We start from the raw sequence: 107,936 nt of genomic DNA on the forward strand, positions 1-107,936 counted from the left end.
GGAATGGTTAAGTGAGAGAGGGCATGCTCTGATTGGGATGAGCAATCCCGTCTTCGGGGTAGAGGAAGGAATCTAGGCCAAGGCAAGCGAGCCTGCTGAAAGCGGCCTTATCTAGGCCAAGGCAAGCGAGCCTGCTGAAGCCTGCTGAAAGCGGCCGTATAGCGGCCTTGAGCACTACAAAAGAAGGTATTCACAAAACTGGTAAACAAGTCTGGACGGAACTAGGTTCCATAAATGTCGACGGAGCGTGGACAGCAACCTTGCACCAATCATATATCCGCTTTATGCGCGTGGACAGAAACTGTAACCAATCATGTAACTATTGCTAGCGCATGCGTATTGCTTGTCGATATATATACTTTGTGTAAGCTCTAATAAAGGGAGAACGACCATACTCATATTGAGACTCATCGTTACTCCGGGCCCGTTCCCCCCACTCCGACATCTGGTAGCAGAGGATGGTTGATTTCCGAGCCTGCCGATGAGGGGATGGTTGATTTCTGATAAGAGCTCCGAGCCTGCAGTAAGCAGCGAGAGGACGGGAGTGGGGATTGAACGGCTGAGAGGAGTGCTGGTTGTACGTCCCTAGCCGGCCAGACACTGAGGCCTCGGGGTCGCACCCCGCCTCTCAGGGAGCAGCATGGAAGCTGATGCTGCCGCCACCTTGCTCGCCGAGATACTCTCTAAGAGAGGGATTGACGCCCCGGTAAAGCAGTTGCATCGGTTGATCAGGCTAGGGCAACAGTGGGGACATTTCCCTGATACTCATATGCTATTTTCCGTATCAGAATGGCGAGGTTTCGGAGAGACAATGTGGCATAAGACCATCGAGGGTGGAGACAAGGACAAGAAGGAGGTTAGGCGGTGCGAGCTCTGTGGAGCACGGTCTTAGAGACCCTAGCAGCCGTGAAGGCTGAGGGAGAGGTCGCGGCTGCTGCTGCAACAATGCTGCGCCCTACGCCACCTAGTGCCTCTTCCTGTCGTGGCGGCGGGTCCCAGTTCGCCATCAGGGGAACCGTTTCCACGGGCAAACCGTACCGCACCCTGGCGGAGATGCTGCAAAAACTACGGGGGGGTCCAGCCGGCTCTGCGGGAAAAGGGGAAGTTACCACCAAGCCAGTCGGCTCGAGTCCTGACGAGAACGCGGAAGTACAACAGGATACCTGCCAGGAGCCGGGGGAGGGCGGGACAGTTCCTAGTGCCCCGCCTCTGCCGCCCGCAGAGGGGCCGCCTCGACCGTCGGTCCCTCCGCCACCACCCCCCCCGCAGCCCTTGCCTCCGTCCGCTCCTGAGGGAGCCGGCAGTGCGCCATGTCCAGGGCCCTCGTCGCCGCCCGTACCGGGGGAGGGCAGCACAGCCCCGCCGAGGCTATGGCGGGAGCCCCTGACATCGTTATCTCCGGAGTCGTCAGGCACAGCCTCGCCTACCACCCCCATGGGCACAAAGCCGTCCACGGCTCAACTATTAAAAATGTTTGAACAGCTCTCAGAAAAACTGGAAAAACTGGAACTGAGGGACAGGAGGAGGGATCTTCCCCCATGTATGCGGACCTCCGGTGGGTTCGTCCCGCGGGAGCCCCGGTGGAGTGGAATCATCAAGGACGCCATTGTAGAGGGACAGTGGCAGCCAGCCCCCGGAGGAGGCGAGCCATCGGCCTTGGCCTTCCCGATCGTCTACAGAGGGGGAGATAAAAACTGGGCACCACATGATTGGAAGATCCTTCAGCAAGCCCGGAATACGGTGTCTACTTACGGCATTAAGTCCGAGGCGACTCGGCAGATTGTCAACTGGATCTTCACAGCAGATCTGATGTGCCCCTATGACTGTAAAAACCTGATGCGGCTTCTACTTATGCCAACCCAGTACCTACTGTGGGTGGCCTCATGGCAACAGCGTAGCACAGAGGAGGCCATGCGCCACCTGGGCCAGGATGACCCGTTGCACGGGGTCACAGCTGAAATGCTATGTGGGGAGGGAGCCTGGTCCAACTACCTGGAACAGGCCAACTACCCCCCGTCCATGCTCCAGCTGTCGGCCCGTCTTGCCTTTGATGCCTTCCTCTCCTTACCGGCGGGGGGGGGGGGGGGGCACTCCATCATTCGGGAACCTGGTGCAAGGTGCGACTGAGAAGTACAGCAACTTCGTCGACCGCCTCTGGGAGGCAATCATGCAACACCCTGACCTTACGGAGGACGGTAAAGGCCAAATGTTCAAAGTGCTCGCTTTTGACAACGCCAACAAGGTCACAAAGCAGATTCTGGCCAGCCTGCCGAAAGAGGCTGGGGTGGAGGAGATGTTATTGCGGGTGGAGCGGGCGGAGGCACAAAAGCAGGGTGCCTCCGTCGCTGCGGCTGTCCAGGGCGCCGTTGCTGCTATGGTACAGAAGGACCGACGACCCAACCCGAAGCGCCGTGTGTTAGGCACCCCCTTTAAGGGGCGATGCTATCGATGTGGGGAGGTGGGCCACACTCGCACCAATTGTCATAGTGCAGTGTGGTGTGACAACTGCCAGAGTGACACGCATGCCACCAAAGTGTGCTCGGGAAACGGCCGGGCGAGCGCGGGAAAGGGCCGCGCGCGGACACAAATGAACCCATCTGCGAGACCCGGGGTTTTCTGCAGCAACACCAGCCTGCAACCCGAGGGAGCCTGGGAATCGACGTGGAGACCACAGTAGACGTCACACTCGTTGACTCCGCTGTCCAAAAGGTCCCCAGCAATGCAGCAGGGCCTCTCTTCCATCAGAACAGCTCCGTCGGAGGGTTGCTGCTAGGGCGGTCCTCAGCTGGTATTCAAGGACTTATTGTATTGCCGGGCGTAATCGATGCTGATTACACAGGTCGCATTTATATCATGGTCTATACTGTTTGCCCGCCTGTTTTCATTCCTAAAGGCAGCAAGATCGCGCAAATCGTCGCTCTTGGCACCTTATTGGACCATCCGCCGCAACTCCAACCCTATCGAGGTGACCGTGGCTTCGGGTCTACCGGACCTGCTGTTTGTTTTACCACCAAAATGGATCGGCGTCCCACCATGAGTGTCATCATCTCACAACATGGCACATCCAAGCAAATCGAAGCCATGCCGGGTACCGGAGCTGACGTTACCATCATCAATCGAACTGTATGGCCTATGCAATGGCCAGTAGAAAGGCCGACGACATCCATTGCAGGCGTTGGGGGACACTCTACCCCTCGTGTTAGCAAACAGCCAATCCACTTGCAAGCCAGTCTTAAGGTGTATGTGTCACCTCTACCTGGGACTTTGGAGGCCTTAATTGGCCGGGATGTTTTGAATCAGATTGGAGCAGTGCTAACCACGAAACCTTTTTAATCCTGGGCGCTGGGGAGCAGTCGCCCAACCCACCATTAACCTGGAACACCGATGAACCCGTGTGGGTTGACCAGTGGCCCATGAATGAGGAGCGACTGCAAATCACCAAGCAACTGGTCGCCGAACAGCTTGCCTCCGGACACATCAAGCCTTCTGTTAGTCCATGGAACACACCTATTTTTGTCATCCCAAAGAAGAACGGAAAGTGGCGACTCTTGCATGACCTCCGCAAAGTCAATGAACAGATGCAATCTATGGGAGCGTTGCAACCCGGGATGCCATCACCTAATATGCTACCAGACGGATGGCACATACTGATAGTCGACTTGAAGGACTGCTTTTTTACCATTCCGTTACATCCTCAAGATACACAACGCTTTGCCTTTACTGTGCCAGCGATAAACAAGGCCGAGCCCGCAGAGCGTTATGAATGGGTTGTTTTGCCACAGGGAATGAAAAACTCACCGACATTGTGCCAACTTTATGTCGCATGGGCATTGCAGCCACTTCGAAACCAATGGCCAGACACCATAATCTATCACTATATGGATGACATTCTCTGCTGCCAGGAAAAGCCTTTTACAGAACAGTCATTAAAGCAATTAAGCGACATCTTATCGACAAAGGGACTTGTCATCGCACCAGAAAAGATCCAGCGCACGGCTCCATGGAAATATCTTGGATGGTCCATTGCAGAGTCAAAAATCCGACCCCAGAAAACGGAGCTCGCAACTCAATTGTGCACCCTGCATGACGTTCAAACCTTACTTGGTGATATCCAGTGGGTGCGGCATTGTGTTGGTATCTCCAACACTGACATTGCACCCTTGACGGCTTTGCTGCAAGGCACAAATCCTGCTAACAAGATTACCCTGACACCTGAACTACAGGCGGTATTGCAGCGCATTACGGACAAACTACATCTATCGTGGTCCTCGCGACGCCTTCTAAGCCTGCCCATATCCTTACTCGTATGTAATGGAAAAGACTCACCATACGCAGTCATTTGTCAGTGGCAACATAGCAGCGAGGAGCCTCCTTCCCCAGTTCTGCCAGATGCCACTGACAAAAGCAAAAGTCACAGAGATGTATTTAACATCTTGGAGTGGGTATTTTTGAGTGTACAACCAAAAACGAGTATCCAGACCCGAACCGAGGCAGTCGGTGAATTGATACGCAAAGGGCGATCAAGAATCTTAGAGATCAGTGGTCAAGAGCCGAACGATATCAGTATACCTGTTAACATGGCTGACCTAGAGTGGTGGCTTCAAAATGCTGTGGCCATACAAAATGCTCTGTTAGGTTTCTGTGGTAAGGTACATTCGTGTCAGCCTCAGGGAAAGTTATGGCAGGTGCTACAGCGAAATCAATGCATAGAAAAGTCCAAAGTAAGTAGGGAACCCCTTTCAGATGGCATTACTGTCTACACGGATGCGGGTAAGCGTTTGCGACGTGCCGCATGCGTGTGGAAAGAAGGTGAACAATGGAAACAGCACGTTATGGAGGGACAGCCTCGGGATTCCCTTCAGACTTTGGAATTAACTGCGGTAGTTTGGGCTCTAACCAATTGGCTGAGTACCCCTCTAAACGTAGTGACTGACTCGCTGTATGTAGCAGGGATAGTACCACGACTGGAGAACGCCTTAATAAGGGAAACATCTAACCCGAGGTTGGGAAGTCTGTTCATTACCTTGCGCTCTGTGCTGGGTCAACGAACAGCAGCTTGTTGTGTTATCCACATTTGTAGTCACCAGCTGGATGTGGGGCTAGGCCAAGGCAATCAGCTCGCTGACAGCCTGGTTAGCTCAGTGTGTCATCTACCCCCTATGGACAAGTTTCAACAGGCTAGGCAAAGTCACGACATGTTTCATCACAATGCCAAGGGCTTAAAAAGGCAATTTGGCCTGACAGAGAGTGAGGCCCGAGGTATTGTGCAGGCTTGCCTAAGGTGTGGGAACCACGGCCCGGGTATTGGGCTTGGAGTAAATCCAAGAGGGTTAAAAGCTCTAGAATTATGGCAGATGGATGTCACACATATTCCCGAGTTCGGCCAATTAAAGTATGTGCATGTAACCATTGATACCTTTTCAAAAATGATATGGGCAACTGCATTACCCGGAGAAAAGGCACATCATGTGTGCAAGCACCTGTTGGCCTGCTTTGCCATATTGGGCGTGCCTGAGCGCATAAAAACGGATAATGGACCTGCCTATGTCAGTCAAAAGCTTAGGATGTTTCTATCTCGATGGGGGGTTGATCATGTTACCGGGATTCCACACTCACCGACTGGGCAAGGGCTCATAGAACGTACCCATCTAGTATTAAAAGACTATCTCAGAAAGCAAAAAGGTGAGGAGACAGACGCACAGCAGAGGCTGCACCGTGCGCTCTTCACCCTGAATTATCTTTGTCTCATGGGCGACCGTGAGGAACCCCCGGTAATCATTCACCACCAAAATCTTAAGTTTAATAATACAACAACGTTACCACAGTTTAAAGTAATGTATCGGGACCCAGTCTCCGGAATATGGATTGGGCCCGCCCCTGTTGTTTTTAATGGTCGAGGTTATATGTGTGTCTCCACAGATCGTGGTCCAGTGTGGGTACCCAGCAAGAACGTGAAGCCTGTCTTGACTCACCATGACTCATCGAGCGAACAAGCAGACAGAGATCCTGCTTCTGGGAATGCTGTTCCCAGTGGTAATGACTCTCCACAAGATTGAACACAGACAATATCTGTGCGTTACCTGGGCGAACAGGGCAACACGCCTTTCGTCTGTCACTTGCTTCTGCTACACAACCCTTTAGAACCTGCCTAGTAGGAATTCCCAGCAGTATGAGAAAAGCGAATTTTCTGAGTATAGCAGGGGGAGGTGCAACAGCAGTATGCGTGCTAGTAATTGTAGCGCCGCGCTTGTTAATGCTTAGACGGATGGCTAACTAACCTGTTTGGAAATCTGCCACAGTGGATAATAGGGTTGCTTACTGAAGGCATACGCATCTTACTAGTCCTTGTAGAGGTACGCTTGTGCTTATGTGTAGTACTACGCTGCCTGAAGAACGCTTTGCTAAAAGTAGTGCACCACGCTTGGATTGCTCATAAACAAGAAGGGGGAATTGTGGAGGAATGGTTATGGGAATGGTTAAGTGAGAGAGGGCATGCTCTGATTGGGATGAGCAATCCCGTCTTCGGGGTAGAGGAAGGAATCTAGGCCAAGGCAAGCGAGCCTGCTGAAAGCGGCCTTATCTAGGCCAAGGCAAGCGAGCCTGCTGAAGCCTGCTGAAAGCGGCCGTATAGCGGCCTTGAGCACTACAAAAGAAGGTATTCACAAAACTGGTAAACAAGTCTGGACGGAACTAGGTTCCATAAATGTCGACGGAGCGTGGACAGCAACCTTGCACCAATCATATATCCGCTTTATGCGCGTGGACAGAAACTGTAACCAATCATGTAACTATTGCTAGCGCATGCGTATTGCTTGTCGATATATATACTTTGTGTAAGCTCTAATAAAGGGAGAACGACCATACTCATATTGAGACTCATCGTTACTCCGGGCCCGTTCCCCCCACTCCGACATCTGGTAGCAGAGGATGGTTGATTTCCGAGCCTGCCGATGAGGGGATGGTTGATTTCTGATAAGAGCTCCGAGCCTGCAGTAAGCAGCGAGAGGACGGGAGTGGGGATTGAACGGCTGAGAGGAGTGCTGGTTGTACGTCCCTAGCCGGCCAGACACTGAGGCCTCGGGGTCGCACCCCGCCTCTCAGGGAGCAGCATGGAAGCTGATGCTGCCGCCACCTTGCTCGCCGAGATACTCTCTAAGAGAGGGATTGACGCCCCGGTAAAGCAGTTGCATCGGTTGATCAGGCTAGGGCAACAGTGGGGACATTTCCCTGATACTCATATGCTATTTTCCGTATCAGAATGGCGAGGTTTCGGAGAGACAATGTGGCATAAGACCATCGAGGGTGGAGACAAGGACAAGAAGGAGGTTAGGCGGTGCGAGCTCTGTGGAGCACGGTCTTAGAGACCCTAGCAGCCGTGAAGGCTGAGGGAGAGGTCGCGGCTGCTGCTGCAACAATGCTGCGCCCTACGCCACCTAGTGCCTCTTCCTGTCGTGGCGGCGGGTCCCAGTTCGCCATCAGGGGAACCGTTTCCACGGGCAAACCGTACCGCACCCTGGCGGAGATGCTGCAAAAACTACGGGGGGGTCCAGCCGGCTCTGCGGGAAAAGGGGAAGTTACCACCAAGCCAGTCGGCTCGAGTCCTGACGAGAACGCGGAAGTACAACAGGATACCTGCCAGGAGCCGGGGGAGGGCGGGACAGTTCCTAGTGCCCCGCCTCTGCCGCCCGCAGAGGGGCCGCCTCGACCGTCGGTCCCTCCGCCACCACCCCCCCCGCAGCCCTTGCCTCCGTCCGCTCCTGAGGGAGCCGGCAGTGCGCCATGTCCAGGGCCCTCGTCGCCGCCCGTACCGGGGGAGGGCAGCACAGCCCCGCCGAGGCTATGGCGGGAGCCCCTGACATCGTTATCTCCGGAGTCGTCAGGCACAGCCTCGCCTACCACCCCCATGGGCACAAAGCCGTCCACGGCTCAACTATTAAAAATGTTTGAACAGCTCTCAGAAAAACTGGAAAAACTGGAACTGAGGGACAGGAGGAGGGATCTTCCCCCATGTATGCGGACCTCCGGTGGGTTCGTCCCGCGGGAGCCCCGGTGGAGTGGAATCATCAAGGACGCCATTGTAGAGGGACAGTGGCAGCCAGCCCCCGGAGGAGGCGAGCCATCGGCCTTGGCCTTCCCGATCGTCTACAGAGGGGGAGATAAAAACTGGGCACCACATGATTGGAAGATCCTTCAGCAAGCCCGGAATACGGTGTCTACTTACGGCATTAAGTCCGAGGCGACTCGGCAGATTGTCAACTGGATCTTCACAGCAGATCTGATGTGCCCCTATGACTGTAAAAACCTGATGCGGCTTCTACTTATGCCAACCCAGTACCTACTGTGGGTGGCCTCATGGCAACAGCGTAGCACAGAGGAGGCCATGCGCCACCTGGGCCAGGATGACCCGTTGCACGGGGTCACAGCTGAAATGCTATGTGGGGAGGGAGCCTGGTCCAACTACCTGGAACAGGCCAACTACCCCCCGTCCATGCTCCAGCTGTCGGCCCGTCTTGCCTTTGATGCCTTCCTCTCCTTACCGGCGGGGGGGGGGGGGGGGGCACTCCATCATTCGGGAACCTGGTGCAAGGTGCGACTGAGAAGTACAGCAACTTCGTCGACCGCCTCTGGGAGGCAATCATGCAACACCCTGACCTTACGGAGGACGGTAAAGGCCAAATGTTCAAAGTGCTCGCTTTTGACAACGCCAACAAGGTCACAAAGCAGATTCTGGCCAGCCTGCCGAAAGAGGCTGGGGTGGAGGAGATGTTATTGCGGGTGGAGCGGGCGGAGGCACAAAAGCAGGGTGCCTCCGTCGCTGCGGCTGTCCAGGGCGCCGTTGCTGCTATGGTACAGAAGGACCGACGACCCAACCCGAAGCGCCGTGTGTTAGGCACCCCCTTTAAGGGGCGATGCTATCGATGTGGGGAGGTGGGCCACACTCGCACCAATTGTCATAGTGCAGTGTGGTGTGACAACTGCCAGAGTGACACGCATGCCACCAAAGTGTGCTCGGGAAACGGCCGGGCGAGCGCGGGAAAGGGCCGCGCGCGGACACAAATGAACCCATCTGCGAGACCCGGGGTTTTCTGCAGCAACACCAGCCTGCAACCCGAGGGAGCCTGGGAATCGACGTGGAGACCACAGTAGACGTCACACTCGTTGACTCCGCTGTCCAAAAGGTCCCCAGCAATGCAGCAGGGCCTCTCTTCCATCAGAACAGCTCCGTCGGAGGGTTGCTGCTAGGGCGGTCCTCAGCTGGTATTCAAGGACTTATTGTATTGCCGGGCGTAATCGATGCTGATTACACAGGTCGCATTTATATCATGGTCTATACTGTTTGCCCGCCTGTTTTCATTCCTAAAGGCAGCAAGATCGCGCAAATCGTCGCTCTTGGCACCTTATTGGACCATCCGCCGCAACTCCAACCCTATCGAGGTGACCGTGGCTTCGGGTCTACCGGACCTGCTGTTTGTTTTACCACCAAAATGGATCGGCGTCCCACCATGAGTGTCATCATCTCACAACATGGCACATCCAAGCAAATCGAAGCCATGCCGGGTACCGGAGCTGACGTTACCATCATCAATCGAACTGTATGGCCTATGCAATGGCCAGTAGAAAGGCCGACGACATCCATTGCAGGCGTTGGGGGACACTCTACCCCTCGTGTTAGCAAACAGCCAATCCACTTGCAAGCCAGTCTTAAGGTGTATGTGTCACCTCTACCTGGGACTTTGGAGGCCTTAATTGGCCGGGATGTTTTGAATCAGATTGGAGCAGTGCTAACCACGAAACCTTTTTAATCCTGGGCGCTGGGGAGCAGTCGCCCAACCCACCATTAACCTGGAACACCGATGAACCCGTGTGGGTTGACCAGTGGCCCATGAATGAGGAGCGACTGCAAATCACCAAGCAACTGGTCGCCGAACAGCTTGCCTCCGGACACATCAAGCCTTCTGTTAGTCCATGGAACACACCTATTTTTGTCATCCCAAAGAAGAACGGAAAGTGGCGACTCTTGCATGACCTCCGCAAAGTCAATGAACAGATGCAATCTATGGGAGCGTTGCAACCCGGGATGCCATCACCTAATATGCTACCAGACGGATGGCACATACTGATAGTCGACTTGAAGGACTGCTTTTTTACCATTCCGTTACATCCTCAAGATACACAACGCTTTGCCTTTACTGTGCCAGCGATAAACAAGGCCGAGCCCGCAGAGCGTTATGAATGGGTTGTTTTGCCACAGGGAATGAAAAACTCACCGACATTGTGCCAACTTTATGTCGCATGGGCATTGCAGCCACTTCGAAACCAATGGCCAGACACCATAATCTATCACTATATGGATGACATTCTCTGCTGCCAGGAAAAGCCTTTTACAGAACAGTCATTAAAGCAATTAAGCGACATCTTATCGACAAAGGGACTTGTCATCGCACCAGAAAAGATCCAGCGCACGGCTCCATGGAAATATCTTGGATGGTCCATTGCAGAGTCAAAAATCCGACCCCAGAAAACGGAGCTCGCAACTCAATTGTGCACCCTGCATGACGTTCAAACCTTACTTGGTGATATCCAGTGGGTGCGGCATTGTGTTGGTATCTCCAACACTGACATTGCACCCTTGACGGCTTTGCTGCAAGGCACAAATCCTGCTAACAAGATTACCCTGACACCTGAACTACAGGCGGTATTGCAGCGCATTACGGACAAACTACATCTATCGTGGTCCTCGCGACGCCTTCTAAGCCTGCCCATATCCTTACTCGTATGTAATGGAAAAGACTCACCATACGCAGTCATTTGTCAGTGGCAACATAGCAGCGAGGAGCCTCCTTCCCCAGTTCTGCCAGATGCCACTGACAAAAGCAAAAGTCACAGAGATGTATTTAACATCTTGGAGTGGGTATTTTTGAGTGTACAACCAAAAACGAGTATCCAGACCCGAACCGAGGCAGTCGGTGAATTGATACGCAAAGGGCGATCAAGAATCTTAGAGATCAGTGGTCAAGAGCCGAACGATATCAGTATACCTGTTAACATGGCTGACCTAGAGTGGTGGCTTCAAAATGCTGTGGCCATACAAAATGCTCTGTTAGGTTTCTGTGGTAAGGTACATTCGTGTCAGCCTCAGGGAAAGTTATGGCAGGTGCTACAGCGAAATCAATGCATAGAAAAGTCCAAAGTAAGTAGGGAACCCCTTTCAGATGGCATTACTGTCTACACGGATGCGGGTAAGCGTTTGCGACGTGCCGCATGCGTGTGGAAAGAAGGTGAACAATGGAAACAGCACGTTATGGAGGGACAGCCTCGGGATTCCCTTCAGACTTTGGAATTAACTGCGGTAGTTTGGGCTCTAACCAATTGGCTGAGTACCCCTCTAAACGTAGTGACTGACTCGCTGTATGTAGCAGGGATAGTACCACGACTGGAGAACGCCTTAATAAGGGAAACATCTAACCCGAGGTTGGGAAGTCTGTTCATTACCTTGCGCTCTGTGCTGGGTCAACGAACAGCAGCTTGTTGTGTTATCCACATTTGTAGTCACCAGCTGGATGTGGGGCTAGGCCAAGGCAATCAGCTCGCTGACAGCCTGGTTAGCTCAGTGTGTCATCTACCCCCTATGGACAAGTTTCAACAGGCTAGGCAAAGTCACGACATGTTTCATCACAATGCCAAGGGCTTAAAAAGGCAATTTGGCCTGACAGAGAGTGAGGCCCGAGGTATTGTGCAGGCTTGCCTAAGGTGTGGGAACCACGGCCCGGGTATTGGGCTTGGAGTAAATCCAAGAGGGTTAAAAGCTCTAGAATTATGGCAGATGGATGTCACACATATTCCCGAGTTCGGCCAATTAAAGTATGTGCATGTAACCATTGATACCTTTTCAAAAATGATATGGGCAACTGCATTACCCGGAGAAAAGGCACATCATGTGTGCAAGCACCTGTTGGCCTGCTTTGCCATATTGGGCGTGCCTGAGCGCATAAAAACGGATAATGGACCTGCCTATGTCAGTCAAAAGCTTAGGATGTTTCTATCTCGATGGGGGGTTGATCATGTTACCGGGATTCCACACTCACCGACTGGGCAAGGGCTCATAGAACGTACCCATCTAGTATTAAAAGACTATCTCAGAAAGCAAAAAGGTGAGGAGACAGACGCACAGCAGAGGCTGCACCGTGCGCTCTTCACCCTGAATTATCTTTGTCTCATGGGCGACCGTGAGGAACCCCCGGTAATCATTCACCACCAAAATCTTAAGTTTAATAATACAACAACGTTACCACAGTTTAAAGTAATGTATCGGGACCCAGTCTCCGGAATATGGATTGGGCCCGCCCCTGTTGTTTTTAATGGTCGAGGTTATATGTGTGTCTCCACAGATCGTGGTCCAGTGTGGGTACCCAGCAAGAACGTGAAGCCTGTCTTGACTCACCATGACTCATCTAGCGAACAAGCAGACAGAGATCCTGCTTCTGGGAATGCTGTTCCCAGTGGTAATGACTCTCCACAAGATTGAACACAGACAATATCTGTGCGTTACCTGGGCAAACAGGGCAACACGCCTTTCGTCTGTCACTTGCTTCTGCTACACAACCCTTTAGAACCTGCCTAGTAGGAATTCCCGGCAGTATGAGAAAAGCGAATTTTCTGAGTATAGCAGGGGGAGGTGCAACAGCAGTATGCGTGCTAGTAATTGTAGCGCCGCGCTTGTTAATGCTTAGACGGATGGCTAACTAACCTGTTTGGAAATCTGCCACAGTGGATAATAGGGTTGCTTACTGAAGGCATACGCATCTTACTAGTCCTTGTAGAGGTACGCTTGTGCTTATGTGTAGTACTACGCTGCCTGAAGAACGCTTTGCTAAAAGTAGTGCACCACGCTTGGATTGCTCATAAACAAGAAGGGGGAATTGTGGAGGAATGGTTATGGGAATGGTTAAGTGAGAGAGGGCATGCTCTGATTGGGATGAGCAATCCCGTCTTCGGGGTAGAGGAAGGAATCTAGGCCAAGGCAAGCGAGCCTGCTGAAAGCGGCCTTATCTAGGCCAAGGCAAGCGAGCCTGCTGAAGCCTGCTGAAAGCGGCCGTATAGCGGCCTTGAGCACTACAAAAGAAGGTATTCACAAAACTGGTAAACAAGTCTGGACGGAACTAGGTTCCATAAATGTCGACGGAGCGTGGACAGCAACCTTGCACCAATCATATATCCGCTTTATGCGCGTGGACAGAAACTGTAACCAATCATGTAACTATTGCTAGCGCATGCGTATTGCTTGTCGATATATATACTTTGTGTAAGCTCTAATAAAGGGAGAACGACCATACTCATATTGAGACTCATCGTTACTCCGGGCCCGTTCCCCCTACTCTGACAGCCCAGGAAGGATAAAAAGCGAGTGAGCCACCTACCTCTGGTGGGGACTCGGACTCATCGTCAGCTGGCCTGCAAACCCAACCACCCACCTATCAGCGGGGATGCCCCCGAAACCAACTGTCAGGGAGAACCTGAAACATCTTGGCAGGGCTCATGCCTTGTGAGAATAATCCACGTCAACTACTCTGTACACCGCAGCAGTGACACATAAGGACAAGGAACGGGCAAGAACGGTCATTGTACTCTGCATCCATGGCTTAACCACAGAACTCTCGTGTGTATTCTGTTTTTAGTTCTGTTTTATTTCTAGCTTTACAACTCTTTCTAGCTTTGCTATACTTGTAGATTTTCTGGCGTTAATTGTTTATCCGAGTCCAGCGTCTGTCATATGTGGACAACTGCTGAGCTCTAATAAATTCTTATACTTGACAAATGAGGCTCTCTCGAGTTCAGTGTAGTTAACCCTGGAATCCAAAAGAATCCCGGACACCCCTCTAGTGGTCCATCACCCTTCCCATCACATTTTCCTAACGCAAGCACAACAATCAACCCAAAACATTGCAGCAATGTTACTTTAAGCTCTGATATTCTGGACCAGGACTACAGAATACTGTTGAATAGTTTTTCAAGTCTTTATTTGATATCTTTGGAGGCTGCAAAGAATGTGTTTAAACAGTCCTGTGAGTAATAATTCTTCTCCGCTGAGGAAGGCCTTTCCAGCATACTGCATTGATAGCATGTTATGTACCTACCACAAACACATAATGATGCATAGTAAGCACCAGATGTTCAGCACCATCCAAAATGCCACTTGGTAAGGCTTGATAGGAGGCAAATAATTCCCACAGCCAACATACAGCTTTAGCTAAAGATGCACGACTATATTTGAAGGACTAACGGACTCAGCCTCACCACCAGTGGCTTGCCTGGCTTTGTCCATTGGTTTAGGAAAGCAACAGAAATGAGGTCCTGTCTCTGGGTTATGCCAACAAAGCATATTGTATCACTACACCACACTTGATTCTTCATGAAATATGCACTCAGTGTCGAGGGAAGGTAAATAGGTCTCTTGCATTCTACTGTTAGTGTTATTTACACTGAACGCCCAACAGATGTATAAGCTGTAGAGCTTTCCAGCTCCCAAGAAGTCTATACCTCTCCTGACTGCACTGAGATGCATCTCTAGGTGGCATGTTTTGTTTCACATCAGTTTAACTCTAGCACAGTTCTAGTGGACTCAACCAAACTGCTTAATATCATCTTGCAATCCGCTTTCATCAGCATGAGAGACTCCAGCGCAAAGGCTAACATCCAAGCCCACTAGACCCAGGAACCAACACAGTCAGCTCACTGCCACTGTCATTTTAAAAACTAGAGGAGGCAGGTGCTAGGTTCTGGAGTCAGTGCTCACTTTCTTATTCCCCAGCAGCTCCTCTTCTCTCCCCCCACTCCCAGCTTTTAAGGTTCCTAGTGCTCCAGCTAGTGCCTTGAGGTCAAGGTGTTCAGACCACTACTCAGCCCGAGCAACGCTTAATTCCACAGATGGTCCCGGATTTCGGTGGGCAATACTACCAAAAAGGAGGCAGAATCTGGCCTTTTCATTTCCCCTCCTTTCACTTCCAGATTTCATTCCTCTGCCTTTGGTCTTCCATAGCATTAGGGTCCTCAGTGATACTCAGCGACTAATTTAAGAAGAAGCTACATGGCTACTTACACAACACAACATGTGGGGGTCCAGCTAGGGATAACAGAGCTGGGCGAGGCCATTGGCCCCTGCAGGGGTGCCCAGCAAGTGTTTCCCATCACACACTGCACAGCACCAGCAGCAGCCAAAGAGCAGTACCGTGTCTCAACTGAGAGAGGGCAACAAGCAATGCAACGAATTTGTTTCTTTTTAGTATTACTACTAATATTACTTTTTCCCTAAAATGAGTTTTTCTTTCCACAGGTTGATGTAGCTTGTCAAATGTAAAGCTTTTTGTGAGCATGTACTGATTTTAGGAAACCTTGGAAAGGCGCTTTTTTTTTTTTTTTTAAGGCCACAAGCTCTTTCAGTCTGAGCCACAGAGAGCAAAGTACATTTGCAAAAGAGCCTCACACTCACAACACGGATTTGGAACATGGGGAGCACTTGAACAACAAATCCTGGCATTGCCATTTTCCCCATCCCAGACTACTCCTCTGGGCACCAGGGTTTCTGGGGAAAGAGGCACCTTTCACTCTCCCATTGAAGCTCGTTAGGCAGGGGCTTCATCAAGCCTGCCATGTCACTGATGAGAACGTGAAATCCAGAGTTACTCCGGTAAACTGCGTCCATTTGCTCATGGAAAGCCTCAGAAGGTCTTGAGCTCATTCCAAAGTAAAACCAGAAAGCTTCTGACATCTTGAAAGCATTTCACAGGAGAGGATGAGGAAAGATTTAAGCAAGCAGCAGAAGAGGCATGAAGTATATTTGCCATGAACTCTATCAAGGGAGAAGGACAAGAGCAGGGGAAATGAAAGGGCTGGCGGGGCCCATGTGTCACAGTGTTGACACATCTGGTAGAGCCACATTCTTAGATGCACAAGGCAGGAAAGCTTGGAGCAGGCATGCTACCTCTCCACTGAAAGACCTTAAAAAGGGACCACAGAATTAGAAAGAGGTGGAAAGAAGTGGTAGAAGGAGAACAAAGGAATTATGGCACACCTTGGAAACTGGAGTGGTGCTGCAAGGCATGAAATGGAAGAAAGATCCATGAGGGTCCATTTGTTTTCAGCGTACAAGCCAGTGGCAAGCTGTAGACTGATGCAGCATTCCAGACCCTGACTGGATTCTCTGGTCCAGTCAGCAGGGTCCTCAGACTGCTTTAAACCTCACCTTCTCAGACCAAATGACCAGAGAACAAAGCCTGGAGGCTAACTCTAGAACTAGAAGACCTGCGGAGCAGAGCACAAAGACACCTGCACCAGCTACACCCAAGCCAGGGCACCACAGCGCTGAAACTCCACACCTGCCGTGGGGACCTGCGCGCTGCATGGCAAGGCTCTCTGTCCGTCCAGGTCCTCAGTTGCGACCTACCATCACTGTGCCACAGAACCTGAGTCTCCAGTGCTTCGCTCCCCTCTGCACTGCGCCACCCTAAAGAGGGCACAGGCAGCCACCTTCAAGCAGCAGCGTTAAATAACCCTAAGCGGTGCCCTGTAAGCCCCATGTCAAATGCGTCCCACTCACAAGTCCTATGCCAAGGATGTCCAGAGCTGGAGGAACCTCTCCTTCTCCTCCCACTCTCCACAGAGATGAACCTCCACAGTTCAGCATCCAGTTTGGATGGTGTGAACAAAGCCCTGGATTGTGAATCGAGAGCTGGACAAGAGAGGCCCTTCCAGGTCTGTTTGCACTTCCCCTCCCTGCCGCTTTCTTCTCCTTTCCTTTCCACAACTCCTCTTCTCAGGGCTGCATTTCTCTTTCCTGCTCAGTGCGCACATCTGGTGCTCGAGCCAGCAACAGCAACCGAACAAGGGTAGTGCTGTGCTCTGACAAAGAGAAACAACCAGCAGTCACCTAGTGTCCACTGCCCCCCTCCCTCCCAGACCAGGGATGCTCCCCAGGTCAAATGGTCGCCTAAGGAAAGAGGGATCTCATCGAGGATGCAGGGTCTTTCCTCACACCTTCACCTGGTGGTAGAAAAGCAAACTGTGCCGGGCAGCAAGGATGCATCTTCCTGTTTGCTTTCCCTCCACCTCACCACTCGTCTTCTCCCCTCCTCATGCCTCAAGGACCTGCTGCTCCTCAGTGTTTAGAGGAAACTGTGGGTCATGCACCCAACAGACTGTCAGTTACTTCTGCAAATCCTTATCTGTCCAGAGCGCGAGAGGAGGCCGTTTGAGCTGTGGACTTCATCTGCAGAGCAAACAGCACACCCCCAAGCAATGTTAGCTTCAGAGAGTTCCTGTATTGCAAATAACGGCTTCAATCAATCTTGCCTGCTGCAGCAAGGTGCATTTTACTCCTCCTTCTCACAGCCAGGAGGAGTTCACAGCAGGCACTCTTTCCACCCAAAGTGACCCTCCAGGGACACCTCAGTCTGCCACTAGTCCCCTGCCTCTTCTTTTCTTGCATACCTTTTGGGCTTCTCAGAAAGAAAGGAGGGGAGAGGATATTTGCACTTCCCAAAGTGTTATCATTTCTACTGTAACTTCAGTGACCACTGGCACTTTTAGGGTCTGCAGCAATCTGTTGCTCTGGAATTCCTATCCCTCCTTAGCACAGCATTCCAGGAGGCATGTTGAGGCAGACCTAGGCAATCACCTGACAAGGAAGAAGAATGGCTCTGCTATGGAGGCAACATGCTGACTTATTCTTTGCCTATTAAAAGAGAAGCCAGGGCGGGGGGGTGGGGGGATGCCAATAACATGGTGAAAGAGAAAAAACAAACAGAACCTTGTACTATTCCTAATCCTACCAAACCACTCAGACAGACTGCATCAATAGAGGACATTTCATAGTCCTGTTGAGTGCTCAGAGTAGAAAGAAAAACCGATTAAATCACCAATCAAGACGTCAAGTACACAGCAATCCTGCAGGAAAGCTACTCCCAAGCAGGCCTTGGTACTCACCTCACTGACCTTCTGCAGAAACAGTTTTACATTCACAAACCCAAAACAAAAGCTCACTTGAGCAGTGTGACACATCACATGTTCTTCTATGTTTTTCTGTTTTCTGCGATTCCTTTAGCACTGGCTTAGGAAGTTCAAAGAAAGTTCAAACCATCTTAACTGTTGTCTTGGTCAGGAAGTCTCTGTAACATGTATTTCTAGCAATTCCGGGTAATCCGGGTATTTTCAAACATTTAAAAACATACCTGTCTTTTTGATCAGACAGATCGTGGCCAGATGAGTCCAGAGCAGATCATAAAGCAGCAATACCAAAGGAATTCCTCAGGAATAAATTGACCATGATTCTTCATTCCCATCACTCTCTGGGTTTTCTTTGGTCACCTCTCTTTTTTTTCTTTTTTTTTTGTCTTCCCACATTTGACTGTTGATTTCAAAGACTTCTGTGAGCAAATTCCATCTTTCAGATATGAAGCTGGTACTTTTACTGTGGTTCCCAGAAGCAAATTCTGCCAAGTCAGCTCCTGTGGTCTGTGAACAGGGAAGACCAGAGGCAACAAGGACAGCTGTTTTATCAGAGGACAACTTCCTTAGCACAATGACAACTAATCAGGACGCAGTTTATCTGCAAAGGGTTTCATTTTCCATGGGCCCTGATGGGATGCACCCACGAGTGCTGAGGGAGCTGGCGGATGTTATTGCTAAGCCACTCTCCATCATCTTTGAAAGGTCATGGAGAACAGGAGAGGTGCCCGAGGACTGGAAGAAAGCCAGTGTCACCCCAGTCTTCAAAAAGGGCAAGAAGGAGGACCCAGGCAACTACAGGCCAGTCAGCCTCACCTCCATCCCTGGAAAGGTGATGGAGCAGCTCATCCTGGAAGCCATCTCCACGCATGTGGAGGACAAGAAGGTGATCAGGAGTAGTCAGCATGGCTTCACCAAGGGGAAATCATGCCTAACCAATCTGATAGCCTTCTCTGATGGAATGACTGGCTGGGTAGATGAGGGGAGAGCAGTGGATGTTGTCTACCTAGACTTCAGCAAGGCTTTTGACACTGTCTCCCATAGCATCCTCATAGACAAGCTCAGGAAGTGTGGGTTAGATGAGTGGACAGTGAGGTGGATTGAGACCTGGCTGAATGGCAGAGCTCAGAGAGTTGTGATCAGCGGCACAGAGTCTAGTTGGAGGCCTGTAGCTAGCGGTGTCCCCCAGGGGTCAGTACTGGGTCCAGTCTTGTTCAACTTCTTCATCAATGACCTGGATGAAGGCACAGAGTGCACACTCAGCAAGTTTGCTGATGATACAAAACTGGGAGGAGTGGCTGATACACCAGAGGGTTGTGCTGCCATTCAAAGAGACTTGGACAGGCTGGAGAGGTGGGCAGAGAGGAACCTCATGAAATTCAACAAAGGCAAGTGCAGGGTCCTGCACCTGGGGAGGAATAACCCCATGCACCAGTACAGGTTGGGGGTTGACCTGCTGGAAAGCAGCTCTGCTGAGAAGGACCTGGGAGTGCTGGTGGACACCAAGTTAAGTATGAGGCAGCAATGTGCCCTTGTGGCCAAGAAGGCCAATGGTATCCTGGGGTGCATCAGGAAGAGTGTTGCCAGCAGGTCGAGGGAGGTGATTCTCCCCCTCTACTCAGCCCTGGTGAGGCCACATCTGGAGTACTGCGTCCAGTTCTGGGCTCCCCAGTACAAGAGGGATGTGGCACTACTGGAGCAAGTCCAGCGAAGGGCCACAAAGATGATTAGGGGACTGGAGCATCTCTCTTATGAGGAAAGGCTGAGAGAGCTTGGCCTGTTTAGCCTGGAGAAGAGAAGGCTGAGAGGAGATCTTATCAATGTGTACAAGTATCTGAAGGGAGGGTGTCGAGAGGATGGGGCCAGACTCTTTTCAGTGGTGCCGAGCGACAGGACGCGAGGCAATGGGCACAAACTGAAACACAGACACTCCCATCTTAACATGAGGAAAAACTTTTTCACTGTGAGGGTGACAGAGCACTGGAACAGGTTGCCCCGAGAGGTGGTGGAGTCTCCTTCTCTGGAGATATTCAAAATGCGCCTGGATGCAATCCTGTGCAATGTGCTCTAGGTGACCCTGCTTGAGCAGGGGGGTTGGACTAGATGATCTCCAGAGGTCCCTTCCAACCTCAGTGATTCTGTGATTCTGTGATTTTCTAACATCTGCTGCAGGAAGGAGTCTCAATAGCCCAACAAAAGCACCATAGAACATGTCCTACATGAGGGCATAGGAGATCATTCAGAAGAACCTCTCTGTTCTCTGCTAAAGACATCATTAGTTCCAGTTCCAAGCGTTGTAGTCACAGCAGACTCTTCGGGGATTTCTCACATGCTCTCCTAGAGCGAGGCAGGCTAGAATGCATTTTCGCAGAGATATTCACTCATTTTGCACCCTTTAGTGTTGACAGAAGGCGCTATTTAGACAGCCCTAGAAAGTCAAACTCTCTCCTTACCCTTAGGAGAAGCATGACACCGCCAGCACCAGGAACTACCTGAACCGAGGCGAGATGCTCCCAACACTTCAGGGACAAAGCAGCTCTTCTAAAATGCAAGTTCCACTCTCCCCACATCACACAGCACTCCTAGTACAGCTATGCAGCAAAACCCACAAGCAATGGACAGCACAGGACATTTGCAATGAGAAAACTGCCTCAGCACCAATGTTAAGTTGTGTCACTCAGACATGTAAGAAAATGGAAACTGCAGAAGCAACCTGCATCATAACCTACTGAAAAACACCAAAGTAGATTTTTTTTTTTTTTTTTTAACCAGAGCTGGCATGAACTTTCTGCTTTTCTTGGTTTTGCTTTGTTTTTCAGCCATGCTGTTTAGCATGTGGAAGATAATTCAGTCGTGCTCTCAGCTTCACCCCATTTGAAAAGCAGCACATGATGCCAGCAGCTCACAGACATATTTTGCAAGCGCTTGAGTCTTACATTCTGCACTGGCAGACAAAGGCAGCAATTTCTGCCTTGACAACCCACATCTGTGTGGAGGGTCATGACAGGGTTGAACTGGTGGAAAGTTGCAAGTAGCAAGCAACAGGAGCCTCAGACAAACATACTCAAGGACACCGGTGCAGGTGGGAATGATACATCCTGGGAAAGTACAGATGAACTAGCAGAAGCCAGTGGGAACCAAGGTTAAGGGCAAGACAGCCTTTCCAAACAAGTAGCAGAGTACAAGGCATGACCGCTGCGTGCGTGATCGGTGCAATGATTGGCTACCTGTGACATAATCTGTATGATGATTGGCTTAGCAAAGTGTGTCTGTGAAACCACTGAAGCAGCTAACTTTTTAAATATGCTCAGAAATAAATAATAAAGGTCTCAGGACGCAAACCCCCCTGCGTCCGTGCCATTCATCCGCCACAATCTGTGCTCTGAAATGGGTCTGGCTGGTTGCTAAACTACTATTTTTTGCATTTGCCCCTCAGTTCATGTTTCTGCTATACAGCATCAATGCTACAACGGCTGAGTATTATGAAAATTGGGGATTAGGAGTGGATTAACACCTATATATGGTTTGCAGCAGTTTTGTGCATCTTCTATCAAGGTTTCAGGTCCTGCCTTTTTCTAGATGCAACTTTCTTTTTTCAGTAAATTTACCTTGGAAACATCATAACAGATCATCCTACAAGACATAACATTAACCCCAAACTGATTTCAATTACTGCTACCTACATTATCTGCTGCTTCATTGACAAATAGTCACACTGCACAAAAATCTGGGCTGAGAAATGGCACCTGGGACATTAAGCAGATCAGAGCGATTAGACAGGAGTAAGAGAGGGATGCTATCAGCTCTGTACAGACTTCTCCTCAAGTAAACAATCTTTCCCAATATCCTTCCACATCAGCCTCTGGTCCCCCACTGTGGAAGTCACTTGGAGAGCTTTGCCATTAACTTCAGGAAGCAGGGAGAAGCTCAGGCTCTGCACGCATTTCTGTGCAGGCTCTGATGTACACTGGGAAAGGCAGAGACCACTTCCCATATGCTTCAAGGAGGAGAAAAGTGGCTGCACGTGTTTCACAGCTGTGCATGATACCTTTGTTTTACTGCAAGTTCATTGTAAATCTGTTCTTCAAGTGTACCTCTTACAATGATTTTTAACTTAAAGGACATGGGGAACATCCTTGCACCTGACCCTCATATATAACCATATATAAGGTGGTCTGGGTTGGGTTTAAGATCCCCTTGGGAAATGCCACAGATGTATGAAAACATTGTATTACCACAGCACTTTAGGAGCCGGACAAACTGAAAAAAAATATATCTTCCATGAATTATAAAAGTTGTAAAGGAGATATCTGAAAACGAGGGCCTAAAATCTCCATAGGGCCCTAATAAAAAAACAAAACAAAAACTAGGTTAAGTTTATTTTATAGATCCATCTATTGTGAGAGTTTTGAAGAGGCAGAAATATAATTCCACAAGACCAGGAAGCCTCCAACATGAACTGTTTTGTGCTGGAACAGCCCTACAGCTCATGAACTTGTTTCAGTGCGAGGTTCACAACCCCATTTTAACAGACTCAAGAAGTGCATGGCAGCATTTAAGTAACTTACCACAGGTAAGCAGTAAAGCAGCACCAGCATTGGAGATCGTGACCTTCTCTTGCTCTGAAGACAAGTCCCATCATCCATCTAGAAAAAAGTGAAAAAGGGAAGTGGAATTCAACTACGTGACAAATCAGCAATCAGATACTGTAGCAAATACCATCATATTTTCCTTACAGGAAAAACAGACATGCCTTTTAAATAATTCAAAAATATTCATGATTGGTACCAGAACGTTACAGCAACGAGCTTCATGCATGCTCACATGCTTACACATTTACCAGAAGAAGTGGTTTCAGGCTCTTCCATTTCCTCCAAACACATGGACATGCGAATGCCATTTTTCTCCCTAAGCCCTTGGCCATTTTCTTTTAAGAACAAAAGCTACCACCAGAAGTGACCAACAAGTCGCCAAAGATCTTGAAAATAGTAAGCCAGCCATTTCCTGCGTATACAGAGCTAGTGCTCTGGAATTGGGCAGCACTTCCTTCTTTCCTACCACAGGGAATGTTGCACACTTTGGTTAATACACAAGCGTCCTTAATACAGGAATCTTCTCATTAACTGTCAGAAGTGCTTGCATGCCTATTAGAAGATGAAAACTGGCCAAAGGCCCCCGACGCTCACATGTACATTTGAACTTCACAGTTGGTAGCAAGAGGAATAAACCACCCTCTCCTGAACTATTAAGTCATGGGAACAGAGCTGGGGTGGCAAAATCAAACCAAGAAACAGTCAGAAGGCTCTCCAGAATTACCAGGAGCAACACTAGCCAAAAAGCAGCCTCCTGACTAATGAATTTCAAAGGCTCACAAACCCAAATTCTGATCTAAATGCTTATATTCACCATGACAAGCACTTGGGTTGGCAAAATTGAACTGGGATTCCCCTGAAAACACTTGCACTCATTACAAGTGCTTTGGCTTCCTGATTATGTCAGGAATATTACAAACCTCCTTCTTGTCTTCCTAGTATTTTGTCTCTCTTTTTTCCCTCAAATCAGGAAATAAAACAAACAAGTCACCTCCTTCTGTTGTTTTTTAAGTAGCATGCAACAGGGCATCTTATTTGATCTCAGAAGAGGATCAGACAAGAACATTTGGATCTAGACTTAGAGCCACACAATCTGAAAAGCCTGGAACAAACTTTTGCACACTTCTTCCTCTATCGCTCTTCCACAGGTTGAGGGGCACTGAGACACTGGGCCAAAATAAGGGCGGGCAAGAAGGTGAGGTGACCCTTTACAAGAACACACAGTATGAGACCTGTATTTGGAAAGCACAGGCTGTGACTAGGGGCACAAGGGTCACACCACATGGCTAAGTCTGATGCTAAATAACTTCCACTTGTAGATACAGAGTTGCATTTCACACATCTCTGCGGTGACGTTTCTGCTTTTACCCTGCCTTTCCCTGTCCCCATAAGGCCAGTGCGTCTCTCCCATCTCACTGATATCTGGCTTCCTGCGCAGGAGTCTGGCCCGATGAGCAGCTTCTGCCTCACCAAGGGCTAGTGCAAACGCTACAAATTTGGCACAGCCTTAACTTTTCATTCCCTATTAACTCTCAGCACGTGCACACACCAGAACCACGGTCTAATCCCTGGCTTTAGAATATCCTTGTACATTTAAAACTCTGAGCCTTTAATACTGCCAGGGTCTGCTACCAGATAGAGCTGGCAACAGCCAAAAGACCCCTCACACTGGACAGTTGCCCTGTAACCGGGTTGCTAATTCACACACTACAAACCTTTTGCTGCAACAGCTTAGGTCTTTCAGCCTGCTCTGCAGGCACTGCCACCTTCACCCAGCTCCAGAACCCTCCTGCTATTCCTTCCTCTCACCTGAGCTCCCTTTTGCCTTCTTTTTGTTATCACCCATCACCTCTTTAACCAGCTGCCTGTCCAAATGACCAACTCTCTCACCTTACTTTAGCCCTCAAAACACCCTTCAGCTCCATTCCACAGGCCTTCCATAGCGGTTGGCATTTCCACTGCAGATTCTTGGACAGCGCATGGCATAGCTGAACGAAGGCATTGAGCTTGTGAAATGGAATTAGAGACACCCTCGGCAGGAAGACCTTCAGCACTGCAAAATGCTCATAGGAAAACTGGGAGAGGCTGACCAGCGCTGGGGCAGTTCATGTCTTTTCACTAACGGTCTCACAACAAAAAGCACACAAACATTTACACCAGCTGGGCACTGTTCTGCTTGGGCCACGCAAGTAATTCTGGAAATTAATGATTTTTTTTTTTTTTTTTACATTCATCAGACCAGCTACCTAAAGGGGCATAACCTGAGCCAGAACCCATAAAAACTGAAGGGCTCTGTAACTTGGTGGCTACTGACACTAACACAAACTGAAGCCAGCTGCCTTTGGGAGCCTGGCTGCTTTGGATGGAGTCAGCTTTTCACTTCATGCCAGTGTAACTCTTCACTTGCCTGGAGGCATTCCTCACCCCCCTGCTCTCACAGAGGTGACCTCCCCTCTGACAGAGCAGCCTGCTCCTTACAGACATGAGCACCCCACCACCACCTTCCCCCCAAGATACAGGGCTGCAGAGAAACGCTCTGCCGCCTCCCTGTCCTGGCAGTACGGCAACTGCCAGCTCCAGAGCCTCCATTGGTGTCCCAGCAGCTCAGACACCACCCATAACAGGGCAGGAGAGGCTGCCTCAGCAGCTTGGCTGCAGAGAGGGCTTTCCCCCACCTCAGGGAGCACATACACCTCTTCTCACCACTGGAACTTCTAGAGGCAAAGGGCCTCAAAAGAAGCAGCCCATTCTGGACCAGCTGGTTGGGCTCCACTGCTCTTCTAGCTGGACACTCCTCCCCTCCCAGCAGCCTCGCTGACAACACCCTATTCCCAGCCTGTCCCAAGAACCGCACGCGGGGCTTGGAAGAACCACAGCTCCTTCTGAGGGCAAACGTTAACAACTCTTGCACAAAGAAGGCTACGGTCATCTGACCTAACCGCACCCTGATCAAGACAAACTGGGACAAGATGTTTCCGTGGGTAGTCGAAGAAACTCGGCATAAGAAGGGATAAGATATACTGCTCAAAGGGAGAATTTATTCCTGAAAGCCTTCAAGAGTTACACCACATCATGGGTCCCAGCCACACGTTCTGCAAGGACACAAAGACAGAAAGATCGTTTCCAAAAAGCTGCAGCATACGGACCACCTCTTGTTTCCCCTCCGGCCGCCTTCTCTCCAGATTCACACGCTTCACTCTCCCACAAAAACTATCGGGACAGATTTAAATGGGCAAACAGAAATGGTCATATGACCTAGGAAGGAAGTCACGGTGCTGGCAAAAGACAGCAGGAGCTAAAGCATTTGCTATACAGACCCAACCACGCACCAGGGAAGGCCTTTCAAACACAACAGGCCTAGGCCAGATAGGTGTCAATACCACTAAGGCAAAAGGCGCTCTCAAACCTTGTACAAATCTCTCCATTCCTAAACACATGGACTTTCTAAAATCATGTCTCAGAACACACTGGAGTGAACCATTTGCCACAGTCAGCTGAAGGGCCAGCAGGTAACACAGCATGACACAACAAGGTGGGGAGAGAGTTTCTGGGGCAGCACACTCCTAAACATGTTTTGTTCTTGAGATCTTCTGCATTACAGATCTGCCATCTCTCCACACAAAGCACATCTCACTGGGAGGTTTTCAAGTAGCCAGAAGCACCCTAAGCTGAAAACCAATCAGGGAGAGAACTCCATTTGTCACCAGCTTGGGAAAGAGAATTATTCCTCACCAGTGCTTCTCCAATGGCACCACAGCCCACTGGCAGCCGCCTCATGGTTACCCGCATCGCTGTGCGCAGCATGCTCCTCTGCCAAGCGGCAGCCATAGGGAGCCTGCTGCCTAAAATGTCACAGCCTTTGCAGAGCCCAGATAAAACACTGTCAGCTCCAGCTTCTGCAGGCCGAAGCCCACCTGTTCTCCTAGCTGCTCCCCACCACGCTCCAGAGGAACAAAGAGCTGCCCTGCCATGCACAGTTATTATTTGGGTGAGGTGGGGAGCAGCCCCCCCAGCCTCCCCACACCCCGGCGGCAGAAGCCGGACCCCCCACCCTAAAGCCCACGCTCACCCGCGGGCAGTCTTCAGGCCCCGCTGGTGCCGCTCCCTCAGGCGGCTGCGACAGCCGAGGCTCGGGCACCGCAAGGCCTCGGGGCACCTCCGAGGCCTGAAGGCGCCGGGCACAGCTCTCAGCGCTGCTGAGCACACGGCCACGGGCACCCAGCCAGGGCGGACTACTGGGCGCCTTGCTGCACACCAAACACCCTCCCTCCCCGCTCCGCCGCCGCTGCCCTCCGCACCCCCTCGCACACGCCATCAGCCGCGGCAGCTAGGGCAGAGCGCGGCCCTGCCAGCCGGGCACAGCACACTGCCCAGACACCCCCGAGCGCCGCCCTCCAGCCTCCGCGGCCGCACGGGCTCCTCACCAAGCGCCGCCACCGCACGCCCAGCCCTCACACACGCCGCCCCGCCCCGGCGCCGCTGTACAACGGCAGCCGCGCGCCCGCCGCCCCGCCCACCCCAACGGCCGCGCGCGACACCGCCCCCCAGCCCCGCCCAACGGCCGCGCGCGACACCGCCCCCTGCTGGGCGCAACGGCCGCGCACGAGGCTGCTCTCCCGCATTCTCGCCGCGCCCAACGGCCGCCTGTGAGGGGCCGGGGCCGGGGCCGGGGCCGGGGCCGGGGCCGGGCTCCCCCCTCAAGCGCCGCTCCGGCCGCCTCCTGCCCGGCGCCCCTGCCTCCTGACAGCGCCGGCTGCATCGCGGCTGGCGCCACCGCCGCGAGGGGGCACGTGCAGGTCACGGCGGTGGCTTCCACAGTTCCTCAAAGAGCCTCGAAGCTGCTTGTTCCACAGAGGGCCGAGGAGGGACCGTGCCAGCCCTCCTGGGCGGAGGAGACGCGGCTGCCCAGGCAGGCCAAGGAGGCCAGCTCCTCCAATGGTGAACTGATGGGGAAACACCGTCCTTCCCGTGCACGTCCAGGCAGGTCTGCCACATGCCCTCAAAGAGCAGCTGAATATTAGCGCTAACACTGCCAAACACACAGATTTCCTCCTATGAATGTCCCCCATCCCCACTATCTCCTGATTTATTTTTCATTTTCGTCACTAGAGGCACTATTTGCCTAACTACATTAATTTTCCCACCCACAGCTTGACAGAAATTGGTTATTGGGAATTGGTTATTCTGAGAAGGATAAATAGTCATTCTCCTTTGCATGGTTCTTGAGGAGGTTTTTTTGAGATTTTTTTTTTTAAACCTAACTCAAAAGCAGCAGACTAAGAATAAAGCATTTCAAAAAAATCCGTATAGCACTCTGCACTGAAAATGCAATCCAAATCATGATGAAGCTAACTGAAATGCAACTCTTCCTTTTCCCCCCCCCCCCCCTTATTCTTCACTGGTCTGATCTCCAGACAACCCAACTGCACAAGCAGTTTAAAAGTACTGTGCCAGGAATGCAGCTTTTATGCAACTTTATGACCTGAAACCTGACACAGAGCATCCTTTTGGTATCAGTTTGCCTGGCTTTCTTCCCTACTGACGGGTCTCTCAGCGAGAATCTTGATGGAAATATTCTCCTTGTTTGCCCTGAGTAAGCGGCTCTAATGGTCCAAGGCCAGCAAAGAAGCCGATTTTGTCCATGCCAAGTCTTTCTCCCCAGGTTGGCAAGACATACAGAGTGTGACTTGCAGAACCTAGAGAACCCTTGTAAACTGGTTTGTGTATGTTGTCACGTCTGCTGGATCAGCCGTAGGAGAGGAACAGTGCAGTAAAACTGGAGAGTGAAATAGTACACATTGGTGACTACATTGTCGGGTTCAGGGTTAACTTACTTATCGGGTTAAGATACCTAGGTTTAGATAGATGTGGATGGCTCAGCTCCTGACGTAGTCAGTGGAGCCTTACAGTCCAGTTCAGTTACCAAAGCATAGGCCTCTAGTATTCTACTAAGATGTCCTAGAAGTATCATCGCACAGGGCCTTCATCCGGCGCTCTGTAAAGAGCTATGCCTCTTGTAGGTTTTGTGCCATACCTGCTTAGCTACCTCAGATAGCCCCGGGCATCTGAACTGCCAGTCTGTCTCTGATGGACATGCTGGGCTCATGGGCTCAATGCATCTATAACCCCTGCTAGGACTTGTTTCAGCTCTCACTAAGACAAGTTCTGATCTAAAAATCCTTTAGCTACTGAAGCACACTGCATTTCACGTGCTGGATGGGAAGCCTTCCGGGAAGCTTGTAATGTGTGCTCAGGGTTTGGATACCCACGCCTGCCGCGAGCCTGGTAAGGTGCTGGCCATGCCTCATCCCAGCTGGGCTAGGGATGGACTGCCTTAGGGAGTGGCTCTTTCCCCAGTTCTGGTGAGAGAAGGAACTTGATCCTTTGCTCGCTGAGGTCAGTGCCAAGCCTCACTTTGCCTTTAATGAGGCGGCCCTGGGCCCTCAGCCTGGACTCCCTTCATGAACAGCAAGGGAGGCCTGCTGCCTTTTTTTCTTTTTTTTTTTTTTTTGAATTTGTTCCACATTGAAATAACCTGTGTTTGATAAGCCTCTGAATATGCTGCAGTAAAAGAGTAATTTGATGCAGTTTCTGGCAGAAGACTGACAATATGTTCCCATAAGATAATCCTAAGGAGCAAGCTAAGGAGATTCTTTAACTGATTTGATACCCTGTGTGGACTAATTGATTTGTTCCATGTTTACAGTTATTTTTTACTGCTGAATGGCCATCACTTTGACTGCAAATCAATTTCAATATTTTGTACGACATTCAGTCCAGTAAAGGCAGTAGAAGATTTTCCATTGAACTGAATGACAACCGGACTGAGCCCTTTGAGGAAGACACTAGCATGTTTTGCTGGTTTCGTTTCCCTGCCTGCTTGTAAACTCTTTTGGAAACTTGCAGCCAGTAAAGCCTGTGCAAAATGATGATGGCCATAGAGAGTGAAAAGAGAGAGCAGATTGTGGAGCAAAAGCTTGTGTTCCAGACTGTACACTTGTAGCTAATAACTACCATTTAGCAATATCAAAGGGTAGATTTTTCTTTCCATGGTTCAGATGAGCACTGAGCATTATATATATTTGTGTGTGTGTGTGTGTGTGTGTGTGTGTGTTTCATATGTGATCATAATCAAAAGCAGCTTGTTCCTTTTTTTGTAAAATGGTTTTGAATGTTTTCCATTTTATTTATAAATATTTATGTATATTTAAAGGCAGAAGTAGCAGTAGGACACGTTTCATGCAATCAGCAATTAGATGTGTGCATCTGTAGAGTGTCTGTTGTTTATAAAGCAATTGTATTCCTTAACTTGAATTATATACAAATAAACTTACAGCGCAATGGGCTTTTCACAATGGTATTCCATACAGCAGTGCAGATTCTGAGTCCTGAATTGCACTTGTGCACATGATGCAGAAGAGACCAAGACAGAAGAGGCTAACATGGGGACAGAGGCATGATGTTCTTTCTTGCAGCGCAGTGTATTGCCTGGATGGCCCCTCAGTCAAGCTGTGCTTTTCCCCATGAATGTTTTCTGACATCTTTCCCTATTATGTAGGCTGCATGTACATAGGAGTCATTTTATTTCTGGACTGTATGCAGAGGACTGAAGATTTCCAAAAATAAATGCAGAAGCTGATACAATACAGCCTAACCATTCCTTGAACTAACCCAAACTCTGTTTAATGGCTGGATACACTTTAGTGGTGAACTCAGAACCAACAGTGTTACACTGTAACAAAGCAAGAAGGAAATGATGGGTTCAGACCTAGGTGATTTCAGAGTGCTGGAGATTGTGGGAAATTTGAAAGGAACAATTAAGATGATGGTCAGAGTGTGCTTCTTGTTGCCAGCTGTGCTCTTGTTTTCTATTTGAGGTTAGTAGACGATTGAGTTTGACCGACTTTTTGGGGTGTCCTGTGAATGTTTTAGTTACTGCTGTATGAGTTCTCTCTTCAGTGTTCTTATTGCCCGTTTTGCCTTTCTGTCTTGTTGGCTTTGCTTTTATTCTGTGGCTCCCTGAGAAACCCAACACTAGCTCTGCCTTTTTTGCTCTACTTCCGCCACTAGAGAACGTGCCTCAGGAGGCAGGAGGGCTGGCGATTCTTCCTGAGGACAGAGCCAAGGAGTGGTCAGCCTGCGCTCGGTGCACAGAAGCGCCTTTCCCGAACTCTTGCAGCAGACCGGAGATGTAGGTAAGCAGTTAGGAGAGAGGCGCAGGCAGGAGCAGCAGCAGTGCATTGGAAGCTAGTGGAGCTGTTGGCATGCGGGTGCAACTTGCTTTCAGGCAGGGAAAGCAGCACCGAGAGGGTGGGCAGCTGTATTCTGCAGCAGATGAAGTGTGACTGGATTTCAGGTGGCAACCCCTTCTCCGTGATCTTTGCCTGGATGGTGGGGGAGCTTCAGGAAACATCATCTTCCTTGTGCCACATTGGCCGCCAGCTTTCAAGACCAAGGTCAGGCCTCCACCCTGGAAAAAAAAAAAAAGGATGGGCCTACGCGTCCATAAGTCCTGCCAGCAACATCCGGAAGTAGCTGACTATTTGACAGGTCTGAGTTGCCACAAAAAGCAGCTGAGATTCTTCTCTCCTCCCACTACTCAACAAGTTATCTATGAACAGACACGGCTTCCCCTGCCGTGGTCCCCCAGGACCTTGCGGTGGAGTGGGGAGGAGTATTGTTATCCTTCTTTGACAAAGTGGGAGCTGAGGTCCTGAGGGATTTGAGCAACTTGGTGACTTTCAAAGTCCCTCTGAAGAGCTGTTTGTAGCTTTGGGTTTAGTCACCTGTGGCAGACTGACAATTTGATTTACTTGAGACTATGCAGAAAGTGTGGAGAAGAAGAAAAAATGAAAGCCAGTCATCTCAATGCGTTGCAGCATGCTCCCATAAATCCATCCTTCCTTCTCATTCTTTGCAAGGCAGTGCAGCAACGGCAAACTTTGTATCTGAGTTCTTGATGGCCGAATGCTGTAGCAGAGTTATTTTGCTCCCTGGCATGCGTTCTAGCATTTTTGTTTGAATTCTGTACTTCTTGACCTAAGGCTGAACAAGCAGGAGCAAATCAAGAGATGCATATACACACACCTAAATATGCCTGTTCACACGTTCCATTTCTCACTGCTGAAGTGGCTCCCTGTCCATGCTCAGGTAAAGGATTTCAGTGCATATGGTGCTCTTCAAGCGTGTAAGATCTCTGGGGATGAAAGGCCAATGAAAATGTATTTACAGCACATTATGATTAACATATTTTGTGAGTGGTGCAATTTTAGGGAGAAAGGGGAGGCAGTGCTAAAGAAGTCGAATGCTGCGCGAGTAAAATGAGATAATTATTCTCATGGGCGGAAAGCAAGGAGGAAGTTATATAGAGGGTACACACGAAGAGGTGGAATTAATGACAAAAATCTAACCTTGTAGAAAGCTTAAAAAAAAAGGTGATTCTAAATTGGATCCAGCAGGCTCTGCTCACTATCATGTTCCCAGTTCCCTTGGAAATCACTATAACCTGCTGCTTGCTGAAAAACCTCATTTATGAGAATGGGATTCTCTGATCTGTATTACAGCAAAAGACCCTCCAAGTGAAATATGAAGCTGAAAGGAGGGAAGCATCTTTTCCTAAGACCGTATGAAAATTCCACGTGGCAAGAAGAAAAGTGGTTTTGATGCAGGTTTCATACATGCAAGTCCTATTCCTCTGCAACCTTTGAAACATACGTGTGTCCCCCCCATATGAGGTAAGATCTAAATTTAAGTTTTACGGGCAATGGTTGTCCCTCTTGAAAACAAGCAGATAAAAACTGAGCTTTGCTCTAGAGGAGAGAGTTAATATTTTTCTGTAGAAAGTTTGATATCCGAAAGATTACTAGTGAGCAGCTCCATGTTCGGGCACTCGTACATGTAAACATGCTTTCCTGTCGTTTTGTGTAGCGGTGGCTAGATCACAGCTAAGGGAACATTCTGGAGTTCGATTTGACCAGGAGCTTGAAGGCTCTTTGCTAATAAATAACTAACATGCCTCTAAGAGGCAGGGATCAAAACCCAAGGTAAGCCTGGGGTGCTCTTTGAGCGGCTCCCCGAGCTGCACAAGAGGAAAGTGCATGTGTAAAGCTCAGGCTCAAGCACTAATCCTCAAGGCATTGAGTACCTCTTTATTTGAAGAGCAGAAGATCGGTCAAGAAAGGGGCGAAGGACTGGTGGGATCACCGTGCCCGAGGCAGACGCTCGTTCAGGCTGATGTCGTGAGCACTAGCACCCAGAATCGTGGACAGTCGCAGCTGGTCTTCCTTGAACCTTACGTGTGCAAGCTGCTTGGTGGATAGGACCAGCCGGGAATGCTCGAGCAGTCAAAAGCATCTGCTCCCCTCGGGAGTCAGTCCCCTCCCCTGTCTTCCTCTTGTAACCAGGGGCTAGAGGTGATGCCTGGTTCTGTACATGGCACGCAAAATCATGTGACTCAGAATGAATTACGGTTTCTGAGTAAGTTGCCTTGCACAGCAGCTGCAAGAATGGTGGGTAATTATTTTCTTCAGAACCCATGATTCGTTGCTTGCCATACTAATATTAGACTGCTGTCACTGCTGCTATTTTGGGGGTAGCCGCAAGACATCGGCAAGATTGACCTGAGTCCTGAAGTGCATCCTTTTGCAGAACTCACAAGTGTTTGATTACGGCAACTTCTGATATACTGAGCTGCAGGCTAGCAACGTCAAGAGACAGAATGAATATTCCAATTAAATTATTGGGCTAATAGCGGGAGGCACAGCTGCTTAATAATCTCGTTACTCACTAGGGAAGGAAAGTCCATCCCCAGGTAGATTGTCTTACGCACTGTCTGGCTAAACAGAAAACATTCAAGAGAAAGCAAGCCGCGTTCCACCACTTGTGCCAGGCACTGTGCGCAGACTGAGCGGAGCTAGGCACAGTCCCGACCTTCTGCCCAAGGGCCCAGCGGCTCCAACTCCCTGCCAGGACACAGGACGCAGGACGCCGGGGCCTGCGCCCCCTCGCCTTGCGGGAAGCTGGGTCCCTCGGCCGGTTTCCTGGGGATGGGCTGCCCTTCTCCTAGGGAGCAGCGTCGTTGCAGTGTGGTGACTCTGCAGCCTCCTGTGGGGAGTTTGAAAGTTGCCAGGTACTTTCTGTTCCGCGCTGCCTTTGGGAGGATGTAGGCTTTTGCTGCTCTGTAAAGGGAATATGTCGTAACCCTAACACAAGGCGATGTGGGGAGCAATCCAGCCCTGAATGAAGTATTGCTGAGCAGCTCCCACCCTTCTGCTGAGGACAAGGGGGTGTCTACCTCGAGAGCATTTAGCCTTGTACTGGACATCGAAAATACTGCAAGGGAAGTGATCTTGGCGAGAAAGTGTTACTCAGCGCCAGCCACTTCACCCTGAAGAAAGAAATGGGAAGCGTGGTCATGTAGCCAAGGTTGCCTTGTAAAGCTGTTTGAATTCTCTTTTGTGACAAGTTCTCTGCAAAGGGAAGATTCGATTTGGTTAGCTCTGTTGTTTGAGTTTGCTTTTTTTTTCTTTTACTAGCAGCCATTGTCACGCTTAATTGTATAAGGAATGTATTTATCTTTACAGCTATTACAGCAGAGAACTCTCAGAAACCAGCACCTGCTTTTGCTCGCAGGGCCTGCTGCCCCCGGTCGTCCAAGCCTGCCTCCGGCTTAGCCTGTGGCAACCTCCGAGTGTCCTAGCGATAGCGGGCCAAGGAGCGGGCCGACGGCGAGAAGGTGACAAGGTGAGCCCTGCAACCCAGGCAGCCTGGTGTACGTCAGCTTGGGACTGTCTGTAAAGTCACGACATGAGCTCACACAGCTCAGCCCCACAGAGACAGGCTGTTTTCATTACCAAGACACCCGGCAGCACAGCAGTCTCCTGAGTCCTGGGCAGTGAACAGCTCTTTGTTGTCTGCAACTGTCTTTCATTTCAGTCAGAAGAAAAGCATAGGGTTTTTTCTTCCCATTTGTCAGTCTGTTTGACTTGCACGTACATTGTCTAGCTTTTCTGCTGACCATTTGCCTTAGCAGAAGGTTTGCAGCGTTGGGCCCAGCCTTCCTAAACCGTAGCTTAGCCCCTTTCAAGCTCCTTGTGCCAAAAACCTAGGGGATGCAGCTGCTTGAATTTTATTCCTGGAGGTATAGCAAAACGCCCAAAGCCACCCCCTCATCGTCTTCTACCGCAATGTTTTTAAAGTCATGGTTACAAGTGAGCCTTAATGTTACTGCTGGTTTTTCAGTCTGATGGCAGTCAGCGACCAGCTGTTTTCCCTGTGCAGGACTTGCTTTCCCTTGCTTGCGTGGGCATTTCATACCGCAGCAAAGGAAAGAAAAGTGTCTTATAAAGGAGGAGAACATAGTTCTTAAACCACAAAGATTGGCCTGGGGCAGGTGCGATACCTAAAATTAATTGAAATCCAGTCAATCGAAAGGAGTTTAAAGTAATTTCTGACTGTGTAGCTTTACTATACCATCATTAGAGGGGCCCTCCAATTCAACTTGAGTTTAATTGGCTCAGTTACAAGACATGTTCTTTTAGTGATGCTGTGATTAAAAATATTTTGAAATGCCAACTGAAAGTCTTGTATTGTGGGCTTTTCTCTTTCCACTCTCTGTTTTATTTATTCCGGGTTGTATCTTTCCTCCAGGTCCAGAGCCTCAGAAGCTGCAGATGCGCACCCCTCTACGGAAAGCACTGGCGGTAAGCAGATTTCTACCAACGGAAGATCTGGCCATCCAGTGGTTTTGCTAAAGGGCAGGAGAAAAGAACATTGCTGTGCAGAAACTGATGTACAGACTTGATCATCGTTTAACATTATGCTTACCATCAGTGTGAAAATGTTCAGCTATAACTCACGTATTGGCCTGTTCTTCTTTTAGCTTTCATTGTAGAGTCACGTGGGATGGGAAATCACTCGCTATTGTGGTACCTGCAGACAAAGACTAGAAAAATCCTCGACTTGAGGATTTTTATTTAAGCAGAACTCACTGAGAAGCCTGGCCTAAGCAAGACAAAGGCTGCTGCTGTCATCCCACAAATATCTCACAACATTGTACTTGTAGCCTGACACAGCTGCCACAGAAATCAGAGGTTGAACATCCTTTGACTCTAATACGTAAAAATAAATCAGAGCAGTTAAGTCAAAGAAGGAAATGGTGCTGGAGTATAACTGGATATACTATAAACGGTGTCTGTCCTTAATACACTTGAAATGGATTTCAGGTTTGGGGATATTTTTCAGCTTTGTGATGGGCATCAAAGGTTCATATTTTGAGTGACTCAAACTGAACGATTATGTTTCAAGATAACTTTACAATGTTAATGAAAAACAGATTTGCCTTAATAGAATCACATGAACGGTCATCCAAACCAAAGGCCAAAAAACCCAAGCCAAACCACAAACCACTAATAATCCAGCCTATTTGTCTCTCACTCTGGTGTGCAAAAGATTTTAAGTCAGCACAGGACGGAAACTTCGGATGCGCCCAGGCGCGGTCGAAGTTCTCGTCCTATCCCCTCAGCCACAGAAAGAAAAACTTGCATTTAACAGCTGTTAAGATGCTGGTTTTCATTAATCATTTTTTGGTTGTTCATTGTAAGACTACAGCTGTCCTAGGTGACACCTCTTCTTTCCTTGGGCTAAAAGACAGAGAACCATTTCAACAAATCCTTCCAGTTTTTGGTCTCATTATGCAACACATTACAGGGTCCTGAAAAAAAGTCTGCTGGCTTAATTGGGAAATGTGGGAAAGGACTTTCCCATGTGGTACACACTATCCGTTATCAACAAGCCAGAAGTGTGGGAGAAGTGTGGACAAAAAATTTTTGTGCATTTCTGTACGTCTTGTCATTTTTGCTCAGCCATATTTGAGAGTTGTGTTTCAGAGAAGAATCAGATTCTGTCCTGAAAATATAGAGTTAAAATGTCTGGTTATACTGCAATTTTTCTTCAAGGCCTCTTGTTGTAGGTGCAGGAGATTCTTAAGTAAGTGCGTGGCTTCTTTAGAAAGTTCTGCTCCTCTCAGCTATAAAGCTGTGTCTTAAAGGGTTTTGCAGCCCAGGATGATCTAATTTGTCGAAGGAGTAACAGCAACATAGTTGATGAATGTAATTAATACAGTCATGTAAAGGACAAGGGGGAAGCCTGTGGGAGAGCAGAATTTGCAACCAAGGAGTTGCAGCATTCAAGGCAGGGAATTTGGAGTCAAATTCTCTCCAAAAGGAAATACTGTGGCTGTGCTGTTTCCACTGCAGGGCTGGCCAAGCAATCGGGAGCAAGGAAAGAGTCTAGGTTTAGAGCAAGGAGTATCCTGAATTGGATCTGCTTGGAGGAGCAAGTCTCCCTCAGCTCGGATGGTGCCTTTCCTCTTTTCAGCGCGGGCACTGCTTCCTTCAGCGCAGAGCGCTCTGTGGAGCCGCCAGAGCTCAGGATCTGCAGGGTGATGGCATCGAGCACCACGGCCCTGCCCCACGGGCGGGTGTCCCCGCTGTCTCCCCGCCGCCCCTTCCCGCGCGACTGCAGCCACCCGGGCGCCGAGGTCGCTGCGCAGCGCGCAGGCGGCGCTGCCGCCCCGACGGCCGCCAGGCGGCGCCGCCGCGCCGGGGCCCCGCGCCCGCCCCGCCCGGCCCCGCTGCGGCGGCGGCGGCGGCGGCTGCTGCTGGTGCTGCGGGCGGCGGCGGCGGCGGCCTCGGGCCCGGCGCGGTGAGTGCGGGGAGCCCCTGCCCCCCTTCCTCCCGGCCCCCGGCCCCGGCGCGGCGGGGGGAGCCCTGGGGGCGGCGGCGGCCGGGCCGGAGCCCTCCCTGGGGGAGACCGGCAGGAGCAGGGCTCGGAGCCGGGGCGCCGGGGGAGGCCGACGTGGAAGGCAGCGTGCGGTGAGTGCCCGAAGCGGCGCCCGAGCAGCGCCGAGACGCGCCCCGTCCCCGGGCCGGCCGTGCCCAGCACACGGGGGCTGCGGGGAGCTGTCGCTGCCGGCGGGGCCCCGCGGGAACCGAAGGGTCCCCGAAGCGCTGGGAGCAGGGGGGCCCTGCGAGGGAGCAGGGTGCTGCACCGCGCAGGTGGTGGCAGGGAGGGCTGCGCCTGGGGGCACCTGGCAGGGGCCGAGACAGGGCAGAGGCAGCAGCAGGCTGGGGCTGAGGAGCCCGTGCCCGGCTGCTGATGAGGAAAAAGCCTTTTGGGCTTGTGGCACCTGGCTTTTGTGGTGTGCACGGGGCAGTTTGAGGGACAGGGGACAGCGGGTGTCGGTGCGTGGGTGCCGCTGGGCTCCCTGGCACTAAATGCAGCCAGGGTGCGCGCCCACGCGGAGCAGTGTCTCCCTTCGCTGAGGCTGTGCCCGGGCTCAGGCCGAGCCCCGCAGGGCAGCTCTGCCTGGGGAGGCTGCGGGCAGGGCCGCGGTTTCTGTTCCCACAGCCTCAGCGCTGAGTGGGGGGGGGCCGTGGGGCACCCAGCGGGGTGGGCACGGCCGAGCCTGGGGTTGCTCCTTGTGGTGCTGGGCCTCTCCTGAAAGACCCTTCAGGTTTGCTTGGGTTTTTGTTGGCTTGCTTTTACAGGGAGAGAGGAACCCCAGCAGTGCCATCAGAGACAGCCACTGCAAGTGCCCCAGCATTCCCCAGCACTGGATCTCCGACACTGCCGCCTGCGTGCAGAGCCTGGGACAGCGTGTCTGGCAGGAGGGGCTGCGTCCCTGCCCCTCTCACCCGCACGGGGACGTCGGGGCCTCGGAGGCACTTCCTGGGGAGCCCGGGGGCATTTTCCCCTGCTGCCTTCTCCCTAAATCGCCTGCAGGGCTTGTGTCACTGCTGAGGAACAGCTCCAGCCTCACTGCCTGCCTCTGCGTCACGTCCAGGGGTGCCGACACCGTGCGATGTTCTTGCACCTCCTTTCTGCGCTGGGAAAGGGAACCAGCAGAGCCGCGATGCAGAGAGACAACGTGAGGTTTAGTTCGTCCCTGGCAGAAGGCGCCCGGCTCCCTGCTCCCAGCAGCACAACTCCACTCGCCTCCCTCCTGCCCTGCGCGCGGTCCCGCTCCTGGCTGGGGACGACCTGCCTGCGCCCGCCTGGCTCTCGGCCTCCGCAGAAACCCTGCTGGGATGGGAGTACAGCGCCAGCTTGGGACAGCTCAGCTCCAGCTCGGGCTCCTCACAGCAATCTTGGGGACTGACAAGGTCGTAAATCAATCACTGTCACAACTTGCGTATTAATATCATCTTTAATATTGCACACACATTGCACAACTAGTTTATGAACAGTGTCCACACATTGAATAAATATTCTGTGTCTTGTACAAAGGGTGAATAAACAGTGGAACTGGAAGACAGTGTCTGCTCGCGTTTCCTCCCCCAAAAGGGCCTTCTGCGCCAGAAACTCTCTCAGACGCCAAGTTTGGCCTGGTGCATGCCAGCCTCCCTGCTGTCAGGGCGCATGCCGATGAACCCCCACCTCCAGTGAGGGTCTGCGGCCCCCTCCCACCCCTCTTGCCCTCCCACCACCCGCAAAAAGGGCCCCCTTGGCCTCTGATTTTGGGGCTGAAAACAGATGACTTAGTCTCTGTTTTCAAGCCCCAAAACCACAGCACTTGCCTCTGGTTTTGAGCCCGAAAACACAGGACTTGGCCTCCCTTTCTGAGCTCAAAAATGCAGGACTTGGCCTCTGTTTTTGAGCCCCAAAACGGCCCCATCAACATGCTTTTGAGGCCCCAAAATGCAGGACTGCGAAAGGGAAGCGAAATCCTGCATTCCTGCAGCTCAAACACAGGTCTGGGGGCTCTTCTGGGGGCTCAGAAATGGATTATGAGCCCCCAAAGCAGCCCACTGGGCCTCTCTTTCAGCCCCAAAAGCACAGCGTTTAGCTTCCCTTTCGAAGCCCCAGAGCAGACCCTGATCCTCTTTCTCAAGCCCCCAAAACAGCCCACTGAACCTGTTTTTGAACCCCCCAAAAAATAGGACTCAGCCCCCCTTTCTGAGCTCTCACACCAGTCGCAGGAACCCGCGTTTGAGCACCAGGAACGCAGGACTCGGCCTCCGTTTCTGAGCCCCCAAACCAGCCCCCGGAGCCTCTTTGGCAGCACCAAACCCGCAGCACTTGGGCACAGAGGCTCAGCCCTCTGCTTCACCCTCCTTTCACCCCCCTCCCAGGGCTGCACCACCCCGTGTCCGAGCCCCACCACAGCGCCCTCAGACCCTTCCCCAGCCCCCAGGCACCAGCCCTCCCCTCCCGGCCCCGGGGGCAAGGGTTTTTTTGGGGCTGGGGGGGAGCCCCGCGCGGGTCGGGCCGTGCTTGGGAACTACGCCGGGGGGACCCTCCCTGCACGGAGGGCCCAGCCACGCGGCGCTGCGCAGCCCCGGCGGCCGCTGGGCTCCGGCCCCTCTGCCTTCAGCTCACTCCGCCGCCAGCCGCCGCCCCGCAGCCCCAACCCCGCCCCAGTGCCGCTGCTCCGCGCCCCGCCGCTCCCGGCACCGGGCAGCACCCGGCGGCAGCACAGACGCGCCGCCACCGCGCCGGGGCCCGCAGCTGCCTCCCGCCCTGCGCTCGCCCCGCAGCCGCCTCTCCCGGCCGCCCACAGACCCCGCACCGCCCGCCCCCCCACCGGCACCGGCACCGGCACAGGCACAGGCACTGGCCCTGTCCAGACCCCCCGGCCCGGTTCGGGCAGCCCCGGCCGCTTCCGCACCGCTTACCTGCGGCCGGGCGGCCCCGCCGGGGCAGCGCTCGCTGCCGCTGCTGCCGCCGCCGCCGCCGCCGCCGCCAGCCGGGAAGCGGCAGCCCCGCACCAGCCCGGCCCGGGTGCCCCGCACACCGAGCGCCGCCGCCACCGCCCACCCCCTGCCCCGCCGCGACTCTGGGGGCCGGAGAGACCGCGCAGGCGCCGGGAAGGGGCCGCCCCGGGACCGCCCCGCCCCCGGCTCCGCCCCCGGCCCTCCCCTGCCCCAGCCCCGCCCCACCACGTGCTCCCGCCCCACATCGTCCTCGGCTCCCGCCCCAGCCCCGCCCCGGCCCCGCCCCACCCGCACCTCCGGCACCACCCCACCCCTCCTGCCCCGCCCCCGACTCCGGCTCCGCCCCCGGGACAACGGCCGCAGCCCAGAGCCGCGGGGACCCGGGCGCAAACGGCGGCGGCGGGGGCGAAGTGACTCGCGGGGCCCCGGCACAGAAACACCCCCGCTGCTGCGTGAGGCTCCAGCAAGGTTTATTTCAGCGACGCCTCGGAGGCTGCTCGAGGCCGGTGGCGCGGAGGAGCCGAGCGGCCGCCTGCTGCACCCGCGGGTCCCCGTCGCCCCGCAGCACCCGCAGAGCTGCAACGGCACCGGCTGCGGCGTTGGTGCTGGCACCGGCACCAGCCCCGGCCCCGGTCCCGGCCTCCCCGCAAGGGCGACGCGGCCCCGCCGCTGCCCCGCAGCCGCTTGCTGGCTCAGCGAGCGCCGCGGTGCTGGGCCCCAACTGCTGCGAGCCCCCGGGGCGCCGTGGCCCCGTCACCTACCTGCCGAGAGCAGCATCGCCTCCTCCCCCGTCAGCCACTCGGTGCCTGCGTGCTCCACGAGGACCCCTGCGTGCACAGGGCAACACCCGGCATCAGGGCGCTCTCTCCCTCCCAGCCCGGCCACATCCCACCCTGAGCACCTGCTCCGCCTTTCCCGCCCCCTGCAGCCCCTGCACCCTGCTCCGGCCGCCCCCACGCAGCTCCAGCCCTGGGCAGACGGGCAGAGTGGCGACGCGGGAGGCAGCAGCCGCAGAGACGCCCGCTCGGGCTCACCAGCGACATCGAGGGCTGCAGCCTGCAGATCCACGCAGCTCCGCAGGAAGCAGCGCCGGGTGGCGATGTACAGCGCCTGCTGGTGCTTGGGGCTCTCCTGGGCCTGGGGCAACACGGGGACACACTGTCCTTCTCTGCCCAAAAACGCCCCCGCTGACCCGCGGCAAGCAGGGCGCACGGATCGCGGGGCGCCGAGGAGCCAGAGCAGGGCCGGGAAGCACGGCCGGGCCCGGCGCCAGCCCCGCGACGGCGCCCTGCCGCCCTCGGCGTGTCACCCGCTGCCTCCCTCGGGGCCGGGAAGGGCCCCGCAGCCCCGTCGTGCCCGGGCGCGCAGCTCCTCACCAGCTGGCTGCAGATGTCGTCCTGCAGCTCGGCCGCGCTCAGCCGGGTGTTGACGGCGATGCCCTGCCGCACCCTCCTCAGCCCCAGAAACGGGGCGCACAGCCTCAGCGCGCCCTGGCACGCCTGCCAAAGAGAGCGGAGCCTGTCGTGGCTGCCCTGGGATGGCCAGGCCCTTCCCAGCCCTTCCCAGGGAGCTCGTCGTGCCACGCTCGGCTGGTGCCGGCCCTGGGCCCGCAGACGGGGCGCCCTGGGGGTGGTGTCCCGGCAGGAGGGAGACTTCCCCGGCCTTTTCCGCAGCACCCTGCAAACAGCACCACTGCCGGGCGGCTGCGCCCATGAGGCCGCTGCGAACGCCCGTCCCTGAGGGGGAGCAGGGACCTGGGGCAGGGACGGGCGCCAGGGACAGGCCAGGGAAGGGAGGCAGAGGTCTGCGACGGGACCGCGAGGGTGCTGGGGCGGCTGCCCTGGGCATCGCAGGGGCAACCTTGCTGGGACACTCTCGGGGATGCTCTGCAGAGACCCTGCAGCTGCTGAGCAGGCAGGAACGGCAGAAGTGTCCCCACGGGCACCGCGCGGCTTCACTTTTTGTGTTGCAAGCAAGTTCCTGCGGCTCTGACCATGGAGGCTCCCGGGTCTGGGTCCCGCAGGTGGAGGACGAGGCTGGCCCACGTATTTGCCAGTTCTTCGGTGAAGAAAGACCTCCACCTCCTCGTGGCAGAGGCGGCCAGCACCCCGTACAGGGTGAAGGCCGCCGAGCGCAGCGACGCCTGCTCCTGCAACCGAGAAACCCCAGCTGTCAGGTGGGCAACTGGGACACCTCGGACAACTGTTTCTGTAACACCCGAGCACTGCCAGTCGAGCGCAACGTCCTGAGAAAGGACCCCCAGAGGGGGTCACAAATAGCACCTCCTCCGTCTTCCCCAGAGAGAAGTGTCTTCCCTGAACCCTCCCGGTGCAGAGCTGCCCTTGCCCACACCGCCCCTCTTGGACGAGCCCGCGAGGGAGCCTTCGAGCAGGCGTTAGACAACACCGCTCACTTACAGCATCAAAGAAGGTCCTTGTGGCCTTGGCGAGGTCTTTGAAGGTGGAGCCCACAGCCTTCCCCTTCAGCTCGTCCACCACCTTCGCCAGCGCCAGCAGGCTCTCTGCCACCACCTCCGCCGAGGCCACGTCCTCCAGGCCCCTCCGCAGCGCCTCCAGGATGGCTCCCTTGTGCTTGCGCAGCTGTGAAGCGTAACACACACACGCACCTCTCGCTATTCCTGCCTCTGACCGCTCATCTTTCCCGTTGCCTCCGGGGCTGAAGCTTTCAGAAACAGCCCCCGAGCAGATCGCAGCCCAAGGGTCCCATTGGCACCTCAGTCCCCTTTGCAACCCGGATGATGCCCGAGAACAGAGCGCCTTCGGGGCAAAGACTCACACTTGCCTCTGCTGCTCTGCCCACTCTCTCTAACCCCTCCGCGCTCTCCACCTGCATCTCTCCGGTCATGCAGGGGCTGCGTTTCACGTGGAGGAAAGCCCCTCTCACCTTCTCCGGTGCTCCGCTGACCAGATTGCCCAGGCCGCGCGCCGCCATCTGCCGCACGGTGCTGCTCGGGTCCTGCGTTTTCTCTGCCAAGGCCCCCAAGATCGGCTGAAAGCACCTCCATTCCTGCAGCGCTGGCTCCTTCATCAGCTGCAGCACAGCAACCCGGCCGTCAGCATCGGAGACGGATGCAGACCAGGTCCGGGAACAACAACCACCCCGGGCTCGACACGAGGAAGCCCCACAAGCCCGGGCTAACTGCCCCGGTGCCCAGCAGCTTTCCTTTGGGCCCGGCCCAGGCTGTGGCTTCGGGGATGGCGAGCTGCTGGGGGCAGCACTGCCCCGTGCCCGGGGGAGGCCTTGTGCCCGTGTTTGGGGGGAGTTGGCCTCTGGAGAGGATTTGCATTGGGTCCCGGTGGTCGCTCAGCAGAGCTGCTGAGATCAATCGAACCTGGAAGCACGTCCTGGCTGGGGTCGGGGGAGGCCCTGGAAAGGGGGTCACTGATAGAAAGCCCATCTGTATTTCCTCCGCCACCAGCAGCAGTGACGAGGACCGGGACTGAGCGGTTTGGAGGGGCAATAGCATCCCTGGCAATAGCACAGGGGAAGGACGGGGAAGGGGGCAGGGAAGGGCAGCTCCCAGGAGGCCTCCTGCAAGGGGGGATCCGCTCCCGCCTCCACTGCGACACTTTCCGCCAGCACCTTCCCAAAGAGCAGCGTCAGGAGAAAACCCATCCCAAACCTCCCTCTCCCACCTTCTCGCTCACCTCCGCAAAGAAAGCCGCAGCCATGAGCCGCAGGTTGGCCGAGGGGGCGTCCAGCCACTGGGTCAGCACCAGCACGACGGGCAGCGAGATGGTCCCGGCGCGGAGCAGCACCCTGCGCACAAAGCACAGGCAGGCGACACACAATTACGCAGGCAGGCACCTGGCCTCGGCCCCCAAAATTCACCTGCTCCTGCGCAGGCTCTGGTGGGCAACTCGGAGACGCCCAGGCCAAGGGGAAGGGTCCCGCCAGCTCCAATGGGGTCGCAGCCACCCCAGAGCAGCGAGGCGCCTCCTGGGGCTCTCACCCGGTCAGGAGACCGACGCCGTCGGGGTGAGCCCGGGGGTCTTCCAGGGCGGCCCAGGCTCCCTGCTTCCTCAGCAGCCACAGCCATTTCCCGTCGAGGCACGTGCGCAGCACCGCCTCTAAGGTCTCCAGGGAAAGCCTGGGGGAGAGAAGAGCAGCCAGGCCTGAACCTCGGCAACAGGCATCTCGGGCAGCGCAAGGGAAACGCCGCCGCCGCCGCCTGCGAGGCCTTCGTTCACTCAGGCTCAGCCTCGCCGAGGGAGCTGCAAATACCCCTGAAATGACATCTCGCAACCCTGAGGTCTGCCAAGCTGCACGAAAACTGGCCTTTTCACCCTTCCTGATGCCCCAAACTCACTGTCAGCACTAGAAAACCCCAAGTTTCTAGACTTCACGCTCACACCTTCCTCCCTGGGAATCAAAGTTCCTCCAGGAGAAAAATGGAAGCAAAAACAACCAGAATCGGTTTCCCCACCTCGGAGACGAGGCAGGCCAAAGCGCTGCCTCGGGGCCATGAGCGAACATGGCCTGGTTACGGGGACCCTGCGTCTCTGTCCCGCTGCCTCCTACCTGCAAGGATTGTCATCGCTCGTGTGTCCCTTGAGGAACAGCTTTCGCTGGCTGCTGACTTGGGGAAACAGCATCTCCTTTCCCAGCGTGGCGCTGATCTGCTTCAGCAGCACCGGGAGCAGCTCCGGGAGCAAGCGCTGCACAGCCTCTGAGGTCTGCAGCGTTGACACCACCTCAAAGATGGCACGTGTGATCTGCAGAGAAATTCAACCACAAGCGGCCTGTGAAAACAAGGCCTTTTCCCACCTCTCCCCTGCCCGCCTCGGGCACCTTTACCGTCTGCAGTTTGGCTTTCGGCAGCAGCCCTGCAGGCTGCCTGGCAGCAGCAAAGGGTCTCGGCTGCCCCGCTGCCAGCGCTGCCCAGGGCCCAGCACGGCACCCCGCGCGGTTCAGGGGTGTTCACAGTGTGCACAGCGCACAGCGTCCCTCAGGCCGAAGGGTTATTTAGGACATCAGGTGCGAAGCTGCAGCAATGTGTCTGCCAGTGCACGTACCTTGAGAGGCTCCAGCGCAGCCTCATCGTCGTCGGCCTCAGGCTTGGCAGAGCTGGTCCTGGCTTGGTCGTTTCCTGAGTGCTTCAGTTTTTCCATCAAAACCCTCAGGAGCTGGTTCACAAAGAATTTCCTCCCCAGGACCCTCCACAGCTCCACGGTGTCACTGCAAGGCAGCAGAAGTTGCCCCGTGAGCCCGCAGGCTCTGCTACCTGTGATGCCCTTGGCAGCGGCCAAACGCTCTCCTGGCCTCGAAGGGGCTGGCGGGGGCCAGGCTCTGGGCACCGGCTCTTGCCACGCTCAGCCTTTCTCCCCCCGCAGCAGCACGATCGCCTTCTCCGCTGGCTCCTCCTGGCCCCGTCAGCGGTGGGTCCTGCCTGCCCCCAGGGCCGGGCCAGTGCACGTACCTGTCCATGGGCAGCCGCTTCTGCAGGAGGCTGTCGATGACGGAGCCAAGGTGGTAGCGGGCCAGCAGGGACACCGCCTCGAAGAGGACGCGTCGCAGGGTGTCCTGCTGCATGGTCGGCATCCGGATGTAAATGATGCTCAGGATTTCTGGCACCTGAACGCAGACCAAAAGAGCCGTCCTCTGCAGCCTTCCCTCGTCCTCCCGCACAGCCTCCCACCCTGGGCCTGTGGCCCCAGAGCCAAACCCGAGCGCAGCAGAGCCCGAGCAGAGGAGGCGAGCAGAGGCTCCGGGATCAGGCTGCCGGCACTTGGATTCGATAGAGCTGTCGGTGCTGCGCACGAGGGGCGGCTCTGTAGCCCCCGGCACCTGCACGAGGCGCACGGCAACGGCTGAGGCGGGAAGGCCAAAGCCCCAGGGAAAAGGCGCCTCTCTCACCTCAGTGAATAGCTGTCCCCCGCACGTCTCCAGGAAGGTGAGCAGCCACTCGCCAGCTGCCTGAGCACACGCGGGCCTGACCGACAGCATCCCGTCCAGGGCGGCAGAAAGGAAATCCGTGGCCTGCGCTGGGGGGATGTGTTTGCAGACGATCTGGGCAGAAATCACAACCAGGAGAGAGCACATCACAGGTCTGCTCCGGCTCTTCACAAAGGAGAGGAAGCTCGAGCGCCCGGGCAGTGGGGCAGTTCGCTAGGCCTGCAGGGTGCGAGTGCTTTACAGTGCAGCGGCGCAGGCAGGGCCTGGTGTATTCTGGGCGGCCGAGAGCTCTGCAAGTGTCTCCCTGCGGGCTGTTTGCTTATACACAGAGCCTGGACCCTGCCTGCGCTGGCGGCGCCAGGTACCTTTGCGAGTCTGGAGGAGGCCTGGAGCAGAGCCTCGGCGTCTGGGGCTCTCAGCCGCTGGCACAAAGGCTGCACCTCGTCCTCCTCGGCCCCCGTCTCCAGCGTCTTGCCTGCAGCGAGCACCAGGAGGAAAGGAAGGGCAGTGATGGGCACGGAGACCCCACCTCAGCCCACGGGCTGTGAGGAGCAAGAATGGAGCCCGGCCCCGCGCAGTCGTGGGGCGCGGGGGCAGTGGGGGCCCGGCTGGCCGAGGCTGGCAGGGGGCTGCCCTCACCTCGTATGCGGAGGAGGTGGCCGAGGCAGGCCCCTGCCCGCTGGCGGGACGTGGCCAGCGAGTCGCAGACCAAAGGCGCCAGCAGTCCCACCATGGAGCCAAAGGGCCCAAAGGAGTTTTCTCCCTGCGGAGACAGAAGGCCGACGAGAAGGTCGCAGGCGGCCCCGGCAGCCGATCTCCCTCTCCCGGCTGTGCTGCCACCTGAGCCCTGGCAGGGCATCGGGGCAGGCAGCGGTGCAGCCCCATAGCCCAGGAGACCCAAAACCCAGTGCCCAGCCTGGGGCAGAGCTCCCTGCCGGGCCGCAGCCAGCGGGGAGAGGGGACACAGCACGCGGGGGGTCTCTTCTCACCGAGAGCTCGAATCGCTCCTCGTAAGCGCCCAGCAGCTGGGCGCAGGCCTGCAGGGCCCTCTCCCGCTCCCACTCCTTGGCCGAGGTGAGCCAGTACTCCAGCACCTGCGCAAGAGCAGACCTGTCTCACAATAGGCGGCCCCGGCGAGCCCGGCCTGCCCAGCGCCACCCCAAACCTCTCCCTCCCGCGCAGAGTCCCGCCGAGGAGCTGGTGCCTCTGCAGCCGGCGGCGCGGCCCCTTCCCATCCCCGGCAGCCGCTCATGGAGGGCCCCGGCGCAGACGTGCCCCACGGCCACCTCGCGCCGACCCTGCCGACTCCACGGCCCAGCTCTCCCGCACACCCTTCGCCCGACCCTGGGGACGCCTTCCCCGTCCCCCCACGGATACTCACGTGCAGCATCTCCGTGAGCCAGCTGGAGGTGAGCTCTTCCTCCAGCAGGGCTGTCAGCAGCTCGCCGAGAGCCCCCATGGTCTGCGCGTGCGGACACTGCGAGCGGGAGAGAAGGACGGGCGTTGGGCCGCACACGGAGACGCCCGGCTCTGCCGGAGGGGGCAGAGCGCAGCGCGGGCTGCTGGGGGGATCCCCCGGAGAGGCTGGGAGAGAAGGGCCGCCAGGTACCTGCACAGGCAGAGCGTTTGCTGCTGTCGCCCCTTCCTCTTCCGCGGGCTCCAGGGCAGGCAGAGGCATCACGCTCTGCAAACACTGATCCAGGAGGTTGCGGTTTTCCTCCCGGGTCAGCGACGGCTTCAGTTTGCTGACAGAGAAAAAGGAGACCAGAAAAGAGTCTTCCTACCACTCCCCAGAGTGGGTCACACGACACCCCCCCCACAGCCCCGGCGGAAAGACCCTACCTCAAGTGCCCCACGGCCACAAACGCCTCCTGCCGCACCGGGGACGCCAGGCAATCCCGGGGCTCTGCCTTCACGAAGCCCTGGAGGTCACAGAGACACGCGCACGGTGGGCAGCGGGCAGCCACCGAGAGCCCTCCCGCCGCCAACAGGCTCTTCTGCTCGCCCTGCCCCAGGCACAGGCGCTGGGCGCCCGCACGGCTCCCACAGCGGCACCGGGGCCGGGCAGCCGCCCCACCGCGGACAGACCCGCTGCTCTGCCCAGCGACGGCCACCGGGCACCAGCACCCAAGGGCCCCGCTGCCCGGGGACGAGGCTCAGGGCGCTCGAGAGGTCGCGCGCGGCCAAGGCAGAGCATCGCCCCTCGGGGCGCCCGGCCTCGGAGCTCAGCCCCAACCTCCCCGGCGGCACAGTCCCGGCCCGGCACTCACCAGCAGGGTGCCCAGCAGCTCCCGTTTGTAGCAGAGCTCCCCGCGGCGGGAGCCCCCCGCCCCCTGCACGGCCCGGCTGACCTCGGCGACGCTCCGGATCAGGCTCAGCTTGAGCTGCACGTCCTGCGGCCCGGCAGAGAGAAACACAGCGGCACCGATGAGGAACTCCTCACAGCGCCAAAGGCGGAAAGAGGCGCACGGCGGGGAGTCCAGCCCCGGAGCACAGCGCCGAAGGGCGACTGCGGCTTCCAGGAGCCTCCGGGACCTGGGCTCGGCACACGGCTCGGAGGAAGGAAGCCTCCTCTCCCCTCCCGGGAAGAAGCTCCCCCTGGGGAGGCACGAGCTTTCCCCGCTACCTACCGCAAGGAGACCCCCCACCTCTGGCCTGGGGAGTGGGAGAGCCGCTCCGGCACGCCTGCGATGGGAAAGGTGTGCGGGAAGGGCAGGAAGCAAGGCCCCACGGGGCAGGACTTACCTTGGTGGAGAAGGCGAAGCCCAGCACCTGCAAGGGGAAAGGGCACAGAGTGAGAGGCAAGGAAGTGCGGCGCACAGACGCAGGACACGCAGCAACGGCCCCAGAGCGCACAGGCGCTGCGGGACAGCAGAGACGGACCAGCACTGCTGCGTCGCCCTCCACCAGCACAGGCAGGGCACAGTTGCCCCTGGGGCACTGGGGGGACTCGGGGCTCGCAGGAGTTTCAGGGTTTCAGACCCAGAAAACGCCCAGAGCAGCTGCAACGCGGGGACAGGGACATGCAGAGGGATACGGGCTGGGTTTGCGACTCGGCCTTCAGCACAGACCCCTCCTCGGGGCTCTTTCCTAAGTGACGGCCCGTCGCGATGAGCTCCAGCTCGGAGCCGGGCTGGGGCAGGCGGCACGTCCGTGTGGCCGGCCCTGCGCCCGCGCACCCACCTGGCAGCTGGCGCGGTAGTGCTGCAGGATGTGCCCCACGATTTCTCTCTCCACGCGGGCCGGCAGCTGCTCCCGGGGGGCACAGAGCGCGATCTGGCTGTAGGCCAGCATGAGCGCCATGTGCGTCCATGCTCTCTTCCCCTCCTGGTATTCCTGCGCCGTGGGAGAAGCCACGAGACGTCAGCCCAGCACCTCCGTCGCACCCCAGCTCCCACTGCCTCCCCACCAAGCAGCTGCCCCACTTTCCACGCAGCAGCCACCACTGCGCTGCTGCTGGCTTAGAAGTGAAAATAAGGCAGAGGAAAGGCAAGCCAAGACCCCCGGCATCCTTTACCTTCAGGCGATTGAAAGCCCCAGACACTGGCCTTTCCTCCATGCAGGCCCCAAACTCCTGCACCACCTCCAGGGCAAGGTGGAAGTGGCTCTCGGCAGCGCCGGCTACAACAGAAATCATTCCCTGCAACACAAGAGGAAGGGTGAGTCGGCCTCTGGCCCACACACAGCTGCAGCAAGCTCCGAGCGACACTTGCGATATCGTCCCACAGACACAGCAGTGACAAGGACATCGGAAGAGCCTGGAGCGCTCTGCTGGGAGACATCACTGCTCCCTGGAAACACAGAGGGGCTCTGGGCAAAGCAAGGGGACAAGAGGAAACTCACCTCTCTCTCCGACTCCTCCAAATAATTGGTTCCTAATAGGTATTTCTTCAATTCCCCACGGACGTAGGGCACGTGCTGACACGCTGCCAGCGACATCCCGATGGCCTTATACAGGAAGGCCTGGAAGAGAAGAGGCCACCGCAGACGTGGTCACGCACAAGGTGGCGGCACAGAGCCGGGCTGTGACGCACCAGCCCGCACCAGGCACAGCTGAGCTGGCCACGGCGCCCGGCCGTTCAGCCCAGCCCCGCTGCCCAGCGGCGCGGAGAGCAAAGCCTGTCTGGGGAAGGCCCGGGGAGCCGGGGAGCCCAGCCTGTCCGCAGAGGGCAAGAGCTGCAGGCACAGCCCCGGGCAGCGTCCCGGGCTCTCCCGCCACCGCCCACCGGGAACGGGAGCAGGAACGAGGCCTCGGCAGGGACCCACCTGCTCCCGGGACAGCTGGGGGTAGCTGCCCATCTGCTGGCTCAGCTCGAAGCTCAGGCCCATGGTCCAGGCCTGGCTCTTGATCGTCTCCAGCGACGTCCTCAGGAACTAGGGGAAACACCAGTTGCAGCAGCCTCTCCCCGGCCCCTTGGGCCAGGGCTGCTCGGCAAGCGCCCGGCGCTTCTGCTCTCTCCCTCCCTCCAAACAGGGAGCCCGAGCGACTGGCCCGCTGTCTTTCGTGTGTTTCCTGTTCTCTAAACAGAACTGGCATTTTCCTTCTCAGGTTGCCCCTGCTCCTCGTTAAGTTTCCACCCACACCTTCCCCCTCTTTCCCACCAGCATTTGCTGCCCTCGCAGCAGTGCTCTACCTCAAGCAGCAGGCGCTCCCACTCGGCAGAGTCCAGGCAGCTCTCGCTTTCCCCTGCAACACCAGAGCAAGAAAACGCTCCGTGTTACTTAGCACCAGAGAAGAGCCCAGGGCTCTCCTCTGCACTCAAACACCCGCCAGGTCCCACGCCAGAAGGGGCCGAAGCCGGGAGGCTCGAGCCCCAGCGCCCAACTCTTTGCAGGCCCCAGACACCTGATGGACCCTGGGGACGGGGGCCAGAGTCACTGACTCAGGTCGGCCACAGACCCGCCGGTCCCGATCCCCATCGCTCGGCTGCAGCTCCCAGAGCAGACCAGGCCGTCACACGAGGGCACGGACCACGCACACACCTTTGCACCAGGCCACGTTTCACCCACCCCCAGGAGCGCCACGTCTGGCCCTCCCAAACACCCACCCAGCAAGGACACCGGGGGCTGCAAAACCTGCTCGTGGCAGTGACGGGCAAGAAAGGCCCCCTCCCCTGGAGAAACTGCTCCGGGGTGTCAGCGCTCACTCCCTGGAAGGGGGACGGCTGCAGAGCAAGCGCTGAGAAACCCAGGGCCAATTGCCCTCCCTCACCCCTCTGCACGCTGCCTTTTCCTGCCTCCCCCACGGCCTCTCCAGCCTCTTCCTCCCCGACAACGGCACTTTACCTTCCAGGTACTGCAGCAGGAAGGGGATCTTCACGGCCCACACCGTCCCCACGGCGCCGTGGATCTCTCCACACAGGGCCTGCAGCAGCCGCAGGGCAGCGACGCCGCAGCCGCCACCGGCGTGAGGAGCCGCCGCCACCACCTGGCAGAGGGCAGGCGAGACCTGGGCTCGGGGCGGCCGGAGGAGCCGCAGCTTCTCCCAGCAGGGAGGGCGGTCGCTTGGCCCCGACCTCTCCCGTCCCCTCGAGGCCCCCAAAGCGTCTCCCCGCGGCCCCTACTCACCAGCAGGCGAGCCAGCAGGGCCTGCGGCGTCGGCAGCTTGGCTGCGAGGAGAAAGAAAGGCCGCTGAGAGCTGCGCCACCCGCCATACCCTGCCCCTTTCCGGGTCGCGCAGCCCCCGTGCGGCCCATGGGCTGGTGACCGGCTGCTCTGCCGCAGCCCTGTCCCGGGCGTTCCCAAGGGCTCGGCAGACGGAGGCGCAGGCAGCTCCAGCGCGGCTGGGAAACGCTGGGAAGCAGAGTGACACGGGCTGCCCCGGCCCCCGGCACAGCCCGGCACAGCACACGGCAAGAGTTTCGCCTTCCTACCTCGATCCCGGAACGCCACAACACCGGGCTCCTCCTCTCCGTCCTCATGCCCTGCTCTCTCCCGTCTCTCCGCCAGCTCTCGGAGGCATCGGGAGAGTGGCACCAGCGTGCCCGTGTACTGGGCTGGCACAACGTACTGGAGGAGCCGTGGCCACAAGAGCTGCAGGGAAGAAGGAGGCAGTTCAGCACCTCGGGGCTCCCAACTCAGGGCCAGCTCAAGAGCCCATTTTAGCTCCGAGATGGGAACAACGCTGTGCATTTCCACTCGCCTTGTGCGCATAAGGGCCTGCTTGGGGAGCAGTTTGGGGAGAGTGGGGCAGGGAGGCAGCAGCAGGGCGCCAGATGACTTACTTTGGTCATCCCCCTGACGGAGACATCCAGAGAGTGCAGGATGTCCAAGCACAGGGCTTGAAGATCTGCTTCTTCCTGCGCTTCTGCCTGAGAAAGGTTCCTCTGCGCCTGCAGACACAGTTTGGGCAACACCAGCATCACTCCCTGTCCCTGAGATGGGAGGCTGAAGCACCAACCACCCAGCGCTCCCGTGATGCTCCCCTGGGAGCACCCCCCTCGGGAGGCAGGAGAGAGCAGAAAGTCCCACACGAGGGGCCAGGTCCCAGGTGAAGCAAGGACTAAACAGGCCAAAGCCCTCCCCCGGCATCCTCCGAGATCCCCCCGAGGAACGGTGATGGGGACGCCGCTCAGCCCTCTGCACCGCTGACTGCAGCCCTGCTGTGGGGGGCTCCCCATTCCCAGGGCGCCCGCAGGGGCTCCCAGGACACCCTGGGCACAGAGCAAAGCCCAAGCGTCACACTCTGCCCTCACCAGTCTGACGGAGGCCTGGCTGAACCTGGCGAAGACGTGGGCCACCAGATCCCAGGCCGAGCAGCTCTGCACGCTGCAGCTGAGCAGCTCCTTGGTGAAGCACAGAACTGCCCTCGCCACCTGCCACGGAGGAGGTTGCAGTTACCCCCTCTGCTCAAAAGCCCGGGGGCACCCGCCTTCGCACCGATCCAGCCCGTGTGCCCTCTGGGGAGACCATGCGGGTGCAGGAGACCCCTCTGCTCCCGCCGTCGCTGCCATGCAGGAGAATTTCCACGGGGAAACGCTCGTCTAGGCTCGACCCCCAGCAGCAGCCCCGCTGGGGGCTGGCCAGGCTCTGCCCCGAGCCACAGGTTTCTCTGACGCCCACCACGCTGCCGCCCCTCGCCAGCCAGCTCACCTTCCTGCTGGGGTCTCGCAGCACAGTCCGCACCGCCTGCACAAGCAGCGGCAGGCTCTGGCCTCCCTCCGCTGCTGGAAAAGATGGGCAGAGGCGTGCGCTGAGGCAGAGCCCTCGCTTCCGCAGGGACCTGACAAAGCTCCCAGCTTGTTCACACACGAGCGGCCCAGAAAACCGGGCACAAGACTGTGACGGCCGAGGAAGCAGCAGAGTCCCCCAGTGACTCCGTTTACAGACACAGCTGTGTGATGGGACCGTCTGTTATAACAACACAGAGCACTGCAGAAACGCGATGGGTCCCTGCCCTGTCACTGAGCGCTGAGCACCGTCACTGGAGCATCGCCGTTTACAGCTGCCCCGTCACATCCCTGTCCCCACAGCCACATAGCAGCTTGGCTGGGGAACAGGCGCTTGGCAGCTTGTTTCGGGTGTTTGTACATCACTTGCAGTCGTGTCTGTCCCCAGCCCAGCAGCCCAAACCCCTGGCCAGCCTCGCTGCGCCCCACACCACTGACCTGCAGAGCGCACCAGGGCTCTGAGCAGATCCAGGGACACCACGCGAGCGGCCTCGCTCCTGCTCCCCAGCTGCGAGTGCAGAAATGCCACCGTGTGCTCAGGGCAAACTCGGGCTGCGAGGGAAAAGTCGTGCTCTGCCTTAGCCACCCAGGTCTTCCCCCACTTCAGAGGTTTGGGAGAGAGCAGCAAGGGCGCAGCGGTGTCCCGCGCAGTCTCCTGCCCTCACCCAGCAGCAGCACGCAGTAGGACAGCTCTGACCGGTGCTCCTCGCTGGGCTGCTTGCTTTCATCACTGAGCTGTGGGAACAAGGCGCGCTTTACAACTAGGTGCCTAGTGTTTAGCCTTCCCCCTCCATCTCTCCCTAGGCAGTCCGAGCCCTGGGATGGGACCCACAGCCAAAACCCACCCCACCCCACTGAGGTGCTGGCCACCTCCAGAGGTTTGGGGTGGCCGCACTGCCCAGGGGCCGCGAGCTGAGCAGGTTCAAAGGCTGCGCTCGGGGTCTCTGGGCTCCAGAGTGCTGCAACGTGGCTGAAAGGGACGTTGCTGGCTGAGCTGGGCTCTCCCCTGAGCCTGCGCACAGCAGCCACAATCAGCTCTACAACAGCCCCGAGACCCCAGAATGGGAGAGGACTCCAAGTATCTGCAGAGACTTGCCCTTAAGGCAGATCCCGCTGGAAGGACGCTCTGCCCGGACGTCCAGCAGGACTTTCCCCTCAGCATGAATCAGGTCTGCGGCACCCAGCGCAAGCGGTGCAGGGTCAGGCTGCCCTTACCTGGCTGTGCACAGCGGTGCTGATGGCCTGAACCTTCTTCTTGGGGATGGGGATCTTCACTTCCCCCAGAATCTCAAGAAAATAACTGAGACCCTGCAAGGGAACGGGGGAAGAAGAGTGGGGCTGTCACCTAAAGCAACGTCTTAAGAAAGGAAACCCAGCATTTCTGTGAGGAAGTCCTTAACTCCAGCCCCCAGGAAAAAAAACCAGCCCTCCTGCACAGGGCTTCTCGGGTGTCCTTCCCTCCCAGCAGCAGCCTTAGAGGGCCTCTCCTCTGGACGGAGCCCGTCTGATGACCTTTCCCAGCACTTCACACCCCTCACACCTCCCCTCCCCGCCAGACAGGGCTGGACGGCGCCCGGGCGTTAGAGCAGAGCCTCTCACGTGCACGACACCCCAGGGACAGGGCTCGAGGCTTCCCTTCCCGAGGAGGTCAGGCCCCGGGGACGCTCAGCTCCCTCTCAGCCCCACCTGGGCTGCTCTGGTGCTGCCCGAGAAGCTCAGGAGGCCTCAAGCCTCCCCTGCTCTCTCCCTTTCTTCTCAAGGGGTCCCGGCTCCTCCAGGCACCCCACAGCACCTCGCAGCACATGCACACACCCCACGGCCCCACCGTGCCCCACATAACGCCTCACCTTGGTCACCCGCGAAGTGTCCTGGACCTGCTGATACTGGCCCAGGAGCCAGGGCAGCTGCTCCCACACGCGCCCGCGGTGCTTCTCCTCGTGCAGGAGGAGGCCCATCATGGCAGCCATCGCCCCCAGGACGGCCTGCTTGACCTGCAGGGAGGGCAGCGAGACACTCTTCATCGGGGCCCAAGGTCCTGCCACCCCGACACGGTCTGCCCCCCCACAGAGAGGCATTTCCCTGCTTCCCCTGCAGGAGAAGGGCTTGCTCCTGAGCACAGGGCACGTCCCCAGCCCTGGCCCCCCCGGCCCTGCCCAACGGCCCCCGCATTTGCCTGCTTCCCGGCAGGGCGGCCCCGGCCCCCTGCTCCTGGGCACGGGCAGCGCCTGAAGCTGCAGTCCCGCATGCTGCCTGTCGCCTGCCACCGTCCACACTGCCACCGCATCGGCAGGGTCTGGCTTTGGGCGCTGCATCAGACACCCTGCACCCTCCCCGGGCGCCTCTCCTCCCACACGGCCCTCACACGGAAAGACGGACAGACCGCGACAGCGCTGCTGCCGCCACGGGGCTGGGATGGCAGCCGTTCTCACCTCCTCCTCCTCCTCGCAGCCCAGCCAGCTGCCGACCACGTGGCAGAAGAGCGGGGAAACGCTGCTGCAGAACTGCGCCTCCCCCATGCGCGGGAAGGGGCATTTCTCCCAGTGGCGCAGGTAGGTGTTTGCGGCCTTCGCCCACTGCTCCAGCACTGCAGCGAGAGGAGCGAAGGAGGGTCAGGAGTCTGCGGCGGGGAGGAGACCTCACTCTGCCGCCCCGGCCCTTCCCCTCCCCGCGGGGCCGACACTCACCGCCGCAGACAGCGCGCAGGGTCCGCCTGCTCCCCACCTGGCTCAGCATCGTCTGCAGGGCGAAGAGCGTCATTCCCACGAAGGGGACGCACCGCAGGGCTGCAGAGAGGGCAGGGCAGAGGCACAGAGTGCGGCCGCCGTCAGAGGGAGCCGGGGCAGCGTGCGGGGACACCCCGGGGACGCGCGGCGGGGTTGGGGGGTGCCAGAGCTGCCCGAGGGGCTGGGGCAGGCGCTGGCGTGGGGAGGGCTCGTGGGAGGGGGCTTGACGGGGTGCTGGTGCCTGCCCCAAGTGGGCAGCGGGGCAGCCCTTCGGGGGCCTGGGAGGGCGGCGGGGGCAGAGCCCGCCGCCTTGGCTCTCCCGCTGCTCCCGTCCGTAGCTCACTGGGATGGGGGCTATGGCCGGGCCCCGGCCGGCCCCGGCAGCCAGCGAGGGGCACCGAAACCTTGCAGCCTCCGGCTGAGCACGGAGCATTTTGGGAGGAGTGGGCAGGATCCCTTCTGCTGGTTACCGCAGAGCGTAGCCCCGAGCCGGAGGCCGAGGGCCCTACCGTAGCTGCTGGCCAGCTTGCCCAGGGTGACAAACACAAAGTCCTCCGAGATCTCTCCCAGGGCCCGCATGTGGCGCTGCAGCTCGTACATGACGTCGTCGAAGTGGGAGCTGGCCAGGGCCACCAGGACGTCGCTGGCAGCCGTCCGCACGTCCTCCGTCACCCCCTGGCGAGAGCAACGAATCCCCCCTCAGCGGGAGAAAGGCCGAGGCAGCCGGACAGGCTGAATGCGCCGGGGCCCTCTGCAGCAGGGCTGGATACGGCCTTTTCTCGTGCGCAGGCGTATCCATGGGGAAGGAGCTGTCACAGGGCGTCTGGGACCCTCTGACGGGTCGTAGTGCTAGACACAGGTCCTCAGAGCCCTCCTACAGTTTACAAAACCGCGCTCTAGCCAGCCGCCTCTGGCTGCCTTCGGAGAGGAGCAGCTCACCTGGGCCGCTCTCATGTCCCTCGAAGCCGCTGCGATCACCCTGCTCAGGACAGCGCTCTGCAAGCGGCCGTCGTCGCCCTGCAAGACTCTCTCCAGCTCTCGGTACGTCTCCGCTCTGTCGCCCTGGGGACACAGCCCAGAAGGGAAGAGCTTGGCCTTGCTTCTCCTTATCACCAGGGAGCCCCAGAGCTGGGGACACGGGCCCCGCCAGCGGCAACATCCGCAGCACGTGCGGTTCGCAGGAGGGCAGCGGCGCCCTTGGGAAACCGGGGACCCTGCTGGGCCCCTGCAAACCCACGCGCAGCACAGCACAACGCCCCCGCCTCACCTCCTCGTCTTGCAGGCGGTTTGACAGAGAAGTCACCCGGTCAGCCAAGGTGGGCACGGCTGCAGGGACGGACTCTGTCGCCCTGCCTCCATCCTCGGGAACGGGAGGTCGGGACCAGCAACCTCCGCAAGAGAAGAGACCCTCTGAAAAGAGAGGAGGAGAGGATGAGCGTCAGCTCTGCTGGCCTCAGCTGCCTGCACTGTTTCGGGGCAAACGGCTCCCCAGCCTGGAGAGAAATCCTTTCCCTCAGCGCTAACTCTGCAGCCAGGGCTGTATCAGCAGGCAGGCAGCCGGCAGGGCCAGGGGAGGGATTCCTCCCCTCTCTTCAGCACCAGTGAGACCACCCTGGCTACTGGTGCAGTCCAGGCTCCTTACTAAAAGATAGAGATGATATAATGGTATGATATAATGGAGTGGGCCCAGAACAGAGTCCTCAAGGTGGCTGGGGGCTGGAGCACATGATATGCGAGAGCAGGCTGAGAGAGCTGGCTTTGGTCAGCCTGGAGAAGGGGAAGGGAGAACAGTGTATTGCTGCCTGCAACTACCTAACGGGGGATACAGAGAAGATGGGGCAAAACTCTTCTCAGAAATGTACCTGGACAGGATGAGAGGCAACAGGAACAAGTTGGAACATGAGCAATTCTGATGAAATATTAGACAAAAACTATTTCCCATGAAGGTTTGGGGCTGAGCTGCTGGAAAGCAGCTCTGCGGAGAAGGACCTGAGGGTCCTGGTGGACAAGTTGACCATGAGGCAGCAACGTGCCCTTGTGGCCAAGAAGGGCAATGGTATCCTGGGCTGCATTAGGCAGAGCATTGCCAGCAGGTCGAGGGAGATGATCCTCCCTCTCTGCTCAGCCCTGGTGAGGCTGTATCTGGAGGACTGTGTCCAGTTCTGGGCTCCTCAAGGCAAGAGCTCCTGGAGCGAGTCCAGCGGAAGGTTACTAAGATGCTGAAGGGACTGGAGCATCTCTCCTATGAGGAAAGGCTGAGAGAGCTGGGCCTGTTTGGCCTGGAGAAGAGACGCCTGAGGGGGGATCTTCTCAATGTGTATAAGTATCTGAAGGGAAGGTGTCAAGAGGCTGGGGCCAGCCTCTTCTCAGTGGTGCCCAGGGACAGGATGAGAGGTGACGGGCACCGACTGAAACACAGGAGGGTCCATCTGAACATAAGGAGACCTTTTTCACTGCAAGGGTAACAGAGCACTGGAACAGGTTGTCCAGCGAGGTTATGGAGCCTCCAGCCTTGGAGATATTCCAAAGCAGTCTGGAAACAATGCTGGGCCATGTGCTCTAGGTGACCCTGCTTGAGCAGCAGGGTTGGACTAGATGATCTGCAGAGGTCCCTTCCAACCTCAACTGTTCTGTGATTCTGTGAAGGTGGTCAAACACTGGAACAGGCACCCAGGGAGGCTGTGGGATCTCCATCCTCAGAGATATTCACAGCGTGACCGGACAAGGCCCTGCGGGTCCTGCTTTGAGCGGCAGGTTAGACTCCAGTGCACAGACGTCCCATCCCCCCTTGGTTATCGTGCGAGCATAACGCCCAGAGCCTGCTGGGTTTGGAAGCAGGGGGCCTCTGCTACCGAAACAAGGTGGATGTTATCAGAGCCACCAAGCCCATCAGGCCTGACTCCTCATGAGGCAGCCTCTAAGTCCCCTGCACTGCTGTGTGGAAGTGCAAAGCAGACCAACAGCTCTGCATGGTTTGCTCCATTTGCCATCTCCCTCACGGTCAGGGCACATTAGCTCCTTGGATGGAAAGTGCATGAAACGAGGGCCTGGAGGGAGCTGCATGGGAGCAAGGAGGAGGTTTTCTCCTGAGGAGCCGGTGCACTTGTAGGGTCCAGGGGAGTTCCCGCAGCATCAGAAATGGCCAGCCCTGCTCAGTGGTGCTGAGGGTTCGTGCTCGGGATCTCCTGCAGCCTGGCCCTGGCCCGGCCCCAGCCCCGGCCCTGGCCCCGGCCCCAGCCCCTCACCTCGGAGTGCCCGGAGTCTCCGCATGGCGCTGGGCCAGGGACAGCGCTGCTGCGCCAGCCCTGCATGAGAACAGAGTGGGACCGTGGGGACCCGCTCGTACGCGCCACCTTCACCGCCGCAGAGTGCTGCGGCCAATGAGGGCCTGCCCCAGACACGCCCGCCTGCATCACAGAGGGCTTCCAGCCAATGAGGGCCTGTTTGGGGACACGCCCCTGCGCATCACAGAAGGCTGCTGGCCAATTAAGGCTCGCCCTGGGACCCGCCCGTGCACGTCACAAAGACCTGCCAGCCAATAAGGGCTGTGCTCCAGGGCCACGCCCACTCAGGGCAGGGGACCGGGTAGGGCAGCAGGCAAAGGACTCCAAAGTGCCCCAAAGCCAAATTTCCCCATTTCCCTCAATCACTCCAATCTCCTGAGTTTCCTTGAAGGGGTCTGGTCACCAACTTGGCCTGAGCAGCGGCTCCCAGCCCCTCCCGGCTCTGGGTCCTACCCTCGGAGCCAGAGGTGACCTGCTCCTCTGTCCTTGTTGGCCAGCCACAACCTGAAACAGGAGTTGTGTGAATGGAGACACTTATGTGTCCCCAGCTGAAAGCTGGTGGAAAGCTGTGATCTGCATAACAGTGTGACCTCCCCATTCACATTGCTTTTGCTGCACCTCAGCATCATATCCCTTTCCCACGCCTTGTTCTCCCTAAATCTGTGCCACATAAGAGACATCCTGTTGGGAAAGGGCTAAACGCATCTTTGCTGACCAAAGGCAGAACTGGAGTCTCTCTCTCTCCATGGGCAGCTGACGCCTGTCCCTCACAACAGGTCAGAGCTACACCACACTGACAGGCCCTGGCAGCATTTCAGGGCCAAGGTAAATGTCTGGGGGCCAGGGACACCAAGAGCACACAGCAGCCTGGGGGATCTCTGAAGTCAGCACATACTTATTGAGGCACGGCCTGTTGCCCAAAGGAGTTTCTCCTCCAGAACATGCAAAGAACAGGAGCGAAGGTCTCAGTTACCATAAGAAGCCAAAACGACATTAGGATCATAGGATATTTGAGCTTAGAAGGGACCCTGGTGGATCTGCAGTCCAATCCCTTGCTCAAAGCAGGGTCAGCTATGGCATTAGAGCAGGTTGCCCAGGGCTTCATCTAGTTGGGTCTTGAAAACTTGCAGGGATGCGACGAGGAAGGCTAAGGCCCCTTTGGAATTAAATCTGGCAAGAGATGTCAAGGACAGCAAGAAGGGCTTCTTCAAACACATCAGTAGCAAGAGGAAGACTAGGGAAAATGTGGGCCCTTTGCTGAACGGGGTGGGTGCCCTGGTGATGAAGGATGCAGAGAAGGCAGAGTTACTGAATGCCTTCTTTGCTTCAGTCTTTACTGCTCAGGCCAGCCCTCAGGAACCCCAGATCCTGGAGGCAAGAGAGAAAGTCTGGAGGAAGGAAGACTTTGCCTTGGTGGAGGAGGAGTGGGTTAGAGATCATTTAAGCAAACTTGACACCCACAAATCCATGGGCCCTGATGGGATGCACCCACGAGTGCTGAGGGACCTGGTGGACATTATTGCTAAGCCACTCTCCATCATCTTTGAAAGGTCATGGAGAACAGGAGAGGTGCCCGAGGATTGGAAGAAAGCCAATGTCACCCCAGTCTTCAAAAAGGGCAAGAAGGAGGACCCAGGGAACTACAGGCCAGTCAGCCTCACCTCCATCCCTGGAAAGGTGATGGAGCAGTTCATCCTGGAGGCCATCTCCAAGCATGTGGAGGAAAAGAAGGTGATCAGGAGTAGTCAGCATGGCTTCAGCAAGGGGAAATCATGCCTAACCAATCCGATAGCCTTCTCTGATGGAATGACTGGCTGGGTAGATGAGGGGAGAGCAGTGGATGTTGTCTACCTAGACTTCAGCAAGGCTTTTGACACTGTCTCCCATAGCATCCTCATAGACAAGCTCAGGAAGTGTGGGTTAGATGAGTGGACAGTGAGGTGGATTGAGAACTGGCTGAATGGCAGAGCTCAGAGAGTTGTGATCAGTGGCACAGAGTCTAGTTGGAGGCCTGTAGCTAGCAGTGTCCCCCAGGGGTCAGTACTGGGTCCAGTCTTGTTCAACTTCTTCATCAATGACCTGGATGAAGGCACAGAGTGCACCCTCAGCAAGTTTGCTGACGATACAAAACTGGGAGGAGTGGCTGATACCCCAGAGGGTTGTGCTGCCATTCAAAGAGACTTGGACAGGCTGGAGAGGTGGGCAGAGAGGAACCTCATGAAATTCAACAAAGGCAAGTGCAGGGTCCTGCACCTGGGGAGGAATAACCCCATGCACCAGTACAGGTTGGGGGTTGACCTGCTGGAAAGCAGCTCTGCTGAGAAGGACCTGGGAGTGCTGGTGGACACCAAGTTAAGTATGAGGCAGCAATGTGCCCTTGTGGCCAAGAAGGCCAATGGTATCCTGGGGTGCATCAGGAAGAGTGTTGCCAGCAGGTCGAGGGAGGTGATTCTCCCCCTCTACTCAGCCCTGGTGAGGCCACATCTGGAGTACTGCGTCCAGTTCTGGGCTCCCCAGTACAAGAGGGATGTGGCACTACTGGAGCAAGTCCAGCGAAGGGCTACAAAGATGATTAGGGGACTGGAACATCTCTCTCATTAGGAAAGGCTGAGAGAGCTGGGCCTTTTTGGCCTGGAGAAGAGAGGCCTGAGGGGGGATCTTCTCAATGTGTACAAGTATCTGAAGGGAGGGTGTCGAGAGGATGGGACCAGACTCTTTTCAGTGGTGCCGAGCGACAGGACGCGAGGCAACGGGCACCAACTGAAACACAGACACTTCCATCTGAACATGAGGAAAAACTTTTTCACTGTGAGGGTGACAGAGCACTGGAACAGGTTGCCCAGAGAGGTGGTGGAATCTCCTTCTCTGGAGATATTCAAAATGCGCCTGGATGCAATCCTGTGCAATGTGCTCTAGGTGACCCTGCCTGAGCAGGGGGGTTGGACTAGATGATCTCCAGAGGTCCCTTCCAACCTCAGCGATTCTGTGATTCTGTGATTCTGTGACATGTTGCAGGTCTTTATTTTAGTCTGTGTAGTGCAGCAGGACTCAGCGCCTGGCTGGGAGTGTGACTGTGTTATGCGAAGCACTGTGCACACCACAGCTGGAGAGCGCCCGTTCCTAGCACTGCCACGTCACCAGCCAAAATGGTCAGCCTATGGGCAACGTGGAGAGTTGCCATTCTTACAGATGTTGCTTTGCGGCTGAAAGACACAATTCTGTCACCTTGCCAACACTTGATTCTCGCTCTCTTCCTTGTGTCCACACCTGCTGGGTTACTTCTCAGCTGGATCAGCTTTTGGGGCAGACTCAGTGTGCAAATACGTGAGTTGCACAAGGCAGGGGCTGGGGCAGGAACAGGAACAGGCAGTCCACAGCAGGAAGGACAGAGGGACCGCCGGTTCCCTCTAAACGCCCTCAGGGCAGAGAGATTCGCTCTCTCCTCTAGTGTCCATCTGCCCAAACTTCTTCCCGCATCCCAACTACACAGAAGACTGCGCTCTCTTGAAATCCTAAGGAAAGCTCAGAAGCAAGTGCCGTGTCTGAAAAACTTCCTGCTTGTTCTATTAATGGTTCTGTCTCGTGTGCAATAACAATCGAGAACAATTGGCCCTTTGCGTCTGCCGCAGGTCATTTCTTCTGGGTGCTCTTGTCTTCTTTTCCCCTCAACTGTGCAAATTCGCATGCATCACAGAGGGCTTCCAGCCAATGAGGGCCTGCCCCAGGACACGCCTGTGCACATCACAGAGGGCTGCCAGCCAATGAAGGCTTGTCCCAGGACACGCCTATGCACATCACAGAGGGCTTCCAGCCAATGAGGGCCTGTCTCTGGACTCACCTGTGCACATCACAGAGGGCTTCCAGCCAATGAGGGCCTGCCTCAGGACACGCCTGTGCACATCACAGAGGGCTGCCAGCCAATGAGGGCCTCTTCCGGGACATGCCTGTGCACATCACAGAGGGCTTTCAGCCAATGAGGGCCCGCCCCGGGGACACACTCATACACCTCCCAGAGGGCTGCCAGCCAATAAGGGCCTGCCCTGGGACACACCTGTGCACATCATAGAGGGCTGCCAGCCAATGAGGGCCTGCCCCGCAACACGCCCTCACACCTCACAGAGGGTTGTGGCCAATGAGGCCCAGCCCAGCCCAGCAGTGTCTAAGGGTGCTCCGCCCACATCCCTGCCCTGGAGCAGCAGGAGGTGCCCGAGGCCCCACCCCTGCCCATTTAAGCGCCACCCAGAGGGGGTAGCGCTCCTGCCCCGGCCCTGGCTCCGGCTTCGGCTCTGGCCCGGCCTGGCCTCCCCGCGAGGGCGACGCGGCCCTGCCACTGCCCCGCAGCCGCTGCCAGCTCAACGAGCGCCGCGGTGCCGGGGTCCAAATTCCTGCAAGTCCCTGGGTCGCTGCGGCCCCGTCACCTACTTGCCGAGAGCAGCATCGCCTCCTCGAGCAACTGTGCCGCGGCCAAGTCACCGCGTGGGTGCCCGGCACCGTGCCCACCCTGTCCTTAGCCCTTAATGGCCTCTGACAGGGATCCCCAAGGGACCGTCGGCTCCGAAACATGGCAACAGACACCAACCTAACCAGCACGCCAACACTAACACAACGAGAATTACACCCAAACACACAAACCCAAACCAAAACAAACAGAGCCCAGAGTAAAAAACAAACCTGCCTGGGGCAGAGCCAGACCAAACGCCCCAGTCAGGCTGGCCCTGGGGGGAATGCCCCGCTCCCAGGCCCCACAGGCAGGCCACAGCTGCCTCCGTTTCGGGGGCAGCCTGGCCCGGCCGGAGCCACGCGGGGTTTTATCCCGCTCGCTGCCAGTCGCTCCTCCAAGGGGCATTAGGGCAGAGGGAAAGGCACGACACCCCGCAGGCAGCAGATGCGGGAGGCAGGGCCCCAGCCCTCGGTGGTACCGGCTGGGTAACACCTTCCTCCCCGGGAATCAAAGTTCCTCCAGGAGAAAAATGGGAGTAAAAATAACCAGAATCGGTTTCCCCACCTCGGAGATGGGGCAGGCCAAAGCACTGCCTCAGGGCCATGAGTGAACATGGCCTGGTTACGGGGAACAAAGTTGCCAAAAAAGGGGCCACGACTGGTCCCTAGAGGAACGCCGCCCCGGGGGCTGGCACAGCACAACTGGGCTCAGGGAGAACGACGAGGACCCACAACAGCCATCCAACACCATAAAATGCACCAGGCACAGAGCGAAACGCGGGCAGTGTGTGGAGCTGAGGACCAGGGAAGAACAAGCAAGGAAGGGGACTGTGCTAGCGAGCCTGGAAAACCCCCCAAGAAGCACCAGGAGTCAGGAGGAAGAAACCTCCAGCATCAGCGTCATATTCCTCCTGGGCAGGACCTGGGACGCCAACGACTTGCTGCAACCCCCCTTCTTCTGGAGGCAGACGGGTGCCGTCCCCCTTCGGGCCCGGGGCAGGGAGGGCTGAGCATCACACCCGAGAACCAGGGAGGAACTGGGCACTTTGGGTGTCTCAGCTCTAACTGCCTCGGTTGGGGGGGGCGATCGGGGTTTGGCCCAGGATGATGCCCCGCTGCCGTGGGCCCGAGCTGCCCCCATGCAGCAGGGGTCCCCCTTGAGTGGCCCTGGCGATGCCATGGGGTGCTGTGCGATGAACGCCTTAAAAGCAGGGTTTGCCCTCAATGAGCTGGTTTTGCTGCCTTCAGAGAGCCAGCACAGGGGGACGGCGCTCCGGCCGCCTGGGTCCCCACTGCTGACAGCCTCCTCCGCATAGCCGGTGGCAGGGACAGCCGGGGCAGCAGAAAGCAGATCCCCGGCTGGGCTCCTCGTGCCTGCGGCAGCCTTGGTAATTCGGGAGCAAGGGAGGGTGCTCACACCAGGGTGCCCCAGACTTGGGACGTCCCCCGGGTGCCCCTACAAGGGGGCTTGGAGGAGGGGGGGCTCTGGGCTCTGTGCAGAGCAGTTGGGCCCTGAGCTGGGAACTCCTCCTTGATGCCAGAGCCGTGTCCTGCTGCAGTTCTGCTGCCAGGTCCTCACAGGGGCTTTTGGCAGTGCAGGTAATGCTGTGGCGGTGCAACGAGGAGCCAGGAATGCTCAGCCATGAGCCTCCGTGAGGAGCACCAACACCCCCCCTGGGTGAGGAGCGTTGGAGGACACAGGAGCTGCAGGAAACCTCGGGTGAGCCCAGGCGCGGTGACTGACCACACCGAAGCCTGCTGTGATGCCAGGGCCTGCGCTGGGGGGCTCAGTGGAGCTCTGGCTACTGGCTGGAGGCCCAGCAGTGCCTGAGGGGTCTCCAAGGACCCCAGAGCCCAGGGGGTGGGTGGGGGCTGTTGTTTAGCAGAACCTCCTTTTGGTTTGTAGCACCAGTTTGTGCTCCCTGTCCTGTGGCAGGGAGTGGTTTGAGGGTCACTAGAAGCTGTGGTGCCTATCCCCCCGGCAGGGCTGCCCACGGGGCGGCTGCACCCCTGGGCTGGGGCACTGGCTGCCTCAGGGTTGGGTCCAGGGGCTGTGGCTGCGTGGGGGCTGTTTGGGGTCAAAGGTGGTTTCTGTCCCTGCAGCCCCAGCGCTGAGTGCAGGGGGCTGTGGGGCACCCAGCAGGGTGGGCACGGCTGAACTGGGTGATGCTGCCTTGGGACACCGTGTCCCCATGCCCCTATCCCCACGGGGCCCGTGCGGGCTGGAGGGGGTCAGCACCAGTCTGTCTGCATGGCTGGGGAGCGCCGGGCCAGGCTGCCAGGGCTGGGCGGAGCAGAGGGACCGTCCCCCTGCTGCCGGGGCTCTGCCCAGGGCAGGGGCAGTGCTGGCCCCGGGGATGGCCAGCAGCAAAGGGCAGCGGGTGAGCGCTCAATCCCCTCCGTGTGATGGCTGCGCTTGAGCGGAGCTGGCTGGGCTGGGAGAAAGCCCCGGCTGTCTCTGTCTGCATGGTACAAATATCTGTGTGAGGGGAGGAAACGCCAGCGGGAGGGAGGGTGGCGCACGGGGAGCTGGGGTGCGGGTAGTGCTGTGTTAAAGCCTCTGCCTGATGGGTTTGTGCTTCCTGTTTTGCAGGACGGGTCGCTGTGAAGGAAGTTCAGGAAAGCTCTGGTGAGCAGCACTGCCCCAGGAGCTGCTGCTGCCGGCGCTGCCAGCACCCACCCCGACCTGCGCCTGGTCAGCGTTGGTGCTGGAGCTGCGCTGGGCCGAGACTGGGCTGGGAAACGGCCCCATCGCGGGGCCTGGGGTTGCTCCTTGTGCTGCTGGGCCTCTCCTGAAAGACACTTCAGGTATTTTTGGGGGGGGAGTTGTGTGTGTGGTTTTTTTTGTTTTTTTTTTTTAACTTTTACAGGGGACAAAGGAGCCCCAGCAGTGCCATTGCGGATGACAGTGCAAACACCCCTGCGTTGCACCAGCTGTTAGGCGCTGCCGCCTGTGTGAGGAGCCCGGGAGAGCGTGTCCGGCAGGAGGGGCTGCATCCCTGCCCCTCTCACCCGCACGGGGACGTTGGGGCCTCGGAGGCGCTTCCTGGGGAGCCCGGGGGCATTTTCCCCTGCTGCCTTCTCCCTAAATCGCCTGCAGGGCTTGTGTCACTGCTGAGGAACAGCTCCAGCCTCACTGCCTGCCTCTGCGTCACGTCCAGGGGTGCCGACACCGTGCGATGTTCTCGCACCTCCTTTCTGCGCTGGGAAAGGGAACCAGCAGAGCCGCGATGCAGAGAGACAACGTGAGGTTTAGTTCGTCCCTGGCAGAAGGCGCCCGGCTCCCTGCTCCCAGCAGCACAACTCCACTCGCCTCCCTCCTGCCCTGCGCGCGGTCCCGCTCCTGGCTGGGGACGACCTGCCTGCGCCCGCCTGGCTCTTGGCCTCCACAGAAACCCTGCTGGGATGGGAGTACAGCGCCAGCTTGGGACAGCTCAGCTCCAGCTCGGGCTCCTCACAGCAATCTTGGGGACTGACAAGGTCGTAAATCAATCACTGTCACAACTTGCATATTAATATCATCTTTAATATTGCACACACATTGCACAGTTAGTTTATGAACATTGTATACAAATTGAATAATTATTCCAAGTCTTGTACAAAGGGTGAATAAATATTGGAATGGGAAGACAGTTTCTGGCATTGAAAGGCACTTTTGGGGAAGGAAACGCGAGCAGACACCATCTCGGACGCCAAGTTCAGCCTGGTGCATGCCAGCCTCCCTGCCGCTGGGGTGCACGCCAGCCTCCCTGCCGCTGGGGTGCACACGTGGGCCCTGCCCACCCCCTCCCACCACCCAGCCCAGCCACCTCCCACCCCTCTCGTCCTCCCACCCCATGCAAAAAGGGCCCCCTTGGCCTCCGGTTTGAGGCTGAAAACGGATGACTTAGTCTCTGTTTTAAAGCCCCAAAAACGCAGGACTTAGCCTCTGGTTTTGAGCTCAGAAACGCAGCACTTAGCCTCTGTTTCAGAGCCCCCGAACAGCCCACTGGAGTAGTTTTGAAGCCCCAAAACCACAGGACTTAGCCTCTGTTTTCGAGCACCCAAAACAGCCCGAAGAACATGCTTTTTGAGGCCCCAAAATGCAGGACTTGGGAAGGGAAGCTAAATCCTGCATTCTTGCAGCTCTCCCACCCACCACCCACAAAAAGGGCCCCCTTGGCCACTGGTTCAGGGGCTGAAAACGGATGACTTAATCTCTGTTTTCAAGCCTCAAAACCACAGGACTTAGCCCTCGTTTCTGAGCTCTGAAACTAGTTCAGTGAATCTGGTTTTGAGCACCAAAAACGCAGGACTTAGCCCCTGTTTCTGGGCCCCCAAAACAGCCCACTGAGCTTTTCTTTGAGTACCAAAAACACAGGACCAAGCCCCTGTTTCTGAGCTCTGAAACCAGCCCAACGAATCTGTTTTCAAGACCTAGAAACACAGGACTTAGCCTCCATTTCTGAGCCCTCAAAACCACCCCTTTACCCTCCCTTTTACCCTCCCGCCAGAGCTGCACCAGCCCTGTGTCTGAGCCCCACCACAGCGCCCTGAGCCCCTTCCTGAGCCCCCAGGCACCAGCCCTCCCCTCCCGGGCCCAGGGAGAATGTTGGGGCAGGGGGAGTCCCACGTGGGTTGGGCCGTGCTTGGGAACCGGGTCAGGGTTCCCCCACGACGCAGTCCCGGGGGGACGGGCAGTCACTAGGCTCTGGCCATTCGGACTTTACTTCACTCTGCAAGCAGTGACTGTCCCTGCAGCCCAATCCCCCAAGACCAGGGGCAGTGGCTGCTTCACCACCTCTGCACGGAGGACAGCGCAGGCAGGCAGGAAGGGCTTTTCTCCTCCAGCAGGCCTGGCGCTGTTCGTGCTTGGAGGCAGCCGCAAGCAGAGCAGTAACTGCAGGGGCTGTGCTGTTCAGGATCCTCCAGGAACAAGTGGCTGCTGCCCCAAACCCGCACTGACACTCAGCTACAGGAGTGGTATGAGCTCCCTGGCCTCAGTAGCTGAGCAACCAGGCAGGGAGCAGGGTCCCAGTACCACTGCCTGCAGCTGGCCAGAGGGCAGGAGGGACTGCAGCCCCCAGGCAGAGACTGCACAGGGCCCCACAGACCCCCGCTCCCCAGCTCCCACAGCCCGCTTCCCTGCTGCGCGACAGCAGCTCCCGCTCAGTGGGGACACTTCAGCCCCTGCCCCACAAAGCCCCAGGGAGGACTAGCCCGGTTCCCCAGCACCACCTATCTGCACACCCAGAACGGCACCAGCTGAGAGTGGGGAAACGTTCACTGCTGCCGCCTGACCGCTGCGTGGTCTCCTGGGAGCTGCAGGAAAGCAAAAGCCGGGCTGGGGCGCTGGAGGCCCCCTCCTCCTTCCACCCCACGGAGACTGGAGCCCTTTGCCTCAGTCCTACTGACTCAGGCTCCACAAGCACCTGGCCAGGCTGCTGCCCACGGCCTCCTCCCCGGCTTTGCGAGGCACCTTTGCGACCCAGGGCCACAGCGCGCTCTCCCCTGGGATGCCGGGCACAGCACAGCCGGCGGCCACCTCGCCGCCGCCCCGGGCCGCGGGCCGGGAGCGGCCCCGGCAGCGCCGCCCCCGCCGGCTGTGCCCCGGGCCGCGCTGCTGCCCCCGGCTCGCCGCCTCCGCGCCCCGCGCGGGAGGCCGCCCTGCCTGCGGGCAGCGGGGCCCCGAGCCCTCCGTGGGGGAGGCCCGGCTCGCAGCACCACAGCCTCGGCCTCCCGCGGTGGCCGCAGGGGCTGGGCGCCGTTGCGGGGCCCTCCCGGGGCCGCCCCGCGCTGAGGCCCCGGCGGGCCCTTGGTGGGGGAGGGGGTGAAGGGGGGGCGCAGGCGCCTCGGGGTCAGCATTTACCTCCCGCCGCCGCGGTGGGAGGCCCCAGTGCGGCCCGGCCGGCCGAGGCTGGCAGGGGGCTGCCCTCACCTCGTATGCGGAGGAGGTGGCCGAGGCAGGCCCCTGCCTGCTGGCGGGACGTGGCCAGCGAGTCGCAGACCAAAGGCGCCAGCAGTCCCACCATGGAGCCAAAGGGCCCAAAGGAGTTTTCTCCCTGCGGAGACAGAAGGCCAACGAGAAGGTCGCAGGTGGCCCCGGCGGCCGATCTCCCTCTCCCGGCTGTGCTGCTGCCTGAGTCCTGGCAGGGCATCGGGGCAGGCAGCAGTGCAGCCCCACAGCCCGGGAGACCCAAAACCCAGCGCCCGGCCTGGTGCCGCAGCTCCCAGGGACGTTGGCCCAGGCACTTGGCCCCTTCCAGGCAAACTCAGCTCTCCAGGGACACTCTTCTTGCCTCCAGCCTCCTTCTCTCTCACACAACCAACCCCTTCCCCACAGGAGAGACCCTCCTCTGGAGCGAAGCCTTGGGAGGCTCAGCCTCTCACAGCTACAAACTGTGGCCGGGATCAGGACAGAGAAACAACCACATCACTGCCCTGTGGGGGTACTTGTTTTCTCTTAGCGAGGCTAGTAATGAAGATATAATTTCCTCTATCTATATTCCTGGAGATGCAGCAAGGTTTCTGTCCTACACACAAAGGCCATAAACCCAGAAAGGCAGAGTGACACCACTGCTAGGAGCAGGCCACAGCCCCTGCAGTAATTTGGCAGGGCAGGCCTCAGGCCTTGCCCAGCTTTGCCAGAACTGATGGTGGCTCGCCTGTGCTGTGCGAGCTCCTTCGGCTTGTAACTGCAAGTGTCCCTTATTCTGTGCTCACACAGCTACCCGTGGTGCTAGTGTAGAAGAGTCCAAAGCCCTCAAAAGTGCAGGCATCAGATGAGACCAGGGCCTAAATCACCAAAAAAGGGGCCACGACTGGTCCCTAGAGGAACGTCGCCCCAGGGGCTGGCACAGCCAGGCTCAGGGAGAATGACGAGGACACACAACAGCCATCCAGCACCATAAAATGCACCATGCACAGAGCGAAACGCAGGCAGTGCGTGGAGCTGGGGACCAAGGAAGAACAAGCAAGGAAGGGGACTGTGCCTCTCTGCTTATAGTCCAACTTCTAGAAGAGAAAGAGCGTTCTGCAGAAATGTCCTGCTGCTGCCACGTTGTCCACAGGCTTCCGCCCACATGATGTATGCTAAGCTCTGGTCTAAAAAGCAAAAACAGAAGTAAGACACTTGTAAGACCGAAGGACCACAGGGCTGCTCACGGGTGTAATACTAAGCCATGATTTAAGATGAGGTAACACATCAATGAAATCCAGCAGCAGGGAAGCTGCTGAGACATCTGCAAGTAGAGTAAAATGTGCAATGTTAATGTTATGGTGTGCTAACTGGTCCTTTTCTGGAACATGGGTAAAATGGTTTGGTGTGTGAATGCTGAGCTTTACCAAGGCCAGGCCCATCATCTTGATTTCAGTGCTAACGGGACTGACAGAAGGAACTCCTGAGAGATTTGGATCTGATGCCAAGTTGAGGTACTGTAACGTACCATGCCAATTTGATCCACAGCTCAGGAGTGATTCCTGATTAACATCACATCAGGTAAAATTAGACTTAGGCTCCACAGCCCTTCCTAGCGTTCACCACTTCAAGTCTTTTTAATAGCAGTTACTCATGCAAAATATATTCCTCTCCTCCTCTTCCTACTGAATTATTCTTTTTTTTTTTTTAACATTGCCTCCAAATGCTGGAGTAAAGGCACAGAATACTCTTCATTTCTTTAAATGGACTCCATTAGGGCTCCACATGCAGTTGCCACGGAAGGCATGGCCTGGAAAGACAGTAAGGTAACAAAACTTTTTATTAAGGTTGAAGATGCCTCAGCAATCAAATCAGTGGTTTTGCCATGCACTTCAGTGGGAGCTGGTGTCAAGCCCTCTTCCTGTACATGAGGTCTGGGTTCATCTAATCCTGTTGTGATCCTGTTATGTAGTTATAACGTGCCCCATGGGATGAGAGAGTCCATATTGGCTCTCTCTGATGAAATCTCTGGTAATCAAATGTCTTATTGGAGTGAGTCCTGATGGGATCAGAAAGTAAGTAACAAAGAAAACTTCACAATGCGATTAAATTAAAAAAACAAACAAACTAGAAACAGAGGCTAAATACTTTTCACTCAGTGTTTCAGATAGTAATGCAAATATGAACGGTGGCTTTTCTTTAGATAATCTTTTCTACAGTGTGCCATTTCTGCCAACAGGGCTAACTGTGCATTGACTCACTCAAAAATGATCTAGAGGATCATTTGTGGGCCAGTTGTGTGTCCACAACTTTATATATATATAAAAAAAGAGTCCTATCAGATTTCAAAGCTACTGCAAATTTCTATGAGAACAAAACAAATAATAGTTTGTCACCTCCATTTTCTTTTTTCCTTGTTTTAGCATGACAGTGCCAGTCATCTTAAAAGCTGATAGCCTCCTCTGAGTGAATCCTGTGCAAACACTCCAGTTTTTGCTACCCAACTTGCTTTGGAATAGCCCAGATGTGATACTGCAAAAGATCTGCTGAGGTTTCTGAACATAAGCTCCCTGAATGAAATAACACTATTTTCGTATCTATTTGGTCATATGAGCTCCTTGTCAAGTACTGCTGGGACTATACTGTAATCTTCATTAGCTGTTAGGATGCTTAAAAGTTGTGTTTAAATATACTACAGAGCTAATTACATTTAAATTAGCAATAAAAGAAAGACTAAGAGAGTTTGGAAGCCCGGAGCCGAGAGCCTAGAATTCTGGTTCCTGAATGATGAGACACATATCCATCGCAGGTATACACCTACCTACAAAAGCTGCCATTCTGATGTGCTGAACCAGACTGCTCTTGCGGAGCAGTGCTCATCAATTAGTGAAAAGTCTTGCTAGGATAACGAGAGCATAAAGCTCATTCTTCTAACTGGAAAATGTCTGTAACGTGCTTTTCTGTGTCCCTCTAGCAAGGAGAACGATTTTGACCAAATGGATTATTGTTCTTGTCAAAGACCTGGCAGAAGCCTTCAGCAGGATGGTGCCCGGGATGCCAGCAAAGTGACGGAAACCCAGCTGAATTAAAGCTGTCCCAGAGCCAGGCTGACCTAACCTTTGAGGTTACTGGACTCAGAAGCTACAGCTATCCTGCTAATAAAACAAGCGCAGGGAACAAATCAGCAGACTGCACTGCTGACCATGAGCGTGACTTAAACTGTTAGCACGACCCCTGGAAGCTGTGGCCCATGCTGCCTAGCACTCTTTGGGACAATGTCCAGGCCCAGCCTGGGAGACAGTATGTGCCAGGGACTAGATAGTACAGACAGGGCTGCATCAGGTTTGTCTCCCCCCATTTTACCCAGGGGTGTCACCTCAAACTACCCGAGCAGAATTCACCCCTTAAGTAACCCTACAGACCCGCATGACGCACCCCGTATCATAAATTACATGCCCTTCGTGTTATCCTATGAAAGCGCCACTGTGATGGGGGACAACACTGGCTTTGCATTATTTCAGATATTTTGAATTGAGGAAAAACATACAAAAATAACAACTGACTTAAGGCCATGGGGCATTACGTGGGTCCCGGAGAAGACCCAGGACTAAGTGCTGTGTGGCAAAAATGCAGCCAATCCTTTGGCCTGGGCAGAGAGGGAGGACTATTGGAGCTGTGCTTAGTTTTGGCTAGTTTTGGGGAGAACACCTTACAACAAGCTGCGCCTTGTCCCATACGCCATGCTGCCATTCATCAGGTCCTGTTAGGTGTATATGTAGGCATAGCTGGCCTCAGGGGCTTTTGGGAATTCCTGGTAGGCTGAGATACTATACCGTATGCAAAAGTCACTCCGGGCGACTCATTTTTTTTGCGTGGACCCTGAGGAGGTGCTGCCCTGCTGTTCATTTATGATATGCTCTGCTGAAAGGGCAAAGAGGTGAAAGCGCTGCCAGGCACTGGCCCTGCCCTCCCCAGGGGGGCCTCTGCTTCCCCCAGCACAGCAGAGCAGAGGCTGGAGGCTCCTCCCGGCCACGGGGAGGGGGCAAAACTGAGCTCCCTGCTCCCGGCTTCACAGCAAATGTGATGACACCACTGGGACTGCTTTTCTTCGCAAGCTGAACGAGCGGTTGGGACGACGTCCCTCCGCACAGTGGCCTTCCCCCCCTGCCACTGCCTCTGCCATCTCCTCAGCATTGACCACGACCTGCTGGTGAGTGAGTCTGCAGCGGCACTGCAGCCTTGCTATCGAGATATATTTAATTCCGTTTAACGGCTTTCTTCCTTGTCCGTGCGGTACATTAGCAAACGCGTGCTCTGCCACCACAAATTTGATTCTGCAGCTGTTTTTCGCCGACAGCAAAGCACAACATCACAAAATGCTTGCCTACCTTTTCCTGGCTTTTCAGGTAGTTTTACAGAGTAATTTGGCAAGAAGTTCATGAAAATACATTTTATAAATGGGGGAAGAAAGCTTCAAGGCTTAAAATAAAATCAGTAAAGCAGTGAAAAGTCAGAGTATTTTGCAGGAACTACCATATTATTAAGAGTTTGCCTGTGCGTGTTAATGTAGTGCAGGTAACCCACCTGCAAATGCCTGCACACGCACAGCGCTGTCTATTCAGTCCCGTCCACAAATCCGTAGTAAATTGGTTGCCAAATAACTTACAGATTGCCTGAATCGCATTATCCTCATTTACTCAAATGGTTTTAATTTCCTATGAATGCTCCTGCGAAAGAAGACTGTGTTGCCGTGGAGTAGCAGTACAAGGCTGTACTGCCCTCTCTGTATTCTCCCATGCCTTCGGTGGGCAGTCTACATCTCTTCAAAAGCACTGTATTAAAAAAAAAAAAAGAAAAAGGTATACTTATTGGAATTTGTATTTATCTAAAACCTAAAATGCATATCTATAATACTTATTTTACTGTTTCAGCTAGCAGCAGATTTCAAGACTAAGCTTTGTCCCCATTATAAATAAGGGAAATAATAGCTTATCTAATAGTGGTGTATCTGGCATGTTCAAGTATGCTGAAAAAAACAGGTTCTTTTTTTAAAGGGTTTGACCCAGCTTCCATTAGAAAACCTTGCTGAAAGTTGCTTGGGGCTCTAAAACTCTGTCTCCCTAAGTAATTTCAATGCTGTCTTGAGAGATAAAATACTTAGAATAACTGGCTGGATTTTCAAAAATCAAATAAAATGCACTGCTGAATTTTGCCATTTGAAATTTTACTACTGATCTACAAGGTTGTTTTTCTTTTTGAAAGCAGCAGTCTCTCCAGTGCAAGAGCTTTGCAGGAGGATTGGTAGCAATGAGTATCACTTATCTTTTTATATGTACAAAATACCTTAAATATTTTTAGTTAAACAAATAGTTTTACTAAATTTGCTTGAAAAATTCCAGATATGATATTGCTGTGGCTCAAGTAGGTTTAGATCAGTGTAACTTTACTGTATATCTTGTTGTTTTTTTACCATTGTATATGAGGGGAAAATAAGACTTTGGACTTTCCAAGTCTGGATAGAATACACAGAAAAGTGAGTATAGGGAGGATTTTGTACTCTTTGGATTGAAACAGTGGGCGAAGAGATTTGATGGTATTTTTTAAGAAAGCAGTTTTAGTTCATACTTAGCAAAAGGTTAAATCTCAAGATCGAATATTTCACAGTTTTCCAAAGGCGCTATTTTGTCTTCTGACATGATAATGTTATGAGAGATTACAGCCATTGAATTTCTGCTTTGAAAGATGGTAAAGGGCTTTTACTTGTGGATAGCTCTAGTAAGAATAAAATGGTTAACAATTAAAGAAGAGTAATGAACTACATTGAAGACTAAAGGGCCATTACCTTTTTCCTTTTCAGTGGTTGAAACATCAACCATCACGAACAGTATCACCACAGAAATTAATATGACGTGAATATTTGCAAGCTGTGTGCTTAATTTACAAGATTCATGTTGGATCATGTCACATGAAGAAAATTTATTTAGCATGTTTGGATTACAAAGTTTGAAAATGTTTGTTGTTTGTTTATCCTATTGGCTATGGAAATTAAGAAATTAAGATATTAAATTAAGAAATTCAGATACTAAATTAAGAAATACTACTAAACCACTAAAGCAATTTATGAGACTGAAGATCTCCAAAGAAAAGGTTTTTCTATTAGGCTTTAACTGAAATCAATGCTGAAATCATTGGCAATAAAAATACTTCAAGAAGATCTGGGAAAACAAATGCAGTGTGTAACATCCCCAAAGAGTTCTTCAATTTTATATTTAACTGATGCAAAAATAATGTATTTTACCCACAGTTGATGTGATGTGGATATGAAACACTTGGTTTACCATATTATCAAATACTTCTGAATCCTGCAGCTTAAAGCATTTTGATCAGGTACCACTGATGTGTTGGTACTTTCAAAACACCAATATCACACATTTTCATTGAATATGCTGGTCATTTCCAAGCTAAAGTAGATATTTATACACAATTTGCAATGATTCTAGGCAGCTTAATTTCAGGAGTTTTAGTTTGCGTACATATTGATTTGATTAACATTTTTCATGGCTATTTCTCTGTCCTGCACATGTTCTGACTTACATGTTTCATAACTATATCTCATATTAAACTTGATAAATAAGTTTTAAACAAGAACTAGAGTAATATTTAAAAAAATCCATTTTTAAGGAACAATGACAAACAGCTAAGAATTTTACTAGCTTTAAAGGAGCATGCTCCCATCTTGCTATGGTTCAGTTTACTGATAGATCAGAAATGGGAAGGTTTGTTCATAAAATACTAAAATACATATTTCACAGTGAGTACGCATCCCTCCCCCGCCCCAGTAACAAAAAAGGTCTCCGAAAAAGAAAAGCAAATTAAAAGCCTGATCCTGGTACACAGCAGTTATTTCTGCTGGTAGCTCTTCATCCTCTTTTAGTGTACTATTAGCTGAAATCCTGTTAGAAGAATCTTCATTCTTGGAGGTTTTCAAGATTCAGCGAGTGTTGGCGATAGTCCCACTTGAAGCAGGAAGCAAGATTACGTGACTTCCAGAAGTCCCTTCCAGCCAACATTTCCAGAATTCTGTAATTCATTTTATCATCCCAAGGAGTTGCCATAATGTAATATAAGGCTTACTTGAGAAGAGATGTAGGTAACACAGTTTTCATGCAGTGACTGATAAATAGCTATTCAAATTTTAAGCAAGTGAGTATTTGTAATAATTTCTGATTTCATTCTGTGATGAATTCCAGTAGTTCTGAAAGTGTACAATATGTTCAGTATTAACTGAAAATCTGAAATAGAATTTTTTTGAAATCAATAAACGGTATGGTATGCCCACAAATACAACTTGGTCTGTGTGAGCAGCCTTCGGGAGGGATTAACAAAGCCACTGAAGCTGTGTCTTCCGCACACACCATCACACTGTGCCACTGCGATCAGCATATGCTCATTATAGCATCGTGTGCCGTGCTGTCTCGACTGAAAGCTGCCGGGAATGGATGCCTTAAAAAGGGGTGATATGAAAGCACAGTATTTTTCTCCGGCAGATTTGTGCAGTCATGGGCCAGGGCCTTTCTGAACTTGAGGTTTCTTTCAGACTGCTGTATTAAATAGCCACTGAGAGACCTGTCTACTGTGGATGTGTCTAATCGTCTTGTAGCTGATTTATATATCTAGCTTCTAAAATGTTCTGTGGAGAGAGTTACATAATCGAATCATAACTTTATTGGTAAATTAAATTTAACTTCAGTGTACAGTGTGCCAGTCTGTTCTGAAGAATGACTCTATAAAAATAGGGGGACCCTGTAATTAGCAAAACAGTTTGTGATCCTGTGTTTATTGTCTGCCAGTGATTACAGACTGAGTTTGTTTAATTGCTACATGAGAAGTTTGTTTTCTAAAAAGTATTTCTGAAAATTCAGTACAAGTGCTAAGAGTTAACTTTTTATTCTGGTCTTGACAAAAAAAAAAAAAAAAAAACACAACCAAACCAAACAAAAAGGAATTTAACTACTCTATCAATGATGTCTGAGGTCAGACTGCAGTTCACCCTCCCACAACTGCACAAGCTATGTTTAGTATGCTCGTAATATTAAATCATTAATGCTGAAACATTAATCTGGGAAAAGTTGTAGATCGTGTAAAACAGTGATCTAGATACATTACAGATGTAGAGACATATCAAGGTTAGAGTCGCACTCTCTTGCGAGGAATTTTGCACTCACACCATGCTGTGGGCTGTCCAATAGTTCAAGGGATTTTGTAATGTTTTACCGGGGTGTTTGCTCTGTGGTTGAGTGTTTGCTACCCTGGCTGACACGCTAGCAAACATCTGCTCGGCATATGGTGAAACATAAAGTGAAAAGTTCTGGCTCTAGTTCTGAATGTATAGCTCTGCTTCACCAAAACATCCTTTTAAATGGCAATGACTAATGCCCAGCCAGATCAGCACAAAAACTAGTATCTAACTAGCCTTACAAGATGAGCTGCTCTTCTCTAGGCAGACAAGTCTTCTCTGGGACAAGTATCAAGGACTGTATGTGGTTTATCCATAAAAGGCCTCAGGCTTTAAATTTTACACATTCGATTGGTGTTCAATTCACTCAAAATCCATTTTAGCTTAAATTAAAAAGAAAGCTAGTCTCATTATAATTATACTTGGAGCACAATTTCTTTTCATTTTAGGGAAAACTGGGCCAAGATTACTGATTGAGTGCAGAAACATTCACACCCTACATTTTGGCTGGCATGGGAGACTGTACTTTTGTCAGAGGAGGTAATTTTCTGCTAGTTTTGGGATCACATTTTTTGGAAAACTGATGAACAAACCTTTCCATGCAGATACGCCTGTTCATGAGACTAGTGCTAACCAAGAAATTCATTCAGCATGTCTGAAAAGGACTCAGTTTGTTTTCTTCCTAAGCAGTATAACCATGCTAACATATGGGACTGATCTTCCTAAAGCTCCTAACTGCTTATCTTCCCTCTCTGTTCCCCAGGACTGCTGGATTATTAACATTTTCCCTAGTGACAATTAAAGTGATTAGACTCAGAGAAGTCAAGTTGATATGTAAGGAGAGGCCAGATCATCTCAGTTTTTCTGTGCCACTTAGGTCACACGAAGGGGACCAAGGCCTGCACGTACAAGAGCAGTCAGGGATTCCTCGGTGGCAGGCAGGTTGTGTTTCTCAAAACTACCTTGCGGTGGCCTTAAAGACAGGAACCTGACTGAGGACAGGAGGAGAAATAACTTTAGTTATTACACAACAACTCTCTGCTATTGTTTACGTTAAAAACAAATCCAGCCAAGAGAATTACTCAGCAACCATGTCAAGTTGCTTATTCCTGTAGTCTGAGCAAAATTATTTTGATTGAAAAAAAATAAAACAAATTTCAGGTTGTGTTGTTGTTGCACAGGAGTGCTAGAGGTAAGGTGGGTATCTTCACTTTCAAACCATCCATTTAAAATAGTATCTAAAGGGCAAACTCTAAGCACGTTCAGAATTGTAAAGACCAAACGTTAGAATGTAAGAAAGCCAGGTCCTTTGGGCTCTCACAAATTTTGAGCTGATCTTTCAGTGAGTCACCTGTTGTATTTGTGATTTCAAAAAAGCTTGCAGAGTTTATTTACAAAACTTCCCTCTCAGTGGCGGCCCTCCAAAGAGAGTATAATGTCAAGCTAAAACCCACTGCAAAAGGCACCTGCTTGCTTGTAACTGGAGAACAGGATGGGGAGGGACCCTTCTAACTCCCTAATACAACATGAGCAGTAAAGCCACACGGCAGGCCCAGCTCCACATCTCCTCAAAGTCCTCTTAAGGTTTGAGTCCCCAGGCCCCAAACTGTTTGTCTGAAAGAGGCCAAGAGGGACGTCTGCAAGGCCCACAGCGGGCCCAGTGCCTGAACGCTGGAGCAACCAGATACCCACCATCCACGGGTGGAGTTCTCATGGCGCATACAGTGGGATGAAGGGTCAGGCACGCAACACAGGACACAAGAGCTCTTTGCCTACCTACCCAGAGCCTCGTGGGCTCTTAAGACAGCTTTGGCTCTACAGCCTTAAAAATGCCATTTGAATGTTACAGGAAGACTTCTCAATCTGAATTTTGCACAGTGCTCTGACCAAAGTGAGCAATCTGCAAAAAATGCAGCATGCAATTGTGCCATTAGATAATATATATCCCAACATACACATGGTAAAGGGCCTGAATTAAGATTCCATAAGCAACCTTAATGATGGCATTTCCTGAGTGTCCTATAGTTCTTTTCTTTTCTGTACTCTCCATATGGGGCTTTTTCATTTTCTAGGCCACTGCAAAGAGGACATGCAAAGCAGTGAGCATGGATGAAGGGAAAGGACTTTGTGAAGTGGAATACTACACGTCCTGTAGAGCATTTACATACCTGTGGCTGCGCTGTGCTAAGACATGTCTTTCTCAATACTAATCTTTCTTTTTTTTTTCTTCCTATTTTTCATTTACAGAGGAAAAATGGCAGAAGGCCAGTCACACATAAGTATTCAGATGTCGGACTCGAGCACAAATGGCAACCCTAGCAGACAGCAGTCCTCTCCAGACTTAGCCAGCAGAGGAGGGAGCACGTTAACTTTCCACAATGTCTGCTACCATGTGAAGATGAAGAGTGGGTTCCTGTGTTGTAAAAAAACAGTTGATAAAGAGGTTTTGAGAGATATCAAGTATGTATTTAAACTTCTCTTTAGAGTATATGTATTTTATTTCTGTTCTTGACAACTAAGTCCACTGAAGTCACTGAGCCACTAAGAACAACGTACAGAATTCAGTCAACATTTAGAAAAAATATATACATATGGTTGCTGCACATTAGCTGCCAGCTCACTGTTACGCTCTTCTTATGTGTGTTATAAGATTCGGGTGAGGCCCCAGTGGTCCACAGTTGTTACAGCTGAAGCACAAAGCTTGCAATGCTAAGCCTTGCTTCTCCCAGCCAGCATATCGGCCACTACAGTACGGTGGCATACAAGCTAGTTGTGTTGCTTTACCCTACCTGGCCAGTCCCCCCCTGTGACGTGGTGTTTAACCGAGAAACAAACATCCTGTCCTGCGTATTTGTGCCTCCTTTCCTAAGACGGCAGTTCATGTCAGTGGGACAGGAAAGACCAGTGCAAGTTTCACATGGCAGGTCTGGAAAATGGCACGGTCGTGCCATTGAAGACCACTGGCTGCTATAGTGAAAAATGGAGTATACACAAATAAACCAGTTTCCTAAGGATCTGAAAAGTCAGAACAACTGATACCTTTTCTGGGCCACAGAATTTGATTGTACTGATCCCATGAAACTTCCTACATATGAAGTCATCCTATGTCATGCCCTCACCCTGCAAGTGAAGTAAAAACTGTACATACCACAGGGAGTGAGGACAGACAGAGTGCAGCAAATGTTCTGGGATGCTCCATTCTTGTAAACTCAATTCAGGCTACAGACTTCTACATTATAACCTATGATCACCTTAAAAATCTACTAGAGATTTCAGTAAAAGCAGAATCTATTAAAAAGGCAGGCTTTCAGAAGGTTACTTTTTTTTGGGGGGGGGGGTTAACTTATAATGTTTAAGGCAGCAATATAAACCAGGGTTAAATTAACTTTGAGGGTATGTAAAGTTGTTGTTTTGGGGGTTTTTTGCACAACATTTTGCATTACTGCTATATAAGACTCATGCTGTTATATGGCCCTTGTTCCATAATCTGTGCATAAGGTTTGCCCATTCACAGTTACATAGTTAAACCGAGTGGCAAGTACTTGTACAACATGCTGTTCCCAGCTACCTGTGACTTTCAGCTCCCTAACTCCAATTTCTGCCTCAAAGATTAGCCCTTTCGTATAGCTGTCCTGCTCTTTGCCCGTGCAATTTCTTTTACCGTTTGCAGTTTCTATACCTCCTAAACACGGACTAGTAAAATCTTTACAATAATGTACAAATCGCTCAAGGAGAATAGTAACTCAGTTGGCTTATATTAATCATTTGCAATGGTGTGAGAGGAAGACTTATCTTTTAGCTTGTTGTATTAAACTAACATTTAACACACATTACCCCTCCCCTTTTACAAAACACATCTGCATTTGCTTCATTATATATGGTATTTTGTATTAAAATCATATACTGCATATATATAATGTAAATGTTTCTTCATCTGTGGAACCAGAAGTTCCCACATTAAGAAATTACAGGAGGAACAAATATGTTTCAGAAAGTCTGGGAAACGGTGAAGGAAAGAAAAAACAAGCCTCCTGTGTCACGTGTCACTAGACCATGAGAGGAGCTGTACTGGGCCAGATCCAAAGCCCTGTGCTTGGGGCTCTCCTTAAATGGGAGCCATATCAAACTTCTCACTCTTCAGTGTCAATAATTCACATCTTATAAAAACTGAAACACTGAAGAAGCCCTCTTCCCCAAAAGCCACACTCTGTCAGGCTGCTTGTAAGAAGTAAAATCTCACAAGAAACCAAACTTAACAGAACCCCCAAATTGTCATGTTATATACGGGTTTTTACATCTAATCATGGGATCTTAAAATTATGACAGTCTCAGAAGATAAAAAACAATAAAAGAAAGTAAAGTCTCTTTTTACATTGAATAAATTCTCTTCCAGTATATAGGCAGTGTTCTGCATAAAAGATAAGCCTCAGAAAGATTCCCCAATATATACCCTCCAGGCAGCAAAGCTAAGAAATAATTACAGTTTTAGCCAGTTTTCCGGCTAACATACTCTCAGGTATGCCACATGAACAACAAGCTACGTGTCAAGTTTTTATAAAATTTCTACACAGGAACATAGAAGTAAACTAAGTCTGGTGTTCTCAGCTGGCAGTGAAAACTAGGTAATCTCTGTATTATCCCAATTAGAAAGATACCACTGCTTCTAGTACCCAAAATATTACATGAGGGACTTTGATACTACACAGTAGATCTTGCTCCTGCACTCCTTTCTCTTACAAAACTCATACCAACATCAAAAACAGACCTGCCACAATATAGACTAGAATACGCTACATGTTTGGAGGCTACACAAACATTAGGCTTTCTGTAGCCATAACCTGTCTTTTAACTTTATACCTATTGTAATTACACACTGTATTGCTTTATGCATCCCGGAGTGAAGGTTTTATCCAATAGCTATCCTGAAAGACAGTATTAAATGTGTTTGACATTTCCTGCACCAAACTGCGAGTTCACACAGAATTCCTCTGATAACTGGTAGGTTCGTGTATTAATTATTAATAATTAGACCATGACTATTTTAATGTGGTTCACATGGAACCTAATAATGACCTTAGAATGCTTGTCAAACATGAGCACTTAAGAGGGATCAGGCGATGAATTTTTTTTACAATGGGAAGCTGCATGGCTTTTTTTTGAAAGCTTGTGGGTTTCTTGAATGATAGTATTGCTATCAAAACAGATAAACTGAGTGGAACCCTTATGGATCATTAGTGTATATCATTTCCTAGGCTGAACCTGGCTGCTTGCTTTTCTATTTTAGGTTCTCTAATGTAATGCAAGATATCTGAGTGTGATAATATGCTTTGGGGTCATCTTAAAAAGCTAGAAAATGCTTTGTCACCCAGACAGTGACAGCATATGAACCACTGGGTTCAGCTTAGTAGCTGGCTGTCCTCAGGATCCACTTTGATAGCTCGTGCTGCAGTGGCCTTGAGAGTTCAGAAAGTAGTCTACAGTTCATCCCTGATCAACATTAAACAGGGTTGAAAACATTTCGGGATCATTTGTAATTTCAGTGTCTTTTTTAATGTGTTTTGTTGAAGAGTTTCAAAGTCAAATACTTTTCTGAAGCTGTCTCGGACATTATTAGCAAGCAACATTCGTATATGGCTCAGAGGGGAAATTCTTGCAAGTTTAAAATAAGCTGTTTAGTTATGTAGCTTCTCAAAGTTGTGCACGAGAGACCTTGACTAGATTAGCTTGACTCCAGGGAGGCTTTTGAGATTATTACAGTCTTGAGAGCTCCATTTAAAGATAAATAAAAAGCATTTGTATGGAGATCAGAGAACAGTAAATTTGTAAATTGTGCAGATACACATATATAAACTTTTTTTTTTGAAATCTATTCAGATGTTTTTTCTTTCATGCCATAACCTGGCCTACAAGGGTTGGATTCTCCCTTTCTAGTTTCTTTGCACATGATCCCAAGGTTTTTATGGTGTCTGATCCATAACTGAAGACCTGCATTTAGGCTCTATAGAAAATCAACTATCTTATTAAAGAAAGCTATCAAATCAGTATGATGTGATCTACTTTGTTAAACGCAGGTTGTCTTTTATCCCTGTTTTTCCATTTGTTTTCATAACTTTACCTACTCTTCCCCTAAAAAACGGTTCTAGAGAGTGGCACGTTACTGAGGTTAAATTAATGGAATTTACTGCCTCGATCATTTCTATCTTGGCTTGCTGAGTTTAGTAGAAAAGTTGAGGCTTCTTGGTCAAAAGCAAGGAATGTGACAAAAAGCTGTTAAAATAAATGGGAAGCAATGATGGATAAAAGACTTTCAGTTTTTCTGTCATTTCCAAATTCCAAGCCCTTCTGCCAGTTTTCTAGTTTGCTGTAATTCAGTGCAAATTTACTTCAGCTGAGTTACCTAGGCTCCATCACCCATAACTTAACGGGCTCATTTTGCTTTCCTTTGGCTGAAAGCTTGCTGATGCCCTGCACAACTATTTATATCGCATACAACAATAACTGTTTAGGCAGCAATCTCTACTTTTGCATAGTCAGCATGTTACTACAGTGCATAAATCTAGTATTATAACAGACAGGCATTTGTATGTACAGCCTAATTCTTATGTACACAAATGCTTGTTGAGTGCAAATTTTAGGGGCAGGTGAGGCTAATTATCAATGGTGCCTTCATATGTTCCAGCAAACAAAAAGAAATGGCAGCAGTATTTCCATATACTTGTCTCGTTCTTTATAACACAAAATGGCTGTTTCCCCAACTAAATACTTACTAGCCACTTCTATCTGGCTTTTGAGCATATTCTTTAAAATCGGGTTCAGAAAAACTATTAAGTCCAGCTTCTTTAAATACAGACAAGTCCATAATATGTTTTGTCTACAGTGAGCTGCTAAGAGAATAAAATTCTCCAACTGAATGTGTTTAAAGCAGGTATGTGTTGCTTCATGTCTAGAGACACAGCGGGGAAAACGCATGCATACAGGTTTTGCTATTTTTTATTACAGTTTTCTGTTGGTTTTCGTTATATGAAGATTAGTTCTCCTTGAGTTCAGAATAAAAATTACGGTGGAGTTAAGCAATTACTGTTTGTCATCAATCAGATTCATTACTTCCAAAAGGAATGGGATGCAGAAGGTAGTTCTCCAAATAATTTAAACTAGCCGACCAGATGCAACAGTAAGAGAAGAAAACCATCAACTTTGTCTTACAGTGGCATTATGAGACCAGGACTGAATGCAATTTTGGGACCCACTGGCAGTGGTAAATCTTCGTAAGTATTCTCTTTGCTCTACAGAGAAATTACGCCAAAGAGAAAATGAACCTGTACATATTTAGCAGTAATGAACAAGACTTCCAGGGCAAGAATTTGGTTTCATTTATATCTGTGCAAATCTTACTAATTTCTGAGAAATACCTGAATTCAGAAAACAATTAGCTTAAGTGGCAAGTAAGTAATTTTGTTTCTGGTAAACAGTGTACTGATATGCTATCTTTATATATCATTCTAGGTAAATCAGAAAGCTTACATTATTAAATGAATAATGAATTGGGTAAAAGAGCAAAGGAAGTCTGGTTTCCAAAGCAAGTCTGTCACAATCACTACTTCTTAATAGAGTTAGCAAAGGCTGTGGTGCAAATACTCATAAAAAAGAAGTTCATTAATGGGAATAAGGAAAAGCTTCAAACAGAATCTGTGCTTTACTGGATACTCGAAGATGTGTTTACAAAAGGAACCTTACTCTCTAATGTCTAATAGTTGAGCTTACACTCACATATGAGCACACACATATGGCATTAATGGCATCCCTCTCCTTTTATATTCCCTGAATTTTTTTCAAAACTTGCAGGACTGCCATCTTGGAGACTTCCAACAATCTGCTTAATTTGGCTGAAAATGGCCAACAAGTTCAAAGGTTGTAAGGAGACAAATGACAGAGGCACAGACACACAAACGTGCTGTGAAATTGCACAAATCTCATTTCCTTAGGAGACGAGAACAGAAGAAACTCTGCCCTTGAAAGTTGCTGGAGGTTTTTCTTTAATAGCAGATTTTTAATATGGAGTGTTTGTATGTAGCTGTTTATTTCATGAACAGGCTTTGGTGTTCAGGGGCCTCAACTCTTACAGACTGATTTTATAAAATGACTGACTTTTCTTCTAGTCTACTTGATATTTTGGCTGCAAGGAAAGATCCTTATGGGCTTTCTGGAGACATTTTGATAAACGGAGCTCCTCAGCCTGCCAACTTTAAATGTACCTCTGGATATGTAGTACAGGTAAGTAATTTGATGTCTTTGTGGCTTTTATTATCCCCTTCTGACTGCAGTTGTAGGAGACAACAACTACTGTTGCAGTGTCACAAGTAACTTGCCTTTATCAAAGAATCAAGGCCTGTGCAGTAGCAGCTCTCTACACATCTACCTTCATAGGGAAAGAGATTCTGTGTTGTTTTTGGATCTCTGTCCTTAATATCCTACAATAAACTGGAGAGGATGCTTTGGATATTTTCCCTCCTTAGCAAAACCATCTCCTTATTCTTCATTTGTGGGAACAGTGGTAGGCTATCAGTATGCATGGAGTATTTTCCAGGTATAATGCTTTCTGATAATATACAGCTTGTCTCAGCTTGCCTGGCGATCATGCAACTACCTCTTGCTCTGAGAAAATCTTTTTCCTTCCAAGGTGGGTGGGGGGAGAGAGAAACAAGAACGATAAAAGGGAAACAACATCCTTCTCTGCATTTCTTTGCCTTCCCAATTGCCTATGCTCAGCAGCGTGCTTGTAGTTTACAAAGACCTACAGAGACACATTTGTGAAAACCCCTTATTAAAGTATGGTCAGCATATTATAGAAAAGTAGTCTCTCAAAACAAGCGTAACTGTCTAAACTTCTTGCATATTGAGAGAGAGATTCCCTTCATAAGAGATGAGCAGTTAGTACCTAAAATATCTACCTTCCTTCCTCCTTTGCTGAAACCAGCTCAGAAAACCTTCACCCTACCCTGTATCGACGCAAACTTTCTTCTTCTTTCTTCTCTTCTGCCTGCTTTTATCTGCGGTCAGCTGAGGCTGCATTAACAAACACATAGTGATAACAACCTGCTCTTTAGCTCCCTTTAGCCCTTCAGTATCTCACTCTACACCTCCAAAAAGCTGAAAGCGGTAAGAATACATCAGGGGTAGTTCTGTTTATGCATTTTGATATCACGTGTGACAGAGGATGTTCCTATATTGCTTTGCCTTATAAATAAAGGCAAATAGAAATATGTGCATGAAATCAACTGTCTGCTATGACATTTAGGTGTTAAAGTTGCATCTTACAACATGTTCTAGCAGTTGCTACTGTCCCTCTGCATGCAAGGACAACGTAAAACACACATACAAGTAGTTCTAAGAGGAGGAAATAGAGACTGTAAAATGAACACCAAGTATCTGCTTTTTGTTTTGGAAGGATGATGTGGTGATGGGAACCTTGACTGTAAGAGAAAATTTCCAGTTCTCAGCAGCACTCCGTTTGCCGAAGTCAGTGAAGGAACAGGAAAAAAATGAACGAGTTAACCAGATCATCAAGGAACTGGGTTTGAACAAAGTGGCAGATTCCAAGGTAATGGCATGTAAACGTGCTGCTTAAATTGTCAACAAATACTAAATGATGTATTTAAATAATCAAATGGCTCAATGTGGCAGGGTACATAATGTAGAACTAAATAGACTTTCAGTAGCACAGGGATACGTAAAACCTATATGGCTATCTACCCTTATGGACTCTGTGCTGATACCTCCATCATTATTACACTACGGGGAAGGGGAAAGGTAGTCCGTGGTTGGAAAAAAGTGAATACCTCAGGTGATATTAATGCCAAGGAGTGGCCTGTACGTGCGGCAGAGCCACCATGAGGCAACACCTACAACCATATCTGAGAGCGGGCTCAAAATTTCTCAGAACTCTTCCGACTTGCTGACGTGTTGGTAGGACACTGTTCACTAAAGTACTTTGATATCAGATCAAATGACAAGAGTTTCTTGTTTTGTGTAAGGTTGGCACCCAGTTCATCCGTGGTGTGTCCGGAGGAGAGAGGAAAAGGACAAATATTGGGATGGAGCTCATTACAGATCCTGCCATCTTGTTTTTGGATGAGCCAACTACTGGACTTGATGCCAGTACCGCTAATGCTGTCCTGCTGCTCCTGAAAAGGTGTTTGCCTCAGAACCAGCTTCCTATTTTCACCATTCAACTCTGCTAAATTTCCGTGGTATTTTACTTAAATTACTGTTAGACTGAGCAAACAGGGAAATCAGACACATAACTGTTTCCCAGTGAGCCAGGATTGTACGGGCAGTAGAAAAAAGGCCGTATGAATTCTCTCACTCCAAAGCAGCTACTCACAGTAGTATGCAAAGTGTCTTGCTAGAAGCAAATGTACACCAGGACTGTAATTTGTGAGTGATAACTGGGTTGTTAGTTACAGACAGTTAGCTCCATTACTGTAGGTGACAAAAAAGATTAAAATGCCTGTTGTACAGTCTGGTAAGGTGATGGATTTTAATATTGAGGGTAGTTAACACACAACTAACTTTTTCCCCATCACAAAATCTCAGGACTCTCTTTGAGAAAACAAGTACAACACACTCTCTACTTCCAAGTTTTATATCATTTTGCATTTCATACAATCAAAGAGGGCTTAAATACCTCTCTCCAGAGCCTTCCGTCTGTCTGAAAACCTTCCCAGGTTTTGAATCCAACCTTTTTGGAATTTGTTGGAGATTTGTGAATCTCCAACAAGATTCACAGCTAGAGTAAACTTTCTTTTTCACACAGACATTATAAATATGACCTAAATATTTGTTCTGCATCTTTTTTTTTCTTTCCCCCTTCCCTCCCCCTTACACTAGATTGTGCAACATAAGGCTTAATTGAACTTGTAAATTCTCTATCTAAATTCTGAAAGGATTTGCAAAGCTAGCCTCTCTGTTATTCTTCCCTTTTACATCCAGGATGGCAAAACAAGGAAAAACAATCATCTTTTCCATTCACCAGCCTCGGTACTCCATATTCCGACTGTTCGATAACCTTACACTGTTGGCGGCAGGGAGGATGCTGTACCATGGGCCAGCTCAGAATGCCATTGAGTACTTCAGATCTGTCGGTAAGCTTTCATGGGTAACACTAGTCACAACAGTGACAACTGAGAGGAGGATGTTTAGTATGCAGTAACTTGAAAATATGCCAGTGGCACTTGACCAGAATTGAATATAGCAGGTACTAGCAAGGCTGAGATTTTAACAAGCTAAGCTTTTCTCCTGCTGTTCTATCTCATGACCCTTATGTGTGTTTGAATGATTTGACTGACTTCTAAGCAACTACTAGTAGGTGCATTTTAATTAGGTACGTTTCAGAAGGGCATATTGTCACCTGTCACCTTGCTTTCGTTGACAAAGAGAGCTGACAGTGTTGTTAATCACCTGGGTAGTCTCTGACTTTGGGAAGCCTGCAATGGTTACAGTGCAGGCTACTCAGTGGGAATAAGGGCATGGCCGTGTCACGACAGCCAGGTACCGATGCTGTGCAAAGCACTCTGCCACCCGCAGACCACTTGCTTAGGACTTGCAATGCTGTCACTGCAGGTTACGAGTGTGAGGCATACAACAACCCTGCTGATTTTTTTCTGGACATCATTAATGGAGACTCGACTGCCGTGGCAATGAGCAAGATAGCTGAAGCTAATGCAGGTATGAATCACAGCGATGATTTAAATTCTCACAACATGTGTTATGCCAGAACGTATCCAGTGCAACACAGAAAGATCGCTTACAGGTGTCACACACAACAAGTAACTGTGTTGTACGTACGTACATTAAAGAGTTACTTGTATGCATGCAAGTAATATCTGTTGCTGATCCATGAAAGGCAAGTTAAAAATGGCTGCTTATACCACCTGTTTTACCAAAAAATACTGTTGTTTTAGGGATAAAAGAAAAAAAAATCCATCCTAAATCCTTGTTATTTGCATATGGAAAACAGATAGGGTAACCTGAAATTAATACCAAATTTACATACATCCTTATTACATAAAATATTCCTAACTATGCAGTAATAGTTTGCTTCACATAATTAGCTATTTAGTAGTTCACCATTGCTATCCATTTCTTCATAAATTGATCCATATATTTGTGCGTCATGGTCAAATTGCTAGATGTTAAGGAGGAAGGAGTCTTTTTCTGTGTTGAGTATACATCTGGGAATTTAATGAACTGTTTTATTACGATTCAGCACAGAGTGAGTTTCTTTCATCCTTAAGGCAAATCAACTAAACGCCAATGTAATCACAAATGATATATCAGGACAACTATTTTGGTTAGAGACATCATATGATTTAGCTATGCTTTACAGATTTTACATAATGAAATGGCTTATCTACTATGAAATTACCATTTCCTACCTCTGACCAGGGTGGGAATAGGGACAGAGACAGGGGACCAGTGCAGCAGCATCTTTTCTCCTGATGCTTCCCTAAAGCTGAGGCACAGCTGAAATTACCCCTAGACTAACAAACCAAATCTCACCTACATGGAACAGCCATTTTTTTTCATGCTGCTTGTTGTTACTCATTAATAGCACACCTTACTTTCATATAAATTTAAAGGGAAATGAAATAATGAATATGCTGTGTGCCCATGCACACAGTTGCTCTCTATCTTTGCCAAGGAAGCAACTAGCGTTTTACAAGAATACTAACTGTGTTTAGGGCCTAACTGATGTTGTAGCTGGCAACACATGCTGTATTTTTCATCTGAAAAGCACTCGCTGGACTAGAGCTGGGAAGGAAAAGAGCTCCAATAGAAATTCACTTACAACAGACTTGAACGGGCTGAAATAGGCACATTCATAACCTGGTTCTAAAAATCTAGGGGGTCTATGATAACCTCAAAAGGTCTGAGAAATAGCTCATTTACAGAAAGTCAGGGGAAAATCACTCTCTGATTAAAAGTCAGCTGGCTGCCAGTTTTAAACTTTGTTGGCACGCAAGAATTTGCCAGTTCAGTCTGCCATGAAGCCACTGTCTATGGGTAGGTTGCACAGACAAATACAGAATTTCTGTTGAGTTTTGCTCTTATTTATATAGTCTTTTGAATCACATGCTTTGAGACTGAGTGTAATGAATCACTTGAACTAAACATGCATAATAATTCTTCTCATTCATTAGTAACTCTTACATAACTCTTTCAGCCTAACTCCTAAAGAATATTCCTGTGGATTCAGTAAGCAGTCAAATATTTATCTTTTCAGCAGAGAATACTGAAGAACACATTGACTGTGATAAAACTTTGGCAGAGAAGTTAGCAGAACAATACTCCAGCTCTACCTATTACCAAGAAACAAAAGCAATACTAGAGAATATTTCTTTGGGAAATAAAAAGAAAACAAAAGCAATTTTCAGACAAATTACATATGCCAATTCCTTCTGTCATCAGCTGAAATGGGTGTCCAGACGCACATTTAAAAACCTGATTGGAAACCCTCAAGCCTCCATAGCTCAGGTAACACTGTTCATGTCCATCAGTTTGTGCTATATGTTGAGTTTACTCCACTTCTATATTAGATAAGCCACTGGGGACAGTTTTGCCTCTTGATATTTTGACTAAAATTAGCATCTGAACTAAGAGCGTTAAAGGTCTGAAAATCTGATTCATTAGCAGCTGTCCTGGATGGTCCCAGTTGAGCAGCGTGATGGACTGCTCAGTGATTTTTTTTTACTGCTTAAACATCTCAGGAGCCAAGGTCTTTTTCAGCAGTGCATTTGGCTCCTATGTTCCTTCCTTCCTCCCCACTCACAGTCAGTAGATTATTGTGCAAGTAGTTTCACACATTTGCTCAGGAACATCCCTCAGGCTCTCATCTAATTGTCCAGGCTTTGCATAGTGGCATTAGGCCTCAAATCTTTCTCATGAAGGAAAGTTAACAGACTACATTTGTACGTTTAAACTTCAGCACACAATTAAGTGCTGGCAGTTGACTCAAGTATAGAGATATTTTCACAGTCTTGCAATGTGCATATCATTTCATCACTTGATTGTTCATAACAATTATGATGTGTTCTGAAAAAGATGTCACGGAAAACACGATCGGTTCTAACATTTGTTAAGACAGATGAGCATGTTATACATAATTGCCCGTTAGCGCTGCTTTCTTAGAAGAATCAACCCAGCGACTGTGAATTTCTTTAAAGCTACACATTGCCTTCAAAAATAAAGAATACCTGGTTGACTTCTTCTGAAGAATGACTAATCCGTAGGAATCCCTAATTCATGGGCCAAATTCTGTCGTCTTAACACCAGCAAAACTCCCACTGGAATTTTAAGCAATTCTGGAGAAGCCAACAGAAAAATTGGTTCCATGCCAGCGGTATAAATTTTCCAGATCAAGATTTATGTAATGAATGAACAAAACAGCCAGCATGGAGAGAAAATGAGTGCAGAATCCCTTAGGTTAAAAGGCTTTGTGTATGTGTATGTGTTTGTACGTTGATATTATGGAGATCCGTAATAATTACTTTGTAAAAGCTTGACCTTGTGACAAGAATTATACTCTCAAGGATCTTATAATACCCCAAGGTTAATGGTCCTGACTTTTTTCTCACAATCTTTTCTATCTGCTCACCCTCATTACGGAGGGATTTTACATGCATTCTTTAAGTGGTACACAGTTCATTAAGCCTTGTTCGTTAATCTGCTCCAAATTGGTCTTGATATGATCCTTGCCTTCCACTACAATTGGCTTAGGGGCGGAATTATCCCTGGCATTTGGTCCTTTCGGCAAGATCTTAGTGATACAGTACCATGAATCAAACAGTTTATGGTGTTAAGACTCATGCATCGCTCAGGCTTAAAACTGACAGAACTGCCTGATACTGTTTTTTTTCTGAGATTTTTGTCATTTGTACTTAGTCTTAAAAATTCATGATGTACAGACTTCAGTCATTTAAATTATAACCTTGAGGCCGCTGATATGTTTGCTATTTAAATTGTGATACAGACTGCAAATATCAGTATGCATACATCCTGATCCTGATATCTTGGCTCATGTTAAAAACAATCCCATGAATAACATCTGCAATAGAATCCAGCACTTATGCACGGTGGAACGTGAAAATAAACCGTCACCCCCAACAATGCCGTCAGGAAAAAGCGCTTTCATTTTTAGGTGCCAAGCTCAAAAGTAGCATTTAGGCAGGTTCAGAGCAAATCCCACAGTAAACGCTGCACTGAAGAGCCATGGTTAGCACTAGAGCTATAGGATATACTTGTTACTGACAGCAGATTGTGAATCACCAGTTGTCCCAAAGAGTATGAATGGTCGAGAGTACCAGTAGAGAGAGAAACACTGCAGTGTGTCACCGATTAACTTAGTAGTGATGTCCAAGAATGGATGAAACGGGGATGGCGGGGAACAAAACGAGGCTGAGGTGATTTAATGGTGGGGCTTCCTCAGCGCAGAGGTTTTATTTCCTCTTTCTACCCTCCTCCCTCCCCAACCCCTGCTAACTTCCTCCTCCTGTTATTGGTGCTAGCACTCACTGTGCACTTCCAGAGCAGTTCTCTCAGGTCAGAAATCTGGCATGGTGTGGGGGTAGAGAAGAGTTGTAATATTGCTCCAGGAACATGTTTAGTGCCAGTGGCACCACAGAAAAGTGAGCTATCAGGAGCAAATGAAGCTCCTGTAGTTTCCCTCCTTTCTAAATTTCCTTCTGGTACCTTGCCTGTGCTTGATGCAGAAGTTGCTGGCTGCTGCCAAGAGCAGGAATCAGGAGCTGCTGTGTCTCACAGATACCTCTCCAAGGATACTGCGATGCATGTATCAAAATCTTACTTATACTGTAGGTTGCTAACCCCTCCACTGACTGCCTTCCCAACTTGGATTGCTTTTTCCCTAGTCATCCTGAGTACATTTCCCGTTAATCTGTACTCACCGGCTGAATATTTCAAAATAATTATTGAAGCTCTGAACTTTAAAAGCAACAAGGATAAAATTTTTCCTTTTCTTTTTTCTTTTTTTTTAATTTAGCTCTGTGTTACAGCTTTCCTGGGACTCATCGTAGGTGCCATTTTCTTTGGAGTAAAAGATGACTACACTGGTCTACAAAACAGGTTAGCCAGTTTAGGTACTGGATATCCAAAGATTTGATAAAATGCTCTCATTATGGTGATAAGATGATAATGAAAAATTTGGAGGCTGAGAAGAAACCATTGAGCTCTTTATCACTACTCCCTTAAAGCAAATGCCTCTCTTCAAATTAGGAAATAAAGTCACGCCTATGTCAATGACTTTGAGGTGAATATGTCCTTCTACCTATTGGAAGTTCTCTGCAGAATTGAGATACAGGGATCCAGTTCTGCCCTCTTACGTTGTAACTTGGACAAGCAGTCAAAGTGAAGTGAGTGGTGCTACTTGTGTAGGATGATATTCTTCAGTGCCAGTCAGATTGCTGAAAATGCTGAACAGCATACATCATATTAAAAATGCTTACTTTATCATTGCAGCATTTTAACTTATTTTCTGCAAGTTTTCCCCAAGATAAAAAGATTAAAATATAGAGACCTGGCTACTTAAACTTGGGTAACTAAAGCTTTGATCTTGCAACTGCTTCTGCATACACACTTCAATTTACAGCAGTAAGCCCAAAGGTGCGTATGAAGCTAGGTTTTAAAATGATTCTGGCCTAAGTATGATTTTGACGCCTGTATGTATGTAACCTTACAAATGGGTTTGCAACTAAGAAAGCTCTAGGTTCTTAGACTTAAAACACTACATAGCATTTAAATAAAAATGGTCCAATTTTAAATTGGATGTGAAAGTGTGAAAACAAAGCGTTTAATTTTAGCAGAAAAGGTGAAAACACCTTCTCACATTGTTTATTCAGTTCCTCGTAGTTTTCATCAGACAAGTGCCTCGCCAACTGAGAATTTTTAGAATAAGTGCCAGTAAAAGGAAATTTAAATGAAAAAAATCAAGGAAAATCAGTTCACTTTTCAATTCTTTGACTGTATCAAAGAACACACTACCTTGCATTCTAGTAACAAATACTGTGTGTACATAGCTTCAGGCTTGTTATGGACCCAGATGTGTAGCTAAGCCTATTCCCATGGAATTCCATGGGACTTCACATACTACTGAGCTCCACACACTATGGTCAGGTCAATATATGCCATATTGTAAAAGCTACTGAATATATCACATTTTTAATACAGCTTACTGTTTTGCTTTCGGTAGAGTTGGTGCGCTGTTCTTCCTGACCACCAACCAGTGTTTCAGCAGCATTTCAGCTATTGAACTCTTTGTTGTGGAAAAAAAGATATTTATGTAAGTAAAACATACAAAAAGGTTAACGTTGTCTATTGTTAGAGAGATTTAATTTGGATGCTTATCTTCTTCCTGCTGTAATAAATTGTCATTTAACTATGCCTAATGCAGAGCTTTCTAATTCTTTCATTATTACTGCTCATTGCAAATGTATTCTTTTAGCCTGTAAGTGAATTGTTTGCAAATCCACTCAAAAATGGTACCTATGATTGAGAGCAGCTCAGAGTTTGAAATTATTAACATATGTAGGAAAAAACCCTGAAAACCCAATTAGGTATTGATGAATAAGTTTGTGACTTGTTACTGAAGTTAGTAAATACTGTCTAAATGGATCCTTTAAAGCTGTACAGATTATACTGTACAGAAAAGAAAAATAATTTAAGCTTAGCTCTATTTTGATAATACAAAAATTTACTGAAAATTATGTGCACAACTATCCATGTTCATTTGCACATGAAAATACTACCATTATTATAGTATCTTGGTGGACATTTGCATTACATCCTAGGCATAAAAGACCTCTTTTTTTTTTTTTCAATTTAAGCCAGCTAGGTGAAAATAATTTTAGTTTTTTTAAATGATTAAATTTGTAATATGCTGCATATATCTGTGTTCCAGACACGAATATATCAGTGGGTACTATAGAACATCTGCATATTTCATCTCAAAGCTGATGGCTGATTTAATACCCATGAGGACTTTACCAAGTATCATCTTCACCTGTATAACTTATTTCATGTTAGGCAAGTATTGTCTCCTAAAGTTCCATTAACCCCCCTCTGTAAGAACAACACTGAAATAAATCAAATCAACAATGCACTCACATTTTATACATGTACATATATATGTGTGTGTGTTTGGGGGATATATATATTTTTTTTCTCCCCACTCCCTCATCAGCGTGGCACTGGTTATTGTGCTTGCTGGATGGAAGTCTCTGTTGCTTTTAGCATACTATGCAATTTACAGGATAGATACACTTTTAAAGTTTTAAGTATTCTCGTCTGAATCTGTGAAATGTCCCTAGAAACAACAGTGTCATTATCCATACTAAATAGGTTTGATTTATTCCTTTTCATTCATGATTATCATAACTTTCAGTGACTTTTACATGATACTTTTTCCTTCTTGCATGTTTTGCAAGAATACCTATCAAAGGAAAAGTTTTGTTATAAGAACTCAGTATCATGTGAATTGCTATCAGCTTGTGCCTTCTGGTGTGCGAGAAGACTTTGAAAATTGCAGGCATCAACTTCTAGAACACTAGAACATCTTCAAACACCATCCTCCAAACATGTTCCAGGCAGACCATTTTCCTAGGATAAGGTTTCATCTAATAATACCCTTTTGTGATGTCCCAAAAATTTGAAAGCACAAACAAAATTAAAAAATAATCACAATTCACTCTGATCAGACTTTTCTTTCCTGAAGAACAGGAAACAGCATCAGCAAGAGGCTCTTGTGAGACTGCTAAACTGGGGTGAGCTGCTACCAAATCTATAGCCATGCAAAGTCCACTCTCTATTAGGAGAGCTGTCTGCTGGAACCTAGTGAAATGCTGTATAATTGCCACTTACAGAGGCTCAGTAGAAGTTGCTGCTTTGATAGGAAACTTGAAACCATGGTGAATCCTTCACCTTGGCCTGTATGGAGTACAACTGTAACTTCTTTCTATTTCTCTGCAAATTCTCTCTGCTGTTACTGCATTTATAAGCATATTCCTTATTCATCTTGTCCATTGCTGACAGGGCCCACACAAGTATCACAAGTCTCACTGCACTCGTGGGTCTCAATGGCATAGCCTATGTTGTCAAAATAAATGTATTATGTAAGCAGGATGCACTATTTATTTTTGGTTATGGTACAGCTTTTGGCAGGATCATACTGAAAACCTTCTTATTCTGATCTTTAAGGTTTGAAACCAACAGTAGAAGCCTTCTTTATAATGATGTTTACCCTTATGATGGTGTCCTACACAGCCACTTCTATGGCACTAGCCATTGCAGCAGGACAGAGTGTGGTCGCTTTGGCAAACCTACTCATGACTATTGCATTTGTTTTTATGATTGTGAGTAGCATTATTTATTTTACTAGACAGAAATCCTAGCTGCTACAGAGTTCAGCTCCAGTCAGAGGTCTGAATTCTGCAAAAAGACTGTGGGGTTGAGTATGTTATATTCTGATTTGTCCCTCTAAAGACCTTGAACCTGGGGTTGGGGGTCTAGGTGTGAATGGGAAGGAGAGTGGTTCCTCTGCTGTGTTCTCAGGGACTGGCAACCTGAGCACTGTCTGGAAAGCAGAAAAGTGGCTTAGAGCAACATTTTATAACTCCCCTTTAGCTTTAACAAAGACAAATTTGGCTAGCTGAGAATACAACCAGTAGTCTCCTGCATTCTGAGACTGCTACTTTACCTATCCTCTTCAGCTAGCCATCAGACATGTTCCAGCTGGACAACATCCTCAGCACTTTCAGGGAGAAGACAGAAACCACAGAAACAAACAATATGGCATGTTGAGCCATAAGCGAAAAACAAACAAACAAACAAAAAGGTGCCTCAGACTCATGGCACACACAAGCAAAACAGAGTGCACACCTCTAGTGGCTCCATGTAGCTACAATCCACATAGTAAAAGCAGACAGTTCATGTGAACAAATGTGGGACCCACTAGACAGGAAGCATCCACTTGTAACGGAAGAGCGAAAGCATTCCCAGTTGGTCATTTGGGGAAGAGGATCTCAAGGGGTACGACGCAGAGCTTGATAACAGAAATTCTTCCGCCCGTTCCCCCTGTCCCATTGTTCCACTGGAAGAGTTTCTTCCTGTAGAAAGGCCTGCTTTTTTTATCTGAAGAAGCAGAGTCATGAGCTAGACTAACACATGTAATGGCATGTTTGTTTTTTTTTAAATCTACCTTTTCTACTCTGTTTTCATTGCCTCTAGATTTTCTCTGGGTTGCTGGTAAATCTAACGAGCATCATGTCCTGGCTGTCCTGGCTCCAATATTTTAGCATACCTCGATATGGAATGACAGTAAGTGCTGTATTTTCCTATGTACCGAGTTCAAAAAGATTTGTTAGAGAGGAATGTCTTCACTCATGATAAAATTCCAAGTTTAATGGATTAATGAGAAAAAGGTAAGTTAATTAGATATAGCAACCTTCAAATTTAATGTCATATCTTGAAAGAAAAAAAGAATTCTAATCAAGTAGTACCCACTGACTAAAAGAGCTAATTTCTGTCACATGAAAACAATTCATATGAGAGAGTCACGCAAAGTTAAATAACTATTGTCTTCTCTTGTCCATCAGAACATAATTGGATAAAAATGCTACAGAATAAAGAACAATGCTATCACAAAAAATGTTTTTTTCTCTTTGCCATCAGTCAAACAAAAATATGTCAACCTGACAATTTTTCTCCTATTTTTCAATAGTTTAAGTTATGGTGATGTCTCATAGAGCTTGAATATTCCTGTGTAGAAATAATCTAATCTAGGTGAGGTGTTAAAGCATAAAGACACTCATGCATTAAATTGTGTGGACTATATACATTCTTCTCTTAAAAGAAAATGAACGATGCGTCTGTGTTAAAAAATGTGGATTTGTCCAAGATAATAAATAGTGATACCACCACATTTTTAGGATAAATTTGGTTTGTATTTTCTCATCTTGTTGATTTATCATTCCTTTACTACTCATTTCTGTTGTCATTGTTTCTTTTATTTTAAAAGGCTTTACAAATTAATGAATTGAATGGTCTGAACTTTTGCAACAGCAGTAACACCACAAATCTGAATGATAATTGTCAACAGATAAGCCAACCGTAAGTATTTTGGTATATTAAAATGAATCCCTCCACAAATAACTTACAAAGTTTTTGAGTATTAGTCTGTTTGTGAAATATTCACTGATCACCAGCAAAATCTGTTAAGAGTTTTCAGCTTCCTACAAGAAACTGATTGTAGCTACAAGAAAAACAAAATTATAAATAGAAAATAGTACCTTATCACAAGCATTTGCCTGGCCTGTTATAAATATGAAATCATGCTACAACTTCTAGGGAACTTCCTAAATACCTAAAGCAGATTGCCTTTATAAATCTGTTTGTATTTATCTGCAGGTGGTGTACAGGAGAAGATTATTTGAAAAATCAAGGCATTGATGCAAGTAGTTGGGGTCTATGGCAGAATCATCTGGCTCTTGCATGCATGACAGTAATATTCCTTACAATTTCATACCTGAAATTACACTTCATGAAGAAGTTCTCTTAAAAATAGAAATAAAAATGTAATTCACATCGTTTGATAAACTGACTGCAGACCTGACTTGATTATTTTGAGAGACCTTCCTTTGTACTTTTGTTTCTGATTTCATAATTCAAAAATGTATGATTTTTGTATAGTATTAAATACTTAGTGTACTTTGCTGAAATATCCAGCATGCCTCAATTCTCTTGATTGCCATAAGAAGTGTACTACACTATTCATCAAGGCTAATCATAGTCTTTCTGCATGTTCTAGTTATAGATTTAAGAAATGAAACTGATACTTAATGGCTTAATCTGCAAAAATTGGTCCCATAATTTTACTAGCACCTACATTTACTAGCAAGTAATTCAGTCCAAGTAGAAGCAGATCAGCAGACTGACACAGCTGGTGCTGAGATCCCTACACCTACGTAGATGTGGGACAGAGCAGCACTGGCACAAGGAGGAATGGATGGGAGGCAATGTTCTCATTCCTCCCCGCTGCCCTTCTGCTCCCTACTCCCATTCTGCACAGATGGCAAGTCCATTTCAAGGACTCTAGTAATCTGGAAATCGAGACATACTTGCTGATTAGCCCAAACCCTAAATTATCTGCAATGTGAAAATGCATAATAAAATGTGTCTCTCAGGTATTATGTCTTCTTTCTACCTTATTTCAGGAAGGTAGAGGTTTCCATGCTTGTATAGACTACTGCATTACTAAAGGTGATACACTGTCTGGAAGAATAGCTAGTTTTGACAAGCCACAAATGAACCACAGCTCCAATCCTACAATCGACAGTGACAAAGGTGTCTTCTATATCCCAGGTCATGTCTTATGTCCTGTTCTATTCAGGGAACCATAATTACTCTAAGGTGTGTTTGACTGATGTCACCAAGTTTTTCTAACCAAGCCAGAGTACTGGAAATACTATTTTTTAAATAAAGGTGATATTGTACTTTTTTAATCTGCCAATTTGCATAATCCCTGTATTTGTTCCTTATCTTCTTGAAATTTTCTCTTATTTTGAGCACCTGCAACAAATCATTTTTTCTGGCTTTAGGAGTTCTGTTATTGCTGCTATAGGGCATTATTATTTTTTAATGCTGACCAGTTTTAAATATGTATCTAATTGGGATGGTATTACATTTGTAACATTTTGTACATTACAGTAACTCTTTCTTGGTAGCCTAAATTTTCCCCTCACCATCCGAAGTTGAGATTAGTGGCCCATGATAGTTACATCTCTTTTTATATGTAACAGTTTACACATACATTAGCACTTCTAGCATGTATCTCTCTGCCCTTATCCATCCCCAGTAGTATTTCATATAATAATATTAGCTGGATTTTAAAGACTTATTGCTTAATTTTAGTTAGGTTCTATGGCATTCTAGACAGTCCTCCCTCCTCTTGGAGGTGCACATGTAGTACCATAACATAATGGAAAAACACTTGTCTGGTTATATTACCCCTCTAGTCTACCTGCCATATTTTATTAAAAATATCCAAACACTGCTCATCATGTATCCTGTAGATGACCCATTTTTCTCTTTGTATGAAACTCTGATGTTGCAATAAAACTGTATACAAGTTAACAAAAAACATCTTATCTCAAACTGGACATTCATCTGCAACCCTGTCTATGTCAATAATTAATCTGGAGTCAAGAGAGTCACAACTAGAGGGGCTGTAACTGCTTACTATGTAGAAATTACTGTTTCAGACTTTATAATCACTGATGGCTTTCCAATGTGAGCAGTAGAAGGTCCGTGTGGTGTCAGTAAAACTGAAAGAAGAGCAGTTTCCGCAGAAATCAGTGCACTGCCCTACCTTCTGCCGTTCTGAAAACTGCTGTCTACTACTTATGCCACAAACAGTTCTTACAGCAGAATTCTCCAGCTCTTTGTTTTTAGAGGCCTATCAAACAGCACAACTTATATATGTAATTAAAAGTTTCTTATATTTGTCTTGCTGGTTTTATAAACCTTTCACACCATAGCAATTGCTGTATTCTAAAGAAAGCATTTAGGGGAAAATACTTCAGACAATTCAGCTATTATATGTGAACTCAAAATGCCCTACCACAAGAATATAGTTACAGTGCGCTTTAAATGAGACATATGTCAAGTAATGAAGAGACCTTTCTTAACACTGAGTTTCTTTTATTATAATGCTTGAGGACTATGCATATTCCACCCCTTACAGGTGCTGCTGTTGCACCAGAAAGGTAATTCTTATGCTATTTTTAATATCATGTCTTTATGACTAGCTTAGAGACCAACCAGTGTACGCAGGCGATTTATGCATGACAGCAGAGCAAAATACGATATGTAACAGGGTAAATCATGAACGCAGCAGCCAGCAGCATACCATTCACTGAGAGACCTCTGCAGTTAATCACCGTTTCACCTGACACTTAGAAATTCACTTTGATCTCCCTAGCTTACTGACTGCAGTGCAAAGGTTTCTGTGGCCCTTTAGGACTTATTAAGCACTGAGTGAACTCCATCGGACTGACAGTCTCAGGAGGCACTGAGGATCTGTGAGCGGCTCATGCCCTATAAGCGTGTAAAAGCGCAGTCTCGTAGCCTGAGTCACACACGCAAAGGCGCGAGGGTGCTCCCTGAGGAGCCGAGCAGCGCTACCACACGAGTCCCTTCCCCCTCCCGCCGGCGGCCGTTAGCCGTTAACCGTTAGCCCTTACCCGCCGCGCGCGCCGCCCGCACCCCCGAACCAATCAACCGCCGCTCCGCCTCAGCCCCCCGCGGCGCCCAGCCTACCGGGGCAGCCTCGCTCGGGGGCCGCTGCTCCGCACCGCACGGCCCGCAGCGGCAGGCGGCGGCGATGAGGCGGCGCCGGCGCGGCCGTTGGCGGGGCGCGTGGTGCCCGGCTGCCGCGCGGCGGCCGTTGGCGGGGCGCCTGCTGCTGGCGGTCGCGTGTGGTGAGCAGGACTCGGGGTTAGTGGAGCCTTCTCTTCGCCTCCCCGGGAGGGGAAGGAGGAGAAAGTCCGCAATTTTCATTAAGCTCCAATGTGTATCCGGTGCAAGGTTATCGCTACGCCACGGCATCATTCTGAGCTGGGGGAACATATAACCTTCTACCCGCTTATCAGACACGTTTTCAGTTATCATTTCAAGACAAACAGTAAGGAAAAAACGACTGGCGTGCAAAGAATATTAACTACAGGCTAACAGATCCAAAGAGTAAGTAAAACAACTTTGCACCTTTTACTTTGGTCGTTATCATTAATCTCATTACCTGTGAAATGTTTACCCTGGTTTACATGAAACATATACAGCCCTGTTTGGCAATTCCTTAGTGCTTCCTGAATTGTGTTAGTTTTTATATGGGCTGATAACAACCGTGTCAGCTTTCACAGCAACAGGAAATGGAAAATTAACCGTAATTCAAATCCTTGCATCGCTTTTCTCTCTCGAAGATCAGCATTGCATACAAGTTGCAGTATATTAAAACCAGTTACTCTCCAGGCAACGAAAATGAAGTCTGGTATCCTTTTGATTTCTGTTCGTTTTTCTGCAGCTCTTCTCCGTGCACAAAAACCATCACTAATCTCAGCTCCTGCCAAGGAGCTAAGCTACTGCTGCTGGGTAGGAAAGGCAGCATGTGCTGCAGCTTCACTCAGATCAGCTGCTGCCAAACACCTGGAATAGTTAAGTTCTGCCTTTTTCCCAGTGTAGTTCAGTAATTTGAGTCTTTTTCTTCAACCAGGTTTTAAAGAAATGTGTTGGAACTTACTTAGCTAGGAAACTTCTACCACTCCTAGTATGGTTATGGTTCAAAAATATTCAAGGGTAATGACACCGATGGAGAAGCAGTATGAATACATACTCCTTTTTCCTGTAAAAAAAAATATTTTATTTGAAAGCAGTGCTGCTGTATTTTGCAGTAATACAGACTTGGGACACAGATACAGGGCAGAGGAGGAAAGGTAAAGGAGTAGAGGAGTAAAAAACTTAACTTTCTGAAAATACAAATCTCTTGTTCTTATTAGATTATCAGGAAATGGTTGCCTTATTTACAGAACTATACTGCCAGACAGATTCTCTACTCTAAAAATTAGAACCAAATATGAATGAAATCACAATTTGGTATTACTCAGGCATTTTACTAGTTCTTGAAATATTCTGATTTTGCAGTATACCAAAATGGGCAGACTTTCAAATTAACAAAATACATATATAAATAAAATAATGAATCTTGTTTTTGTTTTACAGTGCCATTTTGAGACCTGTCCTTAATGCAGTCTCAGGATTCACTGGCAGCGACAAATCTTCGTAAATGTTCAAGCAAACAATTTGTTCTACATCAACTGTATTTACTGTATAGAGACATCTCAGCAAGCAGCATATGACTACAAGATTTTGCTATGGATAGATTTAAGAACTCAAAGCATTCTAACTTGTTCCTATTCAAACCCAGAATCTGAGATATATATATTCAATCTTTATGGTACTTTCTTTGCTTAGATTAGGTGTTTTGATGTTCAGTGACATGACTTGTAGAGCAGAAATATTACTTGTGATATAAATCTGAGACTTTTGCCAGATGGCACATAGTCAGAGCAGATCAGCAAAATGAAAATCAGGTCTCTCAACATGGCAGTTCCAGCTGTACGTACTGGCTGAGCAAATTTGAATTTGGAGAGTTCTGATTTATATATTTAACAAATAGACTGGGTTAAGCATTTTATATTAACTAGATTAACATGCCAATTTACTTTACCCCTTTTAATTTACTCTTCTAGATTCTCTTCAAAATGATTTTGTTTCTTTTTAGGTGCCTGGATATTTTGGCTGCAAGGGAAGATCCACATGGGCCCTGTGGAAGTATTTTGATAGATGGAGCTCCAGAGCCTGCCAGCTTTAAATGTACCTCTGGATAGGTGGGACAGGTAAATACTGCCTTTGCTATTTAAATTCTATTCTAAGGGACACTTCTGAATTAAAATCAACTGAGACATTCCATGCGGACCTGCACTGAGATGTCTGACATGAAATTTACTGTGATAAAAGCCCTGTATATTGGTTTCTATATCATACATTGATATATTGATAATTGATATTAATTCCTGTCAGAAATCCCTGATCTGGGGGAAGCTCCTTTTTCCATATGACTTTACATTCTTGGCAACAATGAAATAAATGCCATGTTGAATAAAGGGGTGGCCTTTTCTTGAACTCTTCATGACAAAGAAAACCTTAAATTATTTAGTCTAAGCTATGAGAACTTGTTACATGACTGACCTGGAAAGTTATTACAAATTAAAATGCCAGTTTGCAATTGCAATTTAACACTTAAACATTTTTTTATTATGAAAGGGAAAGTAAAGCTGGGTAAGATTTCTTTTTATCTTCTAAGGATGATGTGGTGATGGGTGTGGAGGAAAAAGGATGAGCAGGGAGGCACTGCGGGGCGGAACATGGGAAGGTCGTAACGGGCGGAGCACTGCTGCCGGAAAAGAAGGTGGGGCTTTACAGCTTTATAATAGAGTAGGACACGTTTCATTAAACGCCATTTTGCCACTCCTCATATTGGTGTCTGTGTGGCGATGGTCCGGGGTCTGGGGGAAGGCCCCGTGCCTCCTCAGTAGGAGCGAGAACGGTAACAAGTGGTGACCCCGACGTGATACCGAGGAGGCGGCTCGGCCGGCGCAGGCGCCGGGAGCGTGAGGAAGGGATCCGGATCCGGAACCATGGAGGCCATATGTAAGATAGTAATGGCCTGCGCCAAGGAATGGCGGGCGCCGCTGAAGGCGGGCGCGATACGAGCGTGTGTAGAGAGGCTCGTAAAGGAGGGAGCGATTACTTCTCCTATGGAGATTCTGCGGGAGGAACTGTGGCTGCAATGCACAGCAGCGCTGGCGGAGTCCCCGATGAACGGGGGATCCGCGAGGGAGTTAAAGGCGTGGGGGCTGATAAGAATGCTCCTGCGGAGAGCGAGGGAGGAACGGGAGACGTGGAAGGCGGCTAGAGAGGCACTTAGAGGGAGTGGGGTACTCGTGGGGTCGACGGAGACGGAGGGAGCGGCGGAGGGGGCGGAGGAGACGGCACCAGAGGGGGGAGAGGAGCGGGTCGAAGAGCAAGGGGAGGAACAACGGGACGGAGGCCTAGTGATGCCAGCCGGGCTGGGAGAAGAGGATTCGCGTGCCCCTCCACCACACTACCCCTGGGACGAGTTGCGACAGGCAGACAGAGCAGGACAACCTTGCCCCGTCGCGCCCAGTGAGCCCGAGGGGGAAGGAGAAAGGGGGGAGAATGAGCGAGAGAATGAGCGAGGGAGAATACGAACACCGAATGAGTGGCTCCCCGGGGCACTCATGGTACCTGATAAGAGCTGGAATCAGGGCGAGTCAGCGGCCAAAGATGGCGCCGGGGACAGAGAAAGAGGGTGGAGGAGAGTCACCTTCGATAGTACGAGACGAGCCAGTGGGAGGGAACGGGTGAGCGAGGATGAGATGGACAGCCTTACAAGGCGGTTTCAAGAAGTCTATCGGGGGGGGGAGCGCGAGGGAGGCGTGAGAGCGGAGGAGGTGGAGGAGGATGTGGAGATAGGACTGGAGCAGGCGCTGCGGCTCATGCGGAGGCTGGAGAGAGAAGTACAAAAACAACAGCGGATGCTGCAGCGACTGGCCGACACACGATCCCAGGACGGTTCCAGTGGCGAAAAGCCCCGAGCCGAGTTATACCTGCCAGATTGGCAACTATCAGCGGGGGCGGTGACATTACGGGGTCTTAAACTCACGGCACCCCCTGAAACGCCGTCGGCGCTGCCGGTACGCCTGGCGCCCGGAGGGCTCATAGAATGGACGCCCATCGACCCAAAGGCCGTGAACCATCTATCGAAGTGCGTTGCGGAGCAGGGCCTGAAACACCGGGACACACAAGCGGCATTAGACACGGTGTTCTCAGCATCCCTGACCCCCTCCGACTGCCGAATGCTAGCACGCGCAGTACTGGCTCCCTCCCAGGTTCTCCTATACAAGGACATGTGGGTTGGCCGATTGCATCAGGAGTTGACTCTGGGAACTCGCGATCCGAATCATCCACTTTACGGGTCGACCCTGAATCGCCTGAAGGGGAGTGATAATGCCATGACCACTTCGCAACAGCAGGCCGCCTTACTGACGGCCGGTGAAATACGAGCCATCACAACGGCAGCGCGCGCGGCGTTTGAAGACTTAGCGCGCGTGGTGACAAAGACGGACCCATGGGTGGCAGTAAAGCAGAGGCTGACAGAGTCGTTCTCTGCCTTCTGCGATCGACTCTATGCCGCCATTGAGAACGCTGAAGTCCCCGAAGCGGTGAAGGCGTCACTGATGCTCGAGTGCCTGAAGAATCAGGCCAACGACGACATAAAAGAGATCATCCGCCGAGCCCCGAGGGACCTGGGGCCTACCCAGTTAATGAAGTACGTGCTGGAAGAACAGAACCGGTTGCCCGTGAGAGAGATCCGAACCGTTGTCGCCACAGCCATGGCGGCACAGGCCGCGGTCGTACGATCAAAGACATGCTTCGGATGCGGCCAGTTTGGCCACATCAGGGCGGCCTGTCCGAAGGCGCGTCAGGGTCCGAGCACCACCCATGCCCCACAGATGACATGCTGGGCCTGCGGCAGGCCGGGGCACCGGGCACGGGAGTGTCGCCGCGCGGCGCCGGGAAACGGGAGGAGGGGAGGCCAGTCGGGGACCCCTCCCCACCCTCAAAGGAAAGCCCCGGCCGCAATGTATACCCAAGAGGAGAGGGGAAGCTCGACAGGCGAGAGCCCAGAGCAGTGGCCCTGGTACTAGACTGCAACCACAGGCCCGGGGCCATGGTCACCCTGGAGAACCCCTGGGCCTATCCCCAGAAAACACGGCTCAAAATGTTGGTGGATACTGGGGCTGACGTCACTTGCATCCTGGGACGCATGTGGCCGAAAAACTGGCCGACGGACCAGGGAGGAAGTCTCACCGGGGTGGGAGGCAACGCGAAGGCGTACCGCTCGCGGTTCGCATTGAAACTCACCCTGCACGATCCTGACGTGGAACAGCACGGCGCGCCAACACAGGCGACAATCACACCTTACGTCACCGAAATTGCTGACCCGGTACTGGGCCGGGACACGCTCAGCCAACTCAACATCAAGATCAGAAATTTTTGATGGGGGCCACTGGGACCACCGCTAGTGAGATCAGGGCTATACCCTTAAAATGGAAAAGTGATGACCCAATATGGACTGACCAGTGGCCCCTGACTTCAGAAAAAATTGAAAGCGGCGCAGAAGATAGTGGCTCGCGAACTGGAGCAAGGGCACCTAGAGCCCAGCAATAGCCCTTGGAACTCTCCGATTTTCGTGATCCTAA

The 107,936-nt window shown here is 51.4% G+C and overlaps 3 protein-coding genes and 2 long non-coding RNA genes across 5 annotated transcripts; 2 read left to right on the forward strand and 3 right to left on the reverse strand.

The window, feature by feature from the left end:
- Positions 1-37,233: 37,233 nt before the first annotated feature.
- On the forward strand, positions 37,234-38,903 carry LOC136992171 (uncharacterized). The gene is made up of 2 exons (XR_010884235.1): positions 37,234-37,465; positions 38,141-38,903. It is a non-coding gene; the product is annotated as an uncharacterized lncRNA (long non-coding RNA).
- Positions 38,904-40,759: 1,856 nt separating this feature from the next.
- On the reverse strand, positions 40,760-41,138 carry LOC136992172 (uncharacterized). The gene is made up of 2 exons (XR_010884236.1): positions 41,068-41,138; positions 40,760-40,882 (listed from the first exon to the last, which is right to left on the reverse strand). It is a non-coding gene; the product is annotated as an uncharacterized lncRNA (long non-coding RNA).
- Positions 41,139-41,159: 21 nt separating this feature from the next.
- Positions 41,160-45,889, reverse strand: LOC136992136 (maestro heat-like repeat-containing protein family member 2B). Its single transcript, XM_067296994.1, has 11 exons — positions 45,747-45,889; positions 45,343-45,505; positions 44,849-45,042; positions 44,280-44,417; positions 43,975-44,086; positions 43,211-43,357; positions 42,724-42,906; positions 42,300-42,455; positions 41,683-41,805; positions 41,341-41,443; positions 41,160-41,275 (listed from the first exon to the last, which is right to left on the reverse strand). Exons 1-11 carry the CDS (start codon positions 45,866-45,868, stop codon positions 41,160-41,162), a joined length of 1,557 nt encoding a protein of 518 aa, XP_067153095.1. The 5' UTR covers positions 45,869-45,889.
- A 749-nt stretch (positions 45,890-46,638) lies between these two features.
- LOC136992137 (maestro heat-like repeat-containing protein family member 2B) lies at positions 46,639-59,384 on the reverse strand (the record flags this gene model as incomplete). Its single annotated transcript, XM_067296995.1, has 29 exons — positions 59,360-59,384; positions 57,382-57,524; positions 57,054-57,176; positions 56,624-56,789; positions 56,076-56,174; positions 55,821-55,975; positions 55,239-55,382; positions 54,607-54,699; positions 54,057-54,126; positions 53,830-53,943; positions 53,315-53,388; positions 52,918-53,037; positions 52,447-52,554; positions 52,096-52,255; positions 51,791-51,831; positions 51,509-51,650; positions 50,857-50,909; positions 50,489-50,596; positions 50,066-50,185; positions 49,740-49,862; positions 49,406-49,558; positions 48,968-48,994; positions 48,493-48,615; positions 48,065-48,144; positions 47,832-47,967; positions 47,604-47,699; positions 47,212-47,316; positions 46,862-46,985; positions 46,639-46,697 (listed from the first exon to the last, which is right to left on the reverse strand). Coding segments are annotated over exons 1-29 (3,084 nt in total), but the record flags the coding sequence as incomplete, so codon positions are not given.
- Positions 59,385-73,794: 14,410 nt separating this feature from the next.
- Positions 73,795-100,491, forward strand: ABCG2 (ATP binding cassette subfamily G member 2 (JR blood group)). The gene is made up of 16 exons (XM_013957375.2): positions 73,795-73,944; positions 80,218-80,430; positions 85,176-85,235; positions 86,127-86,241; positions 87,416-87,568; positions 88,002-88,159; positions 88,960-89,111; positions 89,590-89,694; positions 91,253-91,503; positions 94,028-94,110; positions 95,234-95,323; positions 95,942-96,066; positions 97,237-97,391; positions 98,266-98,355; positions 99,056-99,147; positions 99,445-100,491. Exons 2-16 carry the CDS (start codon positions 80,225-80,227, stop codon positions 99,593-99,595), a joined length of 1,986 nt encoding a protein of 661 aa, XP_013812829.1. The 5' UTR covers positions 73,795-73,944; positions 80,218-80,224; the 3' UTR covers positions 99,596-100,491.
- The last annotated feature ends 7,445 nt before the right edge of the window (positions 100,492-107,936 follow it).

The sequence above is a fragment of the Apteryx mantelli genome, chromosome 5, assembly GCF_036417845.1.
Source record: "Apteryx mantelli isolate bAptMan1 chromosome 5, bAptMan1.hap1, whole genome shotgun sequence".
In the NCBI taxonomy this organism is placed as follows: domain Eukaryota; kingdom Metazoa; phylum Chordata; class Aves; order Apterygiformes; family Apterygidae; genus Apteryx; species Apteryx mantelli.

What these genes read in the sequence shown, in the direction of transcription:
- LOC136992136 (XM_067296994.1), bottom strand. Translation starts at nt 45,868, where the DNA reads ATGCCGACCATGCAGCAGGACACCCTGCGACGCGTCCTCTTCGAGGCG. An exon ending in AAGCGGCTGCCCATGGACAG is followed by an intron (nt 45,506 to 45,746) that starts GTACGTGCACTG and finishes GCTGCCTTGCAG; the next exon opens with TGACACCGTGGAGCTGTGGA. An exon ending in GGCGTCGGTCTCCTGACCGG is followed by an intron (nt 44,087 to 44,279) that starts GTGAGAGCCCCA and finishes CTTTGTGCGCAG; the next exon opens with GGTGCTGCTCCGCGCCGGGA.
- ABCG2 (XM_013957375.2), top strand. Translation starts at nt 80,225, where the DNA reads ATGGCAGAAGGCCAGTCACACATAAGTATTCAGATGTCGGACTCGAGC. An exon ending in CTCAAGCCTCCATAGCTCAG is followed by an intron (nt 91,504 to 94,027) that starts GTAACACTGTTC and finishes TTTTTAATTTAG; the next exon opens with CTCTGTGTTACAGCTTTCCT. An exon ending in TACCTCGATATGGAATGACA is followed by an intron (nt 98,356 to 99,055) that starts GTAAGTGCTGTA and finishes TTATTTTAAAAG; the next exon opens with GCTTTACAAATTAATGAATT.